The sequence below is a fragment of the Mobula birostris genome, chromosome 12 (assembly GCF_030028105.1).
Source record: "Mobula birostris isolate sMobBir1 chromosome 12, sMobBir1.hap1, whole genome shotgun sequence".
Lineage (NCBI taxonomy): Eukaryota > Metazoa > Chordata > Chondrichthyes > Myliobatiformes > Myliobatidae > Mobula > Mobula birostris.
The window spans coordinates 35,726,885-35,871,063 of record NC_092381.1 but is presented as its reverse complement, the minus strand read 5'-3'; the positions used below and the strand labels follow the sequence as shown (position 1 = coordinate 35,871,063).

The 144,179-nt window shown below is 40.2% G+C and overlaps 2 long non-coding RNA genes across 3 annotated transcripts; one reads left to right on the top strand and one right to left on the bottom strand.

Annotated features, from left to right (window-relative positions):
• The first annotated feature begins 7,137 nt into the window (after positions 1-7,137).
• LOC140206301 (uncharacterized) lies at positions 7,138-51,475 on the top strand. The gene is made up of 3 exons (XR_011888109.1): positions 7,138-7,212; positions 37,381-37,491; positions 51,424-51,475. It is a non-coding gene; the product is annotated as an uncharacterized lncRNA (long non-coding RNA).
• Positions 51,476-65,413: 13,938 nt separating this feature from the next.
• On the bottom strand, positions 65,414-129,341 carry LOC140205842 (uncharacterized). 2 transcript variants are annotated; one of them, XR_011887980.1, is made up of 5 exons: positions 129,247-129,341; positions 92,666-92,797; positions 87,706-87,818; positions 71,644-71,747; positions 65,414-71,538 (listed from the first exon to the last, which is right to left on the bottom strand). It is a non-coding gene; the product is annotated as an uncharacterized lncRNA (long non-coding RNA). The 2 variants fall into 2 exon arrangements; XR_011887981.1 differs by lacking the exon at positions 87,706-87,818.
• Positions 129,342-144,179: the final 14,838 nt, after the last annotated feature.

Below are 144,179 nucleotides of genomic sequence, written 5' to 3'. Positions count from 1 at the left end.
CCTCAGCATCGTTTCAAGTCACTATCCCCCCACCCTTCCCCCAATCTCACAGTTTACTGCTCCCTACCACTTTGAGGATGTCAACCAAACTCTCTACTCAAAGCGAGCAGGCTTCGTCAATTTTCCCTTAATGTACAGAGCAGGCAGAGAGGGCATATGGACAAGCCTACACTGCAGGCTCCCCCAGATTGCTCTCATTCATGGACTACATTCAAAGAGTGTTCACCTTAAGGAGACCACCATAGCCATTTCTTGCCAGAATCATTTAACCTTAGCCCTTCAAGATTTCGTTGACTACCTAGAACAAAGAATATGGTGCTTGGAGGTATTGTGCTCGCCAGGCTATCCCTTGATCCTTCTGACTGCCCGAAAGCACCCACCCCCCCCTCTAGTAGCAACATTCCTCAATAGCCAGAAGAGTACTGCTTTCAATGTGGGATACAAGAAAGATTGCATCTGCTGGAGACCTGGAGCCGCATACACAAAATGCTGGAGGAACTCAGCAGGTCAGGCAGTATGAATGGAGGGAAATGGACAGCCAGCATCTGAAGTCAAGGCAAAGGCACTAAGCTAAAACTTGGACTGCCCGTTTCCTGACCCACTGAATTCCTCCAGCATCCTGCCGTTGCCACTGCTTTCAATGCTGCGGGTGTTTAGTCATACACCTGCATTGTTGGGAGCCAGTACTTTACATGCAGATGTGTGACTGCTGTAAGTACCCGCAGATGCAAAATTTTGTAATAATCCAATAGGGTTGAGCCTGCAGAAACTGACATAATGTGGTATTATACAGGGTGGTCTGGTAGAACTATTCAGGAACCTTGCAAGAAAAGTTAGCCATTGTTATGGAACTTGAGACTTTTAATGCTCTTAAAATGTAATAAAACAATTTGTAGACCTCATTCTTTATACACTATTATGGGTACCCGTGGATAAACAGCATATATTGCCCATCCTCAATTGGCCTTCTCAGGAACCAGTTATTGGTCAATTAGTTTTCGGAGTCTGGAGGTCAGGTAAGAGTGTTAAATTTCTTCTCTAAAAGACAATTGTGAACCCAGATGAATTTTTGCACTATCTAATGATGTCATGGTCACTATTACTGATGTTATCTCCTTTTAGATTATAATTATTCAAGTAATTATTTAACTACTTGAAATTAAGCATTAGTTGTCACAGTGCAAGGATGTATTCTGGAGTTAGGGTATATAAAGATATTAAGTTTAACAGCAGCCCTTATAACCATATAACAATTACAGCAGGGAAACAGGCCATCTCGGCCCTTCACATTACATTTAAAATGCTCCCCTGAACAATAGTTTTCCTGGGGCCGTGGACACCAATTCATTGAAAACCAATGATTAACAGTGCTGATTAACACTCACTTTGAGTGTCTGGAGTGTGGGTGCGAAGAAGGTGTTTGATAATTACAGACCCCATTTCCAGAAAAGTTGGGATATTTTCCAAAATGGAATAAAAACAAAAATCTGTGATATGTTAATTTACGTGAACCTTTATTTAACTGACAAAAGTACAAAGAAAAGATTTTCAATAGTTTTACTGACCAACTTAATTGTATTTTGTAAACATACACAAATTTAGAATTTGATGGCTACAATACACTCAACAAAAGTTGGGACAGAGGCATGTTTACCATTGTGTTACATCACCTTTCCTTTTAATAACACTTTTTAATCGTTTTGGAACTGAGGATACTAATTGTAGTAGATTTGCAACTGGAAATTTTGTCCGTTCTTGCTTGATATAAGACTTCAGCTGCTCAACAGTCCGTGGTCTCCGTTGTCTGATTCTCCTCTTCATGATGCGCCATACATTTTCAATAGGAGATAGATCTGGACTGGCAGCAGGCCAGTCAAGCACACGCACTCTGTGTCTACAAAGCCACGCTGTTGTAGCCCGTGCAGAATGTGGTCTGGCATTGCCCTGCTGAAATAAGCATGGACGTCCCAGGAAGAGACGTCACCTTGATGGCAACATATGTCTCTCTAAAATCCTAATATACACCTCAGAGTCAATGGTACCTTCACATACATGCAACTCACCCATGCCGTGGGCATTGATGCACCCCCATACCATCACAGATGCTGCCTTTTGCACCTTTCGCTGATAACAATCTGGATGGTCGTTTTCATCTTTGGCATGGAGAACTCGACGCCCATTTTTTCCAAAAACTAGCTAAAATGTGGACTCATCTGTCCACAGCACATGGTTCCACAGTCTTTCGGTCCATCTGAGATGAGCTCGGGCCCAGAGAACTCGCCGGCGTTTCTGCATAGAGTTGATGTATGGCTTCCTCCTTGCGTAATACAGTTTCAGGTTGCATTTCTGGATGCAGCGACGGACTGTGTTGAGTGACAATGGTTTTCCGAAGTACTCCCGAGCCCATGTGGCTATAATTATCACAGTAGCATGACGGTTTCTTAGGCAGTGCCACCTGAGGGCTCGGAGATCACGCGCATTCAACAGTGGTTTCCAACCTTGCCCTTTGTACACTGAGATGTCTCTGAATTCTCTGAATCTTTTCACAATATTATGTACTGTAGATGTTGAAAGACCTAAATTCTCTGAATCTTGCGTTGAGAAATGTTCCTTTTGAACTGACTAACAATTCTCTCACAAATTTTGGCACAAAGGGGTGAGCCACGACCCATCCTTGCTTGCAAAGACTGAGCCTTTGATGGACGCTACTTTTATACCCAGTCATGATACCTCACCTGCTACCAATTAGCCTGCTTAATGTGGAGTCTTCCAAACCAGTGTTACTTGAATATTCTGTGCACTTTTCAATCTTATTTTAACTCTGTCCCAACTTTTGTTGAGTGTGTTGCTGCCATCAAATTCTAAATTTGTGCACGTTTACAAAATACAATTAAGTTGGTCAGTAAAACTATTGAAAATCTTTTCTTTGTACCTTTGTCAGCTAAATAAAGGTTCACGTGAATTAACATATCACAGATTTTTGTTTTTATTGCATTTTGGAAAATATCCCGACTTTTCTGGAAATGGGGTTTGTACAAACATATATGTAATTCAAAGGAAGTTTTGTAACTATAGAATTTGTCCGGCTTTTAAAAACGCAAACACAAGGAAATCTACAGATGCTGGAAATTCAAGCAACACCCACAGAAAATGCTGGTGAACGCAGCAGGCCAGGCAGCATCTATAGGAAGAGGTACAGTCGACGTTTCGGGCAGAGACCCTTCGTCAGGACTAACTGAAAGAAGAGATAGGAAGAGATTTGAAAGTGGGAGGGGGAGATCCAAAAAGATAGGAGAAGACAGGAGGGGGAGGGAGGGAGCTAAGAGCTGGAAAGTTGATTGGCAAAAGGGATACCAGACTGAAGAAGGGAGAGGATCATGGGACGGGAAGCCTAGGGAGAAAGAAAGGGGGAGGGGAGCCCAGAGGGTGGAGAACAGGCAAGGAGTTATAGTGAGAGGGACAGAGGGAGAAAAAAGAGAGAGAGAAAACAAGGGGGAAAAAGAAAATTAAAAATAAATAAACAAACAAATAAATAAATAAATAAATAAGGGATGGGGTACGAAGGGATGTTCCAAGCCTATTCTGGTATCTGTCCCTGCTTCTCCTTTGTTACATCGACCACTGCATTGGTGCTGCTTCCTGCACGCATGCTGAGCTCGTTGACTTCATTAACTTTGCCTCCAACTTTCACCCTGCCCTCAAGTTTACCTGGTCCATTTCCGACACCTCCCTCCCCTTTCTGGATCTTTCTGTCTCTATCTCTGGAGACAGCTTATCTACTGATGTCTACTATAAGCCTACAGACTCTCACAGCTACCTGGACTATTCCTCTTCTCACCCTGTCTCTTGCAAAAATGCTATCCCTTTCTCGCAATTCCTCCGTCTCAGCCGGATCTGCTCTCAGGATGAGGCTTTTCATTCCAAGACGAAGGAGGTGTCTTCCATTTTTTAAAGAAAGAGGCTTCCCTTCCTCCACCATCAACTCTGCTCTCAAACACATCTCCCCCATTTCACGCACATCTGCTCTCACCCCATCCTCCCGCCACCCCACTAGGAATAGGGTTCCTCTTGTCCTCACCTACTACCCCACCAGCCTCCGGGTCCAACATATAATTCTCCGTAACTTCCACCACCTCCAAAGGGATCCCACCACCAAGCACATCTTTCCCTCCCCCTCTTTCTGCTTTCCACAGGGATCGCTCCCTACATGACTCCCTTGTCCATTCGTCCCCCCCATCCCTTCCCACCGATCTCCCTCCCGGCACTTATCCTTGTAAGCGGAACAAGTGCTACACATGCCCCTACACTTCCTCCCTCACTACCATTCAGGGCCCCAGACAGTCCTTCCAGTTGAGGTGACACTTCACCTATGAGTCGGCTGGGGTGATATACTGCGTCCCGTGCTCCCGATGTGGCCTTCTATATATTGGCGAGACCAGATGCAGATTGGGAGACCGCTTTGCTGAACACCTACGCTCTGTCAGCTAGAGAAAGTAGGATCTTCCAGTGGCCACACATTTTAATTCCATATCCCATTCCCATTCTGACATGTCTATCCACGGCCTCCTCTACTGTAAAGATGAAGCCACACTCAGGTTGGAGGAATAACACCTTATATTCTGTCTGGGTAGCCTCCAACCTGATGGCATAAACATTGACTTCTCTAACTTCCGTTAATGCCCCTCCTCCCCTTCGTACCCAATCCCTTATTTATTTATTTATTTCCCCCTTTTTTTTCCTCTTTCTTTTTTCTCCCTCTGTCCCTCTCACTATAACTCCTTGCCTGCTCTCCATCCTCTGGGCTCCCCTCTCCTGCTTTCTTTCTCCCCAGGCCTCCCATCCCATGATCCTCTCCTTTCTCCAGCTTTGTATCCCTTTTGCCAATCACCTGTCCAGCTCTTGGCTCCATCCCTCCCCCTCCTGTCTTCTCCTATCATTTCGGATCTCCCCCGCCCCCTCCCACTTTCAAATCTCTTACTACCCCTTCTCTCAGTTAGCCCTGACCAAGGGTCTCAGCCCGAAACATCGACTGTACCTCTTCCTATAGATGCTGCCTGGCCTGCTGCGTTCACCAGTATTTTTTGTGTGAATTTGTCCTGCTGTTGCCTTTAATGTTTAGCATATAAAGTGCCATGTAATATGGGGTCGAGCAGACCTCTTCTTCTGTCTCATTTTGTTGAATAAAACACTTGTACATCCACTAGCTTCAGTGTCCCTCTGGTGACTTTGTTCATGTTACAACAGGTGAGATGCAGACTTATGTCTCACACCTCCTCACACTCCTTATATGTCCTAACATGTCCAGATTTCTTCTTTCTTGTAAAATGCATTGGGCTCTCTTGACGTCATGAAGTTTGCCATTATAAGTGTAAGATTAGTTTGCAGGGAATGAGACAATGAAAGCTGTAAGTTTGAGTGCTGAATTTGCCTTGACAAATTGATATAGAATTTCTTGTAGGCAGTGCGTCCTGTGGCTAGAAAACACTGGTGATGGAGAAGTTGATGATCGGGACGATCAATCAAACAGACTATTTTGTCTTGTGTAATGGCAATCCCATTGAATATCGGTGCACATGTGATTTGCAACTCTTTGTATGTTGAATTAACTGTAATCATTAACATGATTGCATATTTCCTTGTTTTATCCCATTGGAATACACTGTCAATCTTCAACTGCTCTTATGCCTTGAAGTGTGTAATATTACGATCTTATTCAGTAATGACTCACATTGATATAGTTCTCAATGTCTCAGGACTTTATAATCAATTAAGTATATTTTGTAGAGTCATTAGAAACGTCCTACTATATAATTCATGACAGAAAAACCCCACCTACAATGTTATAAATTATTTATGCTCCACTTCTTATTGTCAGTAATAATGATTTTGGTAAATATTTTTCTTTTGTTGGACAAACACAGCTGTCAGCCACCCATATTTTAAGAGGTGCTTTACGACCTCAGTAAAAGGATGCTTATTTTTTTGTACATGTTTGCCCACATTCCAGCATGTCACAACCATGTCTGATACAAATGTGTACAGCTCAGTTTGCGTTTTCCAGTTTACCTTGTAAATCACTGACTGTTTCACTCTGAACTGTTCTACTGCTTCAAGATATACCAAAAAGGGGAAAACTTTATAGGGGTTGCATTCACTAATGTGCATCTGTGCGTGCTCTTAACTTGCCAATAAAATAAAGAAACAGAGAATGGTGAGGGAAAGTCAGTTGAAAGAAATGCGACTGACAGACAGTCGAAGAATGAGCACAATGTAAAACAGTGATATCCACAGTAGATAAACAGGCGGAAAGGGCAGCTTTGCCGCCACTAAGAATTTGAGTAGTTCCAGTTATAATGATTTAAGTTGATATTTAGTTGAGCACAGAGGCATAGAGAAGTGCAAGGCAGAAACAGGCCCTTTGGCCCATCTAAATAAAGATTAGACTTGACTGTGCTGTGTGGGATATGTAGTTTTAAAATATTTCTTTTTTTTTTGATTTTTTTTAGTACGGACAAGGAGTGGTTAATGTCGGCAGCTTTGCACATGCATTATTATTGAACCCACTCCGCCTTCAGCCTTCCTGTGCCATTCTCTTGGCGTAGGAATGCTAGCGGCAGAGGGACAATGTTTTACAAAATGATTTGTAATATATCACAGTCTCCTTCTGGAGGTCAGATTTGTGAGGGTGTGACTTAGAAACAGGAAGGGTCTCCCTAATTCTTTAATAACCCAAGTAAGCTCAGAGGGTCACAAGCTTTCAAGCCAATAACCCCTCTTGACATGATGTAATACAGCACAGGGTTGTTTAGCTTTGTGGCTATGAATGCACGCATTTGTTCTTTCATTAAGACCCTCAGACAGATCATAACTGCATGGAGAATGAAAAAAGAGCCCTGTGTTTGGTAAGTGGGATGTAAGCCCAGACATATTGCCAAGAAGTCTTCTGTTTTGAAAAAAAACGTCCTCAGTTGTTGTGATTAGGAGGGAGATTTTCTGGAAGTACACACTTCCAGACTGGGAAATAATTGGCATCTGCTGACTTGTTGACTGGAGCACTGGAACCTGAGCTTAGATGTGCTCTTTCCTTTACCACATTCAGCTTGCTGTGGAATGAGATGAGGAGATCCAAAGTTCATTAGAATGTTTCTTCACTGAAGGATCCTGGTAAAGCTTTGACTATTTAGAACCGCAGTAAATAGATCTTCTCAAATTGTAAGTACACATGTGACTGAATTTCAAACAAAAGGGTGATTTATCTGTTTTCAAAGTCTTTGAAAATAAATTTAATGAAGTTCGTATGTTTTTATATCCCTCAGGATTTGCACTTGCACTTAGTGTGACCTGTGCTAGATGTCTTCCTTGCCTCTGGCTGCAAAATTCCATTCTTGGACAGTCAAGAATATTGGCATGGTCTCTGAAAGGGATCACAATAATGACATACTTTATGTAAGAGGAGGTAGCACATTGGGTTGAGGGTATATTTTTTAACCTCCATTAAAACCATTACATTGTTCACTGAACCAGCTGTGAAGGCGTTGCCACTCTGTATATCCTTTCCCACCCACATCCTTGTGTAAATGTACCTGACCTCTTGTTGGTGTGCAGCTGATTGATTGTCTTGACCAGGGAAGAAACAAAGTGATTAAAAGCAGATAGAAAGAAGCGTACAGCATCAGATATTTCTCCTTTCTTTCCTTCTAAGTCAGCAAATGTGGATCATTTATTTAATCTTTTCATATCTCCAGCAGATAATCATGTGTTACCACAATATTTAACGCTAACTGTATCCTCAAAACATTGATAAAAGGCCCTGATTATTATTAATTAGTATTCTCTCATGCCCTTAGGAAGTTTCAGAAATGGATATATTTAAATCAACATTTTACAATTACCAGTTGAATTTGAATAAATAAGAAGCAAATAAAAATTCATATATTTAAGATGAACTTGTGCCTAAGTACCATGCAAGGTTCATCTTGTGAACAGAGCACATAACTCCTTCCATTGGCATCAAGTGGCCTTCTTATCTATCTGTACAGCACGAGTACAGACACTGGCAGCCCAATGAGCCCATGCCACCCAGTTATGCCATGTGACCAATTAACCTACATCTTTAGAACATGGGAGGAAACCAGGGCACTCGGAGGAAACCTATGTGGTCACAGGCAGAATGTAGAAACAATATACAGACAGCAGTGGAACTAAACCTTGTTTGCTGGCACGGTAACGGCATTGCACTAACGTCTCAGCTACTGTGCCAGCCTTAATTCTCTCATCACCAATATCCTGGACCTTACCACTGGCTACAAATTTAATCCAACTTGTCAGTAAAATGCGATGCATGCTAGACTGTTAATTATTGTGTCTTCAGACCCTATCTCAGTATGATCTTCTCTCTTGCATTAATCATTGTTGTGGCCGCTGGAGAGAAAATGCCAATGTTTTCGAAGTTATGCCTGTTGACAAAAGAACTCTGTAGCCAGTGGTGATGAATATACAATAGCAGTTCTATGGTGCTCACGCTGAAAACCAGGGCTGGAACAGAGTGACCTTCAGCTGTCCAACCAGGTGCAGCTCCAAGAACACTCAAGAACTTCAGTGACATCCAGCACAGAGCAATTGAACTGACTGGCACTTTATCCACTGGAGAAACATGCACAAAATATAAATGAAAACTCAGCAAGGTTTTGTTGGAAGCATTTCCAAACAACAAGTTCTCCACTATCCAGAAGGACATAGAGCTTGGATGTAGGGGGTATCAGTCACCTTGTTATTCCTCTCAAAAACCCTTAACCCCAGTAATTACACCTCTTCCTTCCATCACAAAACCTGCTTCTATGATCAGGGAAGCTCTGTGTTTGATCCAGCCCAGGGGTACAGATGGGAACCTCGCTAGAATTGGTATCTTCTGCTTTTGGAACCCATCTCATTTTGGGAAGATCACTCCTTCAGTTGGGCCCCCAATTTACTGATTGGTTTTCTGGGAATCAAAACTGTCCTATCCCTGACTTGCATGATTTATGCCACCCTGTCCTCTTTAGCTATGGCTGTGTGCTCAAACCTCCAAGCCATGAATCAGACAGGGAATTTATTGGCAAAATTTGAAATCCAGCACTTAAGACATGCAGCCCATTTAAGAATCCATTGCTTCCAGTTGCCTGACCTGTTAAACTAGCACCACATCACCCAAGAGAGTCCAGGCTAAGTTCCAGCACATAGCCTTTAACAGAATTGAGATATTTTAGAGAATCATCAGGTCTTCAATGTATATCCCCCACTATGGTGTTTGCAATCTTGAGGCAAATTTGGGTGGATAAATCTCCAGGGCCTGACAAGGTGTTCCCTCGGACTCTGTGGGAAACAAGTACAGAAATTTCCAGGACCCTAGCAGAGATATTTAAATCATCCGTAGCAACAGGTGAGGCATCAGAAGACTAGAGGATAGCCAGTGTTGTTCCACTATTCAAGAAAGGCTCTGAAAGTAAACCAGGAAACTATAGATCAGTGAGCCTGACATCAGTAGTAGGAAAGTGTTCTGAGGGACCAGATATTTAAGTATTTGGAAAGATATGGACTGATCAAGGATAGTCAACATGGCTTCATGCATGGTAGATCATGTCTACCATGCTTTCGAGGAAGTTATCAGGAAAGTTGATGAAGGCAAGGCACAAAATGTTGTCTACATTGACTTTAGTGAGGCATTTGACAAGGTCCTATATTGGAAGTTACTCAAGAAGGTTCAGTCACTTGGCGTTCAAGATGAGGTAGTAAATTGGATTATACATTGGCTCTGAGGGTAGTAGGTGGTTGCCTCTCTGACTGGAGGCCTGTGACTAGTGATGTGCCACAGGGATTGGTGCTAGGTCCATTGTTGCTTCTCATCTATATCAATGATCTGGATGAAAATGTGGTTAACTAGATCATTAAATTTGCGAATGACACCAAGACTGAGGGAGTGATAGACAGCGAGGAAGGCTATCATGGCTTGCAGCAGGAACTGGACCATATGGAAAAATGGGCTGAAAAATGGCAGATGGAATTGAATGCAGTCAAGTGCGAGGTGTTAATCTTTAGTAGGACAACCCAGGGTAGGTCTTACACAGTGAACAGTAGGACACCGAGGAATGTTGTAAAACAAAGGGTTCTGGGAATACAGATAGATAGGGACATAAAGAAAGTGTTTGGTACATTGGCCTCCATGAATCAAAGTACTGAGTACAGGAGATGGAATGTTATGTTGAAGTTGTATAAGACATTAGTGAGACCTAATTTGAAGAATTGTGTGCAGTTTTGGTCACCTGCATACAGGAAAGATGCAAATAAGGTTGAAAGCGTACAGAGAAATTTTATAAGGATATTAACAGGTCAGAGGACCTGAGCCATATGGAAAGATTGAATAGGTTAGGACTTTATTCCTTGGAATGTGGTAGATTAAGAGGAGATTTGATAGAGGTATACCAAATTATGAGGAGTATAGACAGGGCAAATGCAAGCAGGCTTTTCCCACTGAGGTTGGGTAGGACTCAACTAGAGGTCATAGGTTAAAGGTGAAAAGTTTAAGAAGAATATGAAGGGAGACTTCTTCACTCAGAAGATCGTGAGAGTGTGGAATGTGCTGAGAGCACAGATGGTGCATGCAAGCTTGATTTCAACATTTAAGTGAGGTTTGGATAGGTACATGGATGGTAGGGGTATGGATGGCTATGGTCCTAGTGCAAGTCAATGGAAGTAGTCAGTTTAAAACATTCAGCATGGACTAGATGGGCCAAAGGGGGCCGGTTTCAGTGCTGTACTTTTCTATAACTCTGTGACACCCAATGGTTAAATTACATCAAACCGTCTGTCTGTTTTATTGGATGATGGCTCCTGATTAAAGTTTTTTTACTTACAGCTTCTCAGATCACTTTTGATCATTTATTTGTTTCATTACTACTTGCTTTTGTACTACCATTCCCTTTATTAATTTGTCCTCCCTGTCATCCACCTTACCACATACCTCCTTTTCTTCAATCCTCTCCACAACTTTGGCCACATTTATTCTTTTCCCACTAAAGAATTTCTTTCAAAATTTGTTAATTAGTTTCTGTTAAGGGGTCATGATATGAATCAATGTATATTTTGAGCGTTATGGGTTTCTGTCAAGCTTCCCTGTGTGTTATGTGTTGAACGTAACATGGGAGGGCATTCTGGGTAGATGACGTACAAGCAAAATGAACAGCTGCTTGTTTGTTCTTCGCCTTGCCGTCTCTCGTCTGTGTTATTCACGCCCACCCAGTTTCCCAGTATCACAAACATAAGTTACCCACCTAAAGTATTAACTTTGTTTTTTCCTTTGGTTATTATGTATTTCCAATATATGTTTCCTTTTACTTCAGATTCCCAACATTAATGCGTTTGCCTTTGTTTTATTGCTTTTAATGACATGGGTTACCTATTGTAAAAGCTTCACTTAAATTGCGCCTTTCTCCTTGAGTCAAGTAAAAATGAACTGTTTTGTTTTCACAGCCAAATGACACCCCAGAGTCATTAGGAAGCAAAATAAAGAAGCAATTTTAACATAAGTTATTGTGTAATTTTAATTAATATAATTGTGAAAATAAATGGCACAATGTTACAAGACACAGGGAAGTTAAAGCTTGTTGTGGCAAAGAGCCAACCAAAACCACACCCAATAGATCAAAGAGCCTCTGCAGCCCAGGGAGTAATATCTGTAAAGGATGTAAGATGTACCACACTTCCACCCACATTCAGGAATGAAAATAGCTACTGAGAACTTTCTTTTCTAATCCCAAGTAGATATTATTAACTGTAGACCCTCAAAGGGAAGTTAACCTCCCAAGAAGGATAAAATGGACTATGTTTACATTATGTCTCTTACCAAGGCAAAATGTCGCTTTGCAGAGATGTAATCAAATGACGACTGGCATTGAGTCAAAGAGGAAGGATTACTAAAATGTTGGGTATGGAGGCAAGGTTTAAGCAGGAGAATTAGTAGTCACAGAATGAGAAGTGAATGGGGGGAAGGTTTAGTGAGGGGAAATATAAACCTATTTGCGTGAAAACATCAAACAAGGGAAAATCTGCAGATGCAGGAAGTCCAAGCAACAGACACAAAATGCTACAGGAACTCAGCAGGCCAGGCAGCATCTATGGAAAAAGAGTACAGTCGATGTTTTGGGCCCGAAACGTTGACTGTACTCTTCCCTGTAGATGGTGCCTGGCCTGCTGTGTTCCTTTTGTGTGTGTTGTGAGAGAACATGCATGGTAATAGCGTGGCTGAAATGAAGAATGCATGAGAAAGCCCAAACTCAGAAGACACAAGGTACTCTAAGAGTTGTGACAAGGTTGAAAAGATGGGAACAGGTTAGTCAATTGGATGTTTGAAATCATGGATTTTGATTTAGTAAAGTTTAGAATTTAAGCCATTACACTGTATATCATCTGGAGCAGAAAGTGGATGGGTAAATTACTTCACATTTGAACATAAGCAGCCACAAACTTGGCAGCTACTATATGTTGGTGGCCACTTTCTTGTATTTTTTTCTTTTTTGTATTGACCCTCCCTGCTTAACACAAGAAGTTTAGAATGTGGTCAATGAACAATTGATGAAGGAAATGCAAGAACGGTTGAATCCAGAGGTGACAAAATATTTGGAGGAACATGATAGCAAAAGGGATTTATTAGAAGAAGAGATGAGTTGTGTTATGGAACTGGAAGTCAAGGATATTTTGTATAATGGGTAAGAAGAATGCAGTTAGAATTCTAATATCTGTGTGAGGATGGGCATGCTCGATGGGCCAGATGGTCTTTTTTCGTATGTCATTCTTGCACCTTCGTCATTTACTTTCACCCTGCTTCTTTTGTTCAATGATACGGATAGGCTTTGAAATTAATCCACAAACTTTCAAATTATCCTTCAACAAGCTTAGCCCTGCAAACTATGAACTTCAATGAAAAAAAATGATGGAACAATGTTTAAGCGTTGTGTGCTGTGACCTGCAAACTGTAGGAAGTGGTGGTGCTGGCAGGGTATATTTAAGGTTTGGCAATATAGGTTGCATATTTAAACTTTGCCTACAAACTTGGCAGTTAATATACGTTACTGGTCATTTCTTGTTTTTCTCTTCTTTGTATTGACCCACCCTGCTTAATACAAGAAGTCTAGTTGGCAACTTCATAGCCTAACTGATCAAGTTTATTAATTTGATTATGAATGATATGAACTACTAATATTAAAATCTGACAGACAGTACCACGAAACTGGCTTTAGATGCATTGAGTGTAGCTATGTAAATTTATTGATTGGTGCATGAACATCATTTAAAACATGCAAATATCTACATAAGTATTTAAATTGTATTATTATACTAATAGCTAAGCAAATTAATCCAAGGTGAAGAATGTACGAGGGGTTATTGATAAGTTCGTGGCCTAAGGTAGAAGGAAAACCTAGCACATTTATTTTTCAATCCCTTCCTACATGTACGCACTTAGTCCAGCGGTCGTGGAGCATACGGATCCCTTCTTTGTAGAAGTGGTCTTCAGCAGGGGTGATTGATAAGTTAGTGGCCTAAGGTAGAAGGAGATGAGTTATACAGCTCTCGTTACAAGCAGGTGCAGTTCAACTCTTTGAGTGAAAATGCAGAAAGTTTGAAGTTAATAACTCATCTCTTTCTACCTTAGGCCATGAACTTCTCAATCACCCCTGATGAGTGATTAACTTCAAACTTTCTGCATAATCACTCAGAGAGTTGAACTGCATGTGCATGTAATGAGAGCTGCATAACTCATCACCTTCTGTCTTAGGCCATGAACTTATCAATCAACCCTGGTATATATGCAGCAACATGTTTAGAATTAATAGATGCAGAGACAAATACACACACAAGCGTGAATGTGCAAATATTTCAGAAGTTAATGAGGAGAAATGGCGAAAGCAGGGTACAATTTTGATCTGTGCAATGTATTTTTATAAGTAGATGTTAAGTCTGACATATGATTCCCATTTTCTCGTCCAGGCTTTTGGGTTTTTAATCATGATGGTACCCACCACCCATGAAACATGAAACTGTGTTGTGTTTTCTTTAATTATAACTTACTGTTCTGTTTAAATTCAATCAAAAAGCAGTCCTTTGTGAAACTCACTTCAGGGATTGCCTTATGGGAATGATCCTCTGGGTTGTTTTCTCTGAATCTAATAATTGGAAAAGCTATGTCATTTTCCTAGATTTAAGACAACTCAGAAAAATAATGAGATCTAAATGTATGTAATGCCACATAATCAATTTTCAAATTAAACACATATAGTTTTGCTCTTTTCATCCCAGACACCAGTGTGGTCTGGCTAATCCTGGATTATTAACATGATACACTAATAAGATTTATTCAAAAGTGCACCAGCTATATCTGGGAAGAAGCCTATGAAATCTGATGTAAATAGACTGCACTAATACAAGATAAACAGAACTAAATAAAAGACAATTTTATTTTTGAATACATATAGCTAAACTATAAAGAAGCAGTTTAATACTGGCATTTCAATACTTACATATGAAATCTTATATATTTGAATGATTCATCTATTCATTAATCTGCTATATTAATGAGATTCAAGATTCTGCTAAAATATCAGATGAAAGAAAGTAATGAGAATAAATCAAGCATTTCTGTAACAGTATTGCAAAACAGGTTCTAGGCTTGTATACTGGCATCATTTTCAACACATATTGCTACCTATATGAATTTTGAATCACATCTCTACAGAATTATACACAACTGTTGCATTCGTAATGTTATGTGTTAGTGCCTGGCTTTTGGAGTAAAATTTCTTTCTGCACCTTTCTGAATCAAAAATAAAATAGTCCACACAATAACTTAATAGAGAACATCTACTATCGGAATCAGAATCAGAATCAGGTTTACTATCACCAGCATGTGACGTGAAATTTGTTAACTTAGCAGCAGCAGTTCAATGCAACGCATAAACTAGCAGAGAAAGAGAAAAAATAATAATAAATAAAATAAAAACATAATAATAAATAAACAAGTAAATCAATTACGTATATTGAATAGATTTTTTTAAAATGTGCAAAAACAGAAATATTGTATATTAAAAAAGTGAGGTAGTGTCCAAAGCTTCAACGTCCATTTAGGAATCAGATGGCAGAGGGGAAGAAGCTGTTCCTGAATCGCTGAGTGTGCGCCTTCAGGCTTCTGTATCTCCTACCTGATGGTAACAGTGAGAAAGGGGCATGCCCTGGGTGCTGGAGGTCCTTAATAATGGGCACTGCCTTTCTGAGACACTGCTCCCTAAAGATATCCTGGGTACTTTGTAGGCTAGTACCCAAGATGGAGCTGACTAGATTTACAACCTTCTGCAGCTTCTTTCAGTCCTGTGCAGTAGACTCTCCCTACCAGACAGTGATGCAGCCTGTCAGAATGCTGTCTGGTACTATTATAGAAGTTTCTGAGTGTACTTGTTGACATGCCAAATCTCTTCAAACTCCTTATAAAGTATTTCCGTTGTTTTGCCTTCTTTATGACTACATCAATATGTTGGGACCAGGTTAGATCCTCAGAGATCTTGACACCCAGGAACTTGAAGCTGCTCACTCTCTCCACTTCTTATCCCTGTATGAGGATTGGTATGTGTTCCTTCGTCTTACCCTTCCTGAAGTCCACAATCAGCTCTTTCGTCTTACTGATGTTGAGTGCCAGGTTGTTGCTGTGGCAACATTCCACTAGTTGGCAAATCTCACTCCTGTATGCCATCTCATCGCCACCTGAGATTCTACCAACAATGGTTGTATAGTCAGCAAATTTGTCGATGGTATTTGAGCTATGCCTAGCCACACCGTCTTACGAGGGGTGCTAAGGTAGAAGGGGTCAATTTTAGAAAACCTAGCATATTTATTTTTCAACATAGTCCCCTCCTACATGTACACACTTAGTCCAGTGGTCGTGGAGCATACTGATCCCTTCTTTGTAGAAGTGGTCCACAGCAGGGGTGATTGATAAGTTTGTGGTCTAACGTAAAAGGAGATATACAGCTCTTATTACATGCACATGCAGTTCAACTCTCAGAAAGTTTGAAGTTTCTCCTCATCTCCTTCTACTTTAGGCCATGAACTTATCAATCACCTCTGCTGTGGACCACTTCTGGAGGTCCAAGATGCTGACTCCTACAAAGAAGGGATCCGTATGATCCACGACCGCTGGACTAAGTGTGTAAATGTAGAAAAAGTAAATGTTCTAGCTTTTCTAAAATTGACTCCTTCTACTCTAGGCCACGAACTTATCAATCACCCCTCGTACGTATACAGAGAGTAGAGCAGTGGGCTAAGCACACACCCTTGAGGTGCACCAGTGTTGATTGTCAGCGAGGAAGATATGTTATCACCAATCCACACAGACTGTGGTCTTTTGGTTAGGAAGTCGAGGATCCAGTTGCAGAGGGGGGTACTTCTGGGGCACCAGGTGTGACTCGGGTAGCAGCAGTACTTCTAATGGATACGATTACTATACCTTAAAAATTATGTAAAATATCTTGATTGATAGAAATCATTGCCACAGGCAGCTATGGCTGCCAAGTCATTGGGTATATGTAAAGTTGAGGTTTCTGATTAGAAAGGGTGTCAAGGGGGAGAAGGCAAGAGAACGGGGTTGAGAAGGGTAATAAATCAGACATGATGGAATGATGTCTGGCGCTCCTTCCCTCCTCTAGCCTGCAGGTCACCCTAGGGCAAAGTGTAGCACCTGCTGAGCCCCCCCCCAGTCAGGGTCACATGCAGCCATGGGAGCAGGTGGTGGATATCATAAGCACTAGTTACGCGACTGCTGACAGCAGGCACACAATCTCTGAAGAGTACTGGTAATGTCTGAGGTCACCCATTCTTATAAAGACACTTCCCCGAAGAAGGCAATGACAAACCACTTCTGTATAAAAATTTGCCAAGAACGATCATGGTCAAAAGACCATGATCCCTCACGTCGTACGACATGGCACCTAATGATGATGATGATGATGATAGAATGGCAGAGCAGACTCGATGGATCGAATGGCCTAATTCTGTTCATTGTCTTATGATCTTATGGTCTTATAAGACAATGGGTGTCAGAGTCTCCCATCAATTCCACAGATGAGTTCAAGGACTAGGTCAATAGTGTTATATTGAGAAAGCAGCATTTTTAGGTAAGATGGTAAACTCATACCCATGATGACAAGCACAAGTATTTCTGTAATATTATACATATTGCATTGTGGCCTATGGGGGCCTATGTGCAAGTTAGCTGCTAATTGCCTTAGAGACATAGAGTTTTATAGAACAGGAGCTGGCTCTTCAGCCAACCCATCCATGCTGACTGGAACTCAGCAGGTCGGGCCGCATGCCTCCAGATGTTGCCTGACCTGCTGCGTTTCTCCAATATTTTGCGTGTTGCTGCAGATTTCCAGCATCTGCAGACTCTCTTGCATCATCCATGCTGACCAAGAATCCTACCAGAGCTAATCCCAATTTGCCTGCATTTGATCCTTATCCTTCTTAAACCTTCCTATCCATGTACCTGTCCAAAAAAACTTTTAAACTTTGTAAGTGTGCGTACCTTTAGCAGTTCCTCTGGCAACTCATTCTACATAGCCGCCACATGCCCTCAAGTGCTCTTTAAATGGTTACTCTCTCACCTTCAATCTACGCCCTCTCAGTTTCAGATTTCCCTACCCTGGAGAAAATACTTATACCTCTCATCATTTTATATGCCTCTGTAAGGTCACCTTTCAGCCTCCTACACTCCAGAGAAAAAAAAAAATAGCTGACCCAGACCCAGTAACATCTTAGTGAACCTTTTCTGCATCCTTTCAAGCTTAATGGCATCGGTCCTACAGCTAGGTGATCAGAACTGCACACAATCTTCCAAGTGTGGTCTCACCAATGTCATGTAGAGTTGTAACACCAGCTCCTAACACTTGTACTCAGTGCCCTGACCAATGAATGCACTTCACTACGCTATCACTTTCAGGGAACCATGTGCTTATACTCTTGTGTTTCTCTAGGGTACTGCCATTTACTGTGTAAATTCTGCTCCGTTTTAACTAACCAAAATGCATCTCTTCACCCACCTCTGAGGTAAATGTCACCTGTCCACTTACCCGATTGATCCAGGTCCTGCTCTAATCTTCGATAGTCTTCTTTCAGTGTCCACTATACCACCAATTTTGGTGTAATTTGCAAATTTACAAAGCATGCCATCTATATTCTCATTCAATCGCTAACAACAACACTGCATCTAGAATCATTCCCTGAGGCACACCACTGGTCACAAGGCTGTAATCTGACATGAGTGACTACATTTCAATTTGACTTTATTTGGAATGCTTCCAGGCTGTACATTTGGATATATTTTACCCCTCTCTGTCTTTAGAGTCAGTCTTTGATTTCTGCCCGCAGCGTGTGATGTGTAGTAAGTTATTTTACCTCCCATCTTTGGAGTCATCTCTGTTTGTTCCAAGTCAGAAACGCCTCATCCATTTCCCACTTTTGGTAGCAATAACTTCCTGCCATACTAGAGGCAGCTGGAAGCTGCCTTTTTAAAAGCTGATATTTATTCCACTTGCACATGCCATCCAGGTTTATCTGGGGAAGCATCAGCTGGAAAGAGCAATCAGCCGAGCTGAATAATGAGGCTGGGTTAGGAGTTCATTTCGCCATCTTTGTTGTCAGGAAGATATTTTGCAGAACTTTTGAGGGTGATTTTAGCCGAACTTGCCGGCATGAACATAACAAGACATAGAACATTAAACAGTACAGGACAGGTCCTTTGGTCCAAGATATTGTGCTAACCTGTTGACCTATTCCAAGTTCAATCCAACCTTTCCTCCTGCATAGCCTCCAATTGACTTTCATCTATATGCTTGCCTGAGAATTTCTTAAATGTCCCTAGTGTATCTGCCTCTACTACAACCGCTGGGCTGGCAGCATGTTCCATGCTCCCACAACTCTCTATGTAAAATAACTACCTCTGACATACCCCCTATGCTTTCCTCTAATCACCTGAAAATTATAAACAAGACAATCTGAAATCAGGAGAAGCACACAAAATGCTAGAGGAACTCAGCAGGTCAGGCAAACATCTATGGAGTGGAATGTCCTGATGAAGGGTTTTGGCCCAAAATGTTGACTATTTATTCCCCTTTGTAGATGCTAGGTGCGCCTGACCTGCTGAATTCCTCCAGCATTTTGTGTGTTAATTTAAAGTTATGTCCCATTTCCATCCTGGGATAAAGGCACTGGCTGTCCACTCTCCTGATACCTCTTATCATCTTATACACAGTTAACAAATCACCTCTCACCCTTCTTTGCTTCAAGAACAAAAACAAAATAGCTAGGTGTTCCTTTTATATTACATTCAGTTTCATACTGCTGGCTTCTTGCTTTGAAGATTTCCGTTACAATTCCAACTCCAGCCCCACAGATTGAACCAATGGAGCAAATATCATTGTACATGATTTATAAAGTGAGGTATCTTGCTTGACTGACTTGTTCCTAAAACATTTTCTGTCTATTCAAACACGGCATTATACTGTGAATCTGAGTGTCCTTAAAACACATGAAAGTTGGCAGTGCTAGCACAGCAAGTCATAAAGAAGTCAAATGGGAGATTGGTCTCAAGGAAGGAAGTGCAAAAGTGCAGGCACTAGAAGCTGGATGCATTGTGCCTATTCTTTTAATGCGTTAAACCCAGGTTAGATAGTACTGGTGATCAATCCTGAGGGAAGTCACATCTATCAGGAAATTGACTGACATTTCCACATACAATTCATCTAAGCATATCTGATGACTTTTCTGAAATCAAACACAATTGTACACTGTGCACTGCCTAACTGATATAAATTATAGCATTTGCATACAACAGTCACGCATTGTTGTATTACTATGTTGTATCCTGCAGTTATTTGAAGGGATGTGCTGCTGTCATTAAGAGGTCTCAATGAGCAGCTTTGCAACTGACTGCAGCTGCTCCAATACTATGCAAAGTTCGTAAAATGTGCTTAAACTAACATTGATCTCTTTGTGAAGCATTTTGGTGTGGGTGGCCTCCTTTCTATTCCTTGCTGTCCTTGCCCAAATGAAGAAACTGGAGGACATCGACTAACCTTCTCTTTAGAGACTTCATCCCGGTGTGGGGCTTGTAGAGGAAAGCTGGTCAATGGTGACGTGAAGGCAGGAGGAAGTGTTGAAGAGAGCAGGGAATCATAATTAGAAGGAATAGCATTTGTGTGTCTGCCTGGGTTTACTCTAGGTATGAATCTCACATGCCACATGAGATTAGGGAAATGCCTTGCAGCATTGCTCAACGATGCAGAGCTTCTCATCTGTAGAGGAAACAATTGTAGCCAACTCCCATGAGGCTCTGCTAACTATAACTCTGATGAGTCATCTGGCCCACTCTGTGCTGCACTGGGACTCCCACATATATCCCACTGACTGCACCTTGAATGTTCTCCTTCACCTCAGCAACCTTCATCCTCTATGGCAGCCCTGAGTGCAATGCTGCCTCTTTCAATGGAAGCATTGGGGGTAGTTCAGAGAAAATTTACTGAGTTGATTTCTAGGATGAAGGACTTCTTTCATAAAGATATGAAAAATGAGCCTATAATGTTTAAAAGAATGAGCAGGATTATGAGAGAAGTTCAAACTGCCAGTGATGCATCACCAGTTGTAATGAAAGTCATTAATTCTGCTCACTTTAATAAAGGATCCCAGCTATATGATGAATAAACTCTTCTTGGACTTGCAGCTGAGTACAGGTATTGACTATAACCATCGTTTCGATGACAAACTCTGCCATATCAGGGATGAAGATGGCAGAGTTGATCATCAAAATGTCGGTTTTGCCTCCAATCATACTTGAGGAAGAAAATTCAAAAGATTTATGAAATGTAGCATCTCCATTTTAAATAGGTGACTCTTTATTCTGAAACTATTGCCCACATTTTTAGATAAAAACATAGGTTTTCTAAATCTCTTGTTATTATATACCTTCTTCGTATCTCAACTGTTTCATCCTGGGGATAAACCCTTCTCCCTTGCTGAAAATGCAGATATGTTCTTCGTTAGAGGCCAAAACGGTAGGTTTTACTCCCAGCACAAGCTCACTAGTGACCTGTACAGTTGCCTCAGGTCTTCCCTGTTTTTATATTCCAAACCACTGGCAGTAAAGGCCAATATTCCATTTACCTTCCTAATGACCGGCTGTACATGTATTTTAACTACCTGGCCTTTATACACCAGGACCTTCAAGATGGTTTTGTTCCAAAACATTTTGTAGTATCATTTTATTCTTCCTTTTAAAGTGGACAAACTTTCCCATATTGTACGCCATCTGAAAATAACCCATTCATCTCAACTTTCTGTTTTACTTCAGGTAAACAAAGTCCTATTCATGTCAATACATTATTCCAATCCCATGTGCTTTTATCTTTGCTGCAACCTCTTATGTGCCACTTAATAGGCTTTGTTTGGAAATTACACATTTCCTAGTTATCTATTATCCACCCTATTATGTCTTTAAAGAAATCTAACACATTTGTCAAACTTTTATTAAAATGTTATTGACTCTGCTTAATTGTCAAATGGTATCCTATTATTACCTCCCTGTAAAATGGATTGTATTTTATTGTCCTATTGTTTCCTCTTTTCTATCCTTCTCCTTTCTTGAATACTTGCATTATATTTGTGGTATTTAAATATTCTTGGTCTTCTCCAGAATACAGGGAATTTTTGGTAGATTACAATCAGTGCATCTACTATTATTGTAGTTCATTCCTTTGAAACCCTGGGATGTAGTCGATCAACTCCAGGGTACTTTTTGGCCTTCGACCGCACTAGTTTGATTAATTTAGTTCCAATGATAGGAATCGTTTTAAGTTCTTCACTCCCTATAGCCACTTGATTATCTATTCTTACTGAGGTGTTTTTGGCATTTCCAACTGTAAAAAATGCTCAAAAATAATTATTTAGAGTCTCTGCCATTTCTCTTTTTTCCTAATATTAATTCTTTAGTCCCTCCCTCCAAGGGAATTAGGTCTATTTCACTGTTCTTTTCCTTTTTAAATGTAAAATCTTAAGATATAGGAGCAAGTTTTAGGTCATAAGGCCAATCACATTTGCTCCATGGCTGATTTTTTTAAACCTCATTCTCATGCCTTTTCTCCATAACCTTTAATCCCTTTATTTATCAATCAAAATCTATCAAATTCTACCCAAAATAAACCTAATGACTTGGCTTCAACTCTTTTCTGTAACAATCAATTCCACAGAGTCACCATTCTAGCTCTTACTGTGTGTTTTATTGTGTATATCTATATCTCTTATTGTTTATTCTTATACAATTTGTTAGTTAACTCTCATATTCTATTATTTTTTTAACTTTTTTGTCATCTTTTGCTAGTTTCTAAAGCTTTTCCTGTCCCCTGGCCTACCACTAACCTATTTTTATTTCATGATGTTTCAACAATGAACTTCAAAGGAATTATGCAATTAGATAACAATGACCAGTGAGCATGTTATTGGCATCCCATTGGATGAGAACTGATGCTGGAGACCACAGAAATAACTGAAAAAATAAAGCAAGAATGGTACATTTTAAACAGTAACTTTTTATGATTTGAAACTTTTTTTCTCTTGGTCTCCAAAGTAATGATTGTATGCACGATATCTATCCAATTACTACTTACTACAAAGAAGAGTTCTTCAAATATAAGACGTATTTTCAAAGCTCTGGAACCTCTTGAGCATTTGTAATAAAACTTCTCTACTCAAATTACATATCATAAAATTATGAGTAATGATTATCAAGGAAACATCTATAAAATAACTCATAAAGCATCCAGTGTGAGCATGGAAATGTTGTTTATGAATTAAGCAATCAGTTATGACTTGGAATGCATCGTCTCAAAGTGTGGTGGATAAGGGAATTGGCGAAGCATTTGAAAGTTAGATATTTGCAAGACTCTGGGGAAAGAGAATGGGGATGGGACTGATTAGATTGTTCTACAGGACTGGCAAAGACATAAAGGCCTAATGGCCTTCTTATGTGCTGCAACAAATCTTTATTTGGTGTTCTGAAAGTAAAGTGATAGACTCCGAGATGTTCTATGGTTTAGTCATTTCCTTTTACCAATTTATGCACACCCCAAATGATACAAAATTAGGTGGTATGGCTGACTATTTTAGAGGCTGGCTGCAAGCCAGCCACCTCCTGTTGAGTTCAAGAGATACAATACTTTGAGTCTGGATAAGACCAGCACATATTCTTCTCTGAAGGGCATGAATGAAACAGATAGGTTTTAAAACAATCCAGTATTTCCATGGTCATCATTACCAGTGCTTCAAAATAAATTCAACATTTTTATTTAGTTACTTGAGTTTTGATTCCCTTGCTGTTCTGGTGGAATTCAAACTCTCCTCTCTAAATCAATGGCCCACTTCTGAAGATGCTAATCTACTAACTTAATGGCCATGCTACAAATGGTGTACTTGCCTCTGGACGCTCAGAAATGAAATGGCTTTTAGGCATGGCAACTTAAAGCTTGGCCAAGGAGGGAAAGTTTGATGGAGCAACTTAAAGGAGGAGATGGAGAGGGAGTGCCAGAACATGGAAGCCAGAAGCCGGAAGGCATTGTTGACCACAGATTTTGCAAAGTAAATGCTGCAACTTTGAACATTGGCAAGGGGAACAAAGGACACTTAACCATTAACTCTCAGAATGAGAAAGGCCTTCCAAGCAGAAGTGCTGAACAGAGTCTGGTGCTTTGTTCACAAATGCAGACAGAGAGAAAGAGCAAAAGCCCCACGAAGCATCATAGCTGTCTGCAAAGCAGCATAGACTCTCTTCTAATCAGTGTCAGATTTGTCCCTGTATACGATGATAACTGAGCCTCGGCGGTGGGAAATACAAAAAGAAATCAGGAAAAATAACTTACTGAAAAGTAAATGATTTTGATTGATTCAGGTTTGGATTTCAACTAAAGTGAGGAGAAATAGCACAGGACTCTAACGTAGCATAAATAATCTTATTTATTGGTGAATCAGAGCAGATTAATGGTATCCTGGCAAAATGCAGCTACTTTATATTTGGTGTTTCAATTCATATATTTATCCCCGTATTTTTAGAAGTTGTGGACATCTGATGTCACTTATGGCACATTGTGTGGGATTGAGGGTTGTTGTAGCAGTCCTGGTTTGGTTTCTCTACAACCTGCTCCTCATTATCTTCAGCTTTTATTACTGCCACATGGCATCCTGCCGAGATAAGTTGAAGCCGTGATGTGGTATTCTTGTGAGGCACAGACCAAGAGAGTCCAAAGAAACTGCCTCTCAGCACGTTTTGACAATCAGACACCCAGCAAGCACAACCACTGGGTGTACTTTATGTTACTGGAGTTTCCTCAGTGCAATTTCGAACAGCTTGTTTGTTCTATTTTCGACGGGTTTTCATGGGAAAATCCCAAGTTGTTTGTTTTGTGCACAAGAAGATTTACAGGGACATATCTTAAACCACTTGGGCGCAAAATTCAATAGCGCCCCCCCCCGCCCAAATGACCTTGAGGATCTCAATGTATGATTAACCCTTGCCCGATCATTGCAATGTAGGCATAATGCCAATTTCATGCTGCCGGTCCATTATAATATGCACAGTATCCCACCAAAGCTAACCACACTATTGGCTGGGTGCATTAGCATTGGGGCGAAACTTATGAGTGGCTTACATCAGTTACAGCTAGCTTGCACTGTTTAAAGCTAGCCTGCAGCTCTTAAATAGCGCACTTATTGTGGCTGGATCATGTACTTCCTGTCCTCCTACAGACAAAGGTAAATCAGAAAACCTTAAACGCATTGCCATAACAGGGGAGCAAGGAGGAGGCACAATGCAGAGGCAGCTCCTGCATCCCTCTGGACACATACTTAGAAGCCAATAGTCAGGATTAAGAGTTAAAGGACAATGACCTGGATACAGTACTGATCCAAGTTTAATGACCTCATGATTTGTCAAGGTCAGCGAAGGCATTGCCTGTAATTTCAAATACTGCTCAATGCACCATACCCAAGCACGCAATTACCACAAGTCTCTGGCGGTCAGGAATGGTACCTAACATTCATTTGCATCAACTCACCCTCATACCCTTAATGCTGTTGCAAGATTCACACCCACATACCACAGATTACACTCACTCCCACCCATTAAACCATGACAACCATGCCACTCAGATGAATTGTCTGATACTCGCGGACACACTTGCATGATAGCAATTACTTACGGCGAGATTGGCAAGGCTGTGCTCCCTAACCTGCAAGGAAGTGATGGCACTGGTTGGCATTGTGATGCCCTTTGCTAAGGCTGTGGTTGGTTGTGGAACTGAAATGATTGGAAAGGATGATATCCAGTAGACCATTGTGGAGATCTATAGGTCGTGAGGTATCATGATTTTGACTTCCAGCAAACTCAACAGTAGCACAGATGATCCTAGTTAGCTCCCCCACCCACCCCTCTACCTATTGTCTCAGCCACTGCATTGCATTGTAAACACTTAAAATCACTTTTTATAATATTGTTTATGTTGTAAATACATGCTGGTTTTAATATATTCATGCATGTTTTCTTCCACATCCATACTTTAATCTCTAAATTTATTTTTATATAATTCTTATTGTTTACGTAATCCCTGGTTAAGATTTCTACTGCTATACTGTGAGGTATTTTATTTTAGTAGCTTTCTGTAAAAGCAGTGAGACCTGCTGGTAAGAGTGTTTTGGTTTCGGCTAAAGATAAAGAGCCATGTTGTCCAAAGGAATGTTCAGCCAATCAGGAGTGGGATGGCATGGAACATTCTCGAGAGCTGGGCAGGAAGAGTTTTTTTAAAGGACAGTAGTCTGGTTTGGGGTCTTTTGGCAGGAGGTGCAAGAGAAGAGCACCAAGGAAGATGTCTGGAGGATCCCATGCAAAGCGGAGACCCTATTGCAAAGAGTACCTCGCAAGGTGGATGATTCCAAGAAGGGGAGTTCTACCTGTAGTTGGCGAGGAGAATTCAGCGTTGTGAGTAAAGCTACTCCCAGCTGCTACAGAAATGAGCTCCAACGTTTATGTGCACATTTAGACTGGTTTAAATGTAATGCGCCCTTTTATCTTTCTTTTTCAACTGTCCGATAAAGTTGAAAATTAGTAAATATACTTTCTTTATAATTTTATGCTGGTGTACGATCTGTCATTTCTGGCCTATCGATAACTGTGTATGGGCAGTATTTACACAGCATTCGCTCAGATTGAGGTTCCTTTAATCCTGTTTGGTTGAATCCCAAATCATACCAACCCTAGACGTACATTGCTTATGAAAGATGGCCTTCTCACTGCTGAGTCATGTGGCTGTCAGCAGAGTTAGCTAATGAGCCAAGTTGGTGTATGAGCCCCAGTGAGAGGGCTGCATTTGTGGGGGCTTGTCCGGGATTTAGGATACTGTGTGAATGCTATTTAAGGATTGATTAAATGGTTTATCGTGTTTTATTTGTGAGTTTAAGCAGTGTTTAAACATGTTTGGAGGAAGTGAGGTGTATTGTAATTAAAGTATTTTATTATGGATGTCCTGGGAGGTTGGTGCAATTTGAAGCGGTTATCCACAGTCAACTCCCTTGTCCATTCGTCCCCCCCATCCCTCCCCACTAATCTCCCTCCTGGCACTTATCCGTGTAAGCGGAACAAGTGCTACACATGCCCTTACACTTCCTCCCTTACCACCATTCAGGGCCCCAAACAGTCCTTCCAGGTGAGGCAACACTTCACCTGTGAGTCGACTGGGGTGATATACTGTGTCCGGTGCTCCCGATGTGGCCTTTTATATATTGGCGAGACCCGACGCAGACTGGGAGACCGCTTTGCTGAACATCTACGCTCTGTCCGCCAGAGAAAGCAGGATCTCCCAGTGGCCACACATTTTAATTCCACATCCCATTCCCATTCTGACATGTCCATCCACGGCCTCCTCTACTGTAAAGATGAAGCCACACTCAGGTTGGAGGAACAACACCTTATATTCCGTCTGGGTAGCCTCCAACCTGGTGGCATGAACATCGACTTCTCTAACTTCCGCTAAGGCCCCACCTCCCCCTCGTACCCCATCTGTTACTCATTTTTATGCACACATTCTTTCTCTCACTCTCCTTTTTCTCCCTCTGTCCCTCTGAATATACCTCTTGCCCATCCTCTGGGTCCCCCCCCCCCTTGTCTTTCTTCCCGGACCTCCTGTCCCATGATCCTCTCGTATCCCCTTTTGCCTATCACCTGTCCAGCTCTTGGCTCTATCCCTCCTCCTCCTGTCTTCTCCTATCATTTTGGATCTCCCCCTCCCCCTCCAACTTTCAAATCTCTTACTCACTCTTCCTTCAGTTAGTCCTGACAAAGGGTCTCGGCCTGAAACGTCAACTGCACCTCTTCCTACAGATGCTGCCTGGCCTGCTGCGTTCACCAGCAACTTTGATGTGTGTTGCTTGAATTTCCAGCATCTGCAGAATTCCTGTTGTTTGCGTTTATCTACAGTCATGTTTGTATTCTGAGCGGAGTGGATATTAGAATTCCTGATGAACTGGTACTTAGAGTGCTGAGTTCTGTAAAATTATTGGGGAAAATTATGCTGATTGAATGGTGTTTTTATCAATCAGCGGTAAGGATGTCATGTTAGTCCAGGCTGCCAGTGACATAATTGAAGTCACACTGCCTGATAAGATAGAGGCACCTGGAGAGGCAGGGCCATGGCTTGTTCATCTAGTTTATATCTCTAGTGAAGGGGGGAATGTTGTTGAGGGTGAAGACGTTAAAGACAAGTTGTTCTCTTTCTGCGACGTGAGGAAAAGGAATTGTCTGATGTGAAAGGTTTAATGGATCTTTCAGCAGTTGATTTAAATTCTGAGCTGGTTTCAGCAATTATATCACTGGTTGATGAATGCCAAAGAGTACCTGTGGAAAGCCAAAGTTATTGTAGGCTGGGAATATTCTCTGGAGTCAAGCCCACACCAGATGGGGAAGAAGAATATAAGGCTTGGGTGGAGCAGACATCTCAGTTATTGGGTGAATGGCAGTGCTCAGATAATATGAGAAAACAGCAACTGGTGGAGAGTATAAAAGGTCAGTTTGCTGAGGTGGTGAGTTCCTTCAAGGCAGAAAACCCGTTGGTCATGTCCATGGACTGTATGCAAGCATTAGAAAATGTTTTTGGCAAGTCGTACAGCCCAGCTGATTTTATGATAAAGTTTAGGCACCCATTCCGGGTGAGGGGGAGAAACTTTCTGCTGACATTTTCAGGCTAGAGAAACACTTGCATTGCTTGTGCCGTAAAGGGGCCATTCAAACGGCTGAGATAAATTAATGATGGGCAAGTTGTGAAGGCACATTGTCGCATGATGTGATTGCATTAAACATTCGAATGACTCGCAAGATGTATCCCCCTCCCTCGTTTGTTGAGCTGATCAGAGAAGTAAGAGAGAAGGAAAATACGATGGATGAGCGGGAGGCCTCCAGCAGTTGGACAATGTTCTCAGTAGTATCCTCTGTTGCTGAAGCAACCCCTGATACCACACAAGCGGGGCTTTTGCCAGATGAAGTGAAAATCCTGCAAGCCGAGATATCTCGGCTGATATCAGCTAGTGCAGCCACCTAGTGTAACAGGTCCAATAAGAAACCTGACCCACCTGTAGGTCGTTCTAAGCAGAGGGATGCTTTTGACGAAGGAAGCGACTGGTATTTGTATTACATCTATGGGAAGGATGGACATTTCAAGCAGGAGTGTGAAAGACAGGAAGATCTTCGGAAAGTAGCCTGGCGGTTGCTTAAATAGAAAAGGAAGTCAGGAAACATTGGAGGGACCCAGTAAGCCACCCTGTGAATCAGCTTCTGTGTGGTTACCCATCCTTGGGGAAGAAAGGAGAAGAGGCAAGGTTTATCTTAGCCCTTCGGAGACTTTCAGGGACAGATGGGATGCAAAATGTGAAGCAGCTTTTCAGCTGCTGAAAGAGTTGCTGACTAAAGCACCTGTGCTGGCCTTTGCAAACCCCCATTTGCCATATGTACTGCATACAGATGTCAGCCATGAGGGCTTAAGGGGTTTTTAGATCAGGACTAAAGTGAAGGTTTTCAGATAGACTGACATATGATGCTCCAGGGAAACAGTGTTCTGTCCATCCCAATAGTGAGATATGTTACTGCCGTTTACAAATGGATTGGAGGTCCTGTAATCATTAACTTCATTTGAATACTATGTTATTGATAATAGTTTAATAAGCTCCAAAGTCATGAGGACATGACTATTTGTGGTGGGGGCAGAGCGTACTGCCCTGGTTAAGATTTCTGCTGCTATGCTGTGAGGTACTTTATTTTAGAAGCTTTCTGTAAAAGCAGTGAGGCCTGCTGGTAAGAGGGTTTTGGCTTCAGCTAAAGATAAAGACCCACGCTGTCCAACTTAGGAATGTTGTGCCAGCCAGTCAAGAGTGGGATGGCACAGAACAGTCTCGAGAGCTGGGTGGGGAGAGTTTTCTGAAGGACAGTAGCCTGGTTTGGGGTCCTTTGGCGGGAGCTGTACAGAGAAGAGCATTAGGTAATCTGAAGGGGAGACTCTATTGCAAGGAGTGTTTTATGAGGCAGAGGATTCCAAGAAGGGAATTTCTACCTGTGGCTGGTGAGGAGAATTCAGCATTGTGAGTAAAGCTACTCCCAGCTGCTACGAAAACGAGTTCCAATGTTTATGTGCACCGTTAGAACAGTTTAAATGTAATGGGCCCTTTCATTTTTTTCTTTTTCTTTTTGCTGTTTGATAAAGTTGAAAATTGGTAAATATACTTTCTTTATAATGTTATGTCAGTGTACAACCTGGCATTTCTGGGCTACCGATAACTGTGTATGGGCAGTGTTTACACAGCATTCACTCAGATTGAGGTTCATTTAATTGGAACATCCCAACATTCCCGTTTGGTGGAACCCCAGATCATACTGACCTAGACATATATTGCTTATAAAAGGTGGTCTTCTCACCGCTGAGTCGTGTGGCTTTTAGCGGAGTTAGCTAACGAGCCAAGTTGGTGTATGAGCCCGGTGAGAAGGTTATATTTATAATAATTGAATGCTGCTGTTTTTTCACCACACCACATACTAAAACGAATAAAATTGATTCTTGATCCTTGGTGATAGCCTGAAGTATGGTGAGCTGGAAGATATGTTCTGCTGTAGAAGACTCAGATGGGGCTTCGCTAAGACAGTTTACAGAAGGTCTACAGAACAAAATGCTTAGTGCTTTGATAGGTCTGGCCAAAAAAAAAAGAACATTAATATCAAGTAAAGGTCTGGGGCAAGTAGACACAGCTCTTTACACAAATCTTACCCTATTCTTTTAAAGAACGGTAGAAGATTATGGCATAGAAGAGAATCACTCAATCCATCATGCACATGTCAACAAGGAAATAGTATCTGATACATTGCATATTTATATGCTTACTCATTATAGCACAGAAATAATCCAATCAGTCTACTCCACTTGTGTTCAGGACCATTCCAATGCCCCCTATTTCCCTATAATACAGCAATTTCTTCTCCCTCCTGTACCCATGAAATCCTTTTTAATTTGCTTACTACATACCCAAGCTAATAGGTAACTATTACACTGTAACCTATAAACCTACCAGCACATTTTGGGATGTGGTGGGAAACACAAACACTCAAAAGAAACACACGAGGTCACAGCAATAATGTGCAAACTCTACACAGCTGGCACCTGAGATCAGTATTGAACCGGGATCCCTGGAGATGTGAAACACTGGGCTTCTGGATCCGAATGTATTGCAGCCTCCCTCAGCTGGTGCTGCAGTATCTGTAGCACCAGTGCAGAGACAGCCTCCAACGTGGGCTTGCAATGTCGCCCAGTAATCCCTCCAGTAAACTTCTGGATGCTCCACCTCCACCACCTGCACCTCCATCACCTGCACCACCTCCACTCAAGGCTTGGAGACAGGGAGTTCGGCGGCACAGGTGATAATTAGTTACAGCAAAGTGACTGGGCTTTGTCAGACACTGTCATTGGACAATGAAATGATGATCATTCCGAACCATCACTGGTCAGTCAGCTAAGTTTTATTAGGACAGGATCACTCTGAAAGAGAAGGTCTTTGCTCTGTCATTCTGCTTTGCATTTCAGACGACAGGCACGATTTTTCCATCCATGGTAGCAGGCAGTGGGATCACTATGGTCACCTGCCTTTTGCTAGTGTTTGTGGAACTAGGTACAGTATTTGAAACATGCCATAAGTTTGCCAGGATCTATTTGGGAGAAAACTATGTCCACATTCAAAGGGTTGTGTTCTTCTCCAATATGTCACCCTGATGATATGTTTCAATGATTGACTCATATTGAGGAACATGAGGCAGAATAGAAAAGCTTGAGTTGGACTAATCCCAAATTTATTTTAAGTGGAATCCAATGTGAATCAAAGTTTTGCAATGTTCCTTTGACACTCCAGACGTGTGACATGAATTGAAGATAATTTGAAAGAAACCAAAGGAGTCAGAGCACAATCTTTTCCATATTTCCACACGACACAGAAAGAGGCCATTTGAATTGAATTGAATTGACTTTATTTCTGACATCCTTCACATACATTAGTAAAGATCTTTACATTATGTCTCCATCTGAATGTGCAATGTGCAAATTATAGTAATTTATAATAAATAGTATAGTAAGATATACAACAGAACAGTTAATATAGCTTAGAAATACAATTGCGTCAGCATAAATTACGCACCTGTTGCTGTAAATATCCTGAATAGTGGGAAGTTCACATCTACAGATGCGCTGGGCTGTCCATACCCCTCTCTGCAGACTTCTGTGGTTGAGGGAAGTACAGTTCCCATACCAGACAGCGATACAACGAGTCAGATTCTCTCAATTGTGCCCCTATAGAAAGTCCTCATGATCTGGGGACTCATGCCAAACTTCTTCAACTGTCTGAGGTACTGTTGTGCTTTTTCCACCACACAGCCAGTATGTACAGACCATGTGAGATCCTTGGTGTTGTGTATACCGAAGAACTTAAAGCTGTTCAACTTCTCAAACCCAGATCCATTTATGTCAATAGGGGTTAGCCTGTCTCCATTCCTCCTGTAGTCCACAACCAGTTCCTTTGTTTTTGAAACTTTGAGGGAGAGGTTGTTTTCCTGACACCACTGTGTCAGGGTGATGACTTCTTCTCTGTAGGCTGCCTCATTATTATTTGAGATAAGGCCAATCAGTGTAGTATCATCTGCAAATTTAATTAGCAGATTGGAGCTGTGGGTGGAGACACAGTCATGGGTGTACAGTGAGTAAAGGAGGGGGCTTAGGACACAGCCCTGGGGGGGTTCCTGTGTTGAGGGTCAGAGGGGCAGGGGTGAGGGAGCCAACTCTTACCACCTGCTGGCAATCTGACAGGAAGTCCAGGATCCAGTTGCACAAGGCAGGGTGAAGGCTGAGGTCTCTGAGCTTCTTGTCAAGTCTGGAGGGAATTATGGTGTTGAATGCTGAACTGTAGTCCAAGAACAGCATTCTCACATAAGCATCCCACTTCTCCAGGTGTGTAAGAACGGTGTGTAGAGCTGTGGCTATAACATCATCTGTCAATTGGTTGTGTCATTAGGTGAATTGTACGGAATCCAGTGTGGGTGGTAGCATGCTGCAGATGTAGTCCTTGACCAGTGTTTCAAAGCACTTGCTTATTATTGAGGTGAGTGCGACAGGACACCAGTTGTTCAGGCATGTTACCATGGTCTTTTTAGGTACAGGGACAATGGTGGATGTTTTGAAGCAGAAGGGCACCCTACACTGGAAGAGGGAGAGATTAACAATATTTGCAAACACACCAGCCAGTTGTGCCGTGCACACTCTGAGTACCCCCCCCGGGATGCCGTCTGGTCCCGCAGCCTTGCGACCGTCCACTCGTTGGAAACACCTGCGTACTTCAGCCTCAGCGATGACCAAGGTGCAGGTGCATCGGGGGCTCTTCTCGGGGGCTCAGTGTTGGCGACATCGAACTGAGCATAAAAAAGATTTAGCTCATCTGGTAGAGAGGCAGTGTTGTTGGCAGTGCCTTTGTGTTTAGCTTTGAAGTCTGGGATGGTGCGCAGGCCGTGCCATAGCTGCTTGTGTTGTTGGTGGAGAGTTGTGTCTGGCCCATTGTGTCATTGCCAGATCATAGAACTCCCCTAATAATTTTTTTTAATACAACATATTCTGCCCTTGATTCCACACTTATATCAGGGTCAATTTTTATTGGAAAATTAATCTACCCACTTCACTTCAAACCCCACCATGGTAGATATGAATTTTCAGTAACAATTAGTCTTAGTAATAAAGTAAAGGCATCAGTTAGTCTTGCGAGACCATGGATTTGCGCCTGCAAAGTCTTCACTCTCCAGGGCACAGGCCTGGGCAAGGTTGTATGGAAGACCAGCAGTTGCCCATGCTGCAAGTCTCCCCTCTCCACGACACCGATGTTGTCCAAGGGGAGGGCATTAGGACTCATACAGCTTGGCACCAGTGTCGTCGCAGAGCAATGTGTGATTAAGTGCCTTGCTCAAGGACACAACACGTTGCCTCAGATGGGGCTCGAACTCACGACCTTCAGGTCGCTAGTCCAATGCCTTAACCACTTGGCCACGTGCCCACATTGTAGTAATAATGACTACAAAAAAACAACTGAATGTTGTAAATATCCATTCTAGTTTAATAATATTCTATGGAGAATGAAACTTCGCTCCCTCCGCATGATTAATGTTTACAAAATGCCCCATGAAATGGCTTACTAAGCCGCTCTAATTGTCACTGCTTCCCAGGGGCAGTTTGGAATGGCAATAAATGCCATCCCAAAATCCCTAAACATAAATAAATTAATAAAAAGGCTGGAACTGGAAAAAGTTAAAGAAAGTTAGAGAGCCTTTTCATGCCTACTAGCCAACATAATGAGAATTTCCAGGATTTCGTTTTTATTTCTAATTCTCAGCCACTGGAGAATTTTGCTTTTGTTTCATCATAACATGGAGAAATGTGAGAGGGAGTATGTTCTTTATGTGCATATGGATAAATTTAAGGCTGAGCTAAAAGAAATGTCATAATTTATGACCTAAATTAAATATTGATATTTTGCTCCTTCTGTGCATACTTTTACTCCTATGACATGGCTAGCACGCTGAGCAAAATTTTGTGCTGTGGCTGGAGGCACTAATAAAAGTAAATGTTTAATTGGAGTGCAGATCCAACCCAAGCGCCAACACAGTTCTGATGATCAGATGAGCATTTCTGTAGAGTTCTCAAAGGAGACTCGCAGGAACAGAAAAGTTATCTTGCTACCTCAATCTTACAACCAGAATAATTGAAATGATTGGGAATTCTTTTATCTGGGATAACTTGTCAGCAAGCAGAACTTCCCTCAGTTCCAGATATTCCATCAAACTCTATGACTGTCAGCGCGACGACTATGAACAAGTATCTTCATACAAACATGTATGAAAGTTTAAAGGACCATTGCGTGCTTGCATTTGTCAGTTACTTTGTGAAATCCTTCAATTGTTTTCCTCTTGCTTTACTTTCACTGGGCACCGCTAAGTTCCAGGAAGCCCAGGAACTCAAAGCTAACCTGAAAACATTGAATTAAGTTATTAACATATTTGAACTTACAACCCCCCTGAAGACAGTGAAGATTCAAGATTCAAGATTCTTTAATGTCATTTCAAGTACACAAGCATAAAGGAGAACAACATAACTGTTACTCCAGGTCTGATGCAGCACAAAAAACACAACATAAGATAAAAAACAGAATAATAATGAAAAAATATAATAAATACAGCATAAAAACATAAGATAGCTTATATGCCTAGATTGATTGTATGTCCACAAAGTGACGCTAGGCATAGAAGCGTTTGTACTTGAGGGATCGAATGGAAATTCTAATGTAGTGGTTGCGGTGGGATGGGTTAGTGGGTGGAGGTGTTGATCAGCCTTACTGCTTGGGAAAGTAACTGTTTTTGATACTATATAGTCTCCCCCCCTGCTGGGAGTGGGACAAACAAACCATGAGCAGGGTAGGGTGGGATCCTTCATGATATTATTGGCCCTTTTCCAGCACCTTTCTGTAAATATGTCCTTGGTGATGGGTAGGCCAGTGCCAATGATGTATGGACAGTTTTGACACCCATTGTGGAGCCTTCCTGTCTACTGCAGTGCAGTTTCCATACCATGCAGTGATGCAGCCTCACATCTCTGTTTCACGTCTGCAGAATGACATGAGTGTAGATGTGCTTAGTCCAGGTCTCTTCAGCCTCCTCAGAAATTAGAGCCGTTGGTGAGCTTTGTTGATTGTGTAGAATGCGTTCTGGGAGAATGATAGGTTGTGTGTGATATGTACTCCCAGGAGTGTGAGACTGCTGTGCCACTGATGTAAAGAGGAGTGTGAGTGGTGCAAGTCCTTCTAAAGTTGATAACTATCTCCTTTGTCGTGTTGATGTTGTGGAAGAGGTTACTAGCCTGGCACCAGGCCTCGAGCTCTTCCACCTCCTCTCTGAAGGCCATCTTATCGTTGTTGGTGATGAGCCCCACCACTGTCATGTCATCGGTGAACAATCAGTGTCAATGTGATTACTTGGGTGTTTGGCCTTTCAGAGTGGGCAGAGTGTACAGCAGTGGGCTCAGCACACTGCCCTGGGATAGGGGTGGGGGGGGGGGCGCCCGTGCTGAGGATGATGGGGAGGGAGGAGTGGTTGTGCATCCTGACTATTGTTGGTTAGGAAGTCCAATACCCGGCTACACAGTGGTGTATCTGCCAGTAAGATGGCAGCGTACACAGATGCAGCGGCCTCTCCGGGGCCAAACAAACATGTTATTGTCTTTGTAAAATGTCATTTTTCCCAACTACAAGACACTACTGCACATTAAGAGCTTCAAGTATGGCAGGGTCTACCTCACATCAGTGAGTTGCTCGTTGGCGGAGGAGCTGGACTTGGTGCGGACCGCTTTGTTACCTATTACAGAGAGGCATTAGAGACAGTACGCAGAGGCGGTGTGCAGTCTAATGGCGGCTGATTGCCTTAGTCATTTTTCCTGTGATGGCAAGACACTGTTGGACATTGGTAATGTGGAATGCTGAAAAATGGTTCACTGGTTTATTGGCTGGACTGATGGCGGGGGAACAGCGCAGCCTCAGTTGTAGAGCAGATGAGGCCTCACGCCGGGGTGTTGCCAGCTGTAGCAGGAGAGAAGATGCTGGAGGCAGTGTGACATGGTATCCATGCTGGCATCAGTGTTGCTCTCCAGTGTTTACTCAGTGGAAGACAAGCTGGATTGCATTCACCTCCAAACTGCTGCAGGCAAATTCTTGCCATGCATGGACTCAGGGACTTGGGCTATATTATATTTTTCATATGTGACTATACGTTTACTGCTACATGTACCTTATATGTGTTATATGTGCCACGCTGTGTATGAGTATTAGTACTGTTTTTGAACCTTGGTCCGGGAGGAACATCGTTTCGTTTGGCTGTATGCATGGATATTTACCGTACGTATGGTTGAAAGACAATTAAACTTGAACTTAGACCAAGGAGTAGGAGTTTGTTCACCAAGATCTGTTGGACAATAGTGTTGAATGCCGAAATGAGATCTAGAGACAGCATTCTGACATAAGTGTCCTTATTTTCTAGGTCCATCAGGGCTAGGTGCATGACAGATGCTGTGGTATCTGTTGTAGAGCGGTTCTGTCTGTATGCATATTGGTGAGAGTCCAATGTAGCAGGAATGGAATTTTTGATGTGTGCCATTCAGAGCACCATGATGATTGGCATCAGCGCCACTGGGTGGTAGTCATTTAGTTCTGAAGGTGTAGAGTTCTTTGGTAGAAGGACAATGTGGGGACAGCAGCCTGGATGAGTGATGTGTTGAAGATGCCCATGAAGACATCACCTGAGTACTCAGTCTGCGTTGCTGCTTGGCCTGGCTGCGTTACGGGGGTTGACTCTCTACAAGGTCCTTCTTACGTCAGCTGCTGTTACAGACAATGTCTGCTCACCTGGGACAGGGGTAGTTTTCATGGTCAGTGCTGCGTTGCATGCCTCGAAGCGTGCATAAAAGTCGCTTAGAGCAGCAGGGAGGGAGGTGTTAGTGGCACAGTCGACACTGCTTTCCTTGCGTAGTGCCCTTTCCTGTAATTTCGCTGCAGCTTTAAATTTGCTTCACTTCTAACTTTTCCCAGTTCTCCTCCCCCACTTGCAGACGCTGCCTGACCTGCTGAATGATTTCAGCATTCTCCTTTCTTTTATTTGTTCTGCAGGAGCTGTGATCTGAATCAAAATTAGGAGATACATTAAGAACATTTGGCTGGCAACAATCATGTCATGGTTTTTCAGACTGCAAGCAGATAAGAGACTCAGAACAAAAAAAGGTAATTGTACTAAATGAGAAACAATTTTGGGTGGGCAAATGTGTTGTCACTCTGCAATTTAGAAATTGGTTCCATTTACATACTATTTTCATGTGCAAGTTGAGGACATAAACCATATTATCTAGATTAGATTGCTGTCGCTATTTTTGGAAAAAATTTTAGATTTAAATCTTTCTCAGAAAGGTGTTGTAGCAATTATTTATAATATAATTATGAACTTATGTTCTGATGTATCTAATAAAATTAAAACTGATTGGGAAAAGGAACTTAAGATCACAGTACCGATTGAAAAATGGGAAAAAAATTCTTTAATTAGTTAATTCATCTTCTATATGTGCTAAACATGTGTTGATACAGTTTAAAGTAGTGCACAGGGCTCATATGTCCAAAGATAAATTATCTCGTTATTACTCTTATATAAATCCTATATGTGACAGATGTCACTCCGAGATAGCTTCTTTAACTCACATGTATCGGTCATGTCCTTTGTTGAAAAAATATTGGGAAGATATTTTTGATATTATGTCAACGGTTTTGAATATAGACTTACAACCTCACCCAATTACTGCTATTTTTGGGTTACCAATGATAGAATCAAATCATTTAACCTCTTCAGCTCGTCGGATGATTGCATTTCTTACCTTAATGGCTAGAAGATCCATTTTGTTGAATTGGAAAGAGACTAATCCTCCTACCATATTTCAGTGGTTTTCACAAACTATGTTGTGTTTAAATTTGGAAAAAATTGGAAGTGTTGTTTATGACCCTTCCATTAAATTCAAAAAGACTTGGAGGCTATTTATTCAGCATTTTCATATGATGTAATTTGACCATTTCCAAACTTATTTTACTTTTCTGTAATGTTGGTTGAGAGGAACGGAGTCGTCGACACTAAGGTTTTCTTTTCTCCCATTTTTTTTACATGTTAAAACAGCCCAGGTCTTTTTTTTAGTTTAGTTGATTAATTCTGTCTAGATTAGTATTTTTTGGGGGGGGTGGGCTTATTATTTTTTCCCTTTTTCATGATTTTTGCTTAGATATTTTTCTTTGTTTTATATTATTCATTGGTATTTAATATGATAGGGAGTTTTATCATTTAAGTATTATTTGGCTTTACAATCACTCATGTTAATCATAACAATGTATTCCCAATAACTTTGTACTACTACCATGTCATGTTTATATCTTTATGAAACTAATAAAAAGATTGAAAAAGAAAAGATTGCAGTAGCTATCATTTCTGAGTGCACTTACCACCATGTGAAATTGACCCAAAGACTACCTGTCATGAGTTGAAATCTGCAGATGCTGGAAATCCAAGCAACACACACAAAATGCCGGAGGAACTTGACAGGCCAGGCAGCATCCAGGGGAAAAAAAAAGCACAGTTGGTGTTTCGGGCCGAGACCCTTCGGTAGGGCTGGAGATAAAAAGCTAAGGAGTAGATTTAAAAGGTGGGGCGGGGGAGAGATAAGCACCAGGCGAAAGGTGAAAGAGACAGAAGGCCATGGAAGAAAGAAGAAGGTGGGGGAGGATGTGGTTACCTCATGAGCTACCTCGGCATGGCTAACATTTTTCTGAACTTTATCATGGACCCAATGATATCACAAGTCATGTACCAAACATTTCTAGCATAAACTGGAGATTTGGGGTAACTTATAGCTTTCAAAGAACATTCGCAATAGATGAGGTGCACATCACACAAAAAATCTGAAATGAGACATCTCTTAAAAGGTCTGCATTGCTAAATTGACATCTTGCTCAGAGCATCCACCAACTTCTGTTTTTGGTGTTTAACATTGTGGGAAAAAAATAAATCAGCGATTGTCCCCTTATTATTCGCAGCCTTTTAATGCAACACACCTTAAAGCTGCATGTTGTAAATATCCACCCCTTTGATTGTCCTGCACCTCCTGTGATCACTTGTGGCATGAGGTTCGATTGGGTAAGACCATGCAGTCCTTGACTGGAAACACATGGCTTCCACTTTACTGTATGGCTCTCTTGTGCAAAATGCCTTTCCACTATATTTAATGTACTTCTGGCAAGTGTCACAGATTGTTGCAAAGGATTTAATTGAGGTAAATGCAGCATATATTTTGACCACCAAAAGAAGCATTGACTCAAATTTTCTAGGAGAATCTTGTTGACTAAACCACAAGAAATGTTTTATAAAATCCATTAAAATATAAACTCTGCCAGCATCAAGTTCAACAACATGAAGTGGTTGGATGTGGATTTAATTTCAATATTTAAGAAAGTTTGGAAAAGTACAGAGATGCAAGGAGTATGAATTAGATTAGATTATGAGGACACTCAGTCCTTGTTTATAGTCATTTAGAAAATGCATGCATTAAAAAATGATACAATGATCATCCTGAATGATATCACAAGAAACACAGGACAAACCAAGACTAAAACTGACAAACACACATAATTATAACATATAGTTACAACAGTGCAAAGCAACACTGTAATTTGATAAAGAGCAGACCATGGGCACGGTAAAAAAAGTCTCAAAGTCCCGATAGCCCCATCATCTCACGCAGACAGTAGAAGGAAGAAACTCTCCCTGCCATGAACCTCCAAGTGCTGCAAACTTGCTGATGCAGCACCATTGGAAGCACCCGACCGCAGCGGACTTTGAGTCCGTCTGAAAACTTCGAGCCTCCGACCAGCCCTCCAACACAGCCTCTCCGAGCACCATCCTCTGCCGAGCGCTTCAGCCCCGCCCTGGCTGCGAGCAACAAGCAAAGCTTTCCCCTCCAGAGATTCTGGACCACACAGTAGCAGCAGCAGCGAAGCAGGCATTTCAGAAGTTTCACCAGATGTTCCTCCATGCTCTCGCGTCTGTCTCCATCAAATCGTTCACGGCACCCTACTTGACAAATAACAGACATCACCACCAGAGTGGCCGCTGCGAGTTGCGTCACGCCGCCATCTTCTTCTCCCTCCCTCGAATCTAGCTGCAGGCTGATGGCACTAGACAGAAAAACAACTCAACTTTTACTAGATAGGCTAAATGTCCTTTTCCTATGTTAGAAACATAGTTGTGGTGCTCTATGATTCTAACTTGGTTCTGAATATCCAGGATATGGTGAAAGTGATCCTGCTTTGAATGATACGTGGATAGAGCGTTGGCTGATTGGCAGGAAACAGAAAGTGGGAATAAAGGGATCCTATTCTGATTGGCTGCCGGTTACCAGTGGTGTTCCACAGGGGTCCGTGTTGGGGCCGCTTCTTTTTACATTGTACATCAACGATTTGGATTATGGAATAGATGGCTTTGTGGCTAAATTTGCTGACAATATGAAGATAGTGGAGGGGCCGGTAGTACTGAGGAAACGGAGAGTCTGCAGAGAGACTTGAATAGATTGGAAGAATGGGCAGAGAAGTGGCAAATGAAGTACAATGTTGGAAAGTGTATGGTTATGCACTTTGGCAGAAAAAATAAACGGGCAGACTATTATTTAAATGGAGAAAGAATTCAAAGTTCTGAGATGCAACGGGACTTGGGAGTCCTCATACAGGATACCCTTAAAGTTAACCTCCAGGTTGAGTCAGTAGTGAAGAAGGTGAATGCAATGTTGGCATTCATTTCTAGAGGAATAGAGTATAGGAGCAGGGATGCGATGTTGAGGCTGTATAAGGCACTGGTGAGACCTCACTTGGAGTACTGTGGGCAGTTTTGGTCTCCTTATTTAAGAAAGGATGTGCTGATGTTGGAGAGGGTACAGAGAAGATTCACTAGAATGATTCCGGGAACGAGAGGGTTAAGATATGAGGAACGTTTGTCCGCTCTTGGACTGTATTCCTTGGAATTTAGAAGAATGAGGGGAGACCGCATAGAAATATTTTGAATGTTAAAAGGCATGGACAGAGTGGATGTGGCAAAGTTGTTTCCCATGATGGGGGGGGGGTCTAGTACGAGAGGGCATGACTTAAGGATTGAAGGGCGCCCATTCAGAACAGAAAGGCAAAGACATATTTTTAGTCAGAGGGTGGTGAATCTATGGAATGTGTTGCCACGGGCAGCAGTGGAGGCCAAGTCATTGGGTGTATTTAAGGCAGAGATTGATAGGTAACTGAGTAGCCAAGGCATCAAAGGTTATGGTGAGAAGGCGGGGGAGTGGGACTAAATAGGAGAATGGATCAGCTCATGATAAAATGGCGGAGCAGACTCGATGGGCCGAATGGCCTACTTCTGCTCCTTTGTCTTTTTGTCTTATGGTCTTATAACAGAAAGTATAGCTGAAACCTTGCGACACTAACAATTTGTGAGTGGATTTGAAACTTTTTGCTCCTATTTTGCTTTACACCTCAATTGCCTTGTATTAGTTCTTCTATAAACCTTAGGCGCCCTTCATGATCGTTGCTGAATATTTGGTCTCCCTGCTTCAATCTTTTTGCAAATTCATTATGAGTTGAATTTTTGACTCTATATTCTGTGCTTCACTCAGACAGGTTGACTACCCTGAGCCTCAGTCTGTCTACTTCTGACATATTCACTCCTTTGAACATCCCCAAAGTTGTCATAGTCGCATCCCAACTAGAGTGATGTACAAACTCCAGTCTAATTTAAGCTTCCCTGCAGTTATCATTTAGAAACATCATTTAGACTTCCCTAACCTATATTGGCTCCATATCACCCCAGTGGCTCTAAATTAAGCCTCTCAGTTTTCACCTTGCCCCTCACTATCTCCATAAACTCATCCTTTCTTACAAGCCAACTCCTTGATTTCTTCAGAATTTTTTTCTAAAAGCTCATTTATCCTATTATGCTTTTGCAGTACCTTGTTCTATTTTAAAGATGAAGCGTAAATGCAAGATATTGCTGTTTTCAGTCTTGTTTGAGATTGATTCTTATCCTTTGGCTTCACAGTTCTAAATGCAGAGCTACTTACATTTCTGAGGGCTCAAACAATGTCTTGCAGATCTTCCACTTCCATCTAAATGTCCATCCATTAGCTATGTCATTATTGATCATCCAAACAGCATCAAGACATTCATTCCTAATTTACCTTTACAAATAAGAATGCACACAATAGAATAAGAGCAGGAGTAGGCCACCTGGTCCTCATGTCCGTTTTGATATAATCAATGCTGATCAGCCCCACGGCTCAACCCCCTTTTCTGTGCCAATTCCTGATAGTTTTCAAATTCCCCCATCTTTCAAAAATGTATCTACCACCTCATTTTCACTAATCCAGCTCAACAACCCAAGGGGGTAGGGAACTGCAGAGGTTCATCACGTTCTGTGAGAACAAACTCCAGTGCAGGTCAGTTTTAAATGAAGCCTCCTTACCTTGTAATTGTCCTTTCATTTGAGACTTGCAACGGGTGGAAACATCTCAACATCTACTCTTCACGTCTCCACCAGATCTTATGTTTAATAAGGTCACTCCTCATTCTTTTAAATTTCAAATAAGATAGATACAATTCTTTTGGCTACTTCTGATGGGACTATTACACAGCCCCATAAACACCGTATACAACAGCAACAATACTATAAATTCAACACCTTTGAAATAAAGGCTGATATGCAGGTTGCTTTCCTAATTATTGCTGTACCTATGTGCGGACTTTTGATGCTCCATATACAAGAACACCTGGTTCTATCTGTATGCCTTTCATTTGAAAACTGCTGAGGCTTGTAGCTCACATAGTCAAGATAAACCACAATATGTTCCACCTGTGTTTCAGCTACAATATATTGCCGCCTAGTTACCTTTGATCTGCTTAATTAATTGGTTTAGATTTAATTAATTTAAACATATTACTCCTTAGCTGTATAAATGTTCACTGATTTAAATCAGCTGGCCTTTCATAGAGTATTAGAGAAGTACAGCACAGAAACTAGCCCTTCAGCCCATCTAGGCCATGCCAAAACTATTTAAAGTGCCTATTCACATTGACCTGCACAGGAACCATAGATCTCCTATCCCTACTACCCACGTACCTATCCAAACCTCCATTAAATGTTGAAATGAAACTCTCATACACCACTTACACTGGCAGCTCATTCCACACCCTCACAACCCTCTGTGAGAAGAAGTCTCCCCTCATTTTCCCTTAAACTTCTCACATTTCACACTTAAGCTGTGACCTCTGGTTGTTGTCCCACCCAGCTTCAGTAGAAAAGCCTGCTTGCATCTACCCTCATAATTTTGTTTTCCTCTATCAAATCTCCTCTCAATTTTCTGCATTCTAAAGAATACAGTCCTAGCCTATTTAACTTTTCCTTGTAACTCAGGTCCTCCAGACCTGGCAACATCCTTGTAAATTTTCTCTGTACTCCTTCAATCTTATTTATGCTTTTCCTGTAAGTAAGTGACCAAAACTGCACACAATACTTCCAATTAGGCCTCACCAATATCTTGTATAACTTCAACATAACATCCCATCTCCTGTACTCAATACATTGATTTATGAAGGCCAATGTACCAAAAGCTTTCTTTACGGCCCTATCTACCTGTGACGCCACTTTCAATGGGTTACGTACCTGTATTCCCAGATCCCCTTGTTCTGCCACACTCCTTAATACCCGACCATTCATGAAACCATAAGACCATATGACATAGGACCAGAATTAGGCCATCTGGCCCGTCGAGTCTGCTCCACCATTCAATCATGGCTGATCCTTTTTTTAATCTCCTCCTGAACCCCAGTTCCTGGCCTTCTCCCCATAACCTTTGGTGCCATGTCCAATCAAGAACCAATCAATCTCTGCCTTAAATACATCCAACGACCTGCCCTCCACAGCTGCATGTGGCAACAAATACACTACCCTTTGATTAAAAAAATTTCTTTACATCTCTGTTTTGAAAGGGCGCCGCTCTATTCTGAGGCTGTGTCCTCTTTCCCAGACTCTCCCACCACGGGGAACATGGGAAACATTTCACTGTGTAAGATCTACCCTGGATGGTCCTACCAAAGTGCAAAACCTCGCACTTGTCTGCATTAAATTCCATCGGCCATGTTTTGGTCCATTTTTCCAGCTGCTGCAGATCCCTCTGCAAACCCTGATAGTTTTCCTCGTTGTCCGCTACATCCCCGATCTTGATGTCATCCACAAATTTCTGATCCAGTTAACCACACAATCATCCAGATCATTAATATAGATGGCAAACAATAATTGACCCAGCACCAGTCCCTGCGGCACATCACTAGTCACAGGACTCCAGTAAGAGAGCCAGCCCTCTACTACCACCCTCTGGCTTCTCCCACAAAGCCGATGTCTAATCCAATCTACTAGCTCATTCTGAAGGCTGAGCGACTGAACCTTCTTCACCAGCCTCCCATGTGGGATCTTATTAAACATCCACTGCCTTGTTTTCATCCACCTTCCAGGTGACTTCCTCAAAAAACTCTATAAGATTGGTAAGACATGTTCTTCCATGCACAAAAACATGCTGATTATTGTTAATCAGTCCATACTTATATGTCTGGTCCCTTAGAATACCTTCCAATAACTTTTCTACAACTATAATTTCCCGGTTTCTGTTTGGAGCCTTTTTAAACAGCGGAACAACAGTACACACTGGGAAGAAATTCTAGCCAATTCCCCACCCACTGTCTTGTGATACCACACTTCAGATTTTCTTATTAACATTGGTTCTGTGTCCCCCTTCTTGATTTCTTCCATGTTAAATTTTGGGAAAATAGGAGCTGAGCCCTTGTCTCCGTCACATCCAGAAACTGGTGGATTGTCCTCATTCACAGTATATCTGGAGTAACGCAGACTTACCTCTTTTGTTGTTACACCATCAGCAAGGGGAAACGAGAGGGAGTAAGGTTGAAAGCAGAGGAAGACCATTGAATTAGAAGTGACATATTCAAGTTTCTGTACAATTTAAATTTTACTTGGATTTTAATCTCTGCTCTGCATGGTAGAAGAATCAGTCAGTCATCTGCAATAAATAATATTTACTTACACAGAATAACCATGGTAAAAAAAGACATTTTATTTCCAGCATAAAAAAGGACAGATTTTACTTCCAAAATAATCTAGCCAAGCTTTGCAACTAATATTCTGGAGACTTGAATTATCCATTGAAAAATTTACAGAAAACATTATGCATCATTTTACTGCAATAATGGTTGGATTTTTTTTATTAACTACAGGGACTAGAGTTCAGCATTGGATGTTAAGCTCTTGATGTGCTGAAAGCAGGGGGCACGTGTGAAGGAAATCCTGAAAAGGTTGCGACCTGAACGTCAGTGTCTTTCTATCTCAGTCCTTTGGCCAATCAACAAGGGACTCTGTGAAGCAAGTTAAAGGGCATTCCCAAAACTCAGTTTGCTGGATTTTGGAGCAAGTGTAAAGATTTGACAGAACGAAACTTGAATGTTCAATGTCTGTCCACTTCAGTGATGGTGTTGGAATCTGTAAAGACACTCGGGAAAGTTTGGCAGTGAAATAAAGAAGTTGTGGCTAGAGATTGATGGCGATATCAGCAGCAGATGGATGGTGGTACTCTCATTGATTTAATGGTGAAAGTGTTTTGCAATGTAAGCAGAGCGGGAAAGGAAAGTACTGAGGCTAGCTACATCCTGCTGTGTGAGTCACACCAACTCTCTAATGTCCACATCTCCTACATGTCTGGCATGTCATTCCTCATACAGTAGTGTAGCAGTTAGCATAACACTTTGCAGTGCCAGTGATCTACGTTCCATTCTTGCCACTGTCTGCAAGAAGTTTGCATGTTCGCCCATGACCATGTAGATTTCCTCAGGGTGCTCTGGTTTCCTCCCACATTCCAAAGAGATATGGGTTAGTAGGTTAATGGCATATGTGGGTGTACTTGGGCAGCACAGCCTCACTGGGCTGGAAGAGCCTGTTATGGTGCTATATTTCTAAATAAAAAATAAAAGTTGTCCTATCCTTCTTTCTCCAGGCGCACATCCACATCTGCCTATCGATCACTGATGCTCATCCTTGAAGCTGTGCTGTGCCATTCCTTGCTTCTCTGGCCACACTCAAACATCTGATCATCATGTGCCATTGCTCAGGCTCCTGCGTCCCTTCTATTCCTCCTTGCAGAAGTAGAGAGCACAGCACAGGAGGAGCAGCAATAAACTGGGAACAGCTATGACAATGCACAAAGGTGTGGGTGGCAGATAGTTTGCCTGCTGGCTCACAGGCCGGGAGCTGACAGTAGAGCATCTGTTTCAGACGGTACCAAATGTTCCTCTGGATGCAGGTGCTATATATCTAGAATAATTGTAGAGCAGCAAGAAAGACCATGTGATTTCTATCACACTATGCAAACTAAGAGATAAATTGAGGGAAATCTGTCTCAAGAAGGAGTGGGCTGTTGTCAGGCCTTTGCATTGATACCTTCATCTTGGATTGAATAGCCAAAGGCAAGGATAATCAAAAGTGCCATTCAGTCTTTCGTACTGTGATGGTACTGGGTTCCCTGAACACAAACACCTAAACTAAAAAAGAAAGATTTTAAGCTCTATCTAATATAGGTATCTATGGTTATTATCGCTTTTGGGAGGTTATACTGTATCCACCTGCTCTTCAATGACTAGCTTACCCTTCCGTCCAGTCTCTACGGCACAGTCTAGCAGCCAATACCCATTGCTTGAGAGGTAGGTCCCCTCTCCCTACCAAGGAGGAGATAGTTTCAGCTAAGGAAGTAGTTTAAACATAATTTATTTTAAATTTAAAGATACACCGTTAAACTTGGACTAATACTTCTTAGCACTCATTTAATACACACAGCAGATTTCTGATTTATAAAAGATTTCCGAATTACAAAATATTCACAAACTAGGAAGGATTTCCAAACACAGGTACATAGAACATAGAATAGTACAGCACAGTACAGGCCCTTTGGCCCACATTGTTGTGCTGACCCTCAAACCCTGCCTCCCACATAACCCCCCAGCTTAAGTACCTTTCTCATAAACTAAAAGAATATACCAATAAATTGTAGCTGAATGAGTCATCCGTCACAGAAACTGAAGGGTGCGGAATGAATTCTAGTTTTTCTTTCTGTCACTGCCCCACTTTCTATCAGTCTCGTTGTCGTTCCTAACAATCTCCACGACTTGTTAGGGAAAGTGAAGCAGCGGTAGACAGGAGGTACAGGGAGGCAGTCACCTCAAGGCTACAGGGGACAGATAAATAGGTGACTGTCAGGAGAGGGAAGGAAGAACATCAGATATTGGAGAGCACCCCTGTGGCTGTCCCCCTCAACAGTAAGTACTCCTGTTTGAGTACTGCTGGGGTGGGGGACATCCTACCTGGGAGAAGCAACAGTGGCAGCGCCTCAGGCACTGAGTCTGATCTTATGGCTCTGAAGGGTAAGTAAACAGAAGAGGATGGCAGCAGTAACGGGGGACTCTGTAGTCAGGGGGACAGATAGGTGATCCTGTGGATGCAAAAAGGAAACATGGATGGTAGTTTGCCTCCCAGGTGCCAGGGTCTGCAATGTTTCTGGCCACGTCCACAATATGCTTCCAAGTTGTTTTTGGATGTGTCCACAACATCTGGAAAAGGGAGGGTGAGCAGCCGGAAGTCGTGGTACATAATGGTACCTACCACATAGGAAGACAAAGGGAGGGGCTCCTGAAAAAAAAATACAGGGAGTTTGGAAGGAAGCTGAGAAGCAGGGCCTCAAAGGTAGTCATCTTGGGATTGTTGCCTGAGCCATGCAACAGTGAGGAAAGGAACAGAATAAAGGTGGCCGGTAAATGCGTAGCTGAAAACTGGAGCAGGGGGCAAGGATTCAGGTTTCTGGATAATTGGGATCTCTTCTGGGGCAGGTGGGACCTGTACAAAAGGGACGGGCTGCACTTGAATCCAAAAGAGTCCGATATTCTTGCAGGCGGGTTTGCTAGAAATTTTGGGAGTGGTTTAAACTATTATGGCAGGGGGATGGGAACCAGGATGATAGAGTTGAGGATGAGGCAGTGGGTTTACAAGTAGATGATGGGTGTAACATGAATGCAAGGAAGGAAATGCCAATGATTGGGTACAAATGCAGACAGAGTAAAGAGTTAAATTGTATCACAAAGGCAAAGAATGCAAGACTGAGGTACTGTATTTAAATGCACGTAACACTTGGAATAAGTTGGACGAACTTGTGGTGCAATTAGAGATTGGTCAATATGACATTATGGGCATCACTGACTCATGGGCTGAGAAAAGGCCATAGTTGGGAGTTTAACATCAAAGGATATACTTTGTATAGGAAGGACAGGCAGGAAGGCATAGGCGGTGGTGTGGCTCTGTTGGTAAGAGATGGAATTACATATTTAGAGAGAGATGACATAGGATCAGAGAATGTTGAACTTTTGTGGGTGGACTTAAGAAACTGCAAGAGTGAAAAAAACATGGGAATCATATATAGGCCTCCAAATAGTAAATAGCTAAGATGTGGGGTTGAGATTGCAAAGGAAACTGGAAAAGGCATGTAACAAATGTAATGATACAATTGTAATGGGGAACTTCAATATGCAAGGACATTGGGAAAATCAGGTTGGTATCAGATCGCAAGAGAAGGAATTTGTTGAATGCTTAAGAGATAGCTTTTTAGAGCAGCCTGTGTTTGAGACTACTCAGGGAAAGGCTATCTTAGATTGGGAGTTGTGTATCTTATTAGAGAGCCTAATGTAAAGGAACCCTTAGGAGCCAGTGATCATAATATGAATGAATTCATACTACAATGAATGGAGAAGCATACAGTCACATGTATCAGTATTGCAATGGAATAAAGGGATTTACAGAGGCATGAGAGAGGAGCTTGCCCAGGTGGATTGGAGGAGAATACTGGTGAGGATGATGGCAGAGCAGAGATGGCTGAAGTTTCTGGGAATAGTTCACAACTTTCAGGATAGATATGTCCCACAGTAGAAGAAGTTCTCAAATGGCAGGGGTAGGCAACTATAGCTGACAAAGGAAGTTAAGGACGGCATAAAAGCCAAGGAAAGGGCATAAGGTAGCAAAAGTGAGTGGGAAGTTGGATGATTGGGTAATTTTTAAAATCCAACAAAAGGCAACTAATAAAGCTGTGAGAAAGGTAAAGATGAAATATGAGGGCAGACTAGCTAATAATATAAAGCAGGATACCAAAAGTTTTTCACTTATATAAAGAGTAAAAGGGAAGTGAGAGTTGATATTGGACCACTAGAAAATGATGCTAGTGAGGTAGTAATGGGGGACAAAGAAATGGCAGATGAACTTAATTGGTACTTTGCATCTGTTTTCACTGAAAACAGACTGGAAGACACTAGCAGTGTGCCAGAGGTCCATGAATGTCAGGGAGCAGGAACGAGTACCATTACAAAGGAAAAAGTGCTAAGCAAACTGGAAGGTCTTAAAGTGGATAAGTCACCTGGACCAGATGGACTATATCCTATATTCCTGAGAGAGGTTGCTGAAGAGATTAAGGATGATCTTTCAAGAATCACTTGATTCTGGCATGGTCCTGGAGGACGGGAAGATTGCAAATATCACTCCACCCTTTAAGAAGGAAGGAAGGCAAAAGAAAGAAAATTATAGGCCAGTTAGCCTACTGATTGGGAAAGTGTTGGAGCCTATCATTAAGGATGAGATTTTGGGGTATTTGGAGACTAATGATAAAATAAGTCAAAGTCCGCATGGCTTCTGTAAAGGGAAATCTTGCCTGACAAATCTGTTAGAGTTCTTCAAGGAAGTAACAAGCAGGGTGGACAAAGGAGAGGCAGTGGATGTCATTTACTTGGATATTCAGAAGGTGTTTGTTAAGGTGTCACACATGAGCCTGCTTAATAAGATAAAATCCTATGGTGTTTTACTGGCATGGATAGAGGAATTTGGCTGACAGGCAGGAGGCAGCGAATGGGAATATAAGGCCCTTTCTGGTTGGCTGCCTGTGATTAGTGGTGTCCTTCAGGGGTCAGTATTGGGACCACTACTTTTCACATTGTTTGTCAATGAATTGGATAATTGTCTTGATAGCTTTGTGGATGATACAAAGCTAGCTGGAGGGGTAGGTAGTACTGCAGAAGCAATGTGATTGTAGCAGGACTTAGACAAATTGGAAATGTGGGCAAAAAAGTGGCAGATGGGATACAGTGTTGGGAAATGTATGATAATGTATTTTAGCAAAAGGAACAATAGTGTGGACTATTATCTATATGGGGAGAAGCTTCAAACATCAGGGGTGCAGAGAGACTTAGGAGTCCCTGTGCAAGACTCCCAGAAGGTTAACTTACAGGTTGAGTCTGTGGTAAAGAAGGCTAATGCAATGCTGACATTTATTTCAAGGGGAATAGAATATAAAAGCAAGGAGATAATGCTGAGGCTTTATAAGACACTAGTCAGACTGCACTTGCAGTATAGTCAACAGTTTTGAGCCCTTATCTCAGAAAGGATGTGTTGTCATTGGACAGAGTCTAGAGGATGTTCGCGAGGATGACTCCAAGAATAAAGGAGTTAACATATGAGTGTTTGGCAGCTTTGGGCCTGTACTCACTGGAATCTAGAAGAAAGTGGGAGGGGGAATCTCATTGAAAGCTACCCAATGTTGAAAGGACTAAATAGGGTGGATGTGGAGAGGATGTTTCCTATGGTGGGTGTCCAAAACTGGAAGGCACAGCCTCAAAACTGAGATGCAACCCTTTATAATAGAAGTAAGAAGAAAAGAGTAGTAAATCTGTGGAATGCTCTGCCACAGACTGCAGTGGAGGCCAAGTCGGTGGGTATATTTAAGGTGGAAGCTGATCATTTCCTAATTGTTCAGGGCATCAAATGGTATGGCAAGAAGTCAGGTGAATGAGGTTGAGTGGGATCCAGGGTCAGCCATGATGGAATGGCGGAGCAGACTCGATGGGCTGAATGGCCTAATTTGGCTCCTATGTCTTTTGGTCTGATGGTCTTAACATTTATACTGTTTTATTTGTTAAATGGCATGATCTGCATCTGATATTTTCCAGATACCTTTTCTGGGAGAAAGGAGGTTACACAGATGGCCTAAGAGCTTCTGAGGACAACGGTGCAAATAACTTAGCTGTATTTGTCTGGCTTAATGTATGCCAATTAACATAGCCCCGTTGTCTTGCACTTGGCTAATGCAGGTAAGAAGTCTCATGGTCACTTCAGTTTGCAAACCGCATTTCTTAGCAGCCAGCACAAGTGTCTTTTTAACTTCAAACAGATTTTTGCCTGCAATTTATATTAATAACTGAAGAGAGTTCTTGTTTGCTGCAAGAAGTTGAGCAAGGAATATTTGTTAAAAGTTTAACTTATCACTCACAACTCTGACCCTTTGGAAAATTCAGTCTGCTGTAGTAGAAAGCTGAGGTTAGCAATAAGCCTCTCTGGACTTGGAAAGCGAACATCCATCACAAGAGCACCCTCCACTCACAGGAAGCCGACGAAGGAAACATGCCTCAGTGGCAGCCTATTCTGACTGGAGTCATCATTGCTGTTCTGGCAAACAAGCATTATTGCCTTACCCTAATTGACGACCGCGACATCTTTCTTGCGTCTCCAGCATACCTGTGGTCATCTCCAGACCAGAGAACCCTGAGCCTGGTTGTGATTCTGGCAGCCGCTGATAACATATGGGCATCAGATTCAGGAGGCAATAGACTTTAGATCAGGATGAAGGGTCATGGGCTTGAAACGTTATGTCTGTTTCTCTGTCAACAGATATTGTCTGGCTTGCTGAGTATTCTCATCATTTTCTGTTTTGGATTCAGGAATCCTTTTCTTGCTGAAGTGAGATCAAAGGATTCCAAATACTATTTAGCAGTTTTCATAATCCTGTCCTGAGTGCCTATAATTTGTGTTAAAAAAATTAAAGGACTGGCTGAAGGTCTGCACAGTGTGGACGTGGAGCTTCTCTTACTCCAGTATCACTTCTCTGAACACATGTGAAGAACATGAGTTAGTGTTCTCTCACTTTAATGTCCGGAAAAGTAACCCACAAGGACAATTAGGGCAAGGCAATAATGCCTCATTTGCCAGAAAAGCAATGATGACTCTAGTCAGAGTGAGCCGCTGCTTAGGCGTATTTATCTGGTTGGCCTCACTTGGTGAAAAGTTCAGAGCCAGTTTTTATCTGCAATACAATACTACCTGTAATACAGTAAAACTGCGAAAGAAGGGAAAATAGACCAGGGTAAAGTCACTTGCCTCCCTTACACATGTTGCACCATTTGATAACATCCCAATGAATGGAGATTAAGATTGCAAACTGGAATGGAAATGGCCTTTGAAACTTTAGGCATGATACTGTGAGTTTAATTAGTTTCATCTGAGACTGCTCAGACATGGAATAGCCCATTTTCTCACACTGCTATTCCTTGTACAAAATCCATCCTTTAGCTGCAATGGAGTAAAAGTTGGGATATTTTCTTGGCAGGCCGGGCTGAATTTCCAACTGCTCACAGTCAGTGGGTGGAAAGTCTAGCACATCAGTGCTGAGCTAAATGGATGGTGAGGTGAAATAGAGGCATTTGTTTTCATATAGCATTTAAGCCAAGGAATGTTACTGTTGGCTGATAGACATATTTCGAGCCATCTGCTTCACTTACTCTTTGACATAATTGTTGACATGTCCTATTAGTTTTGCCTTTTTCATTATTCACTTACTTCCTGCAGAATTGTATTACTTTTGTCCTTCAGATGAATGTGTTTTCACTTCAGAGTTAAATGAAATCACATCTCCCATGCTGCAAGGAATATAAACACACAAAATGTAGACAGCGCTGCTTCATGAATGTGTTGTGGCGCTGAACCGTACATAACCCAGCTAACAACTCTAATAGTGCACCATGACCTTGGGTGATTAAATTTCAAGCAAATATCTCATTATGGTAATGTAAGTAAAACCAGTGTAAATGTCAGTGCAAATTGATATTCATTGTGCCTGTTTATCAAATATAACGTGGATCAGAAATGAAGCACTAGCTCGCTAGCTCTTATAGTCTGAGCAAGCTATGGTTTTCTCCTTGGAGCAAAGAAGGATGAGAGGTAACTTGACAGAGTGAACAAGATGATAAGAGGCATAGATTGATTGGATATCCGGAGACCTTTTTCCCAGCGTGGAATGGCAAATACAAGGGGAGCATAATTTTAAGGTGACTGGAGGAAAATGTGGAGGGGTGTTAGATGTAAGTTCTTTACGCAGAGTGTGGAAAGCTCTGCCAGGGTTAGTAGCCGAGGCGGATACGTTAGGGGCATTTAAGAAACTCTTAAATATGCATATGGATGACAGAAAAATGGAGGGCTCTGTAGGAGGGAAGGTTTAGATTGATCTTAAAGTAGGCTTAAAGGATGGCAAAACATTGTGAGCTGAAGGGTCTGCACTGTGTTGTAATGTTCTCTATTTTATGTTCTATGAAATGGTGCTAATAAAGCAGTGGGGGTTGGGGGGGGGAGGGTGCTTGTCTGAATCAATCGTAGATGCATTGGCCCCCTCGATGTTTTCAAGTGGCCACCCTGTGAGAGGTTGCTGGAAGAAGTGACCACGGTCTCGGGCTTCTGTAATAAAAATGAAGTCTTCCAGTCACAGAATGGCTGCATGATCACAGGATGCCCCAAAGTACTCTAGAGTCATTGCTTCTGAAAGTACAATCACTGCTGAAGTGTAGGAAAGAGGTCTGACAGTTAATGGATGACCCCTTGCTGGAGTTAATCAGTAAAGAGCAAGACAGTCACTGGACTTGCTCCACATATAATTCTTCTGCTGGCTAAGTTAACCTTTCTTTAAGGGGATATTGCGTTAGTTCCAGGAAGACAAACTTTTTACACAGAGAGGGATGGGTGCTGCCAGAGGTGGAGGTAGAGGCAGAGGCAGTGGGTCATGGAAGAAACTTTTAGATGGGCACATAGTTGATTGAAAAATGGAGGGCTCTGTAGGAAGGGAGGTTTAGAGTAGGTCTAAAATTTTGGCAAAACATTGTGGACCAAAGAGCCTACAATGTTCTATGTTCAATGCAATTGGCCAGATATTAATGGTTTTGCTTAACTGGCAGCTCAGCTGAATGCTGTGACGAGGTCTGCACACCAGTTTCCATTGCCCTTGAGCCTCTCAGCGTGGCATACATTGTTAATGTGCACAGGGGCATTCTCCTCCGTGCCGTCCACAACAATCATTAAGGACATATTTCTATAGGCCTATATGCATAACATGGCCGTCTAGGAATAATCAAATTTAAGTTCCTGCACACCCTGGGGTCTTGTTCTGTCACATCTGAACCCAGATGTTGTTCTCTACTTCTGTGCACTTCCTGGAGGCCCAGGTTAATCTTTGCCAAAAGATTGCATGTTTGGTCACACTCTCCGTTGAAGGCTGCCCTGTGTGAATTTCACTAAAGAGAGGCGGCAAGCACTTAAAACATACATACATAAACTGGCTTCCTGATGGTTTAGTAGGTGAATGCACTGCCTTCATCTCTGTTGAATTAATGGGTCTCAGCTGGAATAATAATGAATCTACAGCTGAGCTCAGCCCCACAAGCTAGGAAGAAGAGAAGCCATTGAATGTTCCTGCTTCTGATTGCTAATGCAAGACAATAAGGGGTCAAGCTCAAGACCTTACCCAGCCCTTCACTGCTGAACAGCACAGTGGGACCCTTTGAATTTATACTTACCGAATAGCAACATTGTGCAGGATGATTATGTTGCATCAGCAGGCCAGTAAAATGATTGTCCAGTTTACATTTGCTATGATTTCCCATCGGCTCAGAAGTTAAAAAGAGAGAACAGGTAAAGTGGGTGTAATCCTGTTCAGCTCCTTCTACCGAGTTGAAGTAGAGGGAATGATATCAGAAGGATAAGATAAGAAACCTGTACAGTAATCCATTTTAGAAGTAATTTCGAGGCATAGAATCAGCTCCATATGATGTTGATCTGTCTTCATTATGTTGAGTACTGTGAGTCACTCAATAATGTGATAAGAAATAAATCATGGAACGAGTGCTGTATTCCCAGAATCACAAGCAACCCTTGAACTTATTGATAGTGTTTCTCTCTACATCTCCATATGGTCTGTGGTTTCATTTGTTGATGAGAAATATTACAATGAAATATTAACAGCTAATTGCCCAAATATGCTCTACTACTGGCCACTAACTAGATTGTAGAATGGTGTTTGGCATTTCCTGAGCATTTAATTGGTAAAATTATTTCCAGTAAGTGTAATGACCTGCCCCAAATGGTTGATTAGTCTGAAAAATGCTCCTTCAATATTTATAATGTCCAGTCCAATATTTAGTGGATAATGGCTAACTTAAATTCATTGCTTGTTAGTTATGATTCCAGCTTTATTATTTATACAAAATGATGGATATTTTTCTGGCTGCTGTTAACCTTTTCCAGGCAACTGGTTTTTAAGCAGCAAGGATGACAAACTTATTTGCATGACCTTTAATGGCTCTGTGCCTGTACTCACTGGAGTTTAGAAGAATGAGGGGGGTTCTCATTAAAACCTATTGAATATTGAAGGGCCGAGGTAAAGTGAACATGGAGAGGATGTTTCTTATAGTGGGGGAGTCGAGGACCAGAGGGTGCAGCCTCAGAATACAAGGCCATCTCTTTAGAATAGAGATGAGAAGAATTTCTTTAGCCAGAGGGTGGTGAATCTGTTGAATTCTTTGTCACCGGTGGCTGTGAAGGTCAAATCCTTAAACTGGAGGTTCATAGGATCTTGATCAATAGAAATGTCAAGGATTAAAGGGAAAATGCAGGGGAATGAGTTTGAGAGGGTTAATAAATCAGCCATGATGGAATGGCGGTACAGACTCAATGTGCCGAATGGCCTAATTCTGCTTTCCTATGTCTCATGGTCTTATGGCCTTCTTTGAAGCTTCACTGCCTGCTATACTCTTTGGTCATCTATGTACTGTGTTAACAGCTCAAAATAAAAGGCACCTGGGATCTTCACACATACAGGACGGATGTTTACTGAGGCACCTTCACTCTAGAGGTTAATATCAGGTCTATTTTTGATAGTCTGTGTGAAAGAATATGTAAGGACTTTCACTCCATTTTGTCAGCTATATTGACTGAACCGCAGAGTAATAGAATGCCTGCTCTAGGGCCTGGAAAAGATACCACAACAGACTATTCCAAGTTACCACTGTTGTCTGTTTTTAGATATCACCCTCCCCGCCCCCCCCACACAGCTAAAGATTTTTTGATTCTTTCGTGGTTTATTGTCCATCCTAAATGACCCTTGAACAATGACTTTGCAGTCTGTTAACTTATAAGAAGTGGTGCAGCAGACTACCTCAGCATATCACTCTTTATACAAGCAGCTCAGAAAGGCCTTCAATTTCCTTCTTTGGGTGACCTGTGGATAGGCAATAAATGCTGGACAGCCAGTGATCAACGCGACCGAAGAATGAAGTAGGGAAAAAATGGAGGTTGGCCACACCTAATTGCTCTGTCAATGTGAGTCAGCCCAAGGTTTGTAACAGGGGTAGTTTGTAATTGCTAATTTGCCTGCATTTAGCAGAGAGGAAAAAAAAATCAAAGGTATGTCCAGATCAGATCAAAATAGTTGAGTTATCGTCCTTAAAATAAATAACAGACCACATTCTTGTGTTGGTCAAAATGACCTCAGGTTTTCAGTATTTTGGTTAATACCTTAGTCTGTGACTGAAGCAGCTGCATTTTCCAAAACAGAGCAGGAATAGAATTCTAAATTCAAATTTAATGCTAACCTCCAGAGAAAAGGTTTAAGAAATTATTCATCCCTTTATTTGATTCTGTGTAGTACATAGCATTTCATACTCAAGGGACTATCCATTAGAACCTGTCCGGTTCACTGAGATCACATAAAACGTGAAATATGCCATATGCCAATTTGTGACCTCATATTCGACTTCAGTCCTTTAATGACTAATCTATCCATTTTGCTGACATACAGCTGTAAGCATGCAAGCCAGCCTTTGGGAAGCAATAGTGGCAGTTATGGTAATCAATGGTAATATATTGTTCAGTAAATAACAAATTCTTAAATTTCTATCATTTCTAATATGGCTTCAGAAGAGATACATTCAAGCCTCGGAAATGCCTACTGGTTATTGGAATGCTTTTGACCCACAGTCTCTTCCTGAGAAGCTAGCAGTAATTCTAGTGAGACCTTTAATCAATCAAGGCAGTATTGATCTGTATCCACCTTGCACACCTCCAGTGTAGTTCCCATTGCCAGACTTGAGGATCACAATCCTGCATTGCATGGAGCTGTGAAATTTGAAATCAGAATTAATTGGTTCAGTTGAGTTGCAATTGCTGAGTCAAATCCATTCAACTGGCTTCTGGATTTCCATAACTCAAGTCCTCTCCCCAATCTTGGCACAGAAGTCATCTTCAGTTTAGTATGAAGTCTGAAAACAATCTTGCGAAATTTTGTCCCAGATCTTACTGTGCGTGCACACACACACACACACACACACACACACACACACACACACACACACACACACAGATATTGCAACATAAATATGGACACATATGCAGAATCACGGATGCAGTCACACTCACAAAACATACACATTTGCACACACACATATCACAAACTCGGAAATAAACGTGGGAACACACAAACGCAAACAAACACATAGACATACTTTATGCACAGAAATACAGACATGGATACACAGTCACAGACATACACATAGACACACAGAAACTTCCACATGTAGACACACAATCACACAAGCACAAAAACATACTCAAGCACACACTTACAAACGTAGTACACTCCAAATATTGAATATGAAGCACTGCTGCTTTATCAAGACTATTTTTGTTGTACAAAATAGTGCATGTTTGTACAACTATGTATAATTGGTTATGTTTAATGAATCTAACAAGGGATATAATATGGCTGGCATGAGTGAGGCAGTTAGTCAGTGATCTTCGATTACAATGACCTGGTGATTAGAACAGGAGCTTTAAACATCCAGATGTAAAAGCTGAAATGCCAGGACAATGAAATTGCTGTGAAATTAGATAAATGAGAACCCTGGTATTTACTTTAAGGGTTTACTAGCCCACAGAGAGTGTGAGGCAATTATACAAATACCAGCTAACAAAACAACGATATTTCACTACTGCTTGAACAGAAGGATATGATCAAAAAGTTTGCTTTATAATCAGCCATTTAAAGAATGTACTGATCTATAGATACCCTTGATTGCAGCATATTGACTGCTAACTGGAAAGATACTGGAGTTTAGATTTATTTTTTTCTCTCACGAGTAAGCAAAGATATTTCTCCAATTACTAAGTGACAACAGGGTTATACATAAACTCTAGAAATGTTTAGACATAGTGTGAGGAGAACGTCATTCCACGGAGACTGTTTTTCCCATCAGCAATCTGCCAATATACAATAAGTAGATAATTAGTAAGTAGATAATTTCAAGCCCCTGTTCTACCAGGGCCAGTAGCTTCAGTGTCAGCTGGGTTAACCAGACTGCAGCTGCAGGTTTCTAACCACTTCCAGCTTGACTTGATTTCCTCGGCAGCGCCCACTGTTGTTCCTACCACTCCAGCTGAGCTGAAGGATGGTTAGCCAGCTGTTACAGAGGCGGATTATTGAAGAATGAGAATAATTTTCAAACATAATGCGCTGTGAAGAGTCGGAGGTTCTGTTTGTGTCTGGAGCCATTGCACATTGGTGGGAGTGGGAGTAGCCACTGACTTCCATCAGGCACAGCATGTAACAAAGTGATTAAACGCTTATAAAGGACAGCTTTATGATTTTACGGTTCAAGATTCCTACCAGTTGCAAAGAAAATTCGAGAAAAGCATCTTTATTTCTACTGTTCCTTTCGGCAAAGTTCAGTTAGTGAATGGGCTGGTCGTGTGTTTGCCTTCTTAAAAGGTTAATTCAAAAAGAGATTAAGTTCTGTTGTTCTGTCATCTTATTCTTAATTTTTATGAAATATGTTGGGGCAAGCGCAGAAAGATGTTAATTTGTGCAAAGCTCCAATGGAATATAGAACATTGAACAGTACAGGCCCCTTAGCCTATAATGTTGTGCTGACTCTTTAACCTAATCTAAGATCCATCTAACCCTTCCCTACCACGTAGCCCTCCATTTTCTTTCAGTAGTATGCATACTGAGCAAAACGGCAAATAAATCAAGTCATATCTGAAGTATATTCCTTTTTGGAAAGCCATTTGGATCGGAAACTTCAAAATGAGAACCAATAACTGGCAGTTTGTAGGTTCTCAGGACTGTTAGCCTCTTGAAAAGAATAGTGCTAAGCAAAAGCTTTTCCTTTTGGAGTCACCACTGAGACTAATATCAAGATCACAGAGAGAACTACAGAAGGAAAGTAGCTATTCATGTTCAGGAATCTTGGCCCCAAGATGTTAATTACATTTTTACGAGTTAATGTTTCCTGGTGTTTGTCTGTTTACCAAATTGTTTCTCAGTTCCTCTGAATTAACCTTTCATCCCATTCATCTCCTTCCATAGTTATGAGGTTCTCACTTTGTCTGAAGCTGCCTGCTGACACAATCCTATGGAAATAGAGGGACAATGTTTTCATTCACCATACTATTCCCAAGATCTGGACACTCTTATTGTGTTTAGCTACTACTACTTACTTGCTGCCTGTTACGCCACGGGCATTTAGGGCAACAGTGAAGGTCCTCCATCTCAGGGCTTCCTTCATCATGTCAGTAGCTTCCTCTTGGTTTTCACTACTGTCAGTCATGTGATGTAGAAGAATTCTTCATCGCTGTTTCTGTAACAATTTTGTTTTACCAGTTGGGGTTGTTAGCCCTGAGCTGAACCTCCGAACCTGGAAGACTGGCCTCTACCCTTGGACCTGTTTGGCATGGGTGACCCTACCAAGAGTCAAAGCGTAAAGCCCTGACTCCAGCCAACATAGCTCTCTGGGCCATTGAGGCACGCAAGCCTCCAAACCACAACAAAGTTGTGGTCTCCTTAGAGGTTGTGTTTAGCTACCCAGAACTAAACCCTCCACTTCTCCTCTCCTCTGTCTATGTGGAGTTTGCACATTCACCCTTTAACTTTGTGGATTTCCCTCATCTGTTTTGGCTTCTTCTTCTTACATCCCTGTGATGAGCTTTTTAGTGAATTAATTGGCTGCTCTACACTGCCCCTAATGTGGGTGTGTGACTGGGGAATCAGGGTGAAAGGCGTTGTGGGGGTGAAGAGCTTGCAGGAAAGCTCCTGGGAGAACAGAACTGAGCGGATTGTTTTGACAGCTGGCAGAGATTAGATAGGCTGAATGGCCTCCATTTCTTCACAAGGAAATGTGGGAAATATGAATGTTTAAGTTGACAGGAAACTTCATCAGTGATGCTCACATCACTGTTTGCAGTCCTGTTGTACAAATTGCCCTGAGCTGCATGCTGAGGCTTCCTGCCCTTGATCTGCCCATGTGCGTATGCTGAGCACTGATGTCTACTACACATGATTTATTGGGATAACTCGTAGTAAAATATTCAACTTCTCAACAGACTTAAGCTAATCTCAAAAAGCAGAGAAGTCATCAAAGGCAGATGGAAAATAAACCAAGTTATTGCTACATACTGTATAGTTACAAACGTTTTTGGCCAAGCAGTATTTATTAAGTAACGATATTCCAGCAATTCTAATTTATTTTGAGAAATATTTGCTGAATCCTGTAAATTGACATTAATTTCACAGATTTATTGAACATTACACTACTGGATCCAATGGGACCATTGCAGTCGAAGCCTTGGTTAAATTAAACAAAATTTCTGGCCTTCGGGCAGTACTGCCACCTATTGTGAACTGAATCCAAAGTCCCAAGACTGTATTTTCCTATAGATTTACTGCCAGCTGAACCATGTCAAAGATCAGGCACTATTTTCCTTGTTTCTTTTAGTACTCCTAGAAAATTGCAAACACCATCAGCTGACATCTACACTGTGGAGTCCACAGGCTGATTGTCTCCAGGTGGGAAGAACATTCTGGGCTACTTTTACATTACACAACAGTTGAAAGTGCCATGATACAAATGTACACCTGTTACAAAATTATAAGACCATAAGATCTGAGATATAGGAGCAGAGTTAGGCCATTTGGCCCATCGAGTCTGCTCTACCATTTCATCATGGCTGATCCATTTTTCCTCTCAGCCCCAATCTCCTGCCTCATGTCTGAGCCATTATAATGCAGTATTCTGAACGCATCTACTGAAATAAATTCTTTAGCCAAAGGGTTGTGGATCTATGGAATTCATTGCCACAGACAGCTGTGCAGGCCGAGTGATTAGCTATATTTAAGGCAGAGGTTGATAGATTCTTGATTATTCAGGGAGTCAAAGGTTATGGGGAAAAGGCAGCAGAATGGGGTTGAGAGGGATAATAAATCAGTCATGATGGAATGGCGGAGCAGACTCAATGAGCCAAATGACCTAATTCTGCTCCTAGTCTAAAATTCTTCTGCTAGAAAGTTCCAGTTTGCATAATGCGGAGTATGTTGTGGATGGAAGGGAAAGTCGGGAAGCGTATGATGTGATTTGGCAGCTTCCGTTCCTTGAATATTGCAACAAAGCAGACAATGTGTACACAACAGTAACAATGGCACTTAACATGTTTTTTTTCCCTTTGAGCTTCTCAGTCTTATATTGAAAAGATCAAATGAATCAGTCAATGAATCCGATTTATTGATTCACACTAAAGGTTATGGAGCATATCTAGTCTTGCCCTTTGAGCGCAGCATGGCTCCTCTTGGTCTTTCTAAACCTGAAACAACTGCCCAAAAAAAGAAGTCACCACATATGAATAGAAATAAAGAACAGGATGAAAATGACCCAGCAGTGTCTCTTTTCCAGTAGTTACCTTTTAAAGGAGTCACCAGTTACATCATCGTCCTGCTTACAGAAAACAGAATGAAAACTACGCTGCTGCCTTTGTGATGTCAGTCAAGGTCCAGGACAAACGATCCTTCATAAATTCAGGAGGAAAAGTGTTTCTCCATGAGACAGTTCCTACCTTGCAATGGCATGAGAGAATTTTAAGATAACCTTCAGTCTAACTTGACAACTAAATGCCATTATATCAAAATAGAGAACATGATTGTGGTTCCAGTTATGCGACAGAGATCGCCACGGACAGTGCAATTTGGAAAACTATTCATCCTATATCAAGAGCTTAATATACAGTTTGATTTCTAGCCTTTTCCTCTTCTCCATGACGTCATGTTAAACTTTAGCTTCAGTTCCTTAAATAATCTAACGACATCTTTAAAAGAACAACCAAATGAGAGAAGGAAGAAAGTCATGCAATTCTATTTATAAAAATGGATCTACATAGGGGATTTTGTCCCCTCAGGTTACTTAACAAAGTATTAGCTCAAATGTTCGCAGTTTGTTGTTGATATTTAATCAACACAACTGGTTTTAAATGCGCAAAATTTTAATAAGTGCATTAAATTCTTTGAAAATTATTACTAATATTTTCTACTTAAGAACAATCAAGAGTAGTGTAATTGCATTGAGAACACAGTGAATGTTTTGTAGTTCTCTGTTAATATGTCGCCTTTGAATAAACCATCGGTGGTTAAAATGTTGAGCATATGACCTCTAAAAAGCTGCAAGGAGTCATACGGCATTGCCTCCTTCCCCATTTTGCATGATTATCTTCCAATTCTTTGTTGAGATTGCTAACTTACCATTTGTGAAACTGTGTATGGTAACTCTGACCTTATAGATTTATGGTATATGAAGCCCGACTTCCAGTATACTGTACCATAATGCTGAATAAACTGTTAGAAATATGGTTTGAGTTTGCATGGTTCTTCTTAACTTCCAAAGCAGAACGTTCATTCTCAGGTTGTCAAAGGGGAACAACTCCTGTTCCTGCTGAACTGAGCCAGTGCAGACGATATCAACTGTTATCAGCTCAGTAGGCACAGGAGGTTGAGCCCAGATCTTCCAGTTGTCGACATTGTTTTTGTTGGTGACCTAGGTATATTCAAGCCATTGATTATCAACACAACCAGAGGAGCTGTGTCTTCTGGGGACCTGGCCATCTTTAAACCAGGACCAGAATAACATTCTTAATTGATAAATAAAGGCTTGATGGAATGGAAAAACCTGGAAGTATTTTGGAGATTCAGCCACAGGTCAAAACTCTACCCTAATACCATTAGGTGCGATACAGTTATCTGTAAGTCAATACTGCATAATATGCGATTGGCTATTCAATACTGTTGTACAGCTTCAGGAATGCATCATCCACTCTGATCTTGCCTTCATTTGTCACTCGTTATATGACAGTGCCTCTGAACAAGTAAAATTAAATTAATCTGAATGATCATTATCCTATTACAGAGTCATTTATTAATCAGGATGCTATTAACTTACTAACAGCAGTAGGTAAAACAAATATTATTGGTGATATTAGTAGCTGTATGGTTTGGTCAGGGTTGGCCAGAAATGGGAACATGTCCAAGAAAGTTCAGCAAAGTTAAAATTCTTTAGGGAATTCTCAGTGGCACCGTAAACACAAGAGATTCCGCAGATGCAGGAAATCCAGAGTAACATACACAAAATTGCTGGAGGAACTCAGCAGGTCAGGCAGCATCATTGGAGAGGAATAAACAGTTGACATTTTGGGGTGAGACCCTTCATCAGGCCTGGAAAGGAAGGGGGAAGAAGGCAGAATAAGAAGTTTGTGCGAGGGGTTGGAGTACAAGCTGGGAGGTGATAGATGAAGCCAGGAGAAGGGGGAAGGTGGATGAACGGGGGAAAGGGGGAAAGTGAGGGATGAAGTGAGAAGCTAGGAGGTGATAGATGGAAAAGTTAAGGGCTGAAGAAAAAGGAATGTGATAGGAAGGTAGAGTGGACGATGGGAGAAATAGAATGAGGAAACCAGCTTTCACAAGGTCAACATTGGAAGGATTTAAGCTGAACACACTAATCCATATGGTCATATATCTGAACAGGGTATTGAAAATAATTTAGTTAGAGCTATTCATGTTCAGCATTAATCTTTATCATATCTTTTTTCCTTCAATGGTATGAAAGGAGAACTGGTCCTTATTTCTAATCAAGAAATGTTTTGATAATATGTAAGGCTCTGCAATTGCTTAATTCAGACTAGAAAGTGGGGATGTTATTGTGGGGGGTATTTTGCCACTCTGAATGCTCATGTGGATTAAAACTAATACAATTCACCTCCCTGTCCATTTAAAACATTCAGTACCATATAGCTACTCAGATTAATTCATATAAAGCCGTTGAGTCAAAAAATTGCATTGTTTCTTAAGTAGTTTCAGAAAGTACCATTCCTTAAAATAATCACCCTTCTGTTTTACCGGAAGCAGCACAGGCATCGAACAGTGTCTCTCCACATTTACTCCAACCTCAATGACACATCATCCTAAGGTGCAATAATATTTTACATTTCTAGCTGCTACTTAAACAAATATGCTAATAAATTAAAAGTGATAATTTGCATAAGGCAATTTCAAGAGAAAATTAGTCGTTCTGAAGTAGAACAAGTTGCAATGGTACAATTGACCATAAAATAACTAGCAGCAATTTGACCAAATAGGATGTACTAATTCTTAGTATAAATTCTCATACACGCTAGGAAAATTCTGTTGTCATATATTGTCAGAGAAATGTATTTAAGTTATTAGGTTAAAAAAAACTTTAGTTTAAAAAGATTATAACATTTCTGTCTTATTTTATAGCAGGAATAAGCAACCTCAAATGGTTTTCCAGTGATAAACACTTTAGTACATTTCATGCCCATTTTCAGTGGTACAAAGCCTCCCTGAAATGTATTGTCCTTGAGGAGAATACATTAGTGTGTGGACCCATATATGCAGGGATTTCAGGAGGAGTCGTATTCCGATGAATAGCACTAAATGTTGTAAAATGCTATAAATATTAGCTACGTGAATTGCCAGGGTTGTTCAGTTATTCTTTGTTGCCATAATTCCAACAGTTAAAATTTTATTAGGTTTAATATTTGCACAATTCAAATAAAACATAGCACACATAGAGATAAAAACAAATTGCAGAAACTGGTCTTAAATATATTTCTAAAGGGGCACTCTGTCATGGAGTGAAGAAATCTCTACTTTGAGAAGTAAGTGATGGCTTAGGCAACTTTTAAGGGCACTGAGTGAGTCTACGTAGCGACTCCAACATCCTATCGATCGAAAAATACCAATGGCACCCCAGGCATAACTTTTTGTATCAAATGTAAAGGAAGTTCTTGTGCTTCAGGGTGATTCTTCCTTTGGGTGAAATGTGTTAACCATGCCTTGATGCCCCTAAGCTGGAATGTTCAGCACAGACCGATTCAATGTTAACTTGTCTCTAGTTGCATTTCCATTTCTCCAGTAGCAAAAACGTCTTGTGATCCTAACTTGTGCCACAGAAAAGAAAGTGCAAAACAAAACATTTTACTTCCATACCCGACATTTTGAAAACAGAAGTAGAAAGACCAAATGAGACATTGATATTTCCATTAGCATGCCTTCTTTAATATTTTACATCATTTTGGTACATTTTTTGGTATTGGACAAAGAAATGTAAACTTTGAAAACTATACCCCTTTTCACTACAGCATTTAATATTTTGACAGTTAGTTCACAAGCAACAAATAAATTATTTTAAATACAGACCTCTATGGGAGAAAGAAATAGTTTTTCATGGTCTCCAGGATTTGAAAGGTTGTTTGTGGGAATAGAGCCAATCCTTTTACTGAGAAGCTCTCAAGTATTTGATGTGATAATTTAATTTTGTACAGTATTCCCAATTCACATTTTTACACATAAGCAAACAGCTATAAGAAAAATGTAAAACAACACTGGATGGACCTATTGGAATCAATGTGCTTCCATGTTATATATACTTTATAATAATAAAAATTAAGTGCGTTGATAATTCAAACAAACAAAAACAAACAGCTGTGTATTGCTCAGTTGTTCATCTCATCTCCTTTGTCTGAATTTTAAAAACCTTTAGCTTTTTGTTTGGCAGGTCCCTTTAATATTAAGCATGACATTGGCATTGAAAGGTTAGATTTGTTTGAAGTTCCTGAAGTGTATTGTACCTTAACTGAGGCACAGTAACTGTTTGCATGGTTATGTAGGATTAGCACCTAAGTATCAATTTTCTGTGTGAAAAGCTGTTTCAAATAAGCCCTGTTCTTAAACTGGAAAGAAACCTTTAAAGTATTTTACGGCACAGAATGTTGTGTGAGCTTGGATCATTCCTTCTTCAATTACATTATTATTTTTCCATAGATTTAGTTTGACTACTTCTGCTTTACTTGATATCTCTGTTAATACTCGAAGAGAAGCTTTCCAGACCCTTTGGAGCCAGATCCAATGAATTGACTTAAGGAGATTTTTTTAAAAAATTGCATCCCAGGAATTGAAATAAAAATTCTCATAAAATCCCTGGATTAGCCCTGATGTACTAATGTTGCCCTCATTTTTGACAGTCACTCCACCTATTGTTGCAGCTGATGTCTTCACTCTGTTCCCTGCTTCCATTCCATGTCAATGGTCATTCCTATTCTTTATTAAATATCATCTTTAATAGCTGATACTTCACATTCCTTCCAATCTTATCGCTTCACTGAATATTGTATCAAATCTCCCTGCTCAGACCCACTGATTCCTCCCCTAATATGACTTTATCTCTAGTCTCTGCTGTTGATTTCTTGGATTTTCTCTTCATTGCTAAGACTATTTTCCTCTCGTAGTCTAAAATCTATGCACAGAGAGGAAACGGAGCAAAAATTTCAGATTGCAGATGCTTCAACGGAGCTCAGTTAATCCTACTACTGGCTCTTGTTGATGTGGAATCATTAAAACGCTTCTTACATTCTTTCCTTCCTTATTCCACTCTAAAGTATCAGCTTGGCCTTTCCTGACCTCCGGATTTACTCATCAATCTTTGAAATGTTCAATGGCTTAGTTTAACTCTGTTTCTCTTCTCACAGATACTGCCTAATTTGTTGAGTATTTTGGACATTTTCTGCTTTGTTTTATTCAGATTTTCAGCATCTGTATCTTTTTGATTCTCAGTATACCAATTCTGTTCCCAACTGCTGAGGGATTTCATTAACATCTATTCCTCACTCCTGTATTAATTGCAAGGGAGTGCTGATTATATGATCACTCATTATCCTCACACCTCCCTCCTTACAGTATTCTTCCTGCATTTTATTTCCCTTCTTTATTAGTAATCTTGTGAACTTTCTTCAGATGTTCTCACTCAGAAACAAATAAATCTTCTGACAGTCCCTCCAATTCTGGTTTATTATCCCTCTCAACCATATTCTCTTGACTTCACTCCATAACCATTGACGCTCTTTCTAATCAAGAATGTATCAGCCTCTGCTTTAAATATACCCAATGACTTTGTCTCCACAGATGCCTGTGGCAATGAATTCCACAGATTAACCGCACTCTGGCGAAAGAAATTCCTCCTCTTCTCTGTTCTAAAGGGGCATCTATCTATTCTGAGGTTTTGCCTCTAGTTTTAAAGCCCCCCACTTTAGGAAACATCCTTTCCACATTCTCTCTAGGTCTTTCAATATTTGATAAGTTTCAATAAGATCCCCTCTCATTCTTCTACACTCCCGTGAATAGAGGCCCGAAGCCATCAAATGCTCCTCATACATTAAACCTTTTTTTTGGGGGGGTCATTCTTGTGAACCTCCTCTGGATGCTCTCTGATGCCAGCACATCCTTTCATAGATAAAAGGCCTTAAAACTGCTCATAATAGTCTGTGCGATCTAACTAATGCCTTAAACGGCCTCAGCAATACATCCTTGCTTTTATCTCCTAGTCCTCTCAAAGTGAATGCTAACATTGCATTTGCCATTTCTTACCACTGACTCAACCTGCAAGTTAACCTTTAGGGAATCCTGCACATAGACTCCCAAGTCCCTTTGCACCTTTGATTTCTGAATTTTCTCTCCATTTACAAAATAGACTACACCTTCATTCCTTCATCAGGTTCATCTGAAGTATTTATTTCACAAGCCCTTGTTGATACAGAATTATTAACATATTGATGCACTCTTCTCTTGCATCTCTAGACTAAAATACCCACTTGGCTTTACCTGATCACACCTTGCTGATTCATTCATTAGTCTTTATTTGACTGCACATTCTATACCTTGGCCTTTTGAGTAAAGTTCTCAAATAAAAAGTTTGTGAAAACTTTATTTCTAAGTCTTATATAAATGACACTGCTTCCATAGTTTACCTGTCTTGCCACAAAACATTGTAAGAGATTCCTAAAGTAATAACCTTTTACTTTTGCTCCTTCATCTGTAGTATCTACTTCTATTTCTTTACTCACTGCTAATACAAGCACTGGAATGAAGTAACAAGAAACTGAAGAAATCAAGTTACCTGTGGTGCAGTGGTCATGGGACGGGTGTGTAGAAAGATGAGAATGTTGTGTCGATATCTCACCTCTATAACCTGAGCCTATGTGTAGGCAGAATTATTTGCCTACCATAATCTGGAATTATCTAAAAGTGTACCTAAGCTTTAAAAAAATGATAAAGAAGGATTCATGATATTCTCCAGGGTTAGGCTTCAAATGAATGATGACAGCTTCATGATATTCTGCAGGAAAGTGCAATATAATGACAATTTGTGCGTAAGTGAGTGACCACTGGCCCGGTTAAGGTTATGTGCGTAGTTGATACTGTTGTAGCTTTTGCATAAGTATGGAGAGTATTCTGAGAGAAAAAAATGGGATATGTTCATTCAGACCCAAGAACCCCACTTAACTCTATCTTGCTTTAATCAGCCTGTTGAATGCAAACATTCTGGAAAACAGTATATTGAATCAGCCAGAACAAGAGAAATAATTAGCACCAGCAAGACCTGGGGACCGACTGACATAAGCCTGTACAGACATATGAACTGCAAATGGAAGTCCGGAAATCCGCTTGAGTTCAACCCCTGAGGTGCGGAACTTAGCCACTGTGAACATGAAGGCGTTCAAAGATCTGTTCACAGAATTAGCTAAGTCCTTCACCGCATAGGGCTCAGACACAGAATCCCTCCTGCAGGCTCCCTTAGTATCTCCACATGGTCATGCGTTTCATAATCTGAAACAGCTGAAGGTGAGCAGCAAAGAAAACACTGGCACGTCAAGGACACAGGCTCAGTCCTCCTGTCGTAGCAGACAAGGCAGAATTTGTTTTTTGTCTTTCAACAGAAGCCCAGAGTCTCAACCTTTTTGGTTACAAAGAAAAAGGATGGGCTTAAAACAAGCAACAGAGGAATATATTTTGTCAGAAAATCTTTCTCTTGGATATTCCATTTTATATCAGCATAATCAATTCTGACTGCTCTGATTTTCTCTCTGAACGAGATCTAGATTACAAACATTGTACAACTTGACACAGAAGTTAATACCTGAGTTATCTTTTCAGCTTCTATTCCATTTTAAGGCTGGAACCCACTTTTCAATCTTTCTGGTTGGCAAAATTAAAAGAAACGAATGGACAAATTTGCATTGTGAGTTGGTGAGCTTGTGGCGTAGGAGTGAATTAGCAAAACTAATCTTCTCACATTTTCCTTAAAATATTAATAATACTTTATTTTGAGGGCATTTGATCTGAAACAATAGTTCTGTTTCTTTTTCCACAGATGCTGCCTGGCCATTTAAACATTTCCAACATTTTGTAGTTTTGTTTCAGATTTCCAGATTTCTTGACTTTCAACATTTTTTTCAGGATGATATTGTTGCAGTGAGAATTCTGAATCCCATTAAGGTCGTGAACAAGCTTAGGATCAACTGATTCTATAAATGATCCTTTCACATTGATATACCAGCCACTTGAAAAAAAAACATTAGGTTGAAAGTGAATATGTATTAGAATAAAACCATTCTTGAGGAAAATTGAGGTAATCTTAACCTAGGTCTTGTTCCTTACCACCCACCCAATTAACCAGCTAAAGATAAGCCATACACAAAGGACACAGTGTGAGCTCTATTTTGACTATCGATTGTGCCCAAGCTAAAACTAACATTGGAAAAATATTATGCCTTTATTTGTCAAAGCCTTAAAGTTTTATAATTTCCCTACTAAACCCTCTAACCCCATTTAAGACGCACCGTAAAATCTAATTCTTTGAAAAAAGGTTTTCACAATCTGCCCCTTTATATACTTATCTGCCTTGGTGGCAAATTTTATTTAATGATTAATAGTATGAACACCCACATTGAAAATACTATATAGAAGTTAGCTGAATTTGGTCTGTTGGGGAATAAGGGAAAATTCCTGATATTGACACTAACAGCATTTTCCTGATTTTTATTTTCATTAATATCAAAGGAAACAGTACTCAGGAGTTATGTTTAATGCAGGGGTTCCCAACATTTTTTATGCCATGGACCAATACCATTAAGCAAGGAGTCCGTGGACCCCAGGTTGTGAACCCCTGGTTCAATAGATCACCAAATGTTGCCATGCATTTTACACTATTGCCTAATATCGAATGACTCCTTGTTTCAGCACAATCTTTCAAACTTCGAGGACATCCTGAACATTAGAGAGGCTCTTCACCCTTAATGTCTCAAGCATAATTTGTTTGCCACGTTGCCATCAGGAAGGCAGATGGCAAACCAGATACGCCTTCAGCCTTTTTTTTGTGGTCTATAATTCCTTAATTGTTGAGAATGTGGGAAAAAAATCCACAATTCATTTTTCCCCAAGAGTAAGATGCATTTTCTTCAGCAAGGTGTTGTCAGCATTAGCTGGTGACAAGTTGGTAATCCCTGGCAATGTGATTTTACATTATTAAATCAAATCACTCTGCCAGGAACCCAGCCAGCCACAGCAGGCAGTATCTTGCAGTCCATGGGGAACTCTGGGCTTATATCTAGAGCCAAAATAGGACCTGCCAATAATCTAAAAAATGAAGCTGATTCTGGCTACTTGCAAATGATCATTTTCTCCTTTGCAAGGCGCAAGCAATTTTTTCCCCAATCCAAGGTAAGAGAAAACTATTGTCAGACTGATGTAGATCATGGCATCTTCTGTTCCATTGCAAACTTGTGCTCCTGCAACTTGAACATGCCTGAAATGCAGACATATAAATATAAAAAATTGAGAAGAATTGTACATACATGTTGGTCACTGAAGTAAAACATGCAGATTTCAAAAGGATTAAAAAAGAAATTACTTTTCAGGGGCACAAGATGGAAGATCTCTTCAAAACTGGACTGTTCCATCAGTATAGCAAGTTTTATTCCTGTATCCTGGACCTATCATCATGTAGAAATCTATCTGCAAAACATAGAAGAGCATCACCATAATTCATCTCTGAATGGAAATGGGATCACAGAACTCTTACATCTATGAAGGTGGCTCCTATATACTGATAATTTGGAAACTTTCTTGTACAGTTAGTGGCATGAAACTTTAAAGAAATGAATTTTGGCAAACTCAGTCGAACTGGCAGCCAAAAGGATAGTGTAGATTTGGCAATCCGACTTTGAGAAACCACACAGAGGATTGGCACCGTCCAATATAACGTCTTATTTGCCCAGATTAACCTTTGGTTAGCTATTCTTCTGGCCTTTTCTCCAGACATGTAAATATTACCCAGAAGTTAAATATTTCACATATACTGTACAGTTCATATTTTAAAATAATAATATTTACGAGGTCTCTTCAAGTTACAAAAACCTAACTCATGGACATCTGTCTCTATGAACAAGCTCCCATAAATATTATTACATTCAAAAGAGCACAAGCCTTGAACAACATCCTGATTATTTGTAACCACCTCACAGTAATCGGACACCATTTCCTCTTAAGAATACATTAAGGTTAGGTACTTCTGCAGTGATACTCATGAAATAATATTACATCTACTGATACTTTAAATCCATTAAAACCAACCATTGAGCTTGAGACATCTTAATTCTGTACCATTTGAACTAGTCAGAGCAAGAAAATAAATAAATGTTAATATTGATTGGCCCTTATGAACCCCATTAATTCCAGTACTGTGGGGATGTGGTTATTTTACGGAGCAATTTAATGTTTTGTGACTTACTAACAACATAGACTTAACAACCTCTGTAAAGAGGGTAGGGCTCTATTTAATTCTAATTCATAAGTTACTGTTGAATCTGTTTTCACTTTTTCCTCATGTTGTCTTTTTTTTTGCCATTCACCATGTGTCCTTTTGTCCTTTCTCTTACCAATTTTTCTACACTAAAAACAGTTTCTTCTCATCTAACCTGACTAACTCCTTAATAATTCTGCATGTTTCAGTGAGTCACTTATCATCCTAGTTAACTCTAGCGAATAAAGGCATGGGCAGCTGGATCTTTCCTCACAGTTGTATTGAATTCTGGCTATAACACTATCGACAGGTTAACCAAGTCTAGAGGAGGCTGAAGTAAAGATTTATTAGAATGTTTCCAGAAAGAGAGACTTGATTTACTTGGAGAGACTGGAGAGGCAGATGTGGTTATGGCTGGCTGACCTCCTTGCAATTTGCATTCGGCTCACTCCCGACACTTCCAGATTTGCCCCTGGATTCAACTTTGTTTTTAATCCAGACCATCAGCTCGATTCCTACCATCATGCTTGAATGGGGTAACAGAATTTTGCTGTTTTCTGTTGCTTCAGTTTAATTAATTTTAATGTTTTAGTCAATCTATATAAGTTAATTGTGGTTTGAAGTGGAAGTATTTTCAATTTTTAATCATCTAAATGTTTTTTCTATTGTCTCCAAATGTCTAGAGATATCTCTAAACAATATATTCCTTTTCCTATCAGGTTTCTTCTTCTTCAGCTGTTTACTTCTTTCCCTATCACCTCCCAGCTTTTGACCACCCACCCTCCCCCACTAACTCATCCACCTTGGCCCCCCCCCCCACACAAAGCTTCACCTATCACTTGCCAGCTTGTACCCATTCCTTAACTCCCTACCTACTTATTCTGGCTTCTTCCCCCTTCCTTTCCAGTCCTGATGAAGCCCCTCAGCCCAAAATGTCGATTGCTTATCCTTCTCTGTAGGTGCTGTCCAACCTGCTGAGTTCCTCCAGCTGTGCTGCTCTGGATTTCCAGCATCTGCAGAATCTCTTGTATTACAAGCAATGGAAAAATCCTTTAAAACTTTGAGCAGTAGAAGCCCCTCAGGATGGTCCATAGGTGGGCTTTAGTTTCTACTGCCTATGGCCTGCTTGCTGACTGTGTACTGCCGTGTTACATAGAAGGACAGTGCACAGTGGACAGCTGGTGGAGTGCTGAGATTGAAACACATGAAATAGGTAAGTGTATCCAAGGATTATCTCAACAGAGGTACAAAAATGCTGCAATGTAAGCACTCTGACTGGCTTCTCTGTAGCATGTCAGGCTAATTAAGGAATATTAATTGGACTATTTAAGGTGAAGCAAGAGTAATTACAGTGTCTCAACCTATTCAATTGATGCAAGGGAGGCTTATAATTATTGTCTACACTCTATGATGTTGGTCCAGTAAGCCAGTTAGTGCTTTAGTAGCATGTGTCTGTAACTTCATCATCCTTGAGGTACTTTTATAACCCTGTGGTCATAGATACAATGATGTCATGAACTAGCAAAGCACCATAAAAGGTCTATGATAGGGTAACCACACCAAAGAACCTCGATCTAATCAGTGATCAATTCTTGAGAGTGGCAGAAATTTATTGAGAGGTTTTACAATGAGCAAGCCCGGGGTATTATATCAATCAATGAATATTGGTTAAAGTAAATGCAGAACTTCCAAAACCCAGCTGGAAGAAGCAATTAAAAAAGAAAGTATGTTGATCTGTCTCAGGTTTGCACTTCTTTCTCATGTGCTACCTAGTTGCAAATGCAGCAATGTTGAATTTTCCCTCTCGTAAGCCATCGTTACATCTCACATAACAAATCGTTATTAATCACACAAAGAATTATACGTATTTCATGGAAGGTCGGGTAAACCAAAAAGTAAAAGACCAAAGACAATGCTTGTTTTTTTTTTCATTTGAAAGAAACAACCAAATATTTTGTACGAATAGATGTTGAATTTTCACAATTACAAGTCTACCACCATTATTCATGGACTGTAACCTGTAAACACTTAGATTTTATTCCTCTCTTCTCCATGCTTTCCTCCTTTGAGGTTGTTGAAGAGGAACATTATAGTTTATGATTTTGACATACTTAATCATTGTAGTCCTCAGACAGTCTTACATAAAGGGATAATCATTGTAGTCCTCAGACAGTCTTACATAAAGGGATCACGTGAGTTTTTTAAGTAACTAGTCCTCACGGTGCCTTAGGACTTCAGCAAAGACAAATTCTTCATCAGAGAGAAGACTATGAAGACTATACCAGTTTTATTCTTCTCCATAGCAGCACCTCAGATCATAGGAGTTTAATGTTTTTCCCATAGTCATCTCTGAGAATCACATATTACTGACGTATCATTCCTTAGATATTAGTTCATTAAGTCACAGGTTGAACAGTAAATGAAATCAATTTAGGTGAATGACAGAACAGGTAGAATAGGGATTCAAAGACCCCTTTTTGGCTTTGCTCTTCTTAGTTGTGATCATTAAGGCAGCATACCTGACCTTCGATCTCTTTTTTTGTAAGTACAGAAAGATAGCAGTTTTGAATCTAGGAACAGGAATCAGCTATTTGGCCCTTCAAGTCTATCCCACCACTCAGTAGCAAACTTACTGGGCCTCGTTCTGATAAAAGGTCAATGATCTGAAACATTAACTTTGTTTCTGTCTTCGCAGATGTTATCTGATCTTTTATTTCCAACATTTTCTGGTTTGGTTTCTAAGAAGCATACTGATCCTGAAAGTACTGTACATTAGTGGGTAACTCATGAAACTATTCACTCTCTTATTTAATATATAGATTTAAATAGCCATCAAAACAAGGGAATTTTTTGTCAAACTTATTGTCAATCAGTGTCATTTCAGAGGGTGCCACTGCGGTACCAACACCGATTCCTTTCCTTGTTCAGTGATCCTTCTCTCTTTAGCCAGAGGGTGGTGAATCTGTGGAATCCATTGCCATGGACAGCTGTGGTGGTCCAATCGTTGGGTTATTTAAAGTGGAGGTTGATAGGTTCTTGATCAGTAAAGGTGTCAAATGTTAGTGGCAGAAAGCATGAGAACAGGGTTGAGGGGCATAATAAATCAGTAAATGATAAAATAGCAGAGCAGACTTGATGGGCCAAGTGGCCTAATTTTGCTTCTATGTCTTATGGTCTTATGGGCTCTTTGTGCCAGGTATCACAATAATTTTATGAGTGAGGGGTGGTGAAAATATGCTCATATTTTGCATTGAAGATACTGCTGAAGTGAGGGAACCATCTTTTAAAGGAATTCGAGAAATGCGTACCTCTGCTTAGAACTGCTCAGTGTGATGCAGTAAGTAATGGATTTAACATTCAATTTAAATGTATTAAAGCCTACAACTACCCAGAGATTGGATAGTACTAGCCATCCTATCAGGAAGTTGGTGCAATTCATGTTAGTATGCCTGCTACTTTGCTGGTAACAGTGGTGTGCCAATTTATGCCAGCAGTTGTTCACTGCGCCTTTCTTCCCCAGCCAACATAAACTGGAGGGTTAAGCTGCAAGCTACAGATTTCATTAGTAGTTCACAGTACAGCTAGCAGCAGGTCAGTCTGCTTTGTTGCATTTGTCTCCATTTAAACTGTAGAAAGTAGTGCTACAGTTGCAGGGAAGTGTCATGCAAGTGGGCAATAAGGTGTAAAACCACAATGTGATAGGTTGTGGGGTCAAGAATCCATCTCATTGTACCAGAGGTTGGTTCCACAGTTTTATAACAGTGGGTTTGAAGCTGCCCTTGAGCCTTGTCGTACATGCCTTCAGGCCTTTGTAATTTCTGCCTGAAGGAATGGGGGAAGAAGAGAGAATTTCAGAAGGCATTGACTGTAAAGACAATTAGAGGATTGTAAGAGACTGCAGAGGGTTGTGGACTCACCCAGATCCCTTATGGGCACAAACCACCCCAATATTGAGGACATCTTCAAAAGGTGATGCCTCAAGAAGGCGACACCCATCCTTAAGGGCCCTCACCGTCCACGACATGGCCTCCTATCACTACCACCATCCAAGGAGGATGCACAAGAGTCTGGAGACCTACTCAACATTTTAGGAACAGCTTCTTCCTCTCTGCCATTGGATTTCTGGACAGTCAGTGAATCTATGAACACTACATCGATATTCATAGAGTCATAGAATCATAGAAAAGTACAGCACATGAACAGGCCCTTTAGCCCAACGGGTCTGTGCTGAACCACTTAATCTGCCTACTCCCATTGACCTGCTCCAGGACCATAGCCCTCCATATCCCTCCCATCTTTCTTATTTCTTCTATTATTAAGTTATTTATTATTGTAATTTACAGAAATTTGTTATTGCCAGAAAACAACACATTTCATGACTAACATTTATGACAATAAACCTAATTCTAAATCTGATTATGTGGTTTATTAATAAATATGCTCCATGTTTCACTAGGAACCTATTAAATAATATTCCCCAGTACAGGCAAAGTGAGCCTCTCCACACTCTAACTCTTAACACCAACGTAGTCACCAGTAATTAGAAGAGAAAGCCCAGATAATCCCTCATTTCCTCTTTAGCAGGATCACTTACACTGAACATAACACATATATTATTAAACCCCTGTTCCAATTGCTTGCTACAATCATTCTCAGTGGGGGGCAACTCCCCGGGACAAATCATACAAAGTCGTCAAATTTATTTCTGCTTTGTTTGAACAGATGGGGATTTTCTGTTACAGCTGGAGTTTCCTCCTACAAGTTTTTCCTATGATGTTTCTGATGAATCTCCTTGTGTCTCCGGCACACAACAACTCCCTTCTGGAACTTTTCTCAGTGATGGGAATGTTCAGGTGCCAGTAGTGAAGGTCTTTCCCTGTTTGTTTGCCTTTGCTCCTGAGCAAATAATGATGAAAGGTTGCCATAAGGCTAAGTGTAAGAGGTTAATGCAACCCTCAGATTTGTTCATAGCAAAATCTGAACAAGAGCCTTTGTGATTTGCTCAGGTTCTGTCTTGGTGTGTGCAAAGAATATGTTTCTACCATGAAACTCAAAACAAAAAAAGCCCTAGATGCTGCAGATCTGGTTACTGTTTCAAGTCAGAGAACCTTTGTCAGAATGGTTCTGACAAAAGTTCTTCAAACCCAGTTTTTCTTTCCACAGATGCTGCCTGAACTGCAGCATTCTTCCAGCATTTCCTGTTTCTGTTTTGTATGTACTTGCAGTCAGCAGCCTGGCCTTTTGTTTTACTGCAAAACCATATGTCTGCTCGCAGAAGCGGAAAGGATGAGCAGTTTCAAGTTCCTAGGTGTCAACATCTCTGACCATCTATCCTGGGCCAACATATTGATGCAATTACATTGAAGGCATACCAGTGGTTATATTTCATTTAGAGTTTGAGGAGAGTTAGTATGTCACCAAAGACTCCAGCAAATTTCTACAGAGGCACAGTGAAGATCATTCTAACTAGGTGTATCATCATCTGGTATGGAGGGACCACAGCACAGGATCAGAACAAGATGTAGAAGGTTACAAACTCAGCCAGCTCAACTATGGACACTAGCCTCCCAGCTTCAAGAACATCTTCAAAGGATGGCATCCATCACTAAGGACTCCCACCACTCAGGATATGCTCTGTTATTTTCACTAACATCAGACGGGAGGTACAGAAGCCTGAAGACACACACTCAACATTTTAGGAACAGCTTCTTTCCCTCCACCATCAGATATCTGAACGGGCAATGAACCAGCCCATGAATATTACTACCTCATTATTTTTGCTCTCTTTTTGGACTAATTAGGTAATTTTTAGCATACATTTCTTATTATAATTTATCTTTTTTTGTATTGCATTGTACAAACGTACTTCTGCTGCAAAACAACAAATTTTATGACATATTAAATCTGATTCTGATTCAGAGATGCTGAAACAGATGATATCTAATTTCAAGGCAATCCTAACATTATCCCATTCAGAACGTCAACTGTCTGTTCCAGATGTCTCAGGAGAACTTCTTCTCCATACTACACAAAATAATGATACGATCCCTGTAACGTCATGATAACAGATGCTGCCTGTAATTCAATCAAGTCCGTCTCTTCCTATGATGACAAGGAGGAGATCATAAAGGTCTAATTTTAGCAGGAAGTAAATTAAAAGGTAGCTGATCAAATAATGGTCAATTTCTTCCTGGAAGCATTCTGGAAATTAGTCGCAAAATATCTGCTTTAACACAGTAAAGAGCAACATTTGAATATTGATCTATCTAGAAAGAGTGCAGATGAGTTTTACCAGGATTAGAGGGCCTGAGTTATAGGAAGAGGCCTGTATTTATTCCTAAGAAAGTAGGAGAATGAAGGATGACCTTATAGAAAAGTTTAAAATTTTGAGAGGCATGGATCTGATGAATGGTAACAACTTCTTCTCCAAGGTTGGGAGTCCAGATCTAGGGGCCTTTGATCTAGGGTGAGATAGGAAAGGTTTAAACGGGAGCTGAGAGGCAGAGTGTGGTGAGTATATGTAATGAAACACCAGAGGAGGTGGTTGAGACAGCTAGAAAAGTATCACTGAAGATGCACTTAAATAGGTATACGGCAGGGTGCGGAGGACTTAGGGGGATGTGGGCTGAATGCAGAAAAGTGGGACTAGCTGGCTGGTCAGCACGGATTGATTGGGCTGAAGGGCCTGATTCTGTACTGTATTTCCCTAATATTTTGCAAGGATCTGTCTTTGCATCGTAAATGAACTGTAATCTAAAAAACAATGTCTGTAGCAGCAACTCATAAATTTTTGATTGTTGTGTTAATTTCCCTGTTGCTAATCCTTCGCCATTTTTATTGTGTCTCACAAGCAAAAAAATCAGATACTTCCCATCCTCTTCCTTCCAACCTCATTATCATTGTCGCCACTCTTTAATTTATAACTGTCCGCATTGAGATCTATATTCATTGGCGAGCCAATGTTCTGCCCTCAAGCTGTTTATTTGTCACCCCTTAGAACTTTAAGCATTTGTCATTATGAGTGGAAAAAGGGAAGGGTGCATAAAAGGGATAGATTGTAGCAAGGCTGCTGTTAAAGTGAAGGTTTGCTTGTCTGTCATTCCGCTGATCTCCCTTAGTGTGAATTTGCTCTTTGGTGTACAAAGGAGGATGTGGCGGGTGGGGAGTTGCTTTAAATCAATCGTGTTGACAGCAGAATAATTAATACTGAAATTTCATGCAATGAATCTGCCAGACATATGTTTCTTAAATTATTGATGTGGTGTAATCCTCTGCTTCTACCACCTTTGAAAAGAATACACATCTGTAATTTGAACAAATTTCAGCTACGAAGATGTATTTCATTAAACTTTATTTAAGAGTGAAAAATAGATAGGAACAGGGAGATTATCTGAGAGCAGGGTTTCAGCAGTCTGCCCCTGGAAGGCCTCACTGTATTTATTATATTCATAGGCCTTTCCAAATCATTACAGTGCTTCAAAGAGACAAAACAGAGTAGTTTGCCGTCAACTACAGAGGACAGATTATGATCTCCTTTAAACTGTGTTTCAAGTTTTATGAAGAAAAGCACTAATAGACATAGACTTAGACATCTTTCATCCTCCCCCCCCCCATCGCACCTCAGTACCTATGATCTTGTGATATTCATCTGTAAGCAGTTTAAGAAGAAATAGTATTCTCAGATGTCATGCAGACACATCAGGTAACATGGAAACCAACTGGTAAATGCCTTCAGTAATCTGTCTTTGACAAACTTTCCACAGAGTGGATTAGGTTTTCTGGCTCAGGTTTTCTTTTCTGCCTTTAAACTTATGAAGGTGATTGGCAGATACCAGAAAAACAGTGACCGTGTCATTGGCTGGGAAAGTGAGAGAAAAAGATTGCCTGATAATTCATCAAGACAGATACTTAGAATATTATGTGTTGGAAATGACAATTTACATCTTGGCTGCTGAAGTCTGCCAGAAGTCTTGACTTCTGAATTGCCTTTTTCTCAATTAACCAGAGGCTGTGTTGGCAGTGAAGGCAGTTGTAAATTTTATCATCGGCATCTGCCTTTTGCAAAGAGGTGGCTGTAGAGTTATGGGAAGTGATCACATTTTCCAGGATCTCACCAGGAGTCTTTATTGTTGGGAGGTGGTGAGGTGCTTTGTGGGCAGGTTGGTAGTGGATTCTTTCCTTGGTTAGGACATCCCTGGACATCTCACTTCAGGTGGAATATACAGGTTGCAATGCACCACATCTTTTTTTTAATGAAACCTTGTGAGAACTATGAGCTTCGTTCACAGTATGGCTCATTGGTTAATCAGAATTCTGGCATTTTCTGTGGCAGCATTGATTACAGGGATGCTCTGTTTGATAAATTATACTCTTGCTCAGCAGGTTAAGCACCAGAAACACGAAGCCATAGGTGTTACCTCTTCAAGTCCCAAATTTGCTTTGGAATCTAATCTAGATGGATGGAGTGTAAAATTCTACCTCTGTAGTAAACTCTAGGGTGGAATGTGAAACAGGTTTGGCCTGTCTCCTTTCATTTAAGAATAAGAAATAACCTGCTGCATTGTTTGATCAGTTCTTCAACTGTCATTGATCTGCAACGTACAGACAGGGTAAATTGTCCAGGAATAATTGTACACCAAGAGTAACATCAGAAGATTCCCAGGTAACAACAGGTGACTCAGTATCTCGATCACTAATGAAGCAAGCAAAACCACTTGAGGTTCAAATAAAAAACAGCACTGAGTCGAATTCTATACAATACTTGATAATGTGGAGACAGCAGCAATGATTATCATCACAGAGCATGAAATGGAGAGCAAAGATTTTTATTTCCCAACACAACCAAAATTCCTCAAAGGGGGAAGAAGGGGCAATAAAAATCCTTAAAGATACCTTATAACCAATGAAGTGCTTTGGGATATCTGGGAAAAGGCCAAATAAATGCAACATTTCAGTACCAATGATAGCTATGAAGCATGGTCACTATAGGAATGTTGCACCCATTTATACATAGTAAGCTTCCACTTCCAGATAAGGACAAGATAATCTTTTGTTTTGCCTTTGTCTGTTGAAGGATAAACTTTGCCCACAATGACTGCACTCTCTCCTGAACTACTGCAGTGGTATCCTTTGCATCCGCTGAGCAGTATCTCAAGTTTAAAGCAGTGCCTGAGAGAGTGCTGTAGCCCCTGTACCTGGAGCACTTTGAGGCTGGGTATCAATAGTCATGGAACCCATACTCCAGGATAATAGATGATGCTTTACAATCAGGGATCGCTGTAAACAATAGAAATGGAGAATGATGGAGACGGGAGGAAATAAAAAAAAGGTAAAGAGAGCATCAAGGTTGAATAAGGGACAGAGTTTAAAAAAAAGACAGACAAATGGAGCAGGAGAGTTAGAAAAAACACAGACACAGGAGTGTCTGTGTTGCTAACTGGCAGAGGGCCAAGGCATGTCTCAATGATGTATAATGATTCAAAGTATGCTAGTGCTGTAAACTTACTTCCCCCAGTTATACACGTAATAAAACTCTGTAACTGCTATCTTTACTGTTGCTGTCAACAGTGCGCTATTATTTACAAAATATGCTAGGATTGAGGTTAAAAGCAGAAAAATGATGAGTGGCATCCCAGAGCCGATATTTCAGCAGAACACAGCCTTTTATGAACATTGTGTCTTGCTGATGCATTAAGCTGAAGAAAGAAGCAATTGCACTACTGCTTAAGGTGGACAGGAAAAGCAATGACAGACATTATCGCCCATTTGAATCAGAGAGGAAATATGAGTCAATAAGCACAGAATCAGAACTTTTTAGTAATGGGTGGGTGATGAGGGCAAGTTTCCTGAAGCGGTAATGTCACCAGTTAAAAATAAAATGTCACAATATTATCAGACATGCAGTGCGCAGATTTGAAACGATCGTAGAGAAACCGGCATGTAAGCTTTCGACTGTCGTCCACACAGCCAAAAATGGGCATTACTCATTGCACAACACTAAACAGGAATGCACTTCAGCCTCGCACAGAATTTCAAAAGTAGGGATATACTTAAGAGCTGTTATTTATTTTTAGAAGTGGCTTTCAATGCAATTAGTGTTCAACTTCTGTGTAGGTACTGCTTTCAAACCTGTGGATTTTCCTGGAAGAGAAATGCTCCTGATGTCCCTAATTTCTACAGATGCTTCACAAATTTCTACAGATGTACTGTGGAGAGCTTTCTACCATCTGGGATGGTGGGGGGGAAGTGGGGGAGCTACTGCACAGGATTAAAAAAACGGTTTCAGAGAGATGTAAACTTAGTCAGCTCTATCATGGGCACTAGCTTCTGTAGTATCCACAACATCTTCAAGGAGTGATGCCTCATTAATGACCCCCATTGCCCTGGATGTGCCCTCTTCTCATTGCTACCATCAGGAAGGAGTTACAGGAGCCTGAAGGCACACACCCAATGATCCAGGAACAGCCTCCTTGCCTCTGCCATCTGATTTCTAAATGGACATTGAACCCATGAACACTACCTCACTACTTTGTTAAAATTTTTACTTTTTACACTACTTGTTTAATGTAGCTATCTGATATATGTGTATACTTACAGTAATTCACAGTTTTTATTATTATGCAGTGTAATGTACTGCTGCCACAAAGTCAACAAATATAACGACATATGCCAGTGATATTAGACCTGATTTTCATACTGATTAAGGGCCCTACCTTCCGTAGTTTGGTAACAGATACTTGTGATCTACAGTACCTAGGCCACCACATTTAACGTTAATTCCATCTTCTCATGAAATTAGGGTCAGCTGTACAACAACATTCAGGAAGGAAAAAGACAATTCCCAGTATTTTAAGGCACAAAAGTATTTAACCTTGCATCATTAACATTAGTAGAATATTAACTAAGGTTAACCAAATGATCTAGTTCTAATCAGGAATATCAGTGCCTGGTTCTGTAATTGCCCACTCAGAAAGGAGCTGTTTTCAATACTTTTATACGAAGATGATTGAGGTTGAGCAATTTAAAGGGGGAAGTGGTTTAACCCTTATCACTGAGCTATATAAATAAACCACATCAGTTCCATTGGTTTTCCCTGGAACTAAAGGTAATGAACTGGGCAGATGACAAAAGATTTCCCTTGAATTTACTGGTCACAAAGTAGGTTACTGACTCTAAAGATTTTTGCTAGAAAAGGTAGTTTTCTGACACACGTACTTACAGTGAGCAGCAGACAGTACAGATTTGTAAAAATGACATCATGTTCCAAATATTGATTCTGATTACTTAGATTAGTTGACAACATTGTGGAAAAGGTTGCAGGCTGTCCGAAAAGTACAAAGATAGGAGTTGGGTAAAAGGTAACTATTTGAAGTGTCAGAACGAGGGAAGGCGTGTCCCACAAGGATCATTGGTATTCAAGATTAAACATTTAGACTTTTGACACAGAAGGACATTTTCCATATTTGCGGACCATGAAGAATTGGGAAGAAGTAATCTCACTGAGGAAGACTGCAAGAAATAAATAAACCTGCAGAATATGCATATGACCAGCAAATAAATATCTGTGTTGTAAGTATGAAGGATTATATTTGAATTTTAAAAAAGGAAAGAATGTATTATTCGGGAAGTAACTAAATATACATGGGATAGAAAACCAAATAGTTCTTTGATTTCACACCTACAAATCACTCAAACATTCTACAAAACTCAATAAGGATATAATAAAGGGATTGAAAATTGAGAAGCAAAGAAGTTATGCCAAATTTGTATTGAACTTTGCTCTAACCATGAGTGAGGTATATTGTGCAGAGACATTGGAGAAGATGGAAAAGATAATTTATAAAGAAGATGTCAAAGCACAGTTACACACATCTTTTGATGACCTTTAAAATGAAGCAAGGCTTTCCTGAGTAGACATGGGGACTAAACAAGCTCACCAGTATAAACAGGTGCAGGAAGCAGGAGACAAACTTCATGCTGCTTTCTCATTTACATATTTACTGCCTGCAGCCAACTCTAATAACGCTATTCAATGACCATTTGCCTGGGTAATGTGCACAATTACTTTGAGTCGTTGGGACCCATTAAAGCCAGCGAGAAGTACTGTAAGAGAACTTGCATCTCTTAACGGTAAGGCATATTGTTGCTGCAACAGGTGCTGGCATGCATTGTAAAATTCTATCTGGGAGGCAGTCATAAAATAGATCACATGGTTTTCTAAATTCTGGAGAACCCTTTGGAGGAGGTGCAAAGCAGAGGTACACCCTGTTCCTGTAGGGAAGAGGGGACCCTCCAGACAAATCCATAAAGCATGGAAGGAAGGAAGAGAACTCCAGTGCTCATTGCTACTGTTCAGGTTATGAGGATTTAAAGCAGATCTATGAACAGTTTAATAACCTTGCATGCACGATCAAAGTCATTAAAAGCACCTTCAAAATCCGTAGCCTACCAATTGCATCTATCATGTAGATGCCACCTAAACTCCACATTGCCATTGTTCATCCCTCCTGAGTGTTTATCAATGAGGACTCCAACACACCCTCTCACATTTAATGCTGCCGCAAGTCTCGCATACGTATTTGCATTCAGGGCTAACTGTAGAGGGACGACTCTCTCTGTGTCTCCTTGACGCACTGAAGAGATAAGGGTTGTCAAACTTGCAGGACACATTACTGAATCTATTGCCTATAGTAAAACTGAAACCATAACAATGATGCCATTCTCAAACCACATTTTTTCACATTCCACTAAGATTACACAGAGTGTAGAACATAAAGCAGTACACTCTAGGCAAAGGTTCTTCTGACCATGATGTTTGTGGCTTATTAAACTAATGCCAAATTAAACTAAATCTCTTAAGTATGCATATGATCTATTTCCTTCCTTTCCCTTGTGTTGATGTCTGCCTAAGAGTCTCAAATATCACTGTTGAACACACCTATGTCTAATGTGTTCCAGGAACTAACCACTTACTGCGTAAAAAAAAAATTGCCTTGTAACTCTCTTTTAAACTTTCTTTCACCTAAAGCTATGCTCCCTAATATAACCAGGAAAAGATTCTGGTTATATACCCTGTCTTTGCATCTCTTTACTTCATATGCTGCTGTCAGGTCACTCCTCAGCCTCTGACTCAGTCCAAGTTTGTCTAACCTCTCCTTATAACTTATAACTAATATTCTCTAATCCAGGCAACAGGCTGGTGAACACTTCAGCCCCCTCTCCATAGCTTCCGTACCCTTCCTGTAATATGGTGACCAGAAACGCACACAGTACTCAAAATATGGCCCAACTAAAGTTTCATACAGCTGAGATATGAATTTCTGACGTACTCAACACTCTGACAGATGAAGACAAGTCTTCCTTACCTCCCCATTGACTTGAGTTGCCATTTTCAGAGAGCTATGGACTTTCACCCGAAGATTCCTCTGCACGTCAATGCTCCTAAGGATCCTGCCATTTACTGTATATGGTTGAGGTAGGAGAGCAGCTTCCTGAACTCTGTGCGTGGATATGTCTTTCTGCAGGGAACCCTCCTTTCCCTCTCTTCCTTACTTTTCAAGTTGTTTACCCTACCTCCTCTGATATCTGCTCATTCTCCTGATCAAGTAGTACTCAGGGAATGACCCCCCCCCCCAAGTTCAAAGGCACTAGGAGAGAAAGCTTGAAGTTATACAAAAAAGCCCCCAGCACTTAACACAGCACTCCTCATAATTTAACTATTTAAATACAGAAACCTTACACATCTATAGAATTGTTAGCAACAACCAATGTGAAAGATGTACCAGCAAATAACTTGTTAATAGTCGGGAAACTCTGTAAATAAAACTTATCAGGGAAAGGGGGTTCTAGCTGGGAAACGTTCCTGCTGTTTTTCAAGGCTATAAAGGGGTCTTAGCTGAAGAGCTGACATCCTGTTTTACAGGAGAGTAACACTGCCTGCTGAGTGATATGATGTGCCTACTTGCCTGCTCTTGCAGCAGGTGTTCACTGTACACTAGACAGTTTAACAATAACCAGGAAAACATCACTCATGCTATAAACATATACTTCCATTGCATTAATTTTGTTCTCAAACAATTGGTGTATTGAAGCTATATTCTGCAGCTAGAGAGCATCTGCTTCTGCACCTCCAATGATATTTGTGGGAACAAGCAAAACTAGACACCATCAATATGACACTAGAAAACTGAACAGAAAATTCAGAAGTTTTTTTTTTGCCCAAAATTCTGGAGAAGTGCAGGACCTTCAAACCACGAGGAGCGCTGTGATGAGTAGTGAAAAATGATGGTGCTTTGTGTCCTAAGTGAGAACTCCTTATGATCTGACTAACAAGAATGAAATAAGCTAATGTATGATGACATTTATCTTTGTAGGTTGGGCAATTTCTACAATTATATTAATGAAAGAGAAGAGCTAGGAAAGAAACTTTTGCTCTTGAACTGCGGCATGAGGAAGAGATTATGGAAGGTCAGATTGTTCAGAAGAATATCAATATTGCAAAAACCAGCATGCTTTGGAAGGATGATGATTGGCATGTTCACGATGTTACCAGACTTGAGCTTTTTCATTTCAATGTAACAAAGAAATTGGAACCAGGAAAAGGTTGTTTTAAGAAAAAAGGAAACAAAACTTCATTTTAGGAAAGCAAGTAATTTGCAGAAGAAATTGGAATCAGTAATGAAGTCAGCTTCATTGGCAAACTCAGCTGCTGTATGGAAGGTGGTTTATGGGAATGACAAAAAAATTTGTCCCACACTCGCTTAAAATTTCTTTTCTCAACTTAAAGTGCATGTCTTCCAGTATTTGCCTGTGAAAAAGATTTGGACTGGCTACCCTAAACCTCTGCTATATCCTCCCCAAAGCTTCTACATCCTTCCTGTAATGGGGTGAGCAGAATTACAGACAATACTGCAAGTGTGGTCTAACCAAAACTTTATGCAGCTGCAACACAACTTCCTTACTTTCATACTCACTGCCCTGCCTGATAAAGGCAAGCATTCCATATGCCTTTTTTGCCACCCAACCTACTTGTGTAAAGAAGAAGGCTGGAGAGAGTCAGACAAACTCCCTCTTTATCAATGCCATCTGGGTGTTATTCAGGGATTGGCCAGAAAAATTTACACTGAAGTGTCATCTGGGAGTACAGACACAGCACACTTTTTTTTAACTTACCAAGATCCATCACTGTGCAATGTGTAGTTCCAAGTTTCTCGTCAGACTGGAGATCTGTTTTCAGATTGTATTGATATTGTGTGGCAGAATACTTTCTTGAAGTGTAAAAATTTCTGAAGCAAAGAAAACTGAGTAAATCTATTTTCTTACATAATATTGCGCTACCCTCCATGGCAATGCCGGGTGAATGGATGTCAAAATGATGTACTCAAGAGTACCAGTGCTCAAGTCTTACTGGTATTTTATGATGTCTGATAAATATGGTGAACAAGTAAATACACTGTCATGTACAAGGGTGTGAGATCCAGTGCATACTCAAGAGATGAAGTTTCTTTGCAGTCAGTAAGAGCTGAACATGAAATGAATTTGGGCAGATTTCATCAAGTGTGAAACTGATAAGTACGTAGTACAGTTTGACATAGAACTGGCAATCTTTCCTTGTAATTATCAGAATTGGAGATGGATGCAGGATTAGAACTATGGTCCCTTTGAAAATGGATAAAGCCATTCTGGAAATGTTTTGCAACCAGTTTCATTTTAGTAATAGATCTATTTGTAATAAGGTATAAATAATATACAAACAAGGGCACAAAGTTCAACATTTCAGTGCCAGTTATACTTTCCAAACACTGGTTGGCAAAACAGTAAGCTATGGAATGAAATGGTGGGGTAAAGAGAATGCTAATATAATTAAAGAAAAACACAAAATGGAGTACATTTGGATGATTATTTTACAGACTGGATACAAGTTTACAAAAATGTAATCTGGGAAGTAATATTAAAATCACTTCTCCTTTGGACAGTCATCAATGATCTATAATTGGGGATACCATGCATGATTTCAAAGTACATAGAAGGAATGAAAGTCCGAAACATACTAAGTAATGAGGAGAACCGTAACTCCCATAAGGACAAATCAGTGATAAAAAAAAGGTCAATGAGAATTACTAAATGAGACTTTTGCAGAAAGATTAAAGAGATTGATTAATAACTAAAAGACATTATTTATAGATGGTGCAGAAAAAAAGAGAAATACGCTTCTGAAGGTATCACAAGCCGAGATGGTGGTTGAGTAAAAAGCTTTACTAAGCAAAGCATGGACCTTTGATGATATTTTACAGAATGTTAATAGGATGATTGTAAACATAAGAGATTCTGCAGATGCCAGAAATCTTCAGCAACTCACACAAAATGCTGGAGGAACTCAGCAAGTCAGGCAGCATCTATGCAAAGGCATAAACAGTCGATGTTCCTGGCCGCGACCTTTTATTAGGATTCATCCAGGAAATTGTATTTCTTAATGGGATTTGAAGTATTCTGTCTGATTGGGATGGTGGAAACAGATTCAATATTTAGATCGATTTCTGGGATTGAAGCCAATAATAATAATAATAAATTGAAGGGCTAAACCAAAAAAGTAGAGCACTGGAACTAGTTGGAAAAAGTCAGCCAAAGAGTCCATGCATAGCATATGAGTTGGCTAGTCTCATCCAATACTGTGTCCTGTCATGATTCAATGATATGAATACACCACAGATTAAGGATTTGTAACTCACCAGTTTAAGAGCTCAATGATAGTAAAGTTACATTTCCCACTGTAGTATATCTCCCTGATACACTGCCATTCAGTCACATTGGAACCTCTGATCAGTTTGGATTCTGGATTACTAAAAGCGAAATGCATGGATTGTGTCCTTAACCCATCCTGCATGCATGAGGGATGGGAACAAGTGCCTTGACAAATGCACATGGAGATGTCTCCTTGTCCCAATACCTACAACTGGGGATCACTGTTTAAAAGTAATGGAAGATAGAGGGAAGGCAATGTTTGTGAGTGTTCAAAACTCTGTTCCTCAGTAGGAACAGCAATCTCAATATTATTTAAGGCAGCGTCAGATACGCAAGCACTGAAAGATTACTTGGGGTATGCAGGAGTTGCACTCAGATCAGCCATGATCTTATTGTATAGTGGGGCATGATCAAGGAGCTGATTGCCCTATACCTGCTCATACAGGCATTTTTGTAAGATACAGGATAGTGAATATTGGTCTGTCTGAATGGCATTTGTGCAGAGGAGAGCTGAGGTGTCCTAGGAAATTTAGTCAAAAGCATTATGTACAGGTTATGTGTGGTTTGTAAAACATAGCAGGGAAATGAAGATGCTGTCTCTCCATGTGGGTGCATCATCTCCATCTGAAAACATGGAGAAAGATTAGGCCCCTAAACAAATCCCCTCTGTACTTTTGGTCATAAATCTCACACCCCACCCAATCACAGCTCATAGATTTCACATCCCACCCAATCACAGATCACAGATCTCACACCCCACCCAATCGCAGCTCATAGATTTCACACCCCACCCAATCACGGATCACAGATCTCACACCCCACCCAATCACGGATCACAGATCTCACACCTCACCCAATTACAGCTCATAGATTTCATACCCCACCCAATCACGGATCACAGATCTCACACCCCACCCAATCATGGATCACAGATCTCACACCCCACCCAATCACGGATCACAGATCTCACACCCCACCCAATCACAGCTCATAGATTTCACACCCCACCCAATCACGGATCACATATCTCACACCCCACCCATTCGCAGATCACAGATCTCACACCCCACCCAATCACAGCTCATAGATTTCACACCCCACCCAATCACGGATCACAGATCTCACACCCCACCCAATCACAGATCACAGATCTCACACCCCACCCAATCGCAGCTCATAGATTTCACACCCCACCCAATCACGGATCACAGATCTCACACCCCACCCAATCACGGATCACAGATCTCACACCTCACCCAATTACAGCTCATAGATTTCATACCCCACCCAATCACGGATCACAGATCTCACACCCCACCCAATCATGGATCACAGATCTCACACCCCACCCAATCACGGATCACAGATCTCACACCCCACCCAATCACAGCTCATAGATTTCACACCCCACCCAATCACGGATCACATATCTCACACCCCACCCATTCGCAGATCACAGATCTTACACCCCACCCGATCACAGGGCAGCCCCTGCTTACAACAGTCCCATCACGTGCTCCTTAATGCCAGTGCCACTCTCAGTCACCTTTCTCCCCCTTCTCTCTTTTTCCATTTCCCATTCTGCTCCCCTTTTGTCCCCTCTCTCCTCCTCACCTACTTCTGGTCCCCTCATCCTTTCCTTTCTCCCATGGTCCACTCTCCTCTCCTATCAGATTCCTTCTCCAGCTCTTTACCTTTTTCACCTATCACCTCACCGCTTCTCACTTCATGCCTCTCCTCCAACCAACAACCTTCCATCTCATTGAGCTTCACCTATCCTCTGCTAGCTTGTAATCCCTCCCTCCTCCTGCCATCTTCTTATTCTGGCTTTTTCCTCTTTCCTTTCCAGTCCAGATGAAGGGGCTCTACCCAAAACATTGGCCATTTATTCCTCACTACAGATACTGACAGACTTGCTGACTTCCTCCAGCATTTTGAGTGTGTGTTATTCTGGATTTCCAGCATCTGCAGAATCTCCTTTGTCCATCACAGTCCCTCCACATCCTGGATCAACAGCTTCCCTCTTAACCCAGGCCAGAACTCTGACCATTCCCGTTCCAGGGGATCTTCCTCAAGCAACCAGTTCTGCTGCTGTCTGCTATTAAGTTTAGCTCTGGCCTACTTAGCGGAGCACACTGCCCTTTAGGCTGCTTCTGTGTAGAAGACATAACCTCAGGATGTTAACGAGACTGTTTGGCACTAAAATTAGTATTATTCTAAATTCTTTGGCCATTTTCCACTCACTCCCCATCCCTACTCTCTCTTACCAACTTCTCATAAACATCAGGACTGTAACGTCAGAAGTTTGTGTACAGGCCAATCTGTGTATCTATGTACTACATGCTGGAATCCAGGTTTCCATGATGGCTTTTATTGAGACAGTCTGCACGGTTCAAATGGAAATGAGGGAGAGCAGTATATTTAGATTATTCTTCTGAGATCCAACCAGCGATATCAAAGCCGAGTCTGTTCCTATATTTAGCGTCCTCTGGATTCCCGTCATTTTGATTTTATTAGAAGTCTTTAATCTGGGAAGGACCCAAAGTACAGCTGAGAAAGAAAAGAAGGAATTTGCACTGATATATCCCTCCTTGTCTTACCCTCATGACCTTTATTTGTGATAAATTATTTTTGAAATATAGGCACTGTTATTTAGTGTCCAATAAAGCAGTTAATTTGCACAGGGCAATCCTACTGCCAGTGACTGAATTGAACGCCTGCTGCGTTCACCAGCAACTTTGATGTGTGTTGACTGAATTGAATGATCATTTAATCAGCTGATTGAGGGAAGAATATTGGCCAGGAAGTTTCAAGAATTCCCTGCCCTAATTAGCACCATATGATCTTTCATAACCATGTGACAGGATTGTTGGAACTCAGGGTGGTGAATCTGGGGAATACATTGCTACAGATGGCTGTGGAGGCCAAGTCGTTGGGTATACTTAAAGTGGAGGTTGATAGATCCTTGACTAGTAAGGGCATTAACATTTATGGGGGAATGTAGGAGAACAGGTTTGAGAGGAAAATAAATCAGCCATGATGGAATGGCAGAGCAGACTCGATGGGCTGAATGGGCTAATTCTGCTCCTATGTTTTACCGCCTTATGGAGTAATGGAACTTAATCCAAAGCAACAGCAAATCTCAAACAGCGTACCACTCCCTGGGTATTACACAAGAGAATCAGCCAGTACGGGTGTAAATGTCTTAAAGTGTGTTTGAACTTACAGTGGTGATCAATGCCATAGACAGCTTCACAGATCCTCAGAATAGTGAACCCTCAGAGTAGTGAGCCCTCACATCTTATTCAGAAATGAGCTTTGAAGTCATGGTTGAGAGCACTATCTTCCAATACCAGAGTTTAATGAACGTAACCATAAAAGAGGTACTTACTTGGAAAACCCATGTGCTCTCTAATTAGCCAGAATACCATATGATGCTTTTTGCCTTGGCACAGGAAGTATTCTTAATTTATTCAGGTGTAATCATATTCTGAGAGATCTTCTATTCATTCCCATTGACCAGCTGCAATATTAAAGGCATCGTGTTAATAAAATTCCAAGCTGTTGTGATTCTTTCTAACTCCTCCTCTCAATGAACTAGATGTTCATTGGTACAATGTCCATCCCCACCTCCCGTCATTACAACCAACAAGCTCAACCAGTGTTTTTCTGACACCTTCACCATCCAAATCCAAGCTTTGAGACACGTATCAGAAAAATGTAACTATAGGTTGCTAACAACAGGAATTCTGCAGATGCTGGAAATTCAAGCAACACACATCAAAGTTGCTGGTGAACGCAGCAGAGTTGCTGGTGAACGATGCTGCCTGGCCTGCTGTGTTCACCAGCAACTTTGATGTGTGTTACTATAGGTTGCTAGATATGATGGTCTTTTCTCAGTCTACGTAAATGACATAGTACGACATAAAGCACAACAAAAACAAAACCAAATTAACTGTTCATACTTGCTTCAGAGCTTTAAACTGAGACAAATTAACACTTGAATAATTTATAAAATATTGATTTGAAAGGATTTAAGTGATATCAATCACAGACAGAAAAGCTTGACCATTTATGCAAGTCAACTGACCACAGCAAGCAGCTGCTTGGCCAATAAAGTAGAGTATACATTGCAATATGCTCAGATTGTAAATCTTGGTTTTTCAGTTATTCATAATAATGCAATACTTTTGTCAGACAGGTTCTCTGACATGGCTTAAACATAAATGTTGCTTTGCATTATAGAGCCGGAAGGGAAGGCATACTGATTTAGAATATAGAACCTATTTAAGCACTAGGACAGGCCAGAATATAATTATTTTTCATTCAGAGGACGTTCATATATTACTCTGTTTCCTGCATGTTTTTATTTACTCAGCCAGCCAGTTGATAGATCAATCAGTTAATTCAAATTCAAGGTATTCCTTTGATGCAAGTTCTGCCAAAGAATTGGAGAGACCTGTAGTTCTGTTCTCCACAAGAGAAGTCTACTTATAGAACAGCTATATGTTAATTCACATGTTTCTCTTCAAGACCAAGCAAGAGAACTACTTTTGACTGGTGGATCTCAGTATCATTATTATGTTTTGATATTCCTGAGGCTTTATAAGGCACTGGTCAGACCACTCTTGAATATTGTGAGTAGTTTTAGACCCCGTACCTCAGAAAGGATGGAGAGGTATTGGAGAGGGTCCTGACAAGGATCCTGAGAATGATCCTGGGAATGAAAAGGGAATATGAGAAAGATCTGATGGCCCTGGTCCTGTACTCACTGGAGTTTAGAAGAATGAGGAGCGATCTTATTAAAACCTATTGAATATTGAAAGGCCTAGATAGAGTGGATGTGGCAAGGATCTTTCCAATAGTGATGAAGTCTAGGTCAAGAGGCACAGCCTCAGGATACAAGGATGTCCCTTTAGAACAGAGATGAATGGGAATTTCTTTAGCCTGAGGGTGGTGAATCCTTGGAATTCATTGCCACAGACAGCTGTGGAAGGGAAATCATTGGGTGTATTTAAAGCAGAGGTTGATTAGAAAGCATATGTTCTTGATTAGCAAAGGCATCAAAGCTTATGAGGAGAAGGCAGGAGAATGGGGTTGAAAGGGATAGTAAATCAGCTGTGGAGCAGACTCGGTGGGCCAAATAGCCTAATTCTACTGGCCTTATAGGGATGTGCAACTTGTACCACAATAGAAGCAGTACAATGGAAGGAGAACATCTATCACCCCACAATGTGGATCACTGCCTCCTATACTTATTTAGAGATAGAAACAGAAAGAAGATAATGACCAGTTAGCGTATGCAGACTTTCTCATGTTAATGACCAGTTACTGACTGCCGCTTGTTCATGTGAGGTGAAACCAAGCTGCGATGACTGCGGGGGTTCATCATCAAAGTTTTTTTTATCCTCTCATGTCTCCAATAAGTTCAGTGATAAAATTATGACTGAGGGGAAGTAACAGCTATTTCTGGAATTCCGAACAAAAGCAGATTTATTGGAAGTGCTTCAGAGCCCTGTTACAACACCAAACTGGGAGGCAATCACTAACAGATGCCAAGGCCCAATTGTCTGAGCCTGGCAGAGGATTGAACCTTTGTTCTCTCACACCTGAGAACAAGAGTGAATAAGCATTTTCTTTTAGCATCAGCCATTCATTGATTTTAACACATCAATGTCCACATCTTCAAATATTACTAACAATAAATCTGCAGTTTACCCCTGAGATAGAACTTGATAACTTGATTTAGTGAAAAGCCTGAAAGAAGCAAGGATTAATTTTCGTCATTATTCTAAATTGTTGGATTGACTCAATTCATACAGCTTACTTCTTCCACCTGCTTGCCTCACCAATGGTCCAGGGTGTAATGGATAGAGAGATAACAGCAACTAAAATGTAAAGTGTTGCTAAGAATTTAGGCCCTAAAATTATCCTCCAAGAATTACTCTAAGAAATCTGAAATGAAAAGCAGTCTCAAATGACAATGAACTGCCCTAGTGCTGTGATAACCTACTTAAAATAATTATTTTAAGGTTGTGGTTTATTCTTTTTAATTACTTTTGAAGTTAATGGAAGCTTGTTCGTTTTCCGTTCAGGACCTTGCCATTTCCAGTATGGTAAATCACTGAGGTCAAAAAGTGGGAGAGACAGTTTAATCCTTGGGAGTTAAATGGTTGTGGAGAAATTTTCTCACCTTTCCCGCACTCTCCAGAGGGAAATTAATCCTTCACTGCTTGCCTGTAGCAAATGGTTTCAGTGACTTTTGGTCTCAAAGGGGGTAACTCTTCTGTTGTCACGCAAAGTAAATGATATGTTCATTCTTGCCAGTTTATCACCAAATGCCGAAGGATAATTGCAGACCCGGCCTCTTCAGAGAGAGAAGCAGGGCAGCCCGAGGGAGGGTTAGCTTTCTCACCTTCAAGTTGCCCCAAGCTTCTTTGGTAATAAAGCTCCCTTTAAATTCTGTCCTTGTCAGCTACTGAATAAAGGGATCCTCTAAATCATTTGTCAATGAGCCTGAGCTTTTCAAAGATCCGCGCTAATTAAAAGTTTTATTCGTGCTATTAGCAAGCAAGTGCAGGAAGGGAGAAAAAGTTTCAAGTTCTCTTTGAGAAAAAAAAGAGAGCTATTTCCTGTCTCTTGACAATTTATGAGTGTGCTGCTTCTACAAAGGTCCAGATGACCACAATGTCACCTTTTTCTGCCTGTTAGCATCTGGTAGCTAACACACTTTACAGATCTGTGACAGTGGAACAAACTATCTCAAGATATGTCCTCAAACAGAATGTATTAACTTTATATATTTCATATTTACCAGGCATATGTCTATCTAAAAGTTATTAGATAAGAAGAAACGTTACTTTTCTACCAGCTTCTGCCTTGACAGTACTTTAAAGTTTTGTTTAATTATTTGATTATTTTTGGCTGGAACAATGTCAGCAAGGTAGATAATGTATGTAAGTGATACCAAGAATGGAATTGCTTCATATTGCCATCTCATTTCTTTCCTTTGCTAACACTTAAGCACAGTATTTTTATTTATTCCCCTCAGTCAGCTGACCATTTAAAAATACAATAAATATCAGAAATTTTAGAATTGTTTCCCTGGCTCACACTTACATGTAAGTGTTTTGAGACATTTTTCTATGTATTGTGCTATATAAATGCAAATTTTTACCTCTGGTGCTCTGTTTGTACATATGCAGCAATGTGGAATTTATGACCTATACATTATGGTTTTGTCTGCACTTTAAGCTCTAGTTAAAGTGGAAAAACCAGTATTACATAGACCATTCAGTGAGTTGCGCTACAGTGTGGCAGACTTGGAATTTTTACAACAGCAATTAAATAGAACCAACGATTCAGCGAACTGTCGCTCATGGGGGGAATCATGAAGATGTAAGGATACAACTGGATGCCCAGTGGAACAGGGATGTGAGTGTGATAACTGAAGGCTTAATTGAAAGGATACATTAAAGAGGGGGAGGAAATGGAGAGACATAAAGGACTGGGATGAAAATCTGCAATTGCATCAGCAATTGAAGGTTTGGTCACTTTGTTCAAAGTTCAAAGTAAATTTATTATCAAACTACACATATGACACCATATACTACCTCGAGTTTCATTTTCTTGCAGGCATTCACAATGGAACAGAATCAATGAAAAACTGCACACAAAGACTGACAAACAACTGATGTGCAAAAGTAGACAAATCGTGCAAATACAAAATAACAAATAATAATAATATAAGTAAATAAATAATACTAAGGACATGAGTTGTAGAGTCCTTGAAAGTGAATCCATAAGTTGTGTTCAGTGATCAGTTCAGTGTTGAGGTGAGTGAAGCTATCATGCTGGCTCAGGAGCCTGATGTTTGAGGAGTAATAGCTTTTCCTGAGCCTGGTGGTGTGGGACCTGAGGCTCCAGTATCTTGATGGCCTGGATGCTGAGTGCCCTTGATGGTTGATGCTGCTTTCCTGTGGCAGCACTTCTTGTAGGTGTGCTCAATGTTAGGGAAGGCCTTTCCTGTGATGCACTGGGCTGTAATCCATTCCTGGGATTGGTGTTTCCATACCTGGCTGCGATGCAACCAACATGGTAACCTGTTCTGGCATGGGAAAGACTGAGTTAGTGAAAGAGAAAGCACCGAGGATGGTCGACAGTGCTAAGGCAGGATTTCAGGACAAGGATAGGAAACTTTTCACTTGGGTATGCAATTAGTGAAGATCATAAAGGATATAGCTGAAATGCAAATAAGGAAATGTTTTGAGAAATAATACAAAGAGTCTGATTTAAATTTGCTGCAAGCTGGAAGAAGGGAGGCTGGCCAACAGGGAATGAGACGAGGGTAATATGCTGGAAAACTGGGGGTGACAGAGGCATGGGTGAGAATTCGGTGCATACAGCGGGGAGGCTGAACATCTGGTTGAGAGGTGCCACAACAACAACCACTCAGCATCAGTAAAACCAAAGAGTTGATTGTCAACAGGAGGAAGAAGCTGGAGGTTCATGAGCCAGTTCTCATTAGAGGACTGAAAATGGAGAGGGTGAGTAACTTAAAAGGCATTTCACAGGACCTATCCTGAGACCAGCATGGAAGTGTTGTTACAAAGAAGGCACAACAACTCCTCTACTTTCTTAGAAGTTTGAGTACATTCAGCATGCCACCAAAAACTTTAACAAACTTCTATAGATGTTCAGTGGAGAGTATCCTAACTAGCTGCATCGTGGCCTAGCGTTGAAACATTAATGCCCAGGAATGGAAGAGACTACAGGAACTAGTTGATGCAGCTTAGTCCATCACAGGCACACAGCCTTTCCCACCATTGGGTATATTTACGCGGAGCATTGCTGCAAGAAAGCAGCATCCATCTTCAAGGACCCCCACCATCCAGTTTCTGTACCTTCTGCTACCTGAAGCTGTGAGTCCCACACCACCTGGTTCAGGAACAATTATTACCCTGTAACCATCAAGATTCTGAAATGCCATGAATAACTTCACTCACTGCAACTCTGAACTGATCCTATGACCTACAGACTCACTTTCAAAGACCGTTTAACACTCATGTTCCCAAAATTATTAGTTCTATTTGTACAATTTGTATTATTTTGTACATTGGTTATTTGTCAGTCTCTGTTTATGTATAGTTTTTCATTGTATTATATATTGTAAACAATACTGTAAACTACCAGGTTTTCTATTGTCTTTCTTTATTTTTCCATAAATGCCTGCAAAAAATGAATCTTAATGTAGCATATGGTAATATACGTATATGTACTTTGACAATAAATTTACTTTGAACTTTAAACTTTTGAAGGGAAGCTAAAGCATTGGCAACAATGTAACAGAGCTAGACAGAGACAATCTTTCCCATATGTTCATCTATACAAACCTATCAAATGCTAATACAACTTGGGAATGCAGCCAGGTCTTTCTAGAATCTACCACATTACCATAGCGGGAAAGCCAGAATATGCACTTATTTGCAGGTAGGGTAGCAGCTCAGATACAGATATAAAGCTGTCATTGCATTGCTGATGGTTTGCGATTCAGAGAACTTTGTGCCTTCCTTTTCATAGAACGTAGAACATTACAGTACTATATAGATCCCTCAGCTCACAATGTTGTATCAACTTTTTGACCTACTCCAATATAACCCTTCCTTTCTACATAGCTGTCCATTTTCCTATAACCTATATGCCTATATAAGAGTTTCTAAATGTATTTGCCTCTACCATCACCTCTGGCAGCACTTTCCATGCGCTCATCACTCTTCTGTCTAAAATACTTAACTGACTTTCCTCCAGTCACCTTAAAACTATGCCTCCTCATATTAGCTATCATGACTTTTCATATCAGAAGTTTATATTCAGGAAAGGACCATAGTCAAGAAGGGAGGAGAAGATGGTGGCGCGACGCAGTGTGCGCGACCGTTCCGAATTGATATCGTATCTGTGAAGTAGGATGCCGTGCACAATTCTGATTTGATAGAGACAGATGTGAAGAAGCACGGAGGAACATCTGGAGAAACTTCTGAAATGCCTGTTTCGCTGCCGCTGCTACTGCACGATCGAGAATCTCGGAGGGGAAGGCCCCAAATCCTCGGCTTTGTGTATCGCCTGTTGCCGGGGCCGGGGTCAAAACGCTTGGCAGTGATGGTGCTTGGTGCTCGGTGTTGGGGAGCTGGTCGGAGGCTCAGAGTTTTCGGACGGACTTGGAGTCGGACTGTGATCCGATGCTTCCGGGATGCTGCATCGGCAAGTTTGCAGCGCTGGAGGTTCACCGTCTGCGTGAGATGATGGGACTTTCGAGAGACTCTGTGACTTTACCGCGCCTGTGGTCTGTTCTTATCAAATTACGGTATTGCTTTGCATTGTTGTAACTATATGTTATAATTATGTGGTTTTTGTCAGTTTTTCAGTCTTGGTTTGTCATGTGTCTCTGTGATATCATTCTGGAAAAACACTGTATCATTTCTTAATGCATGCATTACTAAATGATAATAAAAGAGGACTGCGTGTCCTCATAATCTAATCTAATCTAATCTATTTATGCATCTTTGCACTGTTGGCATTTCTGAAAAGGCCAGGGGTTTACGGTCTTGAGAAGGCAGTAGTGAGCCATCAAGTTGCATCTCTAAAATGCTTTTGGCATAGGAACTCCAGTTGCGATGTTAGGTAGGGACATTAGACCCAGAAACAATGAAGGAACTGTGATATATTCCTAAATCAGGATGGTGTGTGACTTGGAAGGAAACCAGCTGGATAACTGGCTACATCACCATCTGGTGGGGTGGGGGGTGGGGGGAGAGGTGGCTACTGCACAGGATCGAAGTAGGCTGTTGTAAACTTAGTCAGCTCCACTATGAGCACCAATGTCTGCAGTATCCAGGACACCTTCAAGGAGCAATGCCTCAAAAAGGCAGCGTCCATCACTAAGGATGATGGCCCATCACCCTGGTCATGCCTTGTTCTCATTGCTACCGTCAGGAAGGAGGTACAGAAATGTGAAGGCGCATACTCAATGACTCAGGAACAGCCACCTGACTTCTGAATGATCAATGGACCCATGAACACTACTCTTTTATTTCTATTTTTGCATTACTTAGTTAATTTAACTATTATATATATATATATATTTATATTATATTATATAAGCGCAGAGTCAAATATTGCTGTGATGATTGTACGTTCTAGTATCAATTGTTTGGTGACAATAAAGTATAAAGCATAAAAGTATAAAGTATTTTCTGTAATTCACAGTTTTTTTTTCTTTGTTATGTATTGCATTGTACTGCTGTGGCAAAGTCAACAAAATTCACACTATATACTGGTGATATTAAACCAAATTCTGGTTCTGATTCTGTGATAATGGTGATGAAAGTACCCCCCGCCCCCCCACTTACATTGCCTTTTGACACTCTCTGGATACAAACAGCAGAGTGCCTGAAGCAGCAAATCTTCCCTGAGGTATCTTGGAATAAACCAAGAACATGAAAGGTTCAAGCTGTGATAATGGAAAGAAATGCTTCTGTTCCAGATGTTAAATGCACGCCACAGATGATTCAATTCTATAGGAGCCAATCTTGTGAGAAAGTGGTGAACACTAGTCTCCTCTGACGTGGGCCTCAGTGAAAGCTTGGACTAGAGTAATAAAGCAGGCTAGACGTTAGCCTTCCATCTGAACTATAGAATTTCTATCTATAACATTTCATATACTGAGAATGCAAGCAAATAGTAACAGAACATCCAGCAAAAGCAAGCGATACTTGGAGTACGATGTAACAAAATGTAGTTTTAAAAACAACTAAAATATCTTCAGTCCCAAACCATCAACATACTTTTCAAAAAGCTGTTCGATTAGTTTCCTAGAGTGTGAAGACACACAAGAGAGACTGCAGATACTGGAAATCTGGACCTACACACACACTGAAAGCTGGAGGAATTCAGCAGTCCAGATGGTGTTGATAGGGGAAATGACATTTGTTATTTTATCTGAATGTGGTAAAGGATGTTGTAATGTAGAATTGTAATTTTATCAATGGTGCTACGTAACAGAGCTTTGTTTTGCCTTGGGTTGAGGCAGCCTCAATGAATCTTCTCCAAATGAGCATGAGAAAATCAGAGAATTATATTCTCCTCCACCATTCCTCCAGAGGTATCCCGACCCTCACATCCTACCAAGGCCTCTGTGCCTTGGCCTTATGGACAGGTGAGCAGAGTACCATGCTACAAGCATTATGCAGTCCTCTCAGAGTCAGTTTTTGGTGAATGTACCAGTTACTGTAAGTCTACTCAATTTGGTTTTGAGGACGGATCAGGCCAAATTGTATACTGTCATTTATGGATTTTGGCAGATACATAGGTGGGCACAGATGCTATCTTCTCGGAGTCAGGTGAGATTGTGAATACCTCACTATAAATGCATAAATTATAAATTTGAGTTCCACCAGAACTGAATCAGAAGAGCGGAATTAGGAAAACAAGGAAAGGTTAGACCGGTTCAGTTGAAAAGCACTGAAGGCTGATTATAATGATTTACACATGTAGCTGAAAATTACAGCATTCTGTGCGTAAGTCACTTCAAGCCATGTCGAGGACCAGGCCTCTTCAGCATGCAGCTGGCAAACTCCATCTGCCAAATCATTGACCTTGGGGTATTGAGTTGTCAGTAGGTTGGGGTGGGGGGAGTGGAGAGAAGGGATCAGCAGTAGGGTGGGGGGTTTGAATTGTCCAGCTCCTAAGTGAAGCCAGCTGGAGAGGCTGATACCTGGGTGGGCCTTGCATAAGTTAGTCGCGGATTGAGGATAATGGCACCAAGCACCACTGTTTTCTTTGACAAAGGAACCAGTTAAAATTCTTTTCTGTCTTTATTTTGAAAAAGCTCCATGCAACTTGCAGCTATGACCCTCAAGGCCTGCTAATTTGTATTTTACAAGTGCTCTCTGAGCTTGAACCGGACAGGCACTCAAGCCACCCTTCCCAGGACCCGGCCTGAGGTTGCACTCACTGGAATGGCAGTGTAAACAGGATGGTAGGTGATCTTAAGTCATATTTTAACAGCAGCAACCTTGTTTATTCAGGGCAAGGGAACTTATAAATCTAGCAACAGGGCAAAAAGATTGCCAACTTTGTGTGTTAACTATGTTTTTTTTTGCTTTAGATGGAAACTGGCATGTAGTCAATATATTAAATTTTGCGTGCCTGTTGACTATTGCAAGCTCTCCAGATTCAGCACAATGGCAGTTGCTTTAATACTAGTCACGTGACATGCATCTTGAAAACACTTAAACTTGTCACATATGTATTTAATGATTACTGTCACCTTCCAGAGTAAATCACGCCATGTGCAGGCCTCTGTAGAATGGTTCCCAGCGTGAAATTGATGGCTAAAGGTGCTGAACTTGCCAGATGCTTCTCAATTCACTTCCATTCCCTTGCCTGTGGCTCTGGGCAACTAACGGAAAAGCCACTGCATGCATGTATGTTCCCTAGGGTCGGATGGGACAGGCTTTTCCTGGCATATAAACAAGACCATCTGGATCTGCTGTACACAGAAGTAAAGACAAGCTGATTCACAAACCCACGTGCAGCAAACCTTTCAGGAAGCCTCAGCACATCCAATAGGGCACCATGTAAGAGAAATGGAGTCCAGATATGCTCAGCATAGAGACATGCAGTGAGTCACCTCCATGTGAGCCAATTAACTCAGTTGATAGCAGTCTCACTCCTGAGTCAGAAACAGGCAATTCAAGCCACGCTCTGGGTTATTGAGCACAGAAATCTCAGTCAGATGACACTTCACTGCAGGACAAATGGGGTTAATACTCTCAGAGATACAACTTCTTGAATGAGATGTTTAACAAAGCCACATCTGTCCTGTCAAAGAGGTTATGAAAAGCCCTGGAGAAATATGTTGAAGAAGAGCAGGCAAGTTATCTCTGGTATTCTGGCCAATATTTTATTTCTCAATCAACATCACATAAATAGATAACCTGGTCATTATCATATTGCTGCAAGTGAGAACTTGCACAGATCAGCTGCCATTATTTCCATGTTGCAACAGTGACTGCATTTCAAGGTTCAGTAAAACAACTGTAAAGGTTTAAGGAAATATAAACCTTAATAGCATTCAACACATAAAAATGCACTATAATTTTCAATGAAAGCTTGATACATCATGTTGCCTTACAGTCAAAAAAATGACCAAAATGAATAGGCTTGGAACAACAGTTCTGTTGAAGAATAAAAAGGAACAGCCAACAAATGCTGGAAGTATCGGCAAATACATCAGGATCTTTAAAGACAAATAGAATGTTAGTACCTGGGTGTAACCATTTATGAGAATTGTAAGATGGAGACTATAGGAAATAAATACTAATCTGCCTTTTAATGGCTATATTGTGTTGCATCTAGCAGATCACTACCATTCTGCTGGCTCTCTCAGGGGCATACTTGGAACACTCCCACAGAGATCTAAACAGCTCGAGCATTGTTTCAGCATATCAGATGTTTGCTCAATGATATTTCTGTTTCTATAATGTTTTCCATTGTATGTTTTTTGCTGTGCTACATGGAGATTTCTTAGCAGTTCCATGAACCATGCTTTGAGAGATTAACCCTCATTTCTGAGCAGCCAACCATTCAATTTGTCTTTCCTACTGGACCACTTGAGAAGTAGATGATTCCTTTATGTTTCTGGCAGCAAAGACAGTCTCCAAAAACTACTTAATTATTCACTTAAATAATTATTTGGTGGTGGTTGTCAGCTATTCAGGTTTTTATTAACTGATGACGAACTTAAGTTGTTTCATGGTTCTGGATTTAGTTAGTGGTATTTTTACCCACAAAGGGTAGAATTAGCTTGACCTGCTGATACTGCATGCCAGAAATGATTTTAACATCATATTCCTTTATATTACAGGCATTAAATTCTTTGGTTATTTTTACCAAATGTGTGCTGAACTTGAAAACTTAGTGGTATGAAAATTGAATGTCAATATCATTTTACTTGTCTTGAGTTATGAGGTTGTACTTTGGTGTATAATTGCAAGCCCAAACCAGAAGATCACACAATCCACAGAAAGATTCCTCAAAAATGTACTTAATGAGGAGAAAGTAGTTTTGTTTCTGGTGCCAAGCAGATTCTTACTGATGGTTCTGATCCTTCTTGTAGACTGGGACCTAGTCCTTCAGCTTGTGGGACTCTTCCATATGTTCAATAATATGAGATTGAAGTGAATTGTTCATACCTGATCTGGTCTGTCTTGTTTGGATAATTTTCCACGCAGCATTAATAATACAATTATGGATCATTAATATGAAAGGTGCAGGCAACCAATTATTTAAAAATCATATAGTTCTCTTATTGATGGTTTAATGGTGCTAATGAGTAAAACTTTAATGTCAGTTATGTCAGTTAACTCCAAAGGTTAATGGTCAGTGACCTGAAACATTAACTCCTTGTCTGTTTGCTGTATGTCTGTCTGTCTACCTATCTCTCTCATATATATATATATATATATAGTTAGATAGATAGATGAGAAGTTATTTTATTATGATCAAATTATCACAAATAATTTTAGAAGTTCTTTCCTTTTCTCTTTAATATTCAGCAGAGGTTTGCCCAATGTTGTAGACCAGTCTGCACTCAAACAAACCTGGGAAATTCTATTTTCCACAGTGATAAATTAAATATATTCCTCTTAGAGGTGTGACTTTGTACACAGTGGCACAAAACAGATACTTATTTCACATCCCAGAGCAGTTTTAAGTGAAGGTTGTTTGAAAACTAAGTGTGTGGAAATCTTCATGGGGCCATAAACATCAGGCACACTTAAGACAGCATTGTGGGTATCAGTCTGCCCACGGTAAACCGTGTCATAGGGCTGCTGGTTTTCCAACTGCTGAAGGGCAACTCGTTCTTTGCACTGGGAGTGCCAGTAGAATTTAAAGTTGCAACCAATGAACTTGGAGTTGTCTCTCTCACCCATGGTAGAAACTGTAGAGCTTTGATGGGAATTGACAAATGTAATAAATTTAAGCTGCAACAAATGCAGCCTATTTACATCAGCTGAAAGTTTTGCCCTGTTAATAGAGAACGGTAGCTGTTTTTGCAGAGTTTTGTTTGCCTAGCAGATGCACATTGTGCTCTCTGTGCTTCCTCCTGCAAGTCCTTTACAAGTAACAGAGAATCCTAAGGCTACAGCTCAGTTTGCAGAGCACTTATTCTGCTTATGCCAAGTGGTATTTTTTTTTTATTTTGTGTATTATGTGAATAGAAGTTGCACTATTTAAAATAAGCAAAGTTAATCATACCCACTGTTCTTATTCTCTCACTCTACTAGAGAAAGGAAAGGTTTACTGTCTCAAGTCAAACATCGCCACATCAGGTTTTAACTCACCAAACATTCTTTGACAGCATCTTCTAAACAGTAACCTCTACCCCCTGGACAAATAAGGGGAAGAGGTGCATTGGAACATCACTGTCTCCATGTTCCTTTGCAAGTCATATACTAGCTGGACTTGGAAGTATATTGGTGTGCTTTCACTTAGTTACATCTCAGAATTCCTCACGTAACACTTTAAGAAGTTGCCAATTCAGAGAGGTGTGGTCCAGGACCATCACCTCAGCATGGAAAAATTGGGATGGACAATGAACGGGGGCCATCCGCAAACAATCAAGCCAAAACTGGTTGAAGTTGAAAAAGGCACAGGAATCTGACCATGACTGGAGAATCTTTGATCAAAGTATGAGCCAGTGTGATTCAGCTCCATAAAAGTTAAATACCAGGGGTGATTGATAAGTTCGTGGCCTAAGGTAGAGGAGTCAATTTTAGAAAACCTAGCACATTTATTTTTCAACATAGTCCCCTCCTACATTTACACACTTAGTCCAGTGGTCGTGGAGCATACGGATCTTGGACCTGCAGAAAGTGTCCACAGCAGGGTGATCGATAAGTTCGTGGCCTAAGGTAGAAGGAGATGAGATACGCTTTGAGTGATTAAGCAGAAAGTTTGAAGTTAATAACTCATCTCCTTCTACCTTGGGCCACAAACTTCTCAATCACCTCTGATGAGTTATTAACTGATGAGTTATTAACTTCAAACTTTCTGCATAATCACTCAAAGAGTTGAACTGCATGTGCATGTAACGAGGCCTGTCTAACTCATTTCCTTCTATCTTAGGCCATGAACTTTTCAATCACCCCTGCTGTGGACACTTTCTGGAGGTCCAAGATCCGTATGCTCCACGACCGCTGGACTAAGTGTGTAAATGCAGAAGGGGACTATGTTGAAAAATAAATGTGCTAGGTTTTCTGAAATAAACTCCTTCTACCTTGGGCCATGAATCAATCACCCTTCCTACTTAAGCAACACACACAAAAAGTGCTGGTGAATTCAGCAGGCCAGGCAGCATCTATAGGAAGAGGTACAGTCGACATTTCAAGCCGAGACCCTTCACGAGTTAGTTCTGACGAAGGGTCTCAGGTCGAAACGTCGACTGTCCCTCTTCCTATAGATGTTGCCTGGCCTGCTGCATTCACCAGCATTTTTTTGTGCGTGTTGCTTGAATTTCCAGCATCTGCAGATTTCCTCATGTCTGCGTTTTTAAACCCCTCCTATTTAGATTGAAGCCACTGAATATGGACAGGTACCTAAACATACTCCATATTGTAAAAATAACACATAAGAAATTGGCTATGATTTTAAGGTAATGAAATATTATTTTTACTGAAATGAAACAGAAATGCTGGGGATACTTAGCAGGCAACATTTGCAAAGGAGGAGATACAAATAAGGTTATAGATCAATGACTTTTCACTAAAGCACATGCTTCCTGACCTGTGAATATTTCCAGCATTTTCTGTGTTTATTTCAGATTTCTCACGTCAGCGGTATTTCATCATTCATTTTCAAGCCTTTAAAAACTGAGCTCATTGTTTACGGTGAGCTCCATTCTGCGCACGACCAACATTGTACTGGGGACTTGCTGGAGGACACTGAATTATATGTTTTATTTACAGACGACTATTTTGGGAAGGAGCATTGACCCGCTTGTTGGCTAATCACTTTGGGCAGACCTCATGGACAGGAATGACAAGGCGTTGGTTTCTGAGCTTCCAGACCAGTGCTGCCCAATTCACATTGTAAATTGGGGTTGCAGACAGTTGAAAATTTAAGCATTATAATTAGACGGTCTTCATATTGGACTTTTTAAGTAATATCATTACTGTTTTGATAAACAGCCAGTTGAACGCTTTCTCCTCAACCATTCATTTAGACGTTCCCTCAAACAAAGTTAAAATAGAAACACATGATAACTGAAACCAATTTTCTTCTTCCTCTAAGCACAGAGTACAATGTGTCTCTTACTGCTAATCTAATTGGGGATAAGTTGAAGTTATCATTCACAACATTTTTTTTAATGATCTCAGCTACCTTAATAGATATATTTATGTTGTTATTGAATTTAATTTGAACTGTTCATGGCTTGAAATTATACAAGCTTCCTGGTTTCCTTTGAATGGATGAAAGTGCAATTTAAAGGATTATCAATATTACCAATGTAAAGTCTCCATTTATCTTGAAGGGCACGAGGCAAAGCATTGGTTACAGTTCAGTATTTCTCTTCATTAAGCAAGGACTGAATTAGGGAGTTATATCTTTTGCTTACACAACTCCAGGTCTAAGTCATACATTATAGTCAGCATTCATACGCCATTTACTAACTAATTTTTCTGATTATTCAGAAAGTCAGAATTAAAGCCCCAGACAATTCTGTGTTTTAGTTGTACTGACTTTTCACTTATCCAGCAGGATGCTTCAGTGGGTCTCACTTCAGTGGTAGGTAAGTTGATGGAGAAGATCCTGAGAGGCAGGATTTATGAACATTTGGAGAGGCATAATATGATTAGGAATAGTCAGCATGGCTTTGTCAAGGGCAGGTCGTGCCTTACGAGCCTGATTGAGTTTTTTGAGGATGTGAATATATACATTAATGAAGGAAGAGCAGTAGATGTAGTGTATATGGATTTCAGCAAGGCATTTGATAAGGTACCCTATACAAGGCTTACTGAGAAAGTAAGGAGGCATGGGATCCAAGGGGACATTGCTTTGTGGATCCAGAGCTGGCTTGCTCACAGAAGGCAAAGAGTGGTTGTAGACAGGTCATATTCTACATTAAGGTTGGTGACCAGTGGTGTGCCTTAGGGATCTGTTCTTGGACCCCCTTCTCTTCGTGATTTTTATGAATGACCTGGATGAGGAAGTGGAGGGGTGGGTTAGTAAGTATGCTGATGACACAAAGGTTGGTGGTGTTGTGGATAGCTTGGAGGGCTGTCAGAGGTTACAGAGGGACATTGATAGGATGCAAAACTGGGCTGAGAAGTGGCAGATGGAGTTCAACCCAGATAAGTGTGAGGTGGTTCATTTTGGTAGGTCAAATATGATGGCAGAATATAGTACTAATGGTAAGACTCTTGGCAGTGTGGAGGATCAGAGGGATCTTGGGGTCTGAGTCCATAGGACGCTCGAAGCAGCTGCGCAGGTTGACTCTGTGGTTAAGAAGGCATTCAGTGTATTGGCTTCCATTAATCGTGGAATTGAATTTAGGAGCCAAGAAGTAATTTTGCAGCTATATAGGACTCTGGTCAGACCCCACTTGGAGTACTGTGCTCAGTTCTGGTTGCCTCACTACAGGAAGGATGTGGAAGCTATAGAAAGGGTGCAGAGTAGATTTACAAGGATGTTGCCTGGATTGGGGAGCATGCCTTATGGAGACAGGTTGAGTGAACTTGGCCTTTTCTCCTTGGAGCGACAGAGGATGAGAGGTGACTGGATAGAGGTGTATAAGATGATGAGAGACATTGATCGTGTGGATAGTCAGAGGCTTTTTCCCAGGGCTGAAATGGTTGCCGCAAGAGGACACAGGTTTAAGATGCTAGGGAGTAGGTACAAAGGAGATGTCAGGGTTAAGTTTTTTACTCAGAGAGTGGTGAGTGTGTGGAATGGGCTGCCGGCAACAGTGGTGGAGGCGGATACAATAGGGTCTTTTAAGAGACTTTTGGATAGGTACATGGAGCTTAGAAAAATAGAGGGCTATGGGTAAGCCTAGTAATTTCTAAAGGTAGGGACATGTTCGGTACAACTTTGTGGGCCAAAGGGCCTGTATTGTGCTGTAGGTTTTCTATGTTTCTATGATACAGATCTCTAAATGCAAAAATTTCAAACCCATATGGAAAACATCCTGTTAATTCACCAAGATCAATGAAATGAATCCTATTGTGGTAATTCCACAACATAAAGACTCACGTTCGAGGACTCTACAACTCATGTTCTCAGTATCGTTTATTATTTCTTTGTGTGTTTGTTTATTTATTTATTGCATTTGCATGGTTCTCCCTCTTTTGCACGTTCACTGTTTGTTAGTCTTTGTTCATGTGTAGTTTTTCATTGATTCTGTTGTATTTCTTTGTTCCAATGTGAATGCCTACAATAAAATGAATCTCATGGTGGCATATACATACTTCGATAACAAATTTACTTTGAACTTTCAGTTGGTAGTATTAATCTCTACGATCAGTTAATTGAGTCCACAGACTGTAATTAGAATTAATTCCATCAATTTATCCAGTGTGCGCAGTTTAAATTTTTATATCATTTGCCAGGCAGTTTTCATGGTTAAGGGCTTTGAGGAACTGAATTTGGAAAGGGTAAAGTGATCAATGATCTGGTGAATGAAGGTTTTTGGAAGAGGCATTTAAAACAGCAGAAATGTAGAGTTGCAGACGATAATTCTGCAATGAATAAATACTCCGCCTGTATTTATGAGCCACATGGATAGAGAGTGAAGTATGGGCATCCTCCCTGAAGAAGTCTGAGCAGGACTTTAGAATGGAAGTTGCACAAGAGGAGACTTGTAAATGATAGCAAAATGCTGAAGGCAACAAGGTGAATTTTAATTCAGAAAATTAGGTAGGTTGGATGATGCCAGTGGTTATAGTTCAAAAATCTATGAAAAGAACCAAAGTCACCACAAACTTGTGTTGGGAAGAGGGTTAAGATTCATAATGAACAACCTGCTTATGATAATTGGTTTGGACATTTAAATATTATATTATGCTTATCTTTATTTTATCCTTGAATGTATATTCAATGAACTAAAGTAAAGTTTTCCAGGCTTGCCTCCTGCTTGAGAAGCTGAGTTCATAGCAGCCATTTGAACAAAGAACAACCCAAAAAGCTACTTAGGATTTAGTAGATCCATATGACCTGTCCTCTCTTCCATTGGTCATTGACAGACCCTTTGTTCCAAACATGATCAAAAACAGGAACCTGCACTGGGGTCACTTCTCAAACACTGGGATTTTCCTGCCTGTTACTAGACTCCACAGATGGTTATGAGCAGGCACCCATAAACAGATCTTACCCCTGCATTTGAAAACCCCTCCTTGCAATAAGATTTTTTGTGTTTTTCCTCACCTATTAATTAGAACCCATTCCTTGTAGTCCTCAAACTGGCCATGGATTCGTGATGACCAATTAGAAAAAAAAACTAAGTCCTCTATTTGAGATTTCCTGAACTCATAACAGGTTTCACAACCAAAACTTACCTCCAAAGTATACTCCAGCCAAGTGGATACATGGGGTTAAGATTAGCAATATCAAGGACACTAAATAACATTAGATACCACTGGATAGAATGTGGACAGTGAAACTTTGAATGAGCTATAATTTAGGTTTCTTTTGTAAAGTTAACAAGAAAGATACTGGGGATGTTGACTGTTTTAGTTAGGAGGAAGTTGCATATTAATGAATGAGACTATTGGGCTTGAACAAAAAATTCTAAATACATTTCCAATCTGAAAGTATGCTTTGAGATTTTTATTTTAAAAGTTATTTTATTTCATAAGGACGAGGCATAATGCTAAACTATTAGTTTACTTTCAGTGTTGAAGAGGCTACCATGGTGTAATGTAGCAATGCTATGACTTCGATAGCAAGAAATGTAATAATAGAAATTATGCCAAGAATGTCACAAATGCTTTAAGATGGGAAGAGGCTTCATCCCCCAACAGCTATTAAGCTCATCACATTTTCCTTGTTGTTTATATTCATAATGTATATATTGTATTGATTTATTTTGATCTTTTAAACTTTTTTTTATCCATAAGGGTGATTTCCATAGTAACTGTGTTACTATGGAAACTATTAGATCTTTACTTGACAAAATAGCAATCATTGTCACAATCATTGATTTCTTAAGGTGGCTGTAATTTCATATGAGCAAAACAAAGAACATTGTTGTATGTACAAGCTACTAAATGCTCCTTTAAGGTTGAAGAGTTTGCTAATACTATAAGAGCACATGTCATCTGATTACCTCTTGTAATAGCATTATTACCAACTTTGGTTCTCATTTAAGATCTGATGGCCAAGTTATGTTTGCTTAATGCTCTGTCTAAGTGAGATAAGGTGATGGTCAGCTACACTGGTATAGAAGGACCCACAAGAACACATTAAAATTTGCTTTCAGTATCTAAAATAACCATCAACAAAGTGAAGTGAGGAACCAAAGAAACCTAAAACATATTTTCCAAACTCAGCAGCCATAGTATTACCAATACTCTCAGATGATTGAAATAATCAATTTTACACTATCACCTGAACTTTTGAGGGATCAGTGCTGTTGGCTTCACCTAAGCAGATTATAAAACAACAAGATAAAATGATCTTGTCAGATTGTTTATAGATAGGACAGATATGCTTCCATTATCACAACTCAACTGTTGGTTGGATTGTGATCCAACCAAGGCCGTAATAAGGTTGCTCCATTAGCAATCCAGCACGGTGGTTTCAAAATTTATAGTCAAGTTGAGAATTTTTCTTCAGTTTTTCAAAATATCCAAAAAAAAACACATTATTGATGTAATGAGCCAAATTTTATGCAAGGTTCCTCCTGCTTTTACTCAATCTAGACTACTTATACTTATATCATTATAGTTGACAGTTGTGCATTTTGAGATGGGCTAGTCAACAAAACTGTGACAAACAAAGTAACCTAGCAAGGACAGTTAATGCTATCCCTGCCAGCAAGAGGATAGAATCAGGCATCAGCTGAGACAGGTAGATGGGTCAAATCAGGAAGATGCCCAGTAATAAATTAGCCTGTAAGGTAGATCAATGAGTTTAGGAAAGGGGATACAAGAGAGAATTGGATTTCATGCAAATAATGACTGATGATAGCTCCTTTCTTTGTTGTACGTCATGTCCAGAATGCCATATACCATTCTTCACTGAATGTTCCGTGGCATTCAATGCAACCCATTCTGGACATCCCAGAGCTCTTTATACCCAATGAATGCTCTTAGCATGTACTGCAGGGAACACAGTAGCTGGTTTGTGCACAGTAACTAATTTGTGCATGGTAAGCTCCCATAAACAGCATTACAAACATGACCGAATAATCTGATTTTATGGAGTCAGAGACCAATACAGCATAGAAACAGGCCCTTTAGCCCAACTTGTCCATGAATCTGAATCAGAATCAGCTATAGTATCACAGGCACACATCCTGAAATTTGTTGTTTTGTGGCAGCAGTACATTGCAATATGTAACAAAAAATCTATAACTTACAATAGGTATATATAAAAAATTAAATTAAAAAAGAGGGAAAAAAGTAGTGATGTAGTGCTCATGTCCATTCAGGGATCTGATGGCAGAGGGGATGATGCTGTTCCTGAAACAGTGAGTCTGTGTTTTCAGGCTCCTATACCTCCTTGACGGTAGCAATGAGAACGGGGCATATCCTAGGTGATGGGGTCCGTGGTGATGGATGCCACCTTTCTGAGGCATCGCCTTTTTGCCAGCCATGGTGCCCTCCATGCAAATCCCATTTGCCTGCATTTAGGTAATTTCTAAGCCCCTCCAACCCGAATACTTACCCAAATCCAAACCCTTATAATGTTGTTCAGGAGATAAACATTACTTTGTACAATGGTACACCAGCTTTCACTATTCCTCAAAAAATCTCAGAGAATAAAAAAATAAACGGGCAGACTATTATTTAAATGGGGAAAGAATTCAAAGTTCTGAGATGCAACGGGACTTGGGAGTCCTCGTACAGGATACCCTTAAGGTTAACCTCCAGGTTGAGTCGGCAGTGAAGGAGGCAAATGCAATGTTGGCATTCATTTCTAGAGGAATAGAGTATAGGAGCAGGGATGTGATGTTGAGGCTCTATAAGACGCTGGTGAGACCTCACTTGGAGTACTGTGGGCAGTTTTGGTCTCCTTATTTAAGAAAGAATGTGCTGACGTTGGAGAGGGTACAGAGAAGATTCACTAGAATAATTCCGGGAATGAGGAGGTTAACATATGAGGAACTTTTGTCCGCTCTTGGACTGTATTCCTTGGAGTTTAGAAGAATGAGGGGAGACCTCATAGAAACATTTTGAATGTTAAAAGGCATGGACAGAGTGGATGTGGCAAAGTTGTTTCCCATGATGGGGGAGTCTAGTACGAGAGGGCATAACTTAAGGATTGAAGGGCGCCCATTCAGAACAGAAATGCGAAGAAATTTTTTTAGTCAGAGGGTGGTGAATCTATGGAATTTGTTGCCATGGGCAGCAGTGGAGGCCAAGTCATTGGGTGTATTTAAGGCAGAGATTGATAGGTATCTGAGTAGCCAAGGCATCAAAGGTTATGGTGAGAAGGCGGGGGAGTGGGACTAAATAGCAGAATGGATCAGCTCATGATAAAATGGCCGAGCAGACTCGATGGGCCGAATGGCCTACTTCTGCTTCTTTGTCTTATGGTCTAATACTTCATCTGGGAGGCAGATATAGTATTAATTTGATGTTTGAATTGAAATATAGCATCCATAATGGTGATGAGTGTCAATCTAGATTTTAGTATTCTTGTCTCTGGAGCACGATTGGAACATGGAACATTCTGATTTAGAAGCAAAATTGCTACCAAATGAACCTTCTCATTGTGTTATGATAAATGCTCTAAATGAGAGCCATTGATCAGATTAGCAGCCCAAAAAGTATATATGAATCAATTAAGTGCATCTCCATGGGCCAGTAAAGGATGAGAGGATTATTAACAGTGCTTGTCCAGAAAAGTTCATGTTTAAATAAGTTCCTGTAACTACTTTTTAAAGGCGCATGATGTGTAAATGAATAAAATGAATTGATTTTTCCCACTGAGAGTTTAAGATTCAAAGTGGAAATCAATAGGGAGACACACAGACTCTGTTTAAAATTAACACACTTTCTGATCAGTTACCACATTAATGTAATCCAGCTTTTCCACAATGTTCCTGCGACTTTTAAAAGCTTATGACCCTTTTGCTGGGCCCTCTTCATTTGTACTTTCAACCATTAATGTGTTGTGAAGTTTATTTATAAGGGGTTTGTTTCAGCCCAAACATCTATTAATCGCTCAATGAATATATTAAGTTCAAAGCATTGTCTCATGAAAATTTTTAAGGGCAGAGTTACTCTAAACTGAATTCTTCAACAAGAAGGGGTTCAAATATTAGGAAATTTCTTTTATAAGAAGCCTGCAGGTGACATTCATTCTTTATCAGCCATCTAATCATATGGCAACTTTAACTCAAATCTCCTTTAAAAGCACCTTTGAATCCAGCATAAACCAGCTCCTCATCAAAAATTAATGAAAAATTAAGCTTAAAACTGGCAATATGAAGAACTGAATAAGAAATGGCAGATGCCTCTGGGAGCAGCAAAGGAAAGCAAAGATAGTGGTAAAAAAGTAAAATCTACCAAACTTGGGAGGCGCACATTTGGATATTAATATATGATTTTTTAATGTTTTTGACTGCAAATCCACTTTCCATTCTTCTAACAGAAATACGAATCCATTTATTTTGTAAGTGTCGGTTGTACTTCTGCTATTGCGTAGAGAGCATTTTCAAGCAAATAAGTTACAATTTAAAATTATATATATATAGCTGGATTTCCTAATTTCAAGGTCTAAGGACTTTATTATTAATCAGTGAAACTTTATCTCACTTTAAACTGTTAACTTTATTCACAGATTTACTCTTGTAACTCATATATTCTGATTTTTAAAAATATTAACTGCTGCCTCTGTGCCTTCTTTGGTTAAATTTCTCATTTTGGAACTAAATTAAAGTAAAGAGAGAAAAATATTCTTCTTTGAAACTGAAAAATTCAGCTTTTACAACATGTTTTCATCTCTGGATACCAGAATACTTGTTAATGATTGTTTTAATGAGGCTCCTTTTTCATTTACCTGTTCAATGATTGTCATTGTCTGCATACATTGGAAGCAAAATTTGACGTCAGTAAAACATGAAACAAGAAGAAATTAGGTTGTCCACCAACTCTGAACACCAAGTCAATATGAATATTATCAATGAAGGTACACAGCAGGCAGCTGAACACCTTTCCTTATTTTCAAGCCTCCCATTATTATTGCTACTGTTCCCTATAAGTTTCAGAGGTGCCATAAAGCAGGAAGGAGGAGATATAAATTGATGAATATTCTATGAACACTACTATAAGTCTTTAAACTAACAATATCTACTTGTACAGTACAACTTCCAGGGAAAGTAACCAAAAGCATATAATCTTTTTGCACAAGTTCTGTCAAGCTCCAGCAAAATGGAGGTGTGCTGAGGTCAGATCCTGGTACATTTGAGGTCAGATATATAATATACCGTCTGAGTTCAGATGAAAGCTATGAATAATGAGATGGCCATCTGGCCATACCTTTAGATTACAGAGGGTAATTTTAGACCATAAGACATTGGACCAGAATTAGGCCATTCGACTCATCAAGTCTGCTCCACCATTCCAGTATGGCTGATTTATTTTCCCTCTCAACCCTATTCTCCAGCCTTCTCTCTGTAACATTTGACACCCTTACTAATCAAGAATATATCAACCTCTGCTTTAAATATATCTAATGACTTGGCCTTCACAGCCGTCTGTGGCAATGAATTCCACTGAGTCCCCACCCTCTGGCTAAAGATATTCCTCTTTATCTCTGTTCTAAAGGAATGTCCTCTGATCCTGGACTCCCCCCTATAGGAAACATTCTCTCCATGTCTGCTCTACATAAGTCTTTCAACATTCAATAGGTTTCAATGAGATTCCCCTCATTTTTCTAAACTCCAGCAAGTTCAGGCCCAGACCCATCAAAAATGCTCCTTCAACATTAACCCTTTCATCTCCAGAATCATTTTCATGAACCTCCTCTGGACCCTCTCTAATGCTAGCACATCTTTTTTTAGATAAAGGGCCCGAAACTGCTTACAATGCTCCAAGTGCAGTCTGACCAGTACCTTATAAAGCCTCAGCATGACAGCCTTGCTTTTATACGCTCATCCTCTCAAAATGAATGTTAATACTGTATTTGCCTTCTTTACGACTGACTCAATTTGCAAGTTAAGCTTTAAGGAATCCTACTCTTTATCTACAGAGAAAAAGGAAAAAATTCTACAATTAGTCAATACTTCCTCAATGTGTGCCAGATACGCCTTGATACAATTTAAGGTGGTTCACAGGGCTCATATGTCCAAGGATAAGTTAGCTCGTTTTTATTTCCACATAAATCCTGTTTGTGATAGATGTAATTTTGAGGTAGCTTCCTTGACACATATGTTCTGGTCTTGTTCTCTTCTAGAAAAATATTGGAAAGATATTTTTGATATTATTTCGGTAGTTCTGCATATTGATTTACAACCTCATCCTATTACTGCAATTTTTGGATTACCAGTAATAGACTCTAGTCATTTATCCTTGTCAGCTTGCCGTTTGATTGCATTTGTTATATTAATAGCCAGAAGATCCATTTTATTTAAATGGAAAGATTCTAATCCCCCCACTACATTTCAATGGTTTTCCCAAACAACAGCATGCCTAAATTGGAAAAAATTAGGAATGGTACTATGGATCCTTCAGTTAAATTTGAAGAAACTTGGAGGACATTTATTCAATATTTTCCTATAATGTAAGTTGACCCTTTCTGAATCCTTTGTAGTAATTTTTTTTGTTCATGTATAGAGGAGCGGAGTTAATGACAAATAATAATTTTAGCCAAGGTAATATGACAGCCCAAGCTTTGTTTGTTTTTTTTTAGTTTAGTTTTTCTTTAGTTTAGAAGGTTTTCTTTTTTTCTCTTTATAAAGTATCTTTTTCATGGTCAGTTACTTGAGATTGGGAGGTTAAACTATATTTGTTACTTGGAATCTGTGCTTGTACATGTTAACAGTTATTATTGTAATCCCGATCTCTACGTATCATTACTACTATTGTTATGTTTAATTTGAAACTTAATAAAAAGATTGAAAGAGAAAGAAAGGAATCCTGCATAAGGACTCTCAAGTCCCTTTACACCTCTAATTTCTGAATTTTCTCCCCATTTAGAAAACAGTCTATGCCTTTCTTCGTTCTATGAAAGTGTATAACTAAACACTTCCCTACACTATATTCCATCTGCCACTTCTTTATCCTTTCTCCTAATCTAAGTCCTTCTACAGACTCTGCTTCCTCAACATTACCTACCCTCTACCTATCTTTGTATCGTCTGCATACTTGGCCACCAAACCATCAATTTCATCATTCAAATCATTGCTGGAAGTAAAGTCTGGAGAAAGGATCAATAAATCTTTGGGGGATTCTTATATTGCTTCCCAGACAGGATAGTATTGATTACACTCAAAAAAACCCTTCCCACCTGTTCATGCTCAGACCTCTGATCAGTTCCTCCATCACTTCCTTGGGGAACACCTCCTTGTGGCAGCTTTCATATTAACATATACAGATGACTATATTTGTATTCCCTCATGATGCAAAAGGCCATTCTATCTATTGAGTCTCTCAGACCAATCCTATTTCTCCATGAACTCCCCTGCAACCTATTCTCTCGTATCTTCTGACTTGAGACCCTAGTGCTATTTTCAGGCACCAATGTGTTGACCATTGTTTGCTCATTGGCGATATTAGACAGGACTAACCTGTGATCTTCAGCTGTACATTTATGGCCTTCATTAGTACAGAAGTACTTGGAAGAAGCTGAATCTCTTTTCTGGTTGCACAAGCACCAGGCTCTATAGTTGACCCTTGCCTCCCTGTGTCGAGTCTCCAACATTCAGCTCAGCAGAAGGGAGGAGCCACTGGATTTCTAGTGTTCTTCTCATTAATGAGCTGCCAGCAGAAAGTCAATCTGAGCAATTGGGAAGTTCTGTGCAAGTGAGAAGCCCACTGCATGCCTTCGACAAAAATCATTCCTTTTGAATCTTCAGCAGTCCAAGGAAATAATATGTATGTGCCTATTGTTTATGGTTTAATATAGCATTCAGAAAGTAACCCTCAGAGGAACAACTTTAGTCTTGGCAATTGTAGTCTGGAGAGCGCAGGCTTAAAATGGTAAAAGGCACATTGGTGTCGAATATGTTCTTCAAAGTCTGAACTGGTTTGCAGTTTAAAACATTGGGGATAAGTACAGATTGAACTATCCAAGGCTATGATAAGGGGAGCCATGTGATTTTCCAGTAAAGTAGATGTTGGAAATCAGAAAAAGAAGTAGAAGATACTAGGAATACAGTCTAGAGCAACCAGCATCTGTTGAAAAAGAAATAGCTGAGGTTTATGTTAATGACCTTTCATTAGAACCTTTATGAAGTCATTGACCTGAAATGTTGATTCTACTTCTCTCTCCACAAATCTTGCCTAACCTACTGTATTTTTAATTATGTGTGATATTCTTGATGTACGAGATGAGGTGAGCCAATTGACTGACTTCAGCTGTGCTTATATTTGGCCTTCTGCAAGTAGATGTAACCTTGGTACAAATTTATCTTGGATTAAGTTAATGGAAAATAGGGCAGGGAGTTAAATATACTACCAAATTACTAATATGCATTTTCCAAAATCCTATGACCCTTTATTTCTGATGGATTTGCATAGCTCTTATGACCTTGAATTGTGATGCTAATTCCTTTATTGTTCACTGTTTTGTGGAATATTAATTGTTCAGAGTAGATATTTGAGAAAGAAGGATTGATATAGTTGAAATAATGTAATTAAAGGGGAAACCAAAAAAAGTGGTTATAAACATTAAAAAGTCACTAATTACCAATAAGCACAATAAGGAATTCAATAGTAACATTTTTATTCTTAAGCAATTGATTCTGCTCCTTCTAAAATTATTTTGCTATGACATTTGTTATGAAATCTCTGAATATTTTCTTCCAAAAGTGCATAATCACTTCTAACAGATTTCACCCCATTCTGTGACCTGAATCCAAGGAAAAAGCTAAAGTCTTAAAACCAGATGTTTCACTAATTGTGCATGTCCCTACCCATTTCTTGCATTCCTCATTAATACCACTGCTTAGCATTTGATTCAACAAAAGCCCAGGCATCATTCTGATGATGTGCCTACTTATCTGTTCATTTTTGCTTTGCTTGAATTCTACCTCCATGCATCAATGCAAAATTGTCTTATTTACTTTTCAAATGAATAGAGCAATAGAAATTTATCCATTCTATGCCTGTACCAAGCATAATTCAATTACTTTTCTTGCTAAAACTATGAATTTTTATGCTTATTAGAAACAACATATAAATTTAAAATTAATTGACTTTAATTATATTGTTTTATTTTAATGAATTAATGTTTTCAAGAGCTAACAGTGGTGCAATAATGTCTGTTGGTAGGAACAAGATCCTAGTGTGTAAAGACATTCCCACCTTAAATTAATTTCTTTATTTACATAATCAAATTAATTACATGGAAGGATGTCTCTTTAGTTTTGTGCTCTAAATGTTTGACACCTGCAATGTGCTCTATAGATTCTTTACATGTTTGAAATGATATACTCGTGCTGGAATCTAGTAGGCAGAGATGAGTTTTCAGCTGTTCAATAAATGGTGTTATCACCTACAAGTACATAGCATCTGTCATGAGCCAATTTGGAGTGGTTGATGCATTTTAAAAAGGGCATTTCTTCTGATATTCTCTAAAAATACTGTAACTATATATGCTTGTTGTGAATGGTCAAATTAATTTCACTGGCTCTTTCTTGAAAAGAGCAGTTTGAATATTTTTCAATTGTAAAACATAAAGTAAGCCAATTATTTAGTGCCCTGCCAGTCAGAAGTTTCATGGGTGAGAATCCAGATCAGTTACTGACACACAAATAAAGAAGACTCCATATATATCCTTGAAATATTTCAAATTATAGCATTTCTAAATGTTGTTTTACAGACACATTTTTCACAGATTTCCCCCCCCTCCCCCCAGTGTGGTGTAACCAACATTTATCTGGTCCATACTCTTTGTGTAGATGGTCAACACCATAATTAAAGCAAAGACTGTCAGTATCAGACAGGATAAAATAGCCATTTGGTTTCAAATTTCCTTTTCAAATGTATAAACTTTGTTACTGAAAGGCCATTCAGGTGTTGATTTTTTTTTCCACAAAGTGTATAGAAGTACAGAAATATAGAATACTGAAACGGGAGTAGGCTAATCAAGTTTAAGTTTAATCAACCCTTCGGACCTGCTCCAACTTTCAATATGATCATGGCTAATCACCTATTTCAGTATCATAGGCCTTCTCCCTAAATCTCTTCATCCCTTTACCCTTTATCTCTTCCTTGTATATATTTAATGTCTTGATCTCCCCTGCCTTCTAAGTGGAGACCTCCACAGATTTACTCAGCTCTAGTTGAAGAAATTTCTCCTGACTTTGGCTCTAAATGATCATAATATCAGTTTCTATATTCACCAGACATTTAGAGCAATCTCCCTGCCTCTAGTCATCTATTCCACCAGCTGTGAAGGGGACCCACCGCTAGCCACATTTTCCCCTCGCTACCTCTTTCCACCGTCTACAGAGCCTATTCTCTCCACAACTCCCTGGTTTGCTCATCCTTCCCCAGTCATCAGGGAGGAGGTACAAGAGCCTGAAGGTACACACTCAACAATTCGGGAACAGCTTCCTGCCCTCTGCCATCCAATTTCTGAATGGACATTGAACCCATGAACACTACCTCACTACCGTATCCCCTCCCCATCTGTTTCCATCCGCCTTTCATCTCTTTCTTAATTTTACCATCCTTATGTACTTGTAGTCTTTGTGTTCCCACTTATCACCCTCCAGCAGCTGTCTCCAGCTTTCCTCTCCTCTGCCCTCATTTAGACCATAAGACCATAGGACACAGGAGTAGAATTAGACCATATGGTCCATTGAGTCTTCTCTGCCATTCCAATATGGCTGATTTATTATTCCCTCTCAACCTCATTCTCCTCTTAACCTCTGTCGCCCTGACTAAGCAAGAAACTTTAAATCTCTGCTTTAAATATACCCAATGATTTGGCCAGCAAAGACGTCTGTGGCAATGAATTCCACAGATTCATTTCCCTCTGGCAAAAGAAATTACTCTTCATCTCTGTTAGGCCCTCTGGTCCCCTTCTACAGGAAACATTTCCACATCTACTCTATCTAGGTACTTTAATATTTGATAGGGTTTAATATTTGACAGGCCCTCCACTTATCTTTGTATCATCTACAAACTTGGCCACAAAGCCATTAATTCTGTCATCCAAATCATTGAGATATATTGTGAAAAGAAGCGGTCCCAACATCAACTCCTGTGGAACAGCACTCGGCAAACTATAAAAGGCCCCCTTTATTCCCTCCCGCCAGTTAGCCAATCTTCTATCCATGCCAGAATCTTTCCTGTAATACCATGGACTCTTATCTTGCAGAGCAGCCTCATGTGCTGTACCTTGTCAAAGATCTTCTGAAAGTACAAGTAAACAACATCTACTGATTCTCCTTTGTGTATCCTGCTTGTTATTTCCTCAAAGACTTCCAACAGATTTGCCAGGCACTATTTCCCCTTGAGGAAACCATCATGACTACCCTATTTCATCATGTGCCTTCAAGTACCCTAAAATTTTATCCTTAAATAATGGACTCCAACAGTTTCCCAACCACTGAAGTCAGGCTAACTAACCTACAATTTCTTTTCGTCTGCCTCCCTCCCTTCTTAAAGAGTGGAGCAACATTTGGAATTTTCCAATCTTCTGGAACCATTCCAGAATGTAAAGATTCTTGAAAGATCAATGCCTCCACAATTTGTTCAGCCACCTTTCAGAACGCTGGAGTGTAGTCCATCTGGTCCAAGTGACTTATGTGATCTTTCAGCTTCCCAAGTAACTTTTCCTTATGGATAGCAACTGCACTCACTTATGCCCACTGACACATTTAAATTACTGGCATACTGCTAGCGTCTTCCACAGTGAAGATTGATGAAAAATACTTAATAAATTTATCCGCCATTTCTTTGTCCCCTATTATTACGTCTCCATGTCATTTTCCAGCAGACTGATATCCACCCTCACCTTTCTTATACTCTTTATGTATTGTAACTGAAAAAACTTTTGGTATCCTCTTTTATAATATTGACTTGCTTGCCTTCATATTTTATCTTTTCTCTCCTTATACCTTCTGTTGGTTTTTAAAAGTATCTCAACCCTTTAACTTCCGATACATTTAACTATATTATATGCCCTCTCTTTAGCTTTTGTGCTGTCTTTGACTTCCGTTGTCAGCTACAGTTGCTTCATCCTCCCTTTAGAATGCTTCCCCATCTTTGGGATGTATCTGCACCTTCCGAATTTGACTCCATCTGTCTCTTTTTACCTTTGTCTACATCTACCTATTACCCACCTGACTCTGTCTCTCAACACTATCCCTCACCCTCTGCTACCTAATTCACTCTGCCCATCATCTCTAACCCCTCTCCTCCTTATACCATTCTCTTCCCTCTCCACTCTCAGTCCTGACGCAGGGCCTTGTCCTGAAATGTAAGCAGTTCCAGTCTCCTCTCCGATGCTGCTCAACCTGCTGAGTTCCTTCAGGAGTCTGGTTTTTGCTCTCAATTCCAGCATCTGCCATGTTTTATGTCTCTTGGTCATCTCGTGTCTTTAGTCCTGCATCTGACAAGTTCCCTACTAATGCCATCATAATACATTTTTTTTTCTTATTGTGCAGTCTCTGGATACATTGTCCAATTCACAACTTCTCCACAAAGCACTAGCATGCAGGGAAATTGCAAAAATGGGTTTGAAGGTGAAAATTTTTCAGCTTAAATGCAACTATGAAGAAAACTGATGAAATAGCAATCTGCATTTAGAATGTCACTGAAAAGTATTGGAATCAACAGTGACAGAACAATTATGATAATGTGAAAAGAACTTGCAAACATGATAATTACTCACATTGCAATAGTGGAGAATCAATAAAAAGACAACCGTGAATAATTCTTTGAAGATGCTTTAACTTTCATAGTAAGTATATCACTAATATCTCTGTTTAAAGGTGGGCAGCACTTGTATCTGGGAGTTTGCATAGCTGGCTTGAAACTTGGATACTTTGTATCAAATTGCATCTATTTAGCCCGGTATCCATTACAATATTCATTTTAAAAAAGGCATTTGTTGAATATAATACAGGAGTAATCACATAAAAAAGATTTTACAACTGTCAGATTCTCAAGTACTGCAAATGGAACTCATAAACAATATAAATTTCTGCAAATTTAATTTTAAAACTTATTTTATTGACACTTTTATTGATGATTGTCTGCAGTTCAGTTTAAATCACATGGAGTTTCTTCAGGAAGAGTGTCAACCCTTACAGCTCTCTTATATTGCATTATATGATTGATCAGTCAATTATAACAATTTTATATAATTACTGTTTCAGAGTTCTGTTTACTGTAGCAATGGATTCATTGTACAAGTGCTGAATTATCAACTTTCCTAAATGTGGCTGCATTTTTTGCTTATATGAACAGTGACGAAACAACATCTGACGATTATGTCGGAGCTTGGCAGTTGGAAGTGTTAGCAATGTCATTTGGGGAGATGGCACGTAAGAGATTGCCGAAAAGGGTTTCTGGTTAGAATCCAGGGGCGTGTAATGTGGAGTTTCTGGTCAGAGCGCTGGAAACAGCCAAACAAATGACCATTCAAGTGAAGCACAGTTGCTAAAACCTAGTGGGCCTCCAACTCACATTCCTGCATGCGATTGTCACCCACTCCCACCAGCTTCCCGCCACCAGTTAAAAATTTGCATCTGCATTCCCAAAAAGTCATAAAGTTTGTTACATGCTTACATATGGGATTGTTGCAACATGATATCCTGAAATAAGCTATATATCAAATGAAAGATGTATTTCTTCACAAGTTAAACCAAAGATTTATTCTTATATCGCTGCAAGTATTAATCATAACTCATTAAAGGAATGACTATTTATGTTGCTCTTGAAAGGAATGTTGAAACAAAGTCTTTTCTGCTGCCAGCTCTCGGAGAATAAGCCTTGCTGTAAAAAGCTATAAAACTAGAGTCGGTTGTAACATCACCTTGACCTTGAAGCCAGGTAACGGCTTTCCCTTAATAAAACTATGGCTAAGTCTCAACTTTTCATCCATTCAACAACAAATAGTCAGGTTTTCTTATGTCTTTCTTTTTAACATAGATTGGATTTCAGTACCTTTATTAAAAGGTTGAAATGTTTAATAGATTGAAGCTTTCCAGAGATGTATAATAAGTTGCCATTTCACTATCACTCACTTCACGCTAACACACAGTCAGAATTAAGTCCATGTGCGGGTAGAAGTGAGTACAGATCACATGTGAGGAAGAGAACAGATTACTTGCAGAATACACTAAATGGGTGCAGATTAAGTGGGTGCAGGAAGCGAGGAGTACAGACCACCACTTGATGTGTGATTTGCAGAGGATAGTACACATTAGCTGGGATATTTTAACAGCTTCCAGATTTGAACTACACATAGCACATATGGCAAAGAGATACAAAAATGTTCCACAAAAAATAATGTGTATAATGGGAGGTTTCACCCTCATGATAACGTAGGGACATGTGCGTGCCAGATAATTTCTCAGATCAGATTTCCAAGGGCTCATATCAATAATCCAAGGCAGAACTGACGTGGAGTAAAATTCCACTTCCTGTCACCATTTTGGAAGCAATTAGTCTTATACAATAAAATGAAAGGTATTGTGAAGAGTGGGGATTCAGGACTGATTATTCTTGTGACTACAGCCTCCCTAATGATTGCATGGCCTCTGAAACCTTGGCTACATGGAAATTTTAATAGCATAAGCTCACTGCGGATGGAACACGGACACTGAAAATGTCACAGTCCTGTAGCGCTTTATTGAAATTCTACCTCCCCTAATTTCTCCTCTGCAGGAGCCATTTTACAGCCTCGTGGGATATGGGTGTCTGCTTCCTTTGCTGCAACAATTACAGTGGCATTTTTCTTTTTGCTGTGATCTTTTCGCTCAGTTAAGGTCAATTATACACATACAGAATCCACCAACCAGTGATCCGTACACACTTATTCAAATGGAGTGTATGGTTAATTGGTTCAATCAACTTGTAAATAAATAAGAAATAACACAAGGTTGAAACATTGTGTCTCTTTCACAGCAGACTTACTTGTGTGAAGCGCTTTCCCTACCTTACACCCCTTCTATTCTTGTCACACACCCTTGGCAGTTTGAAGGTCAGCAAAGAAGCCCATTCCTGTGTCCATGGGACAGCTACAGGGAGGAGCTTGCGGCTAATAAAGTTTCGCCATCTCGTGCGTGGACTAGGCTGAATTTGAAATGGACGTTATAGAGAATTGTGGTGCGAAAACCTCTTACTCTGTTGCCCATGCCGTCGTACATTAGCACGCGAGTGCCATATTTCAACAGACTGTTGCTGGTTAGCCTCTTTACGCTGATCAACAGTGCAAGGATCCGGATAAAACCACTAAACAAGATGGAGCACATGCTCACAGCACTCATGCGAAGGAAATGGGGGAAAAATAATTCTGGGATTGCCTCCATCACATGCTGCAGAAACACTTCTTCACCAAAGGCAAACAATATGCGAAGGTTTTGCGGTGAAACAAAATACTATCAGCCAAGATGTACTCTGGTTTTCCCTGTTCTACTGCAAAACATTTCACTTGAGAGATTGGCAAAATAAAAGGCTTTCCGGTTTCTGTGCAGATATATTTTTTTAAATACTCAATGGCCGTCTGACACTTAAGTGTGATTCATATGTTTACTTGGGAAGGGCAATGGGTTTATTAGGTTGATTATCGTGAAAAAGCAACGTAGCAGGGCAATTCTTTCGACGGGCAGTGGATTTGGAGGTTTGGCGTCCTTTTGAGTGATAGTTTTTCACCCATAAAATGGAGAAGAAAAAGTTCTCCAGAAAATAAAAGTATACTTGACTTTGCAAAGTGTATAAATAAAGTTTGCAGAAGCAGCAAGATGAGGCTTCTTTTAAAATCTCTATATCGAGGAATAAAATATTGCACAAAATCAGAATAAATTATTTACAACAAATGAAATTATGTCAATGAAGGACTGGGCTATCAACCCAAGTGGGTATTAGTAATGAGTTTTGAAGGGAGAATAGGATATATTGGCCCTTAGTCTGAAATAGGCCCACATAAAATTATCTTTTTAAATACAGTAATTAATGGGTACTCCACACTGTGTTTTTGTGGTCGCAATACTTGTTCCCATATTTTCCTCATAAGACAAGGAAACTCATACTTCATTCTAAATCTCCCTATATTTATAAAGCTGTGAGTGAATGCAATATCCTAGACAGATATTACATTTTCCACCCAAACAGACCTTTCCATAGTACCTTTCACTCTAATGATATTACTAAGCTTTGCCCGTGACTAACTATATATTTAGAATACCACAAGGATGTCATTTCATTTTTCAATAGGAGAATGAGTGAACAGCTTAATTAACATCCGGGTCTGTACCTTTCAGGAGGTCAGTAGAGCAAGCATAGCTCTTCTCTCACGTAAACCTGTCACTCCAAATATATACAAGTCTGCAAGAAGCAAAGTCTCGTGACAAGCATATTTTAAAAAATCCAGATAAGAGTTTCTTCTTGACTGTTCACAGTAGTAAAGTCCCTTTGCCCTGATACAGGCACATCAAATGATATTAAATTTATTCTATCAAGGGCTTCAAAGTGCAAATATATTTAGTGAAATATAGATGTAAGTTTGGGATTTTATTTCGGAATTAGTCACAAATTAGTGTCAACTATTTTCCATCAACATTTAACAGTGATATGGTAAACGGAGCTGGTGAGGTGGGAAGATCTGCAAAGATGGAAAAGGGTGATGGAGAAAGGAAAAATAAATTGGAGGTGAAATATATTATGGTAATTGACATGTGAATTTATATTTTTGCATCTTTACATCCTGAGCATGAATCATAAAAGAATGTGGTGGGTATAATGAAACTTTATTTAGATTTATGGAAAGTAGGCTACAGGCTTTGGCAAACAGGAAGCTCTTTGAAAGGGATAATATAGAGTCTACATTTAGAACTCAGTACTGTTTTATTACTTTCCATATTTTTTCTTTAAGACTAATTGCCTCATGCTTAATAATACAAATACTACTTCCTGCATACTGTCTGTCCTCCTGTTTCTTTTGTTCATTCTCTCTCTCTCCTCCTCTTCCTCTCTTTCTCTTCATAAATTAGGAGCAGATAAAATGGATGTAATCAACTTACAGCGAAAACCTTGTTACTACAAACCATCCTTTATAACATCCTGTTTCCTTGGTCCTCGCTGAAACTCCATTATAACTGAGATGGCACCAAAGCTGCTCCTTCTCTGGGAGCCGACTGCCTCTTTTGCCAAATTCATAAATTTATAACAATGAGATGAGATTGTATATTATAGCAAAAGGATCAAAATCATAGCTGACAAAGAGCAAATTTGAGTAATTCAGTCAGAAATCTTATAAAAGTAAAGAGATGGAATTGGTTTCATTGTGCTCTGATTTCCAGCATCGATAATAATTTCTTCAGGAAAACAAAATTGGCGGGATTGTGAAGTTTTCCTATTATCTTTACTCCACCGTAGAATTATGTTAATTCAATAGCCTATATACAAATGGCATTATCTCAAAAATATCACAGAGGTCAAAAGAACTTTGTTGAATACCATCAACGGACACAGGTAAATATGATTTACAAGGGGTTAAACCAAGCAGAGGAATTTTGATCTATTTAACCAGAGCCAGAATAATGAACAGCGTCAGGTCTATATGGTAACCATAATGAGAATTTCATCCAGTTTCAATGAGTCTCACCAAAATTTAGCTTTCAATGCATAAAATCATCCAGACAAAAGACACTAGTTTATGTCAATGTACTCGATCATTTTTAAGAAGGGTAAAAGCTTACAATAAAATATGTTGACATTTGTTCAATAGTCAAAAACATGATTCAGCGGGTAAAAGTCATAGACTAATAATTTGAGATACTGACTGTGTACTAAGCACATCTGTATAACTAGGACAGGGCATGGAAAGAGTTAAAAATGACACTAATAAGGAGAAAACCCTGTTTCAGGTAAAATATATACTCAGACAAATTTCCCTGAGAAAAACTCTGACGTTCGCTTCAGCCATATTTGAAGAGACAAAGGTGGTTTCTTTACATATATTAAGGCCACTATCGGACGTGTACACGTCTCATTTGTCTCAAATCTTCTGCTGCTTTCAGAACTCTGTCCTTTGACGTGCAAGAATGGACTATTCGATAAATACATTGTGATAAGGGATTTTTGATCAATTGATATGTCAGAATTGTTCTTTAATTTTGTAGCAGTGAGCACAGCTTTATTTGTACAGACACCCACGTCCTTTTAACATGAGTCAAAGGCAAAATTACAGCTAGCAGCAACCTTTTTAACCAACGTTCTTCAGAGATAACATGCTGATAGTAATAGTAATCCTGACCTTGCACTTACGTGTCTCAAAACAGGGTACATTAGACTAAAAGGATATACACGGTGGAAGAGTTTGTAAGAGTTTTAAACTGTTACTCACAATCAAGCTGGTCTTCCCCTCCAGACGACTCGGGTTCAACAGGAACATATTTCGACATCATTACTTCATAGCTACAACATCCCATCTGGTGGTCAACTGCTTTCAACTTCTGAAAGGAAAAAAAAATGACTTTGTTTTAAAAAGGGCAGCCTCCCAAAACTCCTCCCTCCTCCCTTTTAGGGCAGGGACATGGTTAGTGGCTAGAAAGAATAAACCTTCTCAGATCATTCATGGTTTTTTTTTAGAAAGAAAGTCAGAACTCCACCCTGACGTGGATTAATCAGAGGAAAAGAAATGAGAGGGAAGGTGGAAGCAGAGGACTGATTGCTAACAATAAATAGTTTCTCTGAGACAGAATCACAAGTCTGCAAATTCCCACCTTGCTCTTGAACTGGGTTACTGATCTGTGAAGTACAGTACACAAGGCTTTGTAACTTTCACCTGCTGTGTGCATGTGTCTAGAGTTCTTATCGATGATAATGCCTATGAGTCAGCGAGAGGGACCCCACCCAGCGTGGGCGGCCAGAGTTGTCATTCATGCTTAAAACTGCTGGCACCAAACAGACAAATGCCTGTCTTTTAATGACCTGAGTAGACAGATTTTTTTTTGATATTCCTCAAAGTTTTATTCTTTTAACTCTAACATTCAAACCACCTAATTTCAAAAATTCCAGTCTGCTATAAAAATTCATTTCAACGCTAGCCTCACTTTGGCACTTCAAATGGCTGGGCAAACCTCACGGTTATTTGCATCAATTAATAAATACAGATCAGCGCAATCCCATTTATAATAAAAATAGAAAGTGCCTGAATCACTCAGCAAGTCAGGCAGCATTAGTGGAAAGAGAAACAGATTGCATTTGAAGTTGAGGACATTCATATGCTGCCTGACCTGTCGAGTATCTTCAGTACTTTCTGTCTTAGGTCAGATTCCAGCAGCCACGTTTTTTTGATTTACAGTGTAATGTTAGTCTTTAGTGATGTACTTCAGGCAATGATGATTGTCCTCCCTCATCTTCATCTGCATCCCTCTAGAAAAATCGCAAAAGCCATCATCAAGGACCCCTACCACCCAGACCATGCACTCTTCTTGTGCAGCTATTGGCAAAAGAGGTACAGAAGCCTTAGGTCCGACACCACCAAGTTCACCAACAGTTATTACCCCTCAACCATCAGGCTTACAAACCAGCGTACTGATCACTGAACACAACCTATGGACTCACTTTAAAGGACTCTCCAACTCATCTTTTCAGTATTATTTATCGATTTATCTATCTATCTATTTATTTATTTATTTATTATTACTTGCTTCTTTTTGTACTTGCACAATTTGTCAGTCTTTGTGTGTAGTTTCTCCTTGATTCTATTGCACTTCTTTGTTCTACTATGAATACCCGTAAGAAAATGAATCTAAGGTATCATTTGGTGACATAGACCGTAAAACTGTAAGATATAGGAACAGAATTAGGCCATTTGGCCCATCAAGTCTGCTCCACCATTTCATCATGGCTGATCCATTTTTCTTTTCAGCCCCAAACTCCTGCCCTCCCTTCATGCCCTGACCAATCAAGAATTTATCAACCTTTGTCTTAAATATATGTAAAGACTTGGCTTCCACAGCTGCCTGTAGCAATGAATTCCACAGATTCACCACTCTATGGCTAAAGAAATAGCTCCTCATCATCATTCATCAACCGTGTTGGCATCCATTAGCTGTGGGATTGAGTTCAAGAGCTGTGAGGTAATACTACAGCTATACCTGTTACACCTTGGTCAGACCCCACTTGGAATACTGTGTTCAGTTCTGGTCACCTCACCCAGAAAGGATGTGGATACTATAGAAAGAGTGCGGAGGAGATTTACAGGAACGTTGTCTGGATTGGAGAGCTTGCCTTATGAGAATAGGTTGAGTGAACTTGGCTTTTCTCCTTGGAGCGACGGAGGATGAGAGGTGACCTGATAAAGGTGTATAAGATGATGAGAGGCATTGATCGTGTGGATAGTCAGAGGCTTTTTCCCAGGGCCAAAATGGCTAACACGGGGTGGGGGGGGGCATAGTTTTAAGATGCTTGGAAGTACGTACAGAGGGGTTGTCAGAGGTAAGTTTTTCACACAGCAACGGTGGTGGAGGCGGATACAATAGGGCTCTTTTAGAGGTTCTTAGATTGGTGCATGGAGCTTAGAAAAATAGAGGGCTATGTGGTAGGGTAATTCAGGCGTTCTAAAGTAGGTTACATAGTCAGTACAACATTGTGGGCTGAAGGGCCTGTATTTTGCTGTAGATTTCTATATTCTATGTCCTATTCTAAAAGGACGCACCGCTATTTTGAGGCTGTGTACTCTGACCTTAGACACTTCCACCATAGGAAACATCCTTTCCACATCCACTCTATAAAGGCCTTTCACCATTCGATAGATTTCAATTAGGTCACCCCTCATTCCTCCAAATTCCAGTGAATACAGATCCACAGCCATCAAATACTCTTCATATGAGAAGCCATGCAATCCTGAAAATATTTTCATGAATCTCCTTTGAGCCCTTTCCAGTTTCAGCACATCCTTTCTAAGATAAGGGTCTCATCACAGTGCACAAGGCTCCAAGTGAGGCCTCACCAGTGTGTTATAAAGTCTCAACATTACTTCCTTCCTTTTATATTCTAGTCCTCTTGAAATGAATGCTAACACTGCTTTTGCCTTCCTCACCAACAGCTCAATCTGCAAATTAAGCTTAAGGGAATCCTGCATGAGCACACCCAAATCCCTTTGTGTCTGTGTTTTTTTTATTCTTCTCTTCATGTAGAAAATAGTCTACCCTTTTATTTCTTCTACCAATGTGCATGACCATACATTTCCCAACACTGTATTCCGTCTGCCACTTCTTTACCCATTCTCCTAATCTGTTCTACGTCCTTCTGCAGACTCCCTATTTCCTCAAAACCACCTGCCCCTCCACCTATCTTCACCATCTGCAAACTTTGTGACAAAGCCATCAAGTCCATCATCTGAATCAATCCCAACATAGACCCCTGTGGAACACCACTAGTCACTGGCAGCCAACCAGAAAAGGCTCCCATTATTCCCTCTCTTTGCCTTATGCCAATCAGCCACTGCTTTATCCATGCTAGAATCTTCCCGTAATACCATGGGCTCGTAGCTTGTTAAGCAGCCTCCTGTGTGGCACTTTGTCAAATGCCGTCTGAAAATCCAAGTTCAACTGATTCTCCTTTGTCTAACCTACATAACATCAGCCGATTCTCCTTTGTCTATTCTAGTCTACGTATGTACTTTGATAATAAATTTGCTTTGAACTTTCAAAAATATCCCGGCAAGGCATCTTGCTTTCCTTCACTTAACTTTCATCACACTGTTTCGTGACAAATTTGTTTCAGTCTAGTTACACAGTCAAATACCTACTTTAAAAATATTCTTGTTTCCCTTTTAACTAAAGACTGTGATCAAAGTTTAAAGTTCAAAGGAAAATTATTATGATACTACATATATGTCACCATATACAACCATGAGAGTTATTTTCTTGTGGGCATGCACAGTAAATCCAAGAAACACAATAGAATCATTAAAAGACGACACCCAAAAGGACAGACTGAACAATGTGCAAAAAACAAACTGAAAATACAAATAGAAAAAAAGTAAATAATAATAATAATAAATACATAAGCAATAAGTATCAAGAACATGAGATGAAGAGTCCTTTAAAGTGAGTCCATAGGTGTGACAATGCTCCATATAGATGTGCTTAATGGTGGAGAGTGTTTTAGCCATGATGGACTGGGCCATATCCACTACTTTTTGTAGTCTTTTCCATTCAAGAGCATTCATTGGCTTTTCCATACAAGGCCGTGATGCAACTAGTCAATAAACTTTCCACTATACATCTATAGAATTTCGCCAAAATTTTAGATGCTATGCCAAATTTTCGCAAACTTCTAAGGACGTAGAAACGCTGCCGTGCCTTCTTCATAATGGCACTTGCGTGCTGTACCCAGGACAGATCTTTTGAAATGATTACACTGAGGAATTTAAAGTTGCTGACCCCCTCCACCTCTGGCTCAAAGGCCTCCAGTTTCCTCCTCCTGAAGTCAATAATCAAGCTCCTCTGTCTTGCTGCATTGAGTGAGAGGTTGTTAGTCCAGATATTCAGTCTCCCTCCTATATGCTGATTCATCACCACCTTTGATTCAGCCAATGACATTGGTGTTGTCAGCAAACCTAAATAAGGCGTAGGAGCTGTGCTTATCCTGACAGTCATAAGGTTAAAGTGAGTAGAGCAGGGGGCTAACCACATAGCCTTCTTGTACACCTGCGCTGATGGAAATTGAGGAGGAGATCTTGTTGCCAATCTGAACATCCTCAATGGGGATAATTTCAAAGACAATAAAATGGAACAAAATTAATTGGAAACTTTTCCACATTATATAATGGATTTGAAAATGGAAGTTATAGCAGATGAAATTAAATGAACAGTGGAAGCCTAAAAAATTCTAAAGATGGTAGAAGCAGATAAATGTTGCTCTTTACTTGGTCCTTTTTGTGTTTAGAGAAATGAGGAATGTAGATAAAGCAGCAATTAAAATGTACTTGAACAGGTACATAGATAGGAATGGTACAAAGAGATATGGCCAAATGCAGGTAAATGTGTAGCTCACTCAGATGGGAATCTTGATCAACATGCACCACTTGGGCCAAAGGGCCTGTTCCCACATGACAGTATAACTGGGATAGTGGGAGGATAAATGATATTTTGGTTTCTATTGGAAGGGTGTTGGGATGAAATCATTCAGTAGTTTAATTAGGCTATATATGTGTTTCTGTACCAAAGAAAGGATATGCTTACCTTAGAATTATTGCAGTGAAGATTCACGAGATTGATTCTGGGGGGTGGGGGGCAGAATTGATCTATAAGTAAGAAATTTGGGAAGTTTTTGCAACTTTCATTAGAGTTTCAATGAAAGAGAGATCACCTCAATGAAATGAACTAGATGCTAGACAAAACTAACAGCAGAGAATTTGAGTCTTTAGGTATTTGAGTCAAAGGGGTGGATGGCCCAGTGGCCTTCTCTGGTGCAATAATTTTCTTTGAAACTAGTTAATGTCCCTGGAAGTTGGCAATTGGCAACTCAGTTTGGATGAAATTTCCCTTTGTTGTTTATGATGGATATTCACTCCTGACCAGCAGGCATCTTGGATGTTTGTTAACCTTGCTTTCTGAACATAGCAGCTACCATTTGTTAAGTCACTTACAATTATAAGTAAACTCCAAGTTATAGTTGTTTGACTTCTGATCATAAATGGAAATCAGTCTTTAGTTCTTAAAATGTATAGCAAGCAATAATCAGCTTGAAGTTAAAACAAGTGCTGTTTATAGAACAGCTCTCCAAACAAGCTCTGTAGATAGTAAACACACTGCCTGTAAGAAGTAAGATTTAGCTCACTATATCTAGTTTATTACTGCTCAAGATGCAGTGTAAGATAATTGGTTGTTTAATTTGGCTTGTTTCAAACAGACAAGCTGACTTTAAGTTGCTTAGTTTAAGGAAGCTTGCAGAACCAGATAATATCATTTAGCATATCAAATACCTGACGTATTTATAGTTGGAAGGTTTATGTACTAAAGGAAGTTAGTTTTACAGTATTAATTGTGAACTGTGAACTATAAGCTGTGATCTATGTCTCCAAAATACTTTTAGACCACTTGTGTTAAAAGGGTGTCTGAAGAATATATATCATATATGTGTGAAGTCACTCAAGTGGTAGAAAAAGAGTATACATGTAGAGAACCACACAGGCTTATTAGGAGTGGCTGAAGAACATCAAGAAGAATGATAGGAAGATGGGGTGACTAGAATCCATTCCTTTGGCTTTGGTTTCTGTGAATAATTCATTTATCTGTATTATCAGTATTTAGTTTATAAGAATTGTACTCATGTTTTCGAAATCCTTTGTGTTTTAGAAATGGTTTGTAATTTGGAAATGTTTTATAAGATAGAAATTCTCTGTGAGTTTTAAATGTATTTTAAGATTGTTGCTTAGATTTAAATGTGTATCACGGAAAATAAAGAATGATGTTTAAACTACATTGTTAGCTGGACGTGACGTTTCTTGGTAAGGAGGAGGGACCCACTGCTCAAATAGTGGGTATTGGCAGCTGAATTCACCATGGAGAATAAACAGAGAAGTAAATTAGTCTTTGAAGATTGGGTAGTTATAATATAATCTCCCTGTACTGAGAGTACTCGTGGCTATTAATATCTGAAAGGTCTTAAGGCCTTTGTTTGACTGTAGAACTTCATGGTCAGCAAACCCAAAACCATCACATGTTGAATTAATTCAAAGCTGGATTGAGGATGTTCTATGTAATAGAAGTAGCAAAAACATTGATTCTGTAAATGTTCTGTGAGATTTGACATGGTTGAATTATTCTCCAATCTATTATTCAAAGTATGTCTGTGCACCTTACTGAAACCATTCACGTAACACTGAATGTCTTAAGGTGCCACTTAACATTTCCCTTGATATTAACACAAATTTTCAAGAGAGCAGTTGGCCAATATTAGACCTTAGAACTTTTTATATTACTTCACTGTTTCTAACCTATTTCAGTATCACCTGTTATTCCCATAAACAGTCTTTACATCCCTTAAACTCTTAGAGATTGCAACAAGAACATTTACCCTTTTATCTGGCTTCTGCAAAGCCTTACATGCATCTGATTCTGGAAAATGGTTTAAACACCTGATAACTTGTTCATTGCTTGAAGAATGCAGTGGGAGTATATAGTTTTCAACACTCCCTGGTGTAGGAAAACAAAATAGATGCAGTTTGCTCACATTGTAAATATAGGTGTTAAAGCAGTTGCTTACTCATACTAGCATAAAATTTTATTTGGTTATACAAAGTTCACTGTGAATAGATAACCTGTAATAAATTGGAATCATAGTTTTAGTGTATTGTTGACTTCCTTTACTGGAATATAGATGCTCGAGGAAAGTTCAGTCCAAATCATTTCTTCAACATGGTAGTGTAAATGAAAAAACATGGAGGAAGAACTTAAATTTCAGGAATGAGTTAAAGTGGCTAATAAGGGTTCATGATATTCATTATTGCCAATTATGATTTTTGATTTTTTTTAAAGTTTTGCTCTGATGAAGTGTCAGATTTACAGAGTCACATTATCACCTCTGTGTCAGAGATTCTTCCTGGAGAAGAAGAACTCATCTCAACTAAATAGCATAATGCTGCATCCTCTGATAAAATGTTCACCTGAAGCCATGTCTTACTCTTCAGAGGGACATTAATGGTCCAAAGATACTTTACTGAAGAGTGAGGAAGACGAGACATGAAAACACATGCAAGATTTACAAATTAATTGCAACATAACTCTTTACTGTACTTTGCTATGCTTTCTGCACTTCATAGCTATATGTCACTACTACAATCAATGATACACCATCAAAATGCAATTTTGAAGAATGAGGAATGGTCTTATTGATACATAATATGATCCAGAGGGGAGAATTACATGGTAGTTTGAGATGTTTTCACTAGTGGGAAAGCTACAAATGAGAGGACTTAGTTATAAGTAAAGGGACCAGTCATTTAAAACAGAAGTGTTTAGAAATTTCTTATTGCTTTGGAAAATGAATCTCTGGATTTTCTTTCAGAGGATAGTGAATGCTTATTCAGTTCAAAAGAAAGCAATAGCTCAATAGTTCAATAGTTCAATCATGATTAGAATAGAGGGGCAGGCTTGATGAACACAGGGCTTATACCTGCTCACACGAGGAAACCTGCAGACGCTGGAATTTCAAGCAACACACATAAAAATTGCTGGTGAACGCAGCAGGCCAGGCAGCATCTATAGGAAGAGGTACAGTCGACGTTTCAGGCCGAGACCCTTCATCAGGACTAACTGAAAGAAGAGATAGTAAAAGATTTGAAAGTGGGGGTGTGAGGGGGAGATCCAAAACAATAGGAGAAGACAGGAGGGGGAGGGATGGAGCCAAGAGTTGGAAAGTTGATTGGCTAAAGGGGTATGAGAGGATCATGGGATGGATGGGAAGACTACGGAGAAAGAAAGGGGGAGGGGGGGAAGCCCAGAGGATGGGCAAGGCTGTTTTTCTCCCTCTGTCCCTCTCACTATACTCCTTGCCCATCCTCTGGGCTTCCCCCCCCCCCACCTTTCTCCCTAGGCTTCTCGTCCATCCCATGATCCTCTCATATCCCTTTTGCCAATCAACTTTCCAGCTCTTGGCTCCATTCCTTCCCCCTCCTGTCTTCTCCTATCATTTCGGATCTCTCCCTCCCCCTCCCACTTTCAAATCTCTTACTATCTCTTCTTTCAGTTAGTCCTGATGAAGGGTCTCGGCCTGAAACGTCAACTGTACCTCTTCCTAGAGATGCTGCCTGGCCTGCTACGTTCACCAGCAACTTTGATGTGTGTTGCTTACACCTGCTGCTATTTTCTTGTGTTTTGTGCACTTGATTATATTTTGAACCTCAGTGAACTATTTTAGGATGCCCTCAGCATATAAATTGTTTAGATATACACAATGAAATCACTTTGGCATAAATGTTACCACACACTTCAGGGTTTAGAATTGATGCTGCTCAAGTTTAATTGAAGAGTGTACCTGATATCAACTTTAGTCTTCAAGATTTTTTAGAGGATTTTCAGATTAGCTTTATTTGTACAATCAAAGCATGCAGTGAAATGTATCGTTTGCATCAACCACCGACAGTCTAAGGATCGTGCTGGAGCCACCACAGGTGTCAGCGTGCTCCTGGTGCCCACGCCATACGAACCCTAACCTTTGGTTGGAGGAAACCAGAGCACCTGGAGGAAATCCACGGTGTCACGAAGTGAATGTACAAACTCCTTACAGTCAGCTGTGGAATTGAACCCTGATCTTACAGCTGTCACTGTAAAGTTTAACACTAACCACTCAGAACCCTGAAAGGGCAACCTGAGTGGTTCACTGATCCAAACACAGGCTTAATTCTAATATTACAATGAAGGCAGTACTTCTCCATCCGGCCATCTTTCTGAAACAGGCAACTGCGTCAATGTCGCCTCTTTACTCCATGTCATGAAGGGAGCAATAATTAAAGAGGTGTTTTAACCTCCTTTGATTGCTGTTTTAGACTCACGTGTTGAGACGGATGCAGCTATTTTGGACACAGTTTTGCTGTTAAACACTTTAGAAGGGGCTATTGATGTAAAGGCGTCACTGTAACTTCTTGTTTACTGTTGCTGAAAATGGACAGGTTTCTGGTTGCACTTCCAATGCTTGCAGATGAAAATCAAAGCTACAAGAAAAGGGTGAAGGGGTAGGCCAAATGTGTCAGTAGTCCTTCGTCATGAAGATGTTCAGAGACTGATTACCCGCACACCTTAACCTCTGCAGACAGCTAGGCCGCTGTGTTTCAACAGGAAGCTGTTACACCTAGAACCAGCACCAGAGACAGGGATTGTAATACTAGGGGGCATCTTTACATCACCCATGCTTTATAAAATCACATCAGCTACAGAAAGGCTACCGTTTTCTAAATAACTCATGAAGCAAGTTACAATCATACGTTTAAACACTTTTTAATTTACCTGTTTGGACTGATTTGTTGGTCCATCAGTCCAATGGGTTAAACAGATCTACACGATTTACAGAGGTTCCTCTGATCTATTCCTTTTCTCATCCCAAACATCAATTGCCCCACCTTCTATTTTGTCTCTGTTCTGATAGGATCAGAGAATAATGTATTGGGGACCATTCAGCCCATTCATTCAACACAAGCTTTTAGTAGAGGAATCCTGTAAGACCTATTCCTCTACTGTTTTGCCTGTACTATATCTCTTTTCAAGGGCCTATCTAGTTTCCTTGTGATGGTGTTTATTGATTCACTTCCACCATCTCTACAGGCAATGGATTCTACATTGTAAGTATTCCTATGATAACATTTTTACTAACATCTCCTCTGTGAATTTTACCTAAAGGTTTAAATCTGTGGTATCTGATTCTTAGATCATACACTCCTGGGAGAAGCTTCCTTCAGTTGACTCAATCTAAACTATTCATGACCTTGTACACCTATCTCCTATCTCCCTTCAACTTCTGCTCAACAAGACACCAATTAGAACTTCTCGGATCTAATCTAATACCTGAAATTCCATAGGCTCAGATTCATACAAATAAATCATTTTCCCACTCCTTCCAGATCATCATATTCTTCCTGGTGATCCTTCCTAGAACAGGAAACACAATTCCAACTTCAGCCAAACTAGTGTCCCATATGTTCTTGCGTCAATAACACTATGAAGTACAGTATAACCAAAACAAAATCTTGCACTTCTTTTCTCCTATTCTTCTGGTCCCTTAGCAAATTTTTCTTTTTCTTAATCAATCTCTCAGGATTGAGAGTGACTAGCTTCCACTCTAGTTTTGTGTGTACTGAGGGGACCAAGGAGCTAAATGTGAGAAGTATAAATCTTTCCACAGTTTAATAGATTAGTAGATCTTCTACAAATTACCTCTTGTCTTTGTTAATCTACTGATCCAGCAAGGTGATCCCCCCACTGCTCACTGCTTGCCAGGTATAAAAGTGCTTAACATCCAAATAGGACCTATGTCAGATGGCGGAGTTGAGTTAGACAGAGGACCTTTGATTAAGGAGACACTAAACACTGCAGATGCTGGAATCATGAGCAAGGAAACGAACTGCTTGAGGAACTCAATAGATCAGGCAAAATCGGTGGAGGAAAATGGACCATCAACATTTCAGGTCGAGGTCCTTCACCTGGACTCAGGTTGACCAATATTGGTTTTGTCAGGAGCAGCCAACCCAACATGCATGAAAGTTGAATGAGAGGTTGGCATAATCTGCACCATTGAGCCACTGCAACCCTCAACAGGTCTGAGTCTTGGAGTACTGGACATGAAAATAAGAGACAAATGTGCCAAGAGCTCTGGAAAGCCCTATCGACTATCTTCTACAGATTTTCCAAGCCTGGCCCCTGAAATCGAGCTAAAAGCAAAGTTCTTACAGGCATTGTCAGTGGTTCCAGAGCTGTAAGGTCCTCCTGTGCTCTCTCTGTCGCGACTCTGTGTTCTCAAATAAATGTATAAACATAGCACACAAGTCAGAGCCACTGTGTACATTCTTTCTGGAATGCTGCCTGAGGAATTAGGAGTGTCCCTATGGATTGCATTTAGTCTTCTTCCACTCAGTGGGCACACGATGCCTCCACTGGGGCTGGCGTTAAGCTCAGCCTTGGGCGAGAGCTTGCTCCCACCCATTTCCTAGGCTATGCTGTTCTGTAGCTCGTTGGACCAAGAGGCACTGCAGTTCTTCCAGGCACATCCTAGCATCTGAGGTGGTGCCTGCAAGTAGCAAGCTCAAACATAGGCTCATCTCAATGATCTGCTGCCTTCTTGTTCCCCTTTTCCTGATAAGTGCGTGTGCACCTGCTGAAAGGGGGCACAAGTTAGAGAAGCAGATGAATACATGATCTAACTCTCATCATCTTTCTACCTTACAGTAGTACATGATATACTTTAACCCTTTGCTGGCCTAAATGCATACCTGATGGAATTCAGCAGACAGGTACTGGACCCCATGTCCTCACTGGTGTCATGTGATAACAACAAATGAGAAGGGTCCACAGTTGCCCCATTCCCCCCTTCCCATGAAGAACTCTTTTTTCAGAATCATCATAGTATGTCTTCCTTGTTAAGGCCAGTGGCTTGAATGGGGTAGTTAATTATTTTGGTGGCATGGAAGACAACAATTATAAGTGGTTTATCGTTTATGTATAACCAGCACCTACAAGGATAATGAGAACACCCTTGCACTTCTTCTCTGTGACTCACCAAAATTCACTGGAAGTTGACATGTTGGTGCTGCAAACAAGTAACAAGGCAAACCAATGTTATGTTCCTATCTCTTTATGTTGCATGTCCCATTAGAATCCAATTTTCTTTCTTGTTTTTGAATACTAATGCCTCGTATAACCTGCCATTTTAAGCAGTATTACACCTGTACTGTAAGACAAGAATGAAAATCAAACACATGCAGATGTTGGAAGCTGAAGTAGATACTGAAAGTGCTGGAAATATTCAGCAGGTGAAGCAGCATTGCTAGAACGACAGAGTTAACGTTTCAGGTCTGAGTCTGCCATTGAAAGTTTGGCTGTTGCAATAAAATGGTGGCTTTGCCTGTTATTTATTCTATATTATCCTTGCAGTCAGGATATGATGTTAAATGATGAGCAAACCGTGGAGGCTCATTGTCTGAAATTTGATTCCTGTTTAATATATGTGCAGCAAGCATTTAGATAATTAACTCTTAGAGTTTTAAAAAAAATAACAAGAAGGGCCCTGAGGTTTGCACCTGATTTAACTGATTGATAGTCTCTGTGGTTTTATAGGCAAAAGGTGAACTGTATTGAAATTGACCCTAGCATTGCAAATCTTTATTCATGATTTTTACATCTTCATTGTTTATTAAAATAATGTGTTTCTTGCCAGTTCATAATCTATAGTTTACAGGGACTTTGCAGTTTTAATTGTTGACTGATGGTAATTTTGCCAAGTGGTTGAAGTAAACCTGAGTCAGAAGCCGAAACTGGGAATGATTAGTTGGCTTAAAAAAATCACTCTTGTTGTATGCTTATATTAAATTTTCTCAAATGCAGGAGAAAGCAGTTCCTTTTATATTATTTTACTCTGTCTCTAAATAGTATCCTATGCTGTTCTTTTTTTCCTTCAGTGGGTGATTTTTTTTGGTTTTGCTTGTAACAAACTCCATGAGAAAGGCCAAGTGTACGGCTTTTTATTTCCAGCTGGATTGCTCCTCTTTTTAATATTGTTTTTTTGCCGGCTCTCTGGCTTTCAATTTGTATACAGTACACTTTTTGTATGATTGTGCAAAGTTAAATACACCCGTTTCATCCATTTTTGGCCCGCTTCAAAGGTGCACTTTATTTTGCTGCTATAATGATTATTTTATTGTCCTGATATTCAGAACTATACTTCAGCCCAGAGAACTTTTACATTTCCCCTTAAGGCCCCTCAGTAATTCCCAGACTCACCATAATCCAGTTACCTTCTGATCAGAAATATGGGTGAATGTTGGCAGTTTTCTTGGCATGAAAATATGAGGCAAGTGTGGTGAGAGCTCTGAGAAGCCTCGGGACATAGCGGGTGGACGGTGGTTTTCACTGAAACCTACTGAATATTGAAAAACCCGGAGAGAGTGGACATGGCGAGGATGTTCCTAATAGTGGTAGAGACTAGGACTGGAGGACACCGCCTCAGAATAGGACCTCTCTTTAGAGCAGAGATGAGGAGAATTTCTTTGGCTAGAAATGGCGAATCTGTTGAATTACATGCTGCAGATTTCATGCTGCAAAAGCCAAGTCACTGGGTATGTTTAAAGTGGATGTTGATTGGCTCTTGATGAGTAAGGGTATTGACGTTTATGGGGAGAAGTCAGGAGAATGGGGTTGAGACGAAAAATAATCTCCTTTGGCTGAATGGCAGAGCAGCCTTGGGCAGCCTCAATTGGCCAAATTGCAGATGAGCTTAGGGTATGGATCAACAACTGCAATTACGATGTTGTAGCCCGTACTGTGCTGTACTGTTCTATGTTCTATGTTCTAGTCAGGAAAAATATCACACCAGCGCTCAATCAGGACAGGCTGGAGAACTTGACCAGTGAGGCGTTATGGGTGGAACTAAGGAATAAGAAAGGTATGACCATGTTAATGAGTCTACATTATGGACAACCCAACAGTCCTGAGGACTTAGAACAAACTTGTAAAGAGATCGCAGACTGTTGCAAGAAACATAAGGTTGTTATAGTAGGTGATTTTAACTTTCCACATATTGACTGGGGATCCCATACTGTAAAAGGACTAAATGGGATAGAGTTCGTCAAATGCATTCAGGAACATTTCCTTCATCAGTACATAGAAGTCCTAATGAGAGAGCATGCAATACTGGGTCTGTTATTAAGGAATGAGACAGAGCAGATGACAGAAGTTTGTGTAGGGGAACATTTTGCATACAGTGCCATAATGCCATTAATTTCAAAGTAATTATGCAAAGAGATAGGCCTGGTCCGTGGGTTGAGATTCTAAATTGGAGAAAGGCCAATTTTGATGGTATCAGAAAAGATCTGCAAGTGTGGATTTGGGTGGGCAGTTTTCTGGCAAAGTTGAACTTGGAAAGTGTGAGGCATTCAAAGTTGAAATTTTGAGAGCACAAAGTTTGTATGTGCTTGTCAGAATAGAAAGTAAATATAACAAGTGTAGGGACCATGGTTTTCAAGAGATACTGAGGCCCTGGTTAAGAGAAAAAAAAGGACGTGCGTAGCAGGTATAGGCAAGTAGAAACAAATGAAGTGCTTATGGAGTAAAAGAAATGCAAGAGAACACTGGAGAAATAAATCAGGAAGACTAACAGAAGGCACGAAGTTGCTCTAACAGACAAGGTGAAGGAGGATCCTAAGGGATTCTACAGATATGTTAAAAGCAAAAGGACTTCTGGGACAAAATTAGTCCTCTGGAAGACCAGAATGGTAATCCATGTATGGAGCCAAAAGAGATAGGGAGATCTTAAATGAATTCTTTGCATCTGTATTTACTCAAGAAAAAGATACAGACACCATAGAAGTGAGGCAAAATTAAATGAATTTCATGGTCCCTATACAGATTACAGAGTTGTAGGTGCTTGCTGTCCTGAGGCAAATCAGGATGGATAAATCCCCAGGGCCTGACAAGATGTTTCCCCAGACCTTATGGGAGGCAAGTGCAGGAAGTACTGGGGCCCAAGCAAAGATATTTAAATCATCCTAAATGTCTGGAGAGGTACCAGAGAATTGGAGGATAGCCAATGTTGTTCCGCTGTTTAAAAAAGGATCCA